General features: G+C 40.9%; 2 protein-coding genes and 1 pseudogene across 6 annotated transcripts; 1 reads left to right on the top strand and 2 right to left on the bottom strand.

The window, feature by feature from the left end:
- Nucleotides 1-11,653: 11,653 nt before the first annotated feature.
- On the top strand, nt 11,654-82,044 carry ABCB4 (ATP binding cassette subfamily B member 4). 3 transcript variants are annotated; one of them, XM_070424169.1, is made up of 28 exons: nt 11,654-11,760; nt 11,944-12,032; nt 15,630-15,684; nt 18,332-18,482; nt 24,510-24,567; nt 25,839-26,030; nt 27,116-27,287; nt 28,555-28,679; nt 31,668-31,839; nt 36,965-37,078; nt 38,120-38,230; nt 39,925-40,050; nt 44,273-44,476; nt 45,134-45,304; nt 49,468-49,629; nt 54,259-54,435; nt 57,322-57,468; nt 59,583-59,687; nt 61,231-61,308; nt 63,221-63,304; nt 64,450-64,653; nt 68,853-68,953; nt 72,743-72,883; nt 75,339-75,495; nt 76,482-76,679; nt 78,333-78,485; nt 80,277-80,423; nt 80,978-82,044. In XM_070424169.1, exons 2-28 carry the CDS (start codon nt 11,950-11,952, stop codon nt 81,182-81,184), a joined length of 3,795 nt encoding a protein of 1,264 aa, XP_070280270.1. In that variant the 5' UTR covers nt 11,654-11,760; nt 11,944-11,949; the 3' UTR covers nt 81,185-82,044. The 3 variants fall into 3 exon arrangements, with proteins under 3 accessions (XP_070280270.1, XP_070280269.1, XP_070280271.1); XM_070424168.1 differs by having other exon boundaries at nt 78,333-78,539; nt 80,978-82,043; XM_070424170.1 differs by lacking the exons at nt 11,654-11,760; nt 11,944-12,032; nt 15,630-15,684; ... (6 more) ...; nt 36,965-37,078; nt 38,120-38,230 and having other exon boundaries at nt 39,955-40,045; nt 78,333-78,539; nt 80,978-82,038.
- A 1,553-nt stretch (nt 82,045-83,597) lies between these two features.
- On the bottom strand, nt 83,598-123,295 carry CROT (carnitine O-octanoyltransferase). Of its 3 annotated transcripts, XM_070424171.1 has the most exons (19): nt 123,233-123,295; nt 122,566-122,654; nt 120,542-120,639; nt 118,374-118,509; nt 112,236-112,360; nt 110,314-110,495; nt 110,028-110,152; nt 102,819-102,927; nt 99,393-99,486; nt 98,968-99,093; nt 96,076-96,177; nt 90,435-90,518; nt 90,246-90,353; nt 89,695-89,825; nt 87,804-87,927; nt 86,668-86,746; nt 86,487-86,580; nt 86,072-86,191; nt 83,598-84,991 (listed from the first exon to the last, which is right to left on the bottom strand). In XM_070424171.1, the coding sequence occupies exons 4-19, from the start codon at nt 118,486-118,488 to the stop codon at nt 84,871-84,873; spliced, it is 1,839 nt and encodes a 612-aa protein (XP_070280272.1). In that variant the 5' UTR covers nt 118,489-118,509; nt 120,542-120,639; nt 122,566-122,654; nt 123,233-123,295; the 3' UTR covers nt 83,598-84,870. The 3 variants fall into 3 exon arrangements, with proteins under 3 accessions (XP_070280272.1, XP_070280273.1, XP_070280274.1); XM_070424172.1 differs by lacking the exon at nt 120,542-120,639; XM_070424173.1 differs by lacking the exons at nt 83,598-84,991; nt 86,072-86,191; nt 86,487-86,580; ... (3 more) ...; nt 90,246-90,353; nt 90,435-90,518 and adding an exon at nt 92,822-93,342.
- On the bottom strand, nt 90,726-90,839 carry LOC139017103 (small nucleolar RNA SNORA42/SNORA80 family; annotated as a pseudogene).
- Nucleotides 123,296-132,629: the final 9,334 nt, after the last annotated feature.

The raw sequence follows: 132,629 nt of genomic DNA, 5'->3' as shown, positions 1-132,629 counted from the left end.
GCCTTATGGGAATTGCATCCATAACTTTGTAAAAGAAAAAAATTTTTTTATGAAATTGGAGTAGTCTTGTAAGGGTATCATACCAATGCTAGTGTCCTAGGTTTGGTTTTATACTGTAGTTACTACATGACATTATTCAGGGAAGCTGAATAAAGGGCACATAGGACTACAATTTTTGCAACTTCCTGTGAGTGTATATTATCTCATAACAAAAAGTTAAGAAAAAAAGAAATAAGAGAATCAGATGGTTCAGCTTTACTGAAATATTTGCTTCTCTTGAAATGATCATTTGGGCTGAAATCTGACAAATGAGAGGGAGTTACCCTGGAAGTGGGCACCTGGTTCACCATTGTGCTCCAACACCTCTATCAATTCCTGGCACATTGAAAATCTTCAATAAAAATGTTTGTTAAATGAAAAAAATTGAGATTTGTTGCTCTTTAAAAAAAAAAAAAGATTTCAGGGAACACCTTCTGCAACAGTCTTCCTTTGTTTCTCTTGGAACCTCTAACTCCAAGGTGAAAGGCCTCTGCCCTTGGATTCTGGAGCAATCAGAATATCAAATAGAAAAGCAAAATGCTTACAGAGGCAAAGATATATGATGAAATATTTTCACCTGGATTTTTTCAAAAGAGTCTGTTTGAGTCATAGGAAAAGTGACCTTTGAGTTGTAAAGTACACGTTTTCACTTTCTCCACTGGGCAGTTACACTTAAATGTAACCTAATGGCCATCCTTTGGTGTATGGAGAAGCACCTGGGTTCTCCAGTCATGAAAGCCTGGGTGTCTCTTTTGGCTTCGGATTTGTTAACATGTATGATTCTGTGGGCAAGTTACTTCTTTTCTTTTAGTCTTTATTTCCTCATTGGCAGTTCAGGGATTTCAACATCTACCTCTTTGGATGACTTGAGTACTAACTATTATAATAAAGTTTTTAAGATGCTTCTCAATACACAGAATATAAGCCAAAAAACAAACAAACAAAGCATGTTGATTGCCTTCTCTTCATATTTTTCTTGCTCTTCTAGGCTAGTAATTCTCTTGCATAAAATGAAGTTTTATTTTATATTTATTCATTTAACAATTCTCTTAGGTGCCTCCTGAACTAGATAGTGGGAGCATGAGGATATGACAAGAAGCTCACAGCTTAGGAGACAGGAAATATGTGTAGTAACATGTATTGGTGCCACAATGAGAGACTTCTTGGGGAATCCAGAAGACGGCCATCACTTCTGAGAGTAGTTCAAGGGTGAAAAAATCTTCCTGGAGAACTGAGTATCTACTGGTCAGATGGGCAGTAGAGAAAGGGTGTGGATGTGGAGAGCAGTAAAGAAAAGCCTGGAAGGCCAGAATTGGAAGTGACTCAGGGTGGTCAGGGTTTCAGGTGTTGGGTGTGGCCACCCCAGGAATGAGTCTGGGAGGTCAAGTAGGACCTGAGCCTGAAAGACCTGGTGGACCAGAATAGGTTTATTTTCATTCTTGCCATGGTTTATTTGAAATAGTGAGAGTGTTGAGATACATCTGTTCCTATTCCTCCTGCTAAGTACAACCAGAGACACTGAACATTATACAGGAGTGGGCAAAAGTAGGTTTACAGTTATTCATATGGAAAAATAATACAAAATTAATAAGAATAGAAGAATAAAGTCTGTGTTTCACTTACAACTGTAGACCTACTTTTGCCCACCTCTGTATATAAAACAAATGTAAGACTGAAAAGTGGAGAAAGACAAACCAGCGAAGGACCTTGGAATCCAGAGAAGGACATGGTGGTGAGTTCTCCATTTTTGTTTTTGTTTTGTTTTGCTTTATTCTTGCCTCATATATCTCAGACTGGGAGTTGTAGATGGCAAGAACCCAGAAATGTCAATGTAACAGACAAAAAGGAGCCCCAACAAACAAACAAAACAGGCCTGTTCTCTCTAGCAAAAAAAAACCAAAAAACAGGAAGAGACAGCCTAGCAAGATAGAATATGTTTAGAAAATAGCTGCTCTACTCTAGCCAAACATCATAGAAAAAAACTGTGGCACCACCCATGGCCATGCACAAAAGGCTGCATGTCAAGCCTCGACTTAAACCTTTGCTAGGCTGTAACAAGACACCCCAGCCTCACTGCCTGTCTCCCGCCCCTATGGCATCAAAGGAGGCTAAGGAGGGGCTGTCTTTCCATCCCCGCCCCCACCCCCCATAGGAATGAGCAGCTCTCTCCCTTCCCTCTAGGGGGCTTATGGAGAATCAGGATTTCCACCACTGCACAGGCCACCTCCCCACCCTGTGGTGTCCATGGAGACCATGTGGAGAGCTGTAAGGATACACTCCTACTCCTCCCAGCCAGGAAGGTGTCAGTGGAAGTTTGGGGGGGAGGGGGGCAGCAAGAAGGACCCCTCCTACCTCAGGTGCCAGTAGAGACCAAGTGGGGAACCTGGACTTCTATCCCCACTCTTAGTAATGAGTCAATAATGACACCCCACTTCCCTGCTAAAGCAATGTCCAAAAATCAAGAAAACCAAGGTTTAAATTAAGATCCAGAATCTCATAACATAATGCCTCAAATGTCCAATTTTCAGCCAAATATCACTCAATACACCAAGAACTGGGAAGATATCAAATTGAATGGGGAAAAAAGGCAATTAACAGATGCTAGCACCAAGATGATAGAGATGTCGGAATTACCTGACAAAAATTTAAAAACTACCATCGTGAAATGCTTCAAAGAGCAATTACAAATATGCTAGAAACAACTGAAAATCATAGGAAATATTAGCAAATAAATAGAATTTATAAAGATGGATCAAACGCAAATTTTTGAACTAAAAAATACAGTTACTGAAATGGACTCAACGAATGGGCTCACCAGCAGAATGGGAGATAGAGCAATTGAAAATGCCCAATCTGTGCAACAGTGAGGATAACAAACTGGAAAAAAAAAATCACAGCGCCTCAGGCATCTGTGGAACTATGACAAAGATTTCATACTGGCGTCACCACAGTCCCATAATGAGAGGAGAAAGAGAGGAGGTCTGAAAAAGTGTTCAAAGAAATACTGGCTGAAAATGTCCTAAGTTTGTCAAAACCCACAAAGTCATGCATTCAAGAAGATAAGCAAACCCCAAACAGAATCAACCTAAAGAAATCCATGCCAAGACACATTATAACCAGACTTCTGAACACTCAATACAAAGACATTGAATCAATAATAACCGAAAACAGCACCAGGCCCAGTTGGGTTTACTAGTGAATTCTACCAAACATTTCAGAAAAAAAATTCTATCAACTCTCTACAATCTCTTTCAGAGAATAGAAGCAGAAGGAATTCTTCCTAACTCATCCTATGAGGGTAGTATTACTCTGATACCAAAACTGGACAGAGACATTGCCGGAAAAGAAAACTACAGGCCAATTACTCTCATGAAATAAATGCAAAAGTCCTCAGCAAAATATTAGCAAATCAAATCCAACAATGGGATAAAGAATTATACACTGTGTCCAAGTGGAAAATTTCCCAAGTATGTGAGGCTGTTTCAACATTTAAAAATCAATGTGATCCATTACATATGATAAAAACAAAAAATAATATATGATCAGATCAATGGATGCAGAAAAAGCATTTGACAAAATCCAACACCCATTCATGATAAAAACTCTCAATAACCCAGGAATAGAAGGGAATACCCTCAATTTGATAAGGAATATCTACAAAGAAAGAAACCCTACAGCTAACATCATACTTAATGGTGAGAAGCTCGAAGCTTTTAAGTTTCAGGAACAAAGCAAAAATGTACCCCTTTCACCACTCCTTTTTAACATTCTGCAGGATGTCCTAGCTAATTAAATAAGATTTAAAAAGGAAGACATATTTGGAAAGAAGAAATACACTGCTTTTGTTCACAGATGTTAAGATGGTCTGTGTAGAAAATTCTAAAGAAACCACACATACACATACACACACACACCAAACTCCTAGAGCTAATAAGCGATTTTAACAAGGTTGCAGGATACAAGGTTAATATAGCAGAATGAACAAATGAAATTTGAATTTAAAAATAGTAACATATACATTAGCACTCTGCAAAATGAAATATTTAGATTTAAATCTAACAAAAGATATACAACGTCTATATGAGGAAAATGATAACATTTTGGTGAATGAAATCAAAGAACTAAATAAATGGAGAGATAGTCCATGTTCATGATAGGAAGATTCAATATTGTCAAGATGTCAGCTTTTCCCAGCTTGATCAATAGATTCAATGCAATGCCAATTAAAATCCTGGCAGTAACTACATGGCAGTAACAGGCAGTAAACAAGTTATTCCATGGATGTAGATAACTGATTCTAAAGTTTATGTGGGAAGGCAAAAGAACTAGAATTGGACACAAATACAATTTATTACCATTGGGGAAACTAAATAAAGGACACAGGCATTCTCTCTGTATTAATTACTGTTGCTACTGTTAAGTAAATTATGTGTCTCAAAATAAAATGTTTAATTTTTTTAAAAGATAGCAAAGAAGGGGGAAAAGAGAATCATAGATCTTACTTGTATTAGTAAGGTTCCCAAACTGATGCACAGATGATTACAAACCCAGGTTTTTTTTGCTTCAGTAGATTCCTGAACATCATTTCACAACACCCTTTAAAGTGGTTGAAGAACTCTTAGGATGCCACAATTTTAGGGCTAAGAAAAAGTGCTATGAGTAATTGAAAACTAACATCAAATGCAAATCTGAAGTTACTGTTCTTTTTTGTTATATTATTTATAGATATTTTAAAATATATTTTTATTGATTTCAGAGAGGAAAGGAGAGGGGGAGAGAGATAGAAACATCAATGATGAGAGACAATCATTGATTAGCTGCCTCCTGCACGCCCCCCACTGAAGATTGAACCCCCAACCCAGGCATGTGCCCTTTATCGAAATCGAACCTGGGACCCTTCAGTCCACAGGCCAATGCTATAGCCACTGAGCCAAACCAGCTAGGGCTATTTATAGATATTTGATATGGTGTTAGCAAATATTTAAATTTATAGCAAAGTAAAGTACAATACTTTAAAAGTTATGATTTTAGAATAGCCTTAAGGTGAAGGGACTAAGAAGCGTGAATTGGTAGGTACAAAATAGTCACAGGGATGTAAGTAACGCTTAGGGAATATTGTCAATAATATTGTAATAACTATGTATGGTGCCAGGTGGGGTACTGGATGTATCGAGGGAACACTATGTAAAGTCTATGATTGTCAAACCACTATGCTGTACACCTGAAACCAACACAAAGTGAAATGGGAAAAAAGAGGGGTTTTTGCAATCAACCAAAGTTAAAAATTGAATAAAACTAACATTCTAATTTGAAAAAAAAGACATTAGAATAACCTTAAGAGTAAGCCAACATAAATGACCTAAAGCATAGTGACCCTAGCTCATACTTATTCATTTAATCTCTGACCTTAGCACCCTGCAGCCCTCCCTGTCCACCCAACAGTTCCCTTAACCCTCACAGAACACAAAAATTCCATTAGGCAATGTGACCTTTGAACTCTCAGTGTGTCATCACTCTATGCTGGTGGAAATGATATGACATTGATTGATAGCAAGCTCTTCCCAACTGGTTCTTTAATTTTGATCATGGCACTTTTGCAAGTCCACCCTGGTTTAAGAGAATGTAAGAATGAGATCATTGGAAAAGAGAGTGTTGAATTAGCACCTCCCTCATATCAATGTTTTATGAATGCCTTCTACATGCCGGGGCTAAATTAGTTACATGAATTTTATAATGAACAAAAGAGGAGGGAGACTATAAGGAAATGATTTTCAGAAGGAAAGAGGTCCAAGGTGGAGAGGGATTTTTGTTTTGTTTTTCAAGCAGTAAGAAGCACTTTTTAAAAAAAAAAATTGTGAGAAAAGTTTAAAAGATAACATGACTTGAAGGAAATAAAGACAGGAGAAATCAAGATTTATACTCTGAGTAAATGGAAGATTTAAGCAGAGGTTGAAAAGTATTGGTAGCAGAAAATTTGGAAACAGAATGTAGGTATGGCCATGCACAAATATAACTGTGGAAGATAGCCTCTAACTGCCAATCTTCAGAGATAAAAAGTTGGAGAATTGTTAGACAGCCACAAATACAATATAATGACCACAAAGCATATTATCATCAAGCTAAATGTCAGCTGGAGGGAGAGCTGAGTCCATTAAACTCTCTTTAGAGAAAACTGCTGCAAATTAATTTATATTGAAATATAATTATATCTATTAAATGTGATATTAACATAATATAAGTACTACAATATAAATAAAATATAATATATTAAATGTAATATTATATTTAAACTAGAGGCCCGGTACACAAAAATTTGTGCACTCGGGGGGTTCCCTCAGCCCAGCCTGTGCCCTCTCGCAGTCTGGGACCCCTCGGGGGATGACCACCTGCTGGCTTAGGCCCGCTCCCTGGGGGATTGGGCCTAAACTGGCAGTTAGACATCCCTCTGGCAGCCAGGGAGCCCTCGGGGGATGTCCACTTGCCAGTGGGGAGCAGGCCTAAGCTGCAGTCGGACATTCTTAGTGCTGCTGAGGAGGCAGGAGAGACTCCCACCGCTGTACTGGCAGCTGGCAGCCTGGCTTGTGGCTGAGCAGAGCTCCCCTATGGGAGCGCACTGACCACCAGGGGGCAGCTCCTGCATTGAGCGTCTCCCCCCTGGTCAGTGTGTGTCATAGTGACCAGTCATACCCAGTCGTTCTGCTGTTAGGGTCAATTTGCATATTACCCTTTTACTATATAGGATAGAGGCCTGGTGCACGGGTGGGGGCCGGCTGGTTTGCCCTGAAGGGTGTCCTGGATCAGGGTGGGGGTCCCACTGGGGTGCCTGGCCAGCCTGGGTGAGGGGCTGAGGGTCGTTTTCAGGCTGGCCACACCCCCTTCAGGGAGGGGGTCCTGCTGGGGTGACTGGCCAGCCTGGGTGAGTGGCTGATGGCTGTTTACAGGCTGGCCACAGCACCTTCAGGTTGGAGGTCCCCACTGGGGTGCCTGGCCAGCCTGGGTGAGGGGCTGATGGCTGTTTGCAGGCTGGCCACAGTCCCTTCAGGGTAGAGTTCCCCCCTGGGGTGTCTGGCCAGCCTGGGTGAGGGGCTGATAGCTGTTTGCAGGCTGGCCACAGCCCCTTCAGGATGGAGGGTCCTGCTGGGGTCCCTGGCCAGTCTGGGTGAGGGGCTGATGGCTGTTTGCAAGCTGGCCACAGCCCCCAGCCACCCAAGCTCCCAGTGGAGGCTGGCTGGAAGCAGGTATCTGGGATTTATTTAGCTTCTATCATTGAAACTTTGTTGCCTTTTGCGGAGCCCACAGCCAGCCAGAGCAGGTGGGAAGTTTGGCTTCCCCCATCGCCGGGGCAACCTAGTCTCCTGCTTGCTCCAGATCCATGGCTGCCGGCCGCCATTTTGGTTGTGTTAATTTGCATATAGTTGCTCTGATTGGCTGGTGGGCATTGCTTGGGCGTAGCAAAGTTACAGTCAATTAGCATCTTTGTCTTTTATTAGTGTAGATATACTACTATACTATATTTTTAAATACTTTGGTAGCTGGAGTTTGTTCTTCCTTTGGCCCTTCCTTATAGGAAACTTTTTACAATATAAATTTTTTATACTATAGATTACAAATATTGATTTATTCAATATACATTTAATGAGCCTTCTAGTGCTGTGGGGACTAGAAATATAGGTAGGCAAGGCCTCTGCCTGGCTGTAGTCTTCCCCAGGGATACTGAAGGAGCAGCCAGGAGTCACACAGCCAGGGTGGGAGCCCTGATTCCATTGTGTCTCAGGTTTGTGGAAATTCACTGACTCTTCAGGAATCCCAGTTTCCACACCTTTCAACTGAGAATAACTCATTGCTTGTTTGCCTTAAATATGCTTTATGAGTCTTGTATCCCACATAGTAGACAATAAATAATAAGCATACTTATTACATTAAGTACATAAGTCAAGGGCCATTAATTTCATGGTGAGACCAGTCAGATGGTTTCGTGTTTTTCTTTAGCCATGTTCTGTAACAAGGTGGAAGCTTGCAGTAGTTGGGTAATTTAGATTAGCCAGGGCTGTGGTTTTACCAAGTGAGCCTGATAAAGAGAGAGGGGAAGGGGGCTGCAGATGCTTGCAAGATGGGTGATGAAGGAAGAGAGCACATCAAGAACAGTTAAAAGGTGGTAAGATCAATTAACTGGGGATGAATGTATTTAACCATTTGATACATTTGACCCCTCTTTTCCATCCCTACTTCCTGCCCTGTTTAAGGTTGTGGCAAAGAACATTGCTTGCATTAGAATTCCAGTGGTGTCCATTAGAAGATCTCTATTCTGTTCCACTTCAATTTTGTTTATCCCTGTCCAAAACACATTCCCTTAATTACTATAGTTTCATAATAAAATTCTTGATATCCAATAAGGCAAATCCCCAAGTAATTTTTCAAAATTAAGATGAAATAAATTTTCAGGGGGAAAAGGTGAAATGATTCATCACCAACTAAGGGAAATGAAAAAGAGTGGTCCTCCTGTACAGGGAAAATGATCCGAGTTGGTGGCTCTGATATGTAGGAAAACATAAAGGACAAGAAAAGGATAAATATAGAGATAAATCTAAACAAATATCAACTTTATAAAGTAATAATATTATCATAGGGTCATAAATAGAGAAAATTAAAACACTGTGCATGACAACAATAGTATGTAAGCCAGGTGGATAAATGAGGTTTGAGGGTTCTAAAATCCTTGCATTGTCCTGGAAGAGGAAAAAGTACCAGTGATTAGTCAAAGATACATGTCATAATCTCTGGGAAGGAGTTAACTATTAAATAGGTAGTAAAAGAATGTATACTTAATAAGTTAAGAGGAAGAAACCTAAAAATATTCAACTGAGCCAAAAAATGCAGAGTTAAGATTAAAATGGAAAGATAGAAGAAATGGGAGAAATAGAAAAATCGAGATAACACAATGGTGGAAGGGCATTAACTCTATGTCAGTGAGAACAGAGAAGTATCTTAGGATCCTGCCACGAAGAGTAAGTTAAGATTTCTTACAGCCTGAATGTCATCAAGAAATCCAGTGTGGCTTAAATATAATTCATGAATGAAGGAATAACCGGTCAGATGCACCACATAGAGTTGTTGCATTGTTGTCAAACAGATATAAAATGTCCCCATGATTTGTCTCCCCCACGGGGAGACACACAGTCACGTAGGCGTGGGCTCCTTGCTCTCCACACGCACCTGCTTGTCCCACAATCTTACTTCTGCCCTCAGATGCAGAAAACACGAGCATTTGTCAGAGGGACATCTCTGCGAATTGACTTAGACAGACAGATAGGTAAACGTGCTCTATTTCTAGGATACTTTTTGTTCACTTTTGTTTTTAGTTTAGAACTTGCTACTTTCTCAAGCATCTGTTTTTTTACTCCCCTAAGTTTTCTTTGATAGAAACTGTAGAGGCTGTCATTTCCTTATAGGCTAATGGCCTCCAGTCACCACCACGTCTTCTTTCAAACTAAACAATTCCAATTGCTTTAGTCCCCAGGGTATCTTTAGTCACTCGTGACCTGACCACCTGTTAAGACTCATGAAGAGGAGGAATTCTGGTTGATCAAAGGAGAGAATCCTCATGGTTATGGAAGACAGGATGAGGAGAAAAACATTTTGAGGAAAAATACTTAAGTAATTCCAGATCATACCATAATTTCAATCAACTCCCAGCATATTCTTCAAGTCATGTTCTAGCTCAAGGTAAGGGGCAGGTGGAGATAAGTGGCACATTTAAGAGTGGGTGGCAGAGCTGCTGGCTCCTATTCCAGTCTTTCCTCATCAGCCTCTTCTGATCTTTTAACTATAATTCTAGGTATCATTTATGAGGTGCCTCCTATGCCAGGCACTTTACACACATTATATCTAATCCTAATATCCCCGTTTTCAGGAGACTCAGCCAAGAATTAAATAAACTGCCCAAATGGCAGAGGTGAGAGTCATACCTGGGTCTGCCCAACACCTGCTCTTGTACCATGCTCCACCTAAGGTTCTCTGGAAACCCAAGAAAACCATGGGATGATGTTTGCATTAGTAAGACATAGCAGGAGCAAGAACCAGCCAGCAGTCCTGCTGCCTGATGAGGAAGGAAAGCCATATTTATTGAGCACCTACTATGTTTTAGGCATGATACTAGGTCCTTTTACCTTCTTAATTCATTTATTCCTCACAGTAACCTAATAAGGGAAATGTTTCTATCGTCTGTTTACATATGAGGAAACTGAGGCTTTCAGAGGTCAGCTAAGTGTCCAAGGTCACATAGCTAATAAGATGTAAAAGTCTGCCCTAACTGGTTTGGCTCAGTGGATAGAGCGTGGGCCTGCGGACTGAAAGGTCCCACGTTCGATTCCGGTCAAGGGCATGTACCTTGGTTGCGGGCACATCCCCAATAGGGGGTGTGCAGGAGACAGCTGATCGATGTTTCTCTCTCATCAATGTTTCTAACTTTCTATCCCTCTCCCTTCCACTGTGTAAAAAATCAATAATATATATATATATATTTTAAAAAGATGTGAAAGTCTGCCCTAGCCAGTTTTGCTCAGTGGATAGAGCCTCTGCCTGAGAACTGAAGGGTCCCAGGTTTGATTACAGTCAAGGGCACATGCCCGGATTGTGGGATCGAACCCCAGTGGGGGGCTTGCTGGAGGCAGCCAATCAATGATCCTCTCTCATCATTGATGTTTCTCTCTCTCTCTCCCTCTTCCTTCCTCTCTGAAATCAATAAAAACATATTTTTTTTAAAATGTGAAGGTCTGAGTTTGAATCCCACTGGCTTCAGAACCACCATAACTTATCACTTGATGTTTAAGTAGACCCTTCCTTTTTGGATGAGTACAGAGAAATTAATCAGAAGGAATAAGAAAACCATACAGGGGACTCTGGTGGGTGCCAGGTGTAAGACAATTTAGTATAGGAAGTCCAAGATACGAGAGCAGGGAGCCGGGGGAGGCACTGGAGACCGGACCCTGGTCCCGCTGGTGCACTCTCTGGGCATCAGTTTCTTCTTGCAGAGAATGCGGGTTTTGAATCACGTGATCGCTAAAGTCCTTCCAACCCTAAAGTTCTGTCTGTAAGTATCAAGAGGGCGCCGACAACGCGCCTCTTCTCCAAGGAGCATAACGTGGTGCTTGGGGGCCCTGGAGGTGGTTGGGTTCGGTGCCAGCAGGACCAGACCTAGGGATGCAGAAGTGGGGGCGAGTCTATGCTCTCTCTCGGTCCTCGTTCTCCCCACCCCACCCCCTACCCCACCCTCCACCCCCCATGATTGTTGAGCCTCCTGGACGTGTCCCCGCAGGGCTTTAACGAGAACACTGAGCGCCTAGAGAGGTGGCCCGCGGGGCTCCGGTGGCCCGCAGGCGCGGCTCTGAGCACCCGGCGGCACCAGGCTGAGCGCGGGCTTATCGCCCACAGCTGCGCGGCCGGGCAGGGCTGGCGGCTCGCCCGGGTGGGCGGCGGCCGCGCCGGGCGCCCCGGCGGCTAGGGCGGCGCGCTGGGCCCCTCACCCGCGCCTGGCCGGCGGGGCGAGCGCGGCGGGCGGCGGGGGCTGCTCCGCGGGCCGGGGCCAGAGCCCCGGCGGCAGCGGGAGGCGTCGCTGGGCCCCGACGCGCGGGGGGCGGGGGCCAAGTCGCGCGAGCAAAGTCCAGGCCCCTGGTCGCAGCGCCCGGCGCCCGGCGGCTCGGCCAGAGGCGCGGGAGGTCCGAGGTGAGGGAGTCCGTGCGCGCGGGGGAACCCGGGGCGGCGGGCGGGGGGGCGAGGACGGCGGGACCCTCCCCCGGCGCCCCCGCCCCGCACTCCGGCGCCCGGCGGCACCCCTCCGGCGGGGGCCCTGGGGAGGCCGGCTGCCGGGGCGGGGGCCCTGGGACTGCAGCTGTGCTCTCTCCCCAGGCAGCGATGGATCTGGAGGCGGGCAGGAACGGCACGGCCCGGCGCCCCAGGACAGCGGGAGGCGACTTGGAGCTGAGGAGCAACAGCAGGTACAGCCCCGCGGGCACCCGGTCCCGTTACGCGCGAGTCGGCCGCGCCGAATCCGGCAGCGGACGGGAGTTCACAAAACCAGCTCGGTGCCTGGGCCTGGGTCTCGGGGCCCCTGTGGGCGTCTCGCCTGCGATCGGACCTTTCCCGAGGAATGTCCCTGCGGCTCCTGGCGCCGCGGGCGGGCTCGGGAAGAGGCTGTCTTTCCAGGCGCCCGCTTCCCTTTGTCAGGGTGGTTCGGGAATATCTCTTGTATAACAATCCTGGTGTTATATAACTCAAAACTTTTACAAACAACTTTCGTAAACATCATCTGCTTTTTCATGCTTATAGAGCAGCAAACATTCGCGGCGGATGGGTGCGCTTTTAGATGCAGGGCCGGGAAGCCGGTCCCCCTCCTCCCCCTCCTTAGTCCTCTTCCTCCTCGTCTTACCCCTTCCCCCTCCTCCCAGAGCCGGGCGGGTTCGGCGTTTCTCAGCCCCGGGCCTTGAGGTGGGGAGGGGGGCCCTTGGGCAGCCTCATTCTTCCGTACCCCGCACTTCCAAATCAGTTTTTGTTCCAATACAAGGGGGTGGGGGGGGTGGGGAGCTCAGGGCTTCCTTTGCTTGCGCGTCTTTCTCCCCGTGCTGGCTCTTTGGTTCCCGGGGGCCCCTGTTAAGTGCACTTCACAGGCCTTTGTAGGAGCAGAAGCAACCGTTCAGTGGAGTGCTGTCTTTGTTTCCTCTTTCACTGTGGGAATAGTGAATCATTTTCGCCTTCGGCCTCGAATAGTTGATGAGGCAGTTATGTATGGCCTCTGAGTTCACACCAGGCCATCCAGAACTGAATGACCCGTGTCACGGAGTAATCACCCGGGGAGACACATTTATCAAGTTCCCTAGTGTGTCCTCAAGCTGCAAGGGGCCTGATTAGCCAACTGAAATATGCCTATCTGATGTTGGAACCGAAGCATCATTTATGTCTGTTGGCTTCTTCTTCCAGTGATATTGCTCTGCTCCTTCTGAGTACCGTGACACTCATTCATGGAAAGTTTAGTTTGCCCCGTAGAACTGGAAAACGGATGTATGGTGGAATTTCTACCGGAAAGATCCGGTATTCATCAGTTGGCACTTTAACCTGGGATTGACTGTGACTCTATAAATAGGTGGCATTTTCACCAGGAAGGCTATTTATGTATTGCCTTGGCTGAACATTTGATAAGTGTACAAAGGAGCTCTCCCTGAAGGAAAAAAAAAAAAAATGCAGTAACACTCCAGAACCTAAGGAAGTTCTCAGAAATGGAGCTCACAGCCTTGTGCTGGAGAGAAGAAAACAGTTCAAAAGGGAATGCAGGACGTTAAGAAGACATAAGCCTGTAAAGTTATGAAATTAAATGTAATGAGGCTAATTTTTCTAAAAAGCTTCTGCATTCAAAGGAAGTTAAGCTCACCTCAGTCATCTAGGGAAAATGGGAACTTCGTTATATGCTTATTCCAGTCATGCCGCTACTGCCTGTGGCACGTTCATATAAACATAGTTTGTGGCAGAGGTCTGCCCTTTGATTTTAGCAAATGTTCTAAATAATTTGGGATCAAGTTTTATGAGTTAACTTTATCACCTACCAGGAAATTTAAGCCAAGTAAATGAATTTTATAAACACACACACACACACACACACAATTCAGCCCCCATGGAATGAATTGACATTATTGTGTGGCGGGCAAACATAAATAATACACAGGCTAAATAAGTAAACTACAGTAAATGTCAGAAGATAACGAATGCTATGGAAAAACATTAGTCAAGAGTAAGGACCTCAAGAGGGTGACGAGACAGTAGTGTGTAGTTGTAAATAGGGCGGTTAAGGTAGGTCTCATTGAGGAGGCAGTGTTTGAGCACAGATTTGAAAGAAATGAGAGGAGAGCGAGTGTGGGTGTCTGAAGAGAGCTTTCCTGGCAGAGGCGTCTGAGAGTGTGAAGACCCTGCGAGGGGAGGATGCTGGCTGTGTTCACAGGACAGCAGAGGGGCCAGGGTGGCCGGAGCAGAGGAAGCAGAGGTGGCGGTGAGAAGTGTGGTTGGAGAGGTAACAAGGAAACAGATTGTGTGGGGCCCTACCGGCCAATGTAGAGGTTTTGGATTTTACATCTGAGAAAAAATGGGAGCCATTGTAGGCTTTAGAGCAGAGGCACAGCATAGACTGACTTGAGTTTTTTCATCAAATGAATTGGGCTGGCTGCTGTGTTGAGGTACATCAAAGTGGGATTACTAGTAAGTGGAAGTAGAGAGACGAGGCAGGCATTCTCCTGGGCTAATGGAATAGTAATGGAAGTGGTGAGCAGTGGTTGAATTCTGGATGTGTTTTGAATGTAGAGTAAACAAGATTTCCTGACACCACTCCCCACACCCTTTAGAAGAGTGGCCTTTACTATTTTTAGAATAATATGTTTCTTTAGCCAAAGAAGAATTTACAGTAGTCCCCCTTATCCATGGGGAATATCTTCCAAGACCCTCCAGTCAGTGCTTGAAACTTCAGATAGTACTAAACCCTATATTAGTATATTATGTTTTTTCTATACATACCTATGACAAAGTTTAATTTATAAATTAAGCACAGTAAGAGATGAACAATAATAACTAAATGAAATAGAGCAATTATAACAATATACTGTAATAAAAGTTATACAGGGTGGGGCAAAAGTAGGTTTACAGTTATTCATATGGAAAATAACAATAATTAATAAATAATAAATAAGAATAAACTCTGAGTTTCGAGTACTCACAACAGTAAACCTACTTTTGCCCCACAGTACGAATGATCTCTCTCTCTGTCAAAATATCTTATCATACTGTACTCACACTTCCTCTTCTTGTGAAGATGTGATATGATAAACTGCCTAATTAAGTCAAGAACTTTCACCTTTTCACTTAAAGAAAGCACTTTATGGCTTCTCTTTGGCATATCCAAATTCCCAGCATCACTACTCTTGCACTTGGGCCATTATTAAGTAAAATAAGCTGACTTGAACACAACACTGTGATAGCACAACAGTCAATCTGATAACTGACAAATTGACTGCTAAGTGACTGACAGGTGGGTAGCATCTACAGCATAGATACACTGGACAAAGTGATGATTCACGTCCTGGGCAGGATGCAGCAGAACAGCATGAGATTTCATCACGCTACTCAGAACGGCATACAATTTAAAACTTATGAATTGTTTATTTCTGGAATTTTCCATTTAATATTCTCAGCCCACAGTTGGCTGTAACTGAAACTGCAGAAGGCAAAACCGTGGGTCGGGAAGGGTGACTGCCGTAATCCGTTTGGCAGGCACTGTTAACATGCTCTCTTCCCTCTGTGTTTGAGCTCTGTAAGGCAGGTGACCCTTTCTGTTTACCCAGACAGTCCTGTAGTACCTTGGACAGTTACCTTAGTTAAAAGGGGATTGCCTTTAAAGTATTTGTTAAACTGGATAATTTTGACAATTTGCGGCCATCACTGTTTTACATTAGAAATATTCTAAAAGTTGAATATGGTAACTACTGAAATTTATATTCAGTTGACTGTGAAATATTTGTAACAGTTTTAAATTAAAGCAATTATATATTTTTTTTCAGCAACCAAGACAGGAAAGAAACGAAGAAAGTGAATTTAATTGGACCATTAACATTGGTAAGCTATGGAATAGTAAATGTGATCATTCTTTCCTTCGTTCAGATTTGGTGTCTTGAATCGATAGTTACTGAGCCAGGACTTTAAGACTGTCTGCAGGCAGCGATAGAGTTTCCCTGCTGCACCCGCGCTGTCTTAGGTCGGCTCATTGCAGTCACGGCTCATATTCTCAAGGTGGATGATAAAAGAGGCAGGGGTAGGCTGGCTGTGAAACAGAGCAGAGCTGACTGGTTCACAGGGAAATTTAAAATAGGACTTGTGTTTGTAGCACCAAACAAACTAACCCATTTCAGAAAAAAATATATCTCTGCATTTGTTTCACAAAACCCCACAAATTCAGCTTAAAATAAGATTGCATATAGCGTGATTATTAATCATAGAAAATTTAAAATAAGAAATCTGTGTTCACATTTGGCATCCAAGAAAACATTAAATATAGAGTAACTACTAGGGATTTAGATTATGTGCAACACAATTCTCAGAGGTTTCTGTTGGTACAAGGCAAGAAAACATGTTTTTGGAAGAAGTCTAATCTTTTTTTCATTTGTAACATGTCTCAGAGAAGCAGCCCAAGAAAATGTTTGCCCACTTTTTAAAAAATATATATTTTATTGATTTTTTACAGAGAGGAAGGGAGAAGGATAGAGAGTTAGAAACATCAATGAGAGAGAAACATCGATCAGCTGCCTCCTGCACACCCCCTACTGGGGATGTGCCTGCAACCAAGGTACATGCCCTTGACTGGAATCGAACCTGGGACCCTTCAGTCCTCAGGCCGATGCTCTATCCACTGAGCCAAACCGGTTAGGGCTGTTTGCCCACTTTTGATGGATATGTGTTTCATATGATGACAGCCATTACTTTAAAGAAGTTGGTATTAAGTGGCATCAATTGAATTCCCCACCATAATAAGTAAATGGGTGAAAAGAGAGCAAAACATCCTAGATTTCGAGCCTCATTGAAGATTTCCCATGCCACAAAGCCCCTATTCATTCTCTTTCCCTTATTCTCATGATGTTTTTGTCTCGGTAAGAGGTGTTGTTGTTTTTTTTAATTGAATGCTTTAGAGAATAAATAGTAAAACTAGTTCTGGTTTTAATGCACTGGTTTTAAATCTGCCTCTTACATAAAATAAAATACCCCAAACCTTAAAGTAGAAACATGGAAAATTTCATCTGAATTTAAAAGTTAAAATTTAAATTAAGTTTAAATGTAATCTTTTTCAAACTCTGAATAGATATTTTTTTGTGTCCTGAAAGAAGTTCAGGACAGAATGCTACTCTTTTTCTCCCCTATTTTTTCTCTCTTTTTTATTTTTTAATGACAGTTGACATACAATATTATATCAGTTTCAGGTATACAACATAGTGATTAGACATTTACAAAACTGTACTGTAAAGGAGTTTGCAATGCATTGTTTTGTTGAAGATCACTGAAAAATATCTAGGTTTACTTAGGATATTGCTATGAAATTTGTGTCATTTTAAACTTAAATACAAAAATTTTTATTTAGCAATTTGGGAAGCACTTAAAACATTCTTCAATGTCATGTAAATGTTCAGTAAAGGGAACAGTACACCACTACCGATCCTGTGTTTGTAACTAGCCCACAGACCCAAGTGCTCTGTCTCCCTCCCCAGGAGCCACTAAATTGAATCTCGGGGACACAGTTCCCTTTTGTAGCAATTACAGGGACCCTTCTCCATTTGCTCTTGACTTTACCTCCTCCCCTTGTTTCGACCCAAGCTCCACCTGGCTCTGACCCTTTGCCTCTGTTGGCACTCTGGCGTGTCCTGTGTGTTTGATGATGGAATTTGGCCTTCCCATACGGAACTTTGGGAACTTTCTGAGAACAGTTTGCACACATTCCCCCTCCCCACCATGTGTGTCTGACCTCAGCCTGCCCGTCATATTGGCCCTGTCTGACCCAACTTTCGCTCTCAAGGACCCCATGCTGCCAAGTCTGACTCATCACGCATTCTCCCAATGACCGTTCCTTGTCCCCAAAAGGGGGATAGGTGGGGTGAGGAAAATGGGTAGAAGGAAAATATTAAAAAGGGGGGAGAGATGCAAGGGAGAGAGGGAAGATATAGAAGTGGAAAATTAAGAGAATGAAGATGCAGTCTGGAAGGCAGCAGAGGAAAGAAGAATAAAGAAGGAGCCATAGAACCATTGATCTAAAATGCGGAAAGTGAGAAACTGGAGAGGACTAAAAAGACAGTGAGGGAAAAGTCTTTGGAGCTTTGTGACACTGATCAGCTGCTTGGTTCTTGGGTGTTGTGTGCTCCACTGTGTCCCCCTCTAAGTGATAGCACTAAGTGCATTGTACATGGGTAGTACTACGACCAAGGTCCTTGGTGTGGCCCACGGCCTTTCTCCCTCTCTCTAATGTCATCTCCCACACTTTGCACTGAGCACTTCATGCAGTTTCTAGTCACCTCGGTGTTCTAAGTCTCTTGCATCACTACTCTTGCACTTGGGGCCATTATTAAGTCAAATAAGCTGACTTGAACACAACACTGAGAATTTTACATAACTATTACAAATGTGCCGACCTTAAATAAAAATCCAAAGAACATGTAATTGTGGAAAAGGGAAAGTCTGTCCCACAAGGTAAAATAAGTATTATTTTATTTCCTTTTTTTAGTTTCGATACTCCGATTGGCAGGATAAATTATTTATGTCCCTGGGCACAATCATGGCCATAGCTCACGGATCAGGTCTCCCCCTCATGATGATAGTATTTGGAGAAATGACCGACAGATTTGTTATTACTGCAGGAAACTTCTCCTTTCCAGGTAAGCATTTCTCTACTTTTTTTTTTTTTTAATGCACAGTACTCCTTTAAGTACATGAAGGATTAGAAATAGATTTTGTTCTTCACTGTGTACTTGTGTAATGATTTAGCCATCTGGGTGACTTTAGATATTATGGAAGTTGTAAAATTCTCAGAAAATTCCTCAAATAGTCATTTAAATTTTAAGAAATAGGTGTTTGCTGTTTGAAAGGATGAGGAAATATACAGAATGCTTTGCCTCTAAATAAAGTTGGGCTGTCGCTCTATTTTAGGACGGGGGAACTGTAACAGTATCCATCCCATTAGTGATCCCTGGTGAATTTCAGAATACACCAGTTAGCCGGCAGTGCTTCCTAGCTGTGCTCAGCTTGTAGATATATTTCTGCTTTTCTTTTTTCTCTTCCCCACCCTTTTTGTTAAAATTATAGCCATTTTTTGTGATTAAATTTAGATCAACCAGGTTGGTTAGAACTTGATGTAGCACTTCACTAAAGGGTGAATGGATTCAATAGGAGAATGATGCAGACACACCAAAAGGACTATCATTACTGAAGGGCCGGAGGAGTCCCACAAGTTAATATCATCTAAAGAGGGGCTGTGGCAACAGCATGGGCGTGAGGTTCCAATGGACAGAGCTATTTTTTCATATTAGTCAAATTCCACATAGAAAGGAAGAGTTCCATGCTTTGTACCAACCCTAAGACTTCATTCCTCTGTGTGAGCATTAGACTGGAGAAGACTGAATGGAACTTTATTGGTACACAGATGGTAGAATATAAGGACAAAATACCGATAAAGGAAAGGTAGCTTTCATAGCAAAGAACCTAAGAAAAAGTGGACCCCCATCATTTAGAGAATATTCGGTAAGAGTTTTCAGGGTTCACTGACTGAGCACTATAATATTTCGTTAGCACTGTAGAATGCAAGTGTGAATACCTAAGAGAGGGCCTATTTACATAAATAGTGGTAAACATTAATGCCTTTTAGAAAGTAAAAGCATCCTTTGAATTTTAAGGAAAGCTCCTACAAAACCAGTGTGTGTGTGTTTTTTTATTCTCAAGTACGTTGCCTCTGAGAAGACCCTCTTTATAATAAAAATAACCACAGTAATAGCAATCTTTTATTGTATTTTTTATCTGCTAGGTCCTGTTTCACTTAACCCTCACAAGAACAGTCCTACACAGTGGGTAATATTATCCTCTGTGACAGATGAGGCTAGGAGAGGATAAATAACTTGTCCAAAATTACTTAGTTGGTGAGCATGAGGACAGAATTCAAATCCAGGTCTCTGCCATCCAAACCATGCTCATCATGACCAACCATATAAATACAGTACACTGCCAGATGTGAATAATTTTGCTTTCTCTTTTAAAAAGAAACGTGTTTGAGAAAGTTAAATGGATTACCTATATTTAACCAGTGATCAGGATTTTAACATAAATACCAAAAGGCAAAATTGGAGTTAATTTAGGATAGTTTAAAAAATCTTTAAGTGAATGAGGGGTAGGAGTTTTCTATTGACTTTTTAGAAATTCTATAGACCTATTATGCTTGATTATGTAGATGTATAAAGCAGGATGATGTCCACATTCAGGCAAATTAATCCAAAATTGGTTTCAATTCAGGGTTTAAAAAATTCACAAAAACGGATGAATGGCTAGACAACATGTGGTATCCCAGACAATGGAATAACAGCCTTTAAAAGGAAGGGAATCCCAAAACATGCTACAACATGAATAAACCTGGAGGCCATTGTGCTAAGTGAAATAAGCCAGTAACAAAAGTACAAAGACTGTATGATTTCACTTATATGAGGTATACAGGGTAGTCAAGTTCATTGAAACAAAAAGTAGAATAGTGGTTACCAGGCACTGGAGGGTGGTGGGAATGAGGAATTGTTGTTTAATGCATTGAGTTACATTTTGGAACATAAAAAGTTCTGGAGATTGGTTATACAACTGTGTGAATATGCTAAACACTATTGACCTGTACACTTAAAGCTGGTTAAGATGGTTAATTTTATGTTATGTATATTTTATCAAAAATAAACTTTTTAAAAAGTCAAATTAAAACAATGCAACACATTCATCACAGATAAGTTAGCATTTGTGCTGATTTTATTAGTCTTGTTTTTAGAATACCAGAATACTCCTACAACTGTCTTATTTGGAGCAGTTTGCTTGTGTTTTTTTACTTGTTTCTAATTATGCAACTGAATTGCTTTGAAGCTGAACATGGCAGACGGGTGGCCCGTGCTGTGCCCAGGACCAAATTCAAGGTCTCTCTGGGGAATGGCACAAGCAAGTCGCTTACAGACCTGTGACTGCTGGAGTGCTAAACTCAGCAGAGTTGCCAACTTATTTTCAGTAGCCTCCAAATGCTATGACCCTTGATCTTCCACAGCCACATTTGTCACTAGGCCTATTGGCTGTCTTAGGGGACTTGGGAGGGGAAGTTCCTCCAATGTTTCTAATTTCAATGTCCACTCTTTTGTAGTTTGTAAAAATAATATTCTCATATCTCTTTGGAGAGAACAAAATCTTTACATTTCATACTCACTCTAGATCCAGAGAGATCATTGATATGTTTAGAGTTGTCGAGTTTAGCACCCATCATGGAAGTTGGGAGAAGATAGAGTACTTAGCTGAGCTCCCTAGCTTATCTCATAGAGATCATGTTTATTTAGAGTCCATTCTTTAGAATTGTTGGATTCTTGGACACCTAAATGGGAAGGGAATGTTAGAAGAAAAAAACAGTTTAAATTACAAGAGGGTCTGACAATGATTTATTGTAAGCAGAACCTGTCCCTGTCAACAAAATAAAGTCACTCTGTGACAAAGTCGTTCCCTCACAATGACTCAGTTGTGCAGAAACTATGCATAAAACATTCTGCATCCAAAACCTTAAGGACAGATTCATAAGAAACAGTTTTTCTGCAGAATATCAAGAACTTGATATATTTTATGCCAAGTCTATGTGACTGTAATAATCTAGGATAGTCTGTGGGGAAATTGATATGTTCTGCATGTCCTTGCATTGCCCTCGGATTAAGAGGAAAATGCAGCCCTGGCTGGTTTTGCTCAGTGGATAGAGCATCAGCCTGTGGACTGAAGTGTCCTGGGTTCGATTCCGGTCAGGGGCACATGCCCAGGTTGTGGGCTCGATCCCCAGTAGGGGGGCCATGCAGGAGGTGGCCAATAGATGATTCTCTCTCATCATTGATGATTCTATCTCTACTTCCCCCTTCCTCTCTAAAATCAATTAAAAAATATATTTTTTAAAAAGAGGCAAATTCATTTTGAGCCCCTTGTTACCTTAACTAACTGTGTATGCTGCTAAGCTACCTGGACAAACACCATCTCTTTGTTTTGTGCTGAATATTTCTATATGATAAAAGAAATTTTAGGCAGAATTGAAAGAAGACAGACATTGATTTACTTTAAGACTCAAAAGTGACAGTCAGGACTCCCTATGCAGTGTCTCCTTAAGTAATCCTTAAAGTATATAGTTATTATTTAGGCCCTTCACTCACCAGCTGCATGACTTGGGAAAGTTACTTAACCTCTATAGTTCTCATCTTTGAAGGTAATCATAGAATTAAATGTGATGTTTTATCTAAAGAGTTAAATGAGATGGTTTATGTAAAGTGCCTGGAACATAGTAAATGATCAATTAATATTGGGGAAAACTAGCTGTGGGAACTTGGAAATGAAATAACTACTCTAAAATTCTGTTTATTCATCTATAAAATGGATGAATGCTCTAGGAGCTCTCAAAAATGAATAGGCAGCTTCAATGAATTCCCCATTCCCTTGTCATGGGAGGCATTCAGGAAGATGAGAGTGAGAGTTCTCCATGTGGACGCATTAGAATCCAGTGGAGATAGTTTTAGGAATATGATCTCTAGACTTAGTCACAGGTTCTGATTTATGGTGTTTGGTGGTGCCTGTACATCTGTCATTTTTCAAGCTCCCCATGTCATTCTAACAGGCAGATAGTGTTAAGAACTCCCAAACCAGATAACTACTTGGAGATTGTTTATGAGAGAGAAGCATAACAGGTAGCATCTGAGAGAACAGTTCTATGCCCTGTCCAGATCTAGAATCCCAGGAGATTTCTAGATCTAGAACACCAGATCTGGAACAGGTAATTCCAGTTCTGGCCTGGGACTCGAGAAAGAAGCAAGTCAAATTTGGAATGCCCATAAATTCCTATTTCCTAGGAGGGAGGATCAATTTCAATTATAATATCCTCACTGAGAGAATTTAAAAGTTTGAGATAGTTGTTGGAGGTGAGTAAAACTCATTTAAGATTTCTAAGTTCAAGGAAAAAATTAGCCCTGTATACAGCCCTAGCTGGTTTGGTTCAGTGGATAGTCCTTTGGCCTGTAGACTGAAGGGGCCCAGGTTCAATTCTGGTCAAGGGCACATGCTTGGGTTGCAGGCTCAATCCCCAGTAGGGGGTGTGCAGGAGGCAGCCAACCAATGATTCTCTTTCATTGATGTTTCTATCTCTCCCTCTCCCTTCCTCTCTGAAATCAATAAAAATATATTTTAAAAATTTAACCCTGTATACATATACCTGGAGGTTTCCCAAGGTTTTGCACAATGATTTTACAAGTACCACAGCACAGCTTTAGGATAGCTTGTCTATCTCTAATTCCAAACACAGCTCCAATTTGGCATATCAAAGGTACATATTTAAGAACTCAGAAGGAAATGAACACATAGAACTGAACTGATAAGAACAGGAGTAAAATAGGGCATGTTTCCTCCAGGATCTGATACCTGAGGGAGAGCTAGAGTAATAAGCACTTTACTGTGAACATTAGTAGAATTTATAATCTTGAGGGGAAAAATTATGCCTGGTAATTGATCCTTAGAGTAGTTTAAGTTTTAAATAAATTTCAACCTTATCTCCCTTTGGAAGAAGATAAGAAGGATACACAGAACCCAGAAAACATGACCTCTGGGTTGTTTACACATGATAAAGGAACAAAGATTAACTAGTTTTTCTCCTAGCATCATGGGAGATGGGAAATACCTACCCTGGTATGTTTTTTCACCAATACCATAGTGATGATACTTTATCCTATTATTCTGTGGATGCAATAGATATGGTCTGTTTCCTCCCCCAAGCCCCCACCCCACTTTGTGTTTTTTTAAAAGTGAAAGTAAGTGATTACCACATGAATCAATCAGCATAGTATAGTGTTAGGAGCTGTACAGTACACTGTTCGAACTCTCAGCCTTTTGCTGGCTGTGTGACTTTGGGTAAGTTGCTTTATCTCTCTGTGCCTCAATTTCCTCACCTGTACAATGGGGATTTCTAAAACAGTCCTACCTCAGAGGGTTGTTGTGAAAATTAAGTGAATTAATATATGTAAACTGTTTTCAATAAATGCTAGCTATAATGAAAACCAGGACAGCACACTGACATTTTTATCAAATTAGCTCAAATTAATGGATAATATATTTCCTTCTAATTAATACTGCTTTAAAAATACCAGAATACAGTTTTGCTAGTAAGCAAGACATGGAACGCAGGATGATGACTCATTGCCAACGATCATTAAGATCTTGTCTTGAGGTTTTCTTCCTTTACAATGCAAGCAATTCAGCCTTTCTATTACTTAGATCATGAGGAAGCATGTAAGGGAAAACACACATATATTAAAATAAAATTTACAGGAGCAAGTATCTATCAAGTCCTTTGAGCCACTTAGAAAAGAGGGCCCCTTAAATCCTGTATTTTCTGTTTGGACAGTTTTTTTTTCCTCCCCTGCCTCCTGAGGCTCCTCTACTGCCTTAAGAAGCTGCTTTGCTGAAGGCCGCAGACCCGTAGGATGGGGGAAGAACCTGGGAGGGCTTATCTTCCCTATCTGGAGCCTCCATGTCCTGCACCTAAACCCTTGGGTTGTTTCCTTGAGTAAAGTGAAGAGAAAAGAGTTTTAAAACCCAGCAAATATCTATTAATAGTTAAACCTTTAAAAAATGTCTCATTTTTGTTTCATTTTGTTTTTATTTAGTGAATTTTACATTGTCAATGTTAAATCCAGGCAGAATTCTGGAAGAAGAAATGACTAGGTAATTGGCTAATATATATATACTCTTTACCTTTTGTTATACTCTTTAACCTATTATTATAATTTATACCACCCCCAACCCCACCATTTGAAGTAAGTTGCATACATCATGCCCTTCACTAATAAATACTTCAGTGTGGATCTTAAGAATAGGATATTTTCTTCATAACCATAGTACGGTTATCAACTTCAGTAAATTTAATATTGATACTCTACTTTGATCTAATCTACCACCTGCATTCCAATTTTGTTAGCTGATCCAATAATGTCATTTATGGCATTTCCCCCCCTATTTTAGCCTTCTTAGTGGAAATCTCAAAAGCCTGTAACATAATGTTTGTGTGTTTAACATATCAATTAAAGTTGCTGATATAAATGAGTACTATCTGTATGTGATAGCAGGCCTGAAAGGCTCTATCTGGAAGATTTTTTTTAAATTATATAAAAAGTATACTTGAAATTATTCAAACTGAATTTATTATTTTTAAAGATACTAACTTTTGCCCTAGATGGTTTGGCTCAGTGGATAGAGTGTCAGCCTGTGGACTGAAGGGTCCTGTGTTCAATTCTGGTCAAGAGCACATGCCCGGGTTGCGGGCTCAATCCCCAGTAGGGGAGGTGCAGGAGGCAGCCTATCAATGATTCTCTCTCATCATTGATGTTTCCATCTCTCTCTCCCTTTCCCTTCCTCTCTGAAATCAATAAGACTATATTATAAAATAAAAGATACTAACTTTCCTCTAATTTAGTTAAGCCCTCACTCCAAATTAATATAAAATTTTAGCACACTATTAAATACCCCCCCCCCCAAATTCTGCCAAATAGAAAGAGGGTTTTCTTGTTTCTTTGTGTGAACAATATGAGAAAACTTAACTAAGAAATATTTAATATGGCCAATCTGTTTATTCCTTCATTTGCAATATGTTGAACAGTAGTGAACTTTTTCAGTATGAGATATGCAAATCTAGAATATTAATTGTAAAAAAAGAATCAAATTGTATCTATAAATTATCAATATCAGTTTTAAAATGATTCATTAACACCACTATTTTTTGCAGTTAGCCAAAAAAATTTATCTGGTTTCTTTGGCTGATAATTCAAGTAAACCAATTTGCCTTCGTCTTCTTATAATCTAAGAAAAGAAAAAGAAACTCTAATGTGTATTTGTTATAATGGCCTACATAATTTTATTTATTCCCAATTCTGAAGATTACTCCTGAAAGAGATGAATAAAGAACAGTATATAAAAGAAACTTTCTAATTATTTTCCAGATATGCATATTATTACTCAGGACTAGGTGCTGCAGTTCTCATTGCTGCCTATATACAAGTTTCATTTTGGACTTTGGCAGCCGGCCGACAGATTAGGAAAATTAGGAAAGAGTTTTTTCATGCTGTTCTCCGACAAGAAATAGGCTGGTTCGACATCAACGACACCACTGAACTCAATACACGGCTAACAGAGTAAGTGTATAGTTAATGTTATACTTGTGTGAAGAAATTAACCACTAACTGTGAACATTTGTCATGGGAGGATTTTTAAATGGAAAAAGTACTAGGTTAAGTATCTGATATAACACCAAGAACAGATAGATGATCTGACAGTGATTTCCAGCACTGACAGCCTATGATGCCACAGCATATTTTCTTTATCTGTTAGTTTTTCTCCTTAGTTGTAGAGTAAGTTTATTTGAGGACTGAGCTCACATCCTGTATACTTGTTTATCTCTCATGGAGCTTACCACACGGCCTGGCAGACGTTACATACTCAATTAAGATGGTTGAATGAATGAATTCATGATTGAATGAATTCACAAAGACGCTCTTCTTAGTAATTGCTGACTCTTGACTTACTCATCAATTTGAGGTCCTACTATGTGCCAAACACGAGGTATTTGTGATATACCCGTGACCCAAAGACCTCTGCCATCTTATTGCTTACATTCCAGTAGGGGGAGATAGATGACAAACTTTTCTTACTGGAGGTCCTGGGGAGAGTGGAGTGAGAAAATGAGGTCAAAAAGGAGTGAAGGTCAAGGCATTTGGGACCTGGTTGGCCTCAGTAAGGACTTCATCGTTCACTCTGAGTGAAATGGGCAGCGATGGCACATGTTTTGATCCGAGGAGTAGCCTGTTCAGACTTCCATTTTCAAAGGATCACACTGGCTGCTGTGTTGAAGATCGAGTGGTTGGAAAACAGGGCCAATGGTAGAAGGAAGGAGCACTTCCCTATTATCGTAATGCTCTTCCTAACTTCTGCTTTTAGTCAGATTGGCTCATCTTCAGAATGTTAATGCTTCTTGTATAGGATTTATGAGTTTAATAGCATCCACTTTAATGATATTAATGTCTGAGAAGCATGAACTAATCCTGAATTTCTTCCTTTGTACAGTATTTAGGTGGGGAAAAGTTCATTCGAGAGGCTAAGACTCTGAAAGAGGCTTGCAGTGTCTGAACAAGTCTGACCTGTCTGTGTTTGTTAGATGTCTGCTTCACCTCTCTAACTGAAGACCTCCTGCCTGTAACCACTTAGGTGTGATCTTTTTTAGTGACATCTCCAAAATCAGTGAAGGAATTGGTGACAAGGTTGGAATGTTCTTTCAAGCAATAGCCACGTTTTTTGCAGGATTCATAGTGGGGTTCATGAGAGGATGGAAGCTCACCCTTGTGATAATGGCCATCAGCCCTATCCTGGGACTCTCTGCAGCTGTTTGGGCAAAGGTATGTGAAACGGGGGCATTTTCACGTGTGTGAACCCACACCTGCAGTTATTTGAAAGATGCGGGATTCCAGTGCTTGTAATTGTGCAAATCGGTGTTAAATATCGGTCGAAACCACATTTAGAAGCAGGTTGTTAATCTGGTGCTTTACTAAGAAAATTTATTTTGAATGTGATTCAAAATGTCACCGTTTTTACTTCAGTTACAGATATTTTACACTGCTGTTATTTCTTTGGTAAATTTTCTGGCACAATATCTTAAATTACATATAAGGTTTGTGTCCTTATTTGAGGAAACACAATTTTAAAATATAACATACCTCTGAACTATTCCGTGAATATAAAGAATTTAAATAAAGTTTGGATTGATTGATTTTTAGTTGTCACATTGACAATTGAGTGGCACTCTGCCACATTTGCCTTACAGTAAAATACACATAACCCGTTCTACTTCAGCCACAGGTGAGAGATTTTACTGGCATTTTTTGCTCACTCTGGAATTGATCATTTACTTAACACATTGTGGACCAGTAGTTTTATTGCTAGCTTTACCCAGTGGCCAGATAAGTTTCTATTGAACGAGTACAAAAAACGCTTTACATAAATGTTAAAGGCACGCTTTAAAATTAAATACCCATTGCATTTTGAAGTTATTTATTACATGTTCTTACAAACATCTTTTTAAAGTATGATACTTTGTAAAACACTGTGTAATATGAAGTGGAACTGAACAAAGCTGGCAAATTCTCATGATCTGTCCGCAATGTGTTAATAAACTACTGGTATCTATTTTGTTTTTATTCTTCCTTTATCTTTCTCCCACAATATCTTGTTAGCCATCTTATTATTCAGTAGAATGCCCAGGAGTACATCTGGAAATATTCTTTCATAGTCATTAAAAATCATGACAAAATTAAGGAAAGGATGGGCAATCCTTTCAAAGCCGTAAAGTTTTATTTTCATTTATTTTGCAATCAACAGAGAAAAAAACCGTAATAGATGTGGAACTTGAACTGTTCCCAAAAACGAGTTCTAGAGAGTATCGTGTGGACTTCCTTTTCCTGACTGCTCTTGGGGAGCATGTCACGAGGGTGGGTCTGAGTGGCCTGTGTAGAGTGGAGGAAGCCCCTGCTGACGCACTGAGTGTCATTTGCTTCATGACTTCCGTGTTTAGTAGAGGATAGGGTTGGGGGAGAAAGAGTAACTTTAAGGGTTGGCCTTTTAACGTCCCTCCCATACAAAAGTCATGAATGTTTCTCTCCTGTCCAGATACTCTCGGCATTTAGTGACAAAGAACTAGCCGCATATGCGAAAGCAGGCGCTGTGGCAGAAGAGGCTCTGGGTGCCATCCGGACCGTGATAGCCTTTGGGGGCCAGAACAAAGAGCTGGAAAGGTCAGGAAGGTTCTTTGCACACTTGCACATTTTGTTGTTCATTCTTTTGTGGTATGTGTTCACCACTTTCCTTTTCCTCATATTAAAACTCCCCCACAGTAGACAGGCACCTTCACTAATGGCTAGAGTTTAACGTCAGATTCTAAACCAGGATTCTGACCCTCTATGTCCCATGGACTCCTTGGGCAGTCTGATGAAGCCCATGGACTCCCTCCTTAAAATAATGGTTTCAAATGCATAAAACAAAATAGGATTACAAGGGAAACCAATTATATTGAAGTTCAATTATCAAAATATTTTTAAATTGTAATCTAATAAATATGTCTCTTTAGTTAACATATATATATACACACAAATATATATATATAAAAGGCTAAGTGACTGACCATACGTCTCTCTGACCCTCTGACCCACCAGCCAGTACATATGACACGCACTGGCAATTTAAAAATAAACATTGACTCGTGCATGGGCAATACATATAAAGCTCTCGCTGGTGCCAATTGCATGCGTGTGTTTCAGTCTGTCATTGTTGATCATGAATTTGGTTGTTTTTGTTGCCATTCAACGTGAACCGCATTGTGATTTATTCATTGACTGACCTACTGACTGGCCAGTACATATGACGTGCACTGGCAATTTAAAAATAAATGTTGACTCGCAGTATATGTACTCTCAATACATATAAAGCTCTCGCTGGCACCAATCACACACGTGTTTTGATTTTATAATACTATATTATATATACTATTTTGACATGTAATTTTTTGCGGTAACATAATTACTGCACAAATCTTTCTTCTAATTAATTTCTTTAAATGTGCACAGATTCGTGCACCGGGCCACTAGTTAAATAATAAGAGCTAACCATTGGTCTGACAGGTACTCTAGTTCTGAAGTCGGGGTGTGAGTAAAATATATTTAAAGATATTTGTAGCAATTGTAACATGATAGGAAAATGATCTGGGATTTCTATTGGCAACAGAGTCACAGTTACTGCTCATACTACCATGGTTTGTTGCCAGCATTGATCATGAAAGGAAATGCTAAATTTCAGTTAGAGGTTAATGAAAATAAATATGTAATTTTTTTTCCCCATTCAAGTTCCTTGACCTTGGATCTCAGGTCAACTATCTCTGCTCTAAAGGAACTTGATATATAAAAAATCTAAATGTCAGAACAAAGCCCACTGATGAAGGGTACTCCCTCCACCAGTTTTCTCTAAATAATAACACCCCCTAATATAGCCAAAGCACAATTTTGTGTAAAGTATTTTCTTTTGCTGTTTTGTGGAACTCCTGATACCCACAACTCTGAAATAGAAACTCCTGGAAATTCTCCAGCATTAAAAACCAAGTTTCCCTAATTTCCTCCATTTCCTTTTCTATTTTTCTATTCCTTAAGCCCTCTTCAAAACCACCACGTTCCTGGTTCTCTAACCTCTCCCTTTTTCTCTCTTACTGCTGCTTCCTGTACACAATAGCTCACACAGACCACACTAACCCTCAGTTGGACATCAGGATGTGAATGTAATCAGTGCCGCTCCATTAGCTGCAGTAAGCAAGCCGCCTAAGCGAAGGTAACTACAGCATGTCCACCACTGTCACCGGAGCTTTGTGTCACATTGGGGCCGATATAAATCTCCCTGCACACGGCTGGCTCAGGGCCCAGCCCAGGACTGGACCTGGCCTTCTGGCTGTCTCCCCAGGGACACAGCTCAGCTAAGTGAGTGCAGCGCCCAACACAGAAAAATACACTGAAGAGTTGAGTGCTTCAAGTAATTAAAAGGACAAACACTTTTTGGTGGCAGTATGCATTCTTTGCAAACTAATAAGTTCTCAACATCTCATTGGGTTAAACTAAAAAAATATATGATGTTTGTTTTTTGTTAGAAACAGAAACACCCTGCTTTATATTTTTCCCCCTAAAGTCTCATTATATATTCATTGAATTTTTTTCTGAAGTTAGGGAGCCAAAATAAACATTTTTATACTCTCTGTGTCTAGCATGGAAAGGTAGATTTAATTTAAGTTGATGTAAAAAACAACAACATTGCAATTTAATAGAACCATTCTAGATACTTGTGCCTTTGTATCAAATCATAGAAGCCAGTAGTATGTTAATTACTATTCAGAAATATGATAATAGTAGAATGGGCAATATTCAGAAAGAGATTACATTTGAGAACAGCAGTAATAGTAATGGTGAGAATAGGAAGTGTCAGGTTTTGCCAACTTTGCACCAGTCCTGTACTAACTACTCTCTGTAACTTGTGTCAGCCTCAGAATTACCTGGAAGGTAGGCATTATTTGCTTCATTTTACAGATGATGAGACAAAAATCTAAAAAAATTGAGTAAGAACCCAAATCCCACAAGTAGTGACCACTTTATAACTGTGTACCCTGGCTTGACAGTTGAAGGTCAATTGATCAAAAAACAAAACAATAACAAGAAAGCAAAGTCCTAGGTATAAGAACATGTAAAATTCCTGCCCCTCACCCAGTGGGGCAACAAGGGAAGGATTTTCTTTTCTCTAGAGAAGAGAAATTAAACTGTGTTAAGAATCTAACTATTTTAAGAGTCCTGAATAGTATTTACATTTTGGCGTCATTCTTGGTTGGCTTGGTTTCTCTCCTTCCTCAACCTTGACTTGTGATGCTGGCCATGGAGTGGGTGATGAAGCTCTTCCGTATCCCAGGGATGAGAGCTCAGTTCTGGAATGGCTACAGGAACATTGGTTGGACTGGTGAGGTCCAAGGGAGAGGGGTCCGGGCCAGTGAAGAGAAGGCTCAGATAGGTTCTAGTCTTCTCAAGCCCTATCTGGCTGATCCTGAGTTGGTTCAGTTTCCAGGAAGCTGGGTCCTCCAAGGGATTTCTTACTTTGATGGCTTTGTTTCTTAAACCTCCAACTACACAGGAGGTGAATATGGTTCAGATTATGGATTGTTTACTTACTTATTACAACGTTTTCCCCTAATTTTCTGGTAGGTATCAGAAACATCTAGAAGTTGCCAAAAAGATTGGAATTAAAAAAGCTATTTCAGCAAACATTTCCATGGGCATTGCCTTCCTGTTAATATATGCATCATATGCGCTGGCCTTCTGGTATGGATCCACTCTGGTCATATCAAAAGAATATACTCTGGGAAATGCAATGACAGTAAGTATTTTTCCTAATATTTATGAAGAATCTAAAAATATTATTTATCCATCTTCCTTGTCTTTACTTTCATATTCCTCCTTTTTGAAGGATAAGCCATGATTATAGGCTTTTTTCTTTTGGTGAATCTTTGCTCTGTCCTGTGGGCAGAGTTGGCCTAGACTACACAAGGCGTAATTATGAGTAGGGACAAGAAAATAGCATGTAGTAAGAAACATATACAATATGTAAAGGAAATAAAAATTGAATGACTTTGTGAATAGACAAATATGGGTTGGAGCCATCCTCATTCTGCCCTTGATTTCCATTATATAAGAAAGTAAACATTACATAGTGATGGAATGTTAAACTTATATATCATAAAACATCAGCTATCTGAAATAGGAGATGAAAAGTTATTTTAGTTTCCTTTTCTTTTTCAGAATGAAGATAGCTTTATTTTAAGATTATAAAAATAATATATTCTAGTTATTAAAAGGATTAGAATTTTTAAAAACAGGAATTACTTATAATTAGAATTACTCATAATCCTATCTAATAATAGACAAACATGGTAAATTTTTTTTAATCTTTATTCAGATTATTACAGTTGTTTCTTTTTTTTTCCCCCATAGCTCCCCTCCACCCAGTTCCCACCCCACCCTCTGCCCATATCCCCTCTCCCCACTGTCCTCATCCATAGGTGTACGATTTTTATCCAGTCTCTTCCTGCACCCCCGACAACCCTCTCCCCCCAAGAATTGTCAGACCACTCCCTTTCTATGCCCCTGATTCTGTTATATTCACCAGTTTATTCTGTTCTGTTCATCAGATTTTTTATTCACTTGATTTTTAGATTCACTTGTTGATAGATATGTACTTGTTGTTCATAATTTTTATCTTTACCTTTTCCTTCTTCTTCCTCTTCTTAAAGAATACCTTTCAGCATTTCATGTAATACTGGTTTGGTGATGATGAACTCCTTTAGCTTTTTCTTATCTGTGAAGCTCTTTATCTGACCTTCAATTCTGAATGATAGCTTTTCTGGGTAAAGTAATCTTGGTTGTAGGTTCTTGGTATTCATCACTTTGAATATTTTCTGCCACTCCCTTCCGGCCTGCATAGTTTCTGTTGAGAAATCAGCTGACAGTCGTATGGGTACTCCCTTGTAGGTAACTTAACTGTTTTTCTCTTGCTGCTTTTAAGATTTTCTCTTTGTCTTTTGCTCTTGGCATTTTAATTATGATGTGTCTTGGTGTGGTCCTCTTAGGATTAATTTTTTTGGGGGTTCTCTGTGCTTCTTGGACTTGTAAGTCTATTTCTTTCACCAGGTAGGGGAAGTTTTCTGTCATGATTTCTTCAAATAAGTTTTCAATATCTTGCTCTCTCTCTTCTTCTGGCACCCTTATAATTCGGATGTTGGTTCACTTGAAGTTGTCCCAGAGGCTCCTTACACTATCTTGATATTTTTGGATTCTTTTTTCTTTTTGCTTTTCCGGTTGGGTGTTTTTTACTTCTTCGTATTTCAAATCTTTGACTTGATTCTTGGGATCCTCTAGTCTGCTATTGGATCTCTGTATAATATTCTTTATTTCAGTCAGTGTATGCTTAATTTCTATTTGGTCCTTTTTCATATCCTCGAGGGTCTCACTAGATTTTTTGAGGGTCTCACTAGATTTTTTGAGGGTCTCACTAGATTTATTGAAGGTCTCACTAAATTTATCGACGGTTTCTAGAAAATTCTTGAAAAACCTTATAACCGTGGTTTTGAACTCTATATCCAGTTGTTTGCTTTCCTCCATTTCTGTCATTTGTGACCTGTTTCTTTTTCTCTGCATTTTGGCTGCTTCCTTGTGTTGATAGGGTGGCTTTCTGTGCTAGGTGTCCTATAGGGCTTAGTAGCTCAGCCTCCCCAGTTACCTGGAGTGGACACTCTTGGTGCACCCCTTTGTGGGCTGTGTGCACCGGCTTGTTGTAGTTAAGCCTTGATTGTAGTTGGTATCACTGGGAGGAATTGACCTCCAGGCCAATTGGCTGTGAGAATCAGCTGTGTCTATGGTGGGAGAACTTCTGTGCGGGAGACACCGTTATGGGGCAAGACTTGCTTCAGTGGGGCTTTGGTGCTCACTGAGTCTGCCCCCTGAGTGTGTCCCTTATGGATCTGAGGAGTTGTAATCTGGATGGTCCCACTCTGACCAATGGGTAAACTGGTACTTGGATCTCTAAGGAGGTGCTAATTTAGCCTCTGCCTGAGGCTACCCAGCAGGAGCTATGGAGAGAACTGCAGATTTCTCTTCTTTGTTTGGGATTTGGAGGTGCCCAGATGAGGCCCAGCTGTGAAGCAATGCAAGCTGCTGTGGGGCCTTAGGCCTTCTTTTGGATGTTCTGGGTCTCTCTGACCCAGCTGCAGTTTGTTAGGTAATTTTAGATTGCAAAGGGCCAGGGCATTCATATGCAAAAGCCTCTGCACAGCTTGGGTGGGGCGGGGTAAACAGCTATGGCTGATCCTCAGTCCTACCCTAAGAGGTCCTGGGTCTCAGTGTCCCAAGGTAATCACTGCAAGCACCTCTGAGAGAAAGCCGCCCTAAAGTTCCACCCGCTGCCAGACAGTTCAGTTTCTCCCTGTATGAGTCTGGGTCCCCAGAGACTCGCCCGGAACTGGAGTTCAGAGCGGGAGCGTGTGTGTCTCCCTCCCAATTGAAAATGACAACCGCGTCCTCAGTTGCCAGCCCTTTCCGCGTGCGCCTCCGTACCTCTGCACTTTACTTCCACACCTCCTCTGAGTCTCAGTGCGCTTTTCTCTTTCCTTCTAGTTGTAGAATTTCCACTCAGCCAGCCTTCCTGTGGTTCTGGATGATGTCCGTTTTGTCTTTTAGTTGTATTTTTGAAGTGGTTGTGCGAGGCAGCAATTTCCAGTGTTTACCTATGCCGCCATCTTGGTTTCTCTCTCCTTGATGACTATTTTACAAACATGGTAATTGACCATACTTTTGCTATGCCTCCCATTGGCTAATCAGCATGATATGTAAATTAACCGCCAACAAAGATGGCGGCTAATTTGCATACTGCAGGCAGGGCGAAACAGCGCCATCCCGCCTGCCCTGCCGCCATCCGGGCCTGCTATCTGCAACCCGGGGCGGCAGGCGTCCGTGTGTGACCCGACTCAGGGCGGCGCCCCAACCCCCGGATCGGCCCTGCCTTGTGCGCGACCCAGGGAGGTGGGCAGGCACCGAGGGATCGGACCTGCCATCTGCCACCCGGGGAGCGGGCCTAAGCCAGCAGGTGGTTATCTCCCGAGGGGTCCCAGACTGTGAGAGGACACAAGTGGGGCTGAGGGACACCCCCCCCACCAGTGCACAAATTTTTGTGTACCGGGCCTCTAATCTAGTAATATACATTTAATGAGAACTTTTGGCATATATCTTCCAAGTGTATATATTTTCTGTATATACACATATTTTTTCTTTTAAAACTGGGATTGTATTATATCATTCTATAATCTTTTTTTACAAACTAGAAATAATTTTATGACCATCTTTCCATGTCAGTGACAGAACAACATGTAACCATTCAAACAGTGATCTTTTAAAACCCGAACTTCCCTATATTTTCAAACAAAGGATACTGAACACAGTTTGTCCCTTTGCTGATGACTTCGGGCCATTATGAAAATTGATCACTTCAAGTTGTTTTCTAGAGTGGTATCTTCAGGCTCCACTGAGGTGTGGAGGGCTAATTGACTGGATGAGCGTTCATAATTGCTGTGCCTTCTCTTTTTTCTCTCATTTTGGTCTTCTCTCTGATTGTTAGCTTAGAAGCTCTCCACCTTTCTTCAGTTCCTTGCTTGCTAAATTTTATGAAGAAAGGAGACTGAATCCTGACTTTGCTATTCACCTTTTGGGCAGAGTGTGTCCTCTCTGGCCTTGTCTCCTCCTTGGTAGTACGTGGACAGCAACAGCTCCCTCTTGGGGCTGGAGGGTGATATCCGCCCACAGTGCAGGGAGCCAGCAACACCCTCTGGGTAAAGGGCTCTAGTGCATTAACTTTATAACATCTATTTTGGTAAAGACTTTTTGCTTTCCTACTGGCCCTTACCTTATTACAGATAGTGGAGAGATCATGAGGGATATTTGAGTTCTGGCTATGTGAAGTGTCATTGTTCCTGTCTTCTGGGAAAAGCCAAACTATGTGTATAAGTTTCACCATGCCCAGAGAGAAAGAAGTAATTTCTCTTCATTTATGTTTTCCTCAGTTGAGTTATGCTAATAATTTGGATTCCTGAAGCTACATTTTTGGCTTTTCTATATCAATTTATTTTCCTAGTTAAAAAAATATAAAGGAAAATGTGTTGTAAGTTTTGTGTGGTATAGTACAGAATGATTATACAAAGGAATTATTAATCAGTGCACACAGATGTGATTGTGTTTTATAATGTGTGAACTAATTCTTATATTAAAATCTTATTAAAATATGTATGTAAAATGGTACTTTTTAAGGAAAATTCCATGGGGCCAAAATCTACCATGTGTCATCCTTTTTAAAAATATATTTTTTTATTGATTTCAGGGAGGGAGGAGAGCCAGAGAGAGAAAGAAACATCCATGATGAGAGAGAATCATCGATTGGTTGCCTCCTGCACACCCCGCCCTGGGGATTGAGCCTGCAACCGGGCATGTGCCCTGACTGAGAATCAAACCATGACCTCCTGGTTCATAGGCCAACGCTCAACCACTGAGCCACACCATTCAGGCCCATGTTTCCTCTTGAACATTCTGTATATCATATAAATATATAGTTAGAGAAAATGAGAATAATAATAGCGATGGAAAATGCTTCCCTCTGGTGGTATTCGCTTCAGAATCAAGGCAGTAGGTTTGAAAAATCTTTCTGACTCTGTATGAGTTCAGGAGAAGAGCAATAGATAGTTTCCCAAGCTAGACAAATATTTTTGAGGTTGAAGAAACCCATTTGTGCAATGAAATGTTATAGTACCTGGTAACCTTGTAAGTTTTGCTCTTTTGCTAAAACAATTTTAAAGGATAAACCTAAACTCAACCCTTTGTATTGTGTATTTCACACAAATCATGTTTGAGATCCTGGACCCCAGAATAGGGCTAATAACTCTTTCTCACGTTCTTTTGTTCAGGTCTTTTTTTCAATTCTGATCGGAGCTTTCAGCGTTGGACAGGCTGCTCCTTGTATTGATGCTTTTGCCAATGCAAGAGGAGCAGCATATGTGATCTTTGATATTATAGATAAGGTGAGTCAATTATTGTGATGCTGAAAAGTTCCTTGAGGCTTGGGTAATTAAGTCTGGCTTTAGGTTAAATGTCATGTGAACATTAATTATGTGAAATTAACAACCTATTTTTAGTAATGAATGAAGCAAATGCCTCTTATTAATATTTCTAAAAGTTTATCTTTAATATAATAACCCTGATCTCGTTTTGGAAAGGTACGTCTGCACTTGTGTAATTATTAGAGTTCAGAGCAAAGATGTTTGTCTTCCTAGTTTTTTTCCCTTTTCTCTTTCACTTTGTGGCCAGACTAAGAATAATATGATTTCTATACAGGGTGGAAAAATTATTGGTGGAGCCAAAATTGACAGTATGTTTTACTGGGTTGCACCCTTCAAAAAAAAATGATCACTGCATGTTTGATATCATTTTGAATTAACTATGTTGATTGAATAAGTTGTATTGATTGCAATGGAATAAAGAAAATAGTTTTGAATATTAAAATGTCACTGTTTATACACAGATAAACCGCAAAGAGGATAACTGAAATTTGATCATTTAATCTAAGCAATTCCTCCTGTTTCATTGATCGAAGTCATGAGAAAATTGTTCAGCTTCCAAATTTATTGAATGTTTACATTGGCCCTAAATAACTTGCTTTAACCAGTTGTTTAGTCAGTCTTCTTAACCCAATCCATTACATTTATTATTTAGGAATAAACTAATTTTCACTAAATGATGCTATATACCTATAATAGTATGTTTTGTTGTATAAACATGAAAATCTGATCACTTAGAAATTTTATAAGGGTATGCCAAAATCTTAAAGTGAAATATTGTACAAAATAAAATGAGTATGTCACTATGATCTTTTAAGGAAATGCTTGTTTTCTGAGAATGAACATTTTCTTAAACACACACACAATCTCTACCTAGGGTTCTATCGTATGGGAGGGAGAGTGTGCCATTCCAGGTATTATTTTTGGAATTTGCTGAATCATATTCCTTAAAAATGCAATTGTTTATTGTATGATAGAATAGTCATTGAATTTTGTTTTATTTAGAATCCTAAAATTGACAGTTTTTCAGAGAGAGGACACAAACCAGACAACATCAAAGGGAATTTGGAGTTCAATGATGTTCATTTTTCTTATCCAGCTCGAGCTAATGTCAAGGTACTGTAAATAGTATCTATAGGAATTCCTAACATAGGTTGAATGTTTAATCATCTTAAAGAATCTAAAGCCTCTAATCTTTTGATATTTATGTGTTTTTTCTTTTGGGGGTTATATTCCTTTATTTGATAGTTTTTTAATGAAGAAATTGAAAGTTTTATTATTAAACTGTTTCTTGTTTTCCTGCAAGGCTATTGCTTCACTGTCTAAGAATAGCACCAGCAAATACAGTATACTGCAAAATTAAGATAGTGTTGTTCATCATCTGACACTGTAACAACTTACAAAAGCTTTTCTCCACTGCCAGTTATTTCCAGTGGAAAGATCATTCAGTATTTTGACCCTATCCTGAGACAGATGTAAGCAAGTTATAATACAAGGTGGGGCAAAAGTATGATTACAGTTGTGAGCATGCAAAACACAGAGTGTATTCTTGTATTATTATTATTTATTAATTATTGTATTATTTTCCATATGAACAACTATAAGCCTATTTTTGCCCCACCCTGAATTATATAAGGCTTAAGATAACAATGTTATCTTTGAATTATATAATTTTATGGCTAGATTTTACCACAAATCATTTCAGGAATTCTGAATATTATACCTTGTAGCCTAGCCTAAAAATCATAGGGTAGTGATGGCGAACCTTTTGAGCTCGGCATGTCAGCATTTTGAAAAACCCTAACTTAACTCTGGTGCCGTGTCACATATAGAAATGTTTTGATATTTGCAACCATAGTAAAACAGAGACTTATGTTTTTGATATTTATTTATATATTTAAATGCCATTTAACAAAGAAAAATCATCCCAAAGAATGAGTTTGCGTGTCACCTCTGACACGGGTGTCATAGGTTCGCCATCACTGTCATAGGGTGTTGGGAGGAGGTACATATTGTGTTTATCTGTAATTGTTAGAAAGTTAAGGGGTATTTTCTTCCAGTAGCATTGTTGTAGTTACTTTTTCCATTGGTACTGCTAAAAGTTGCTAAATCTTGTATCCACAACTAATTTTAGCCAACTATGCTGGACAACTTTATTTAGTGGAGGGGGTTTCCATTTTCACTCCTCGATAGATTTTATGTATTTCTCACATGCTTCTTCACTCATTGGTTCATCTGGTTCTGCAGGGTTACTCAGTGTCATCTTGGTCAGCCAACCATCTTCATGACAAGATGAGCTGACAAGTCCTGGCTTCCCTGCAAGAGCTGCATTAATTGCAGTTACTTCTGATAGAGGAGAATAGAGTTTGCTAGCAGCTTTCACACATTCCTAAGCACCAAATTCATCTTGTTTGATCAATTTTGTCCCAATTTAAGACAGACTACAGTGAACAATGCCTCCCAAAGCTTCCTGCGCAAAATTGCAGATTCTCATTGTTCCAATACCATTTTCTGTTGTTATCCATTCCCGCTACTCAATGAGAGCAGACTGAGGCGGGTGCACTGCCTCCTGATGCCACACCCGTAGGCCCCAGGGCCGTGGTCTGTGGGCTCTGTGCTGCTCAGAGCACCCACAGGAGCACCACCTACAGGAGTGTGTGGCCTGGGGGTGGAAACCCAACTCCTCAGTCACGCTGGGCCCATGGGGGCAGGGCCTATTGCATAGTTTTTCAAATTTAACATTGAATCAAATTACTCCCCTTTTAGGACTTTGTTGTGAAGTGTGTTCTTTTTTGCTCTTTTCCTCCCAGATCTTGAAGGGCCTCAACCTGCAGGTTCAGAGTGGGCAGACGGTGGCCCTGGTTGGGAACAGCGGCTGTGGGAAAAGCACGACAGTCCAGCTGATCCAGAGGCTCTATGACCCTGATGAGGGTATGGTAAGTGGGAAGAACTAAGTTCTCCAAATTGGGAAGCTGGGTACCAATTAGCCCTTTGACATTTTTTATTTTTTTTAGTAACAAATTTGCATGTTATTGTAATTTTGGTAAAAGGGGTATGGAATTGCAAGGTATCTGGAAAATACATTCAAACCCTTGGGCTAGTTTAACAAAGGTATGCAAAATGATAAAAGCCAAAGAAGCTAGACAACACTCTTTTCAGTTCCAACTTCGTGCCTCATAACGTACTATATCACCAGAAACAGTCATCCAAACCGCTGAGAGAATTATATTTGATGAGTGATTGGGTTTGGTCAAAATTATTTCATATCTCAGTTGCTGACAATTTGGTAATCAGGGCCACAACAAATCTTTGGACAGTAATTAAATTCATCAGAGATAGTTCAGTTTTCTTAAGTGTTGGAATATCAGAAGGGAAAAATGGGATAGTCTCATAAGAAATTTCTGGGGATATGAGGGACAGTAATAGCCTAGGGTATATATTTTTTGACCTCTTAAAAATTATGTTAAATTCTGGGTGTCTGGGTGTCTCAGTGGATTGGAGCATCATCCCATGCACCAAAAGGTGATGGGTTCGATTCTGGTCAGGGCACATACCTAAGTTCAATTCCTGGTCAGGGTGCTTACAGCAGGCAACCAATCAACATTTCTCTCTCACACTGATGTTTCTCTCTCTCCCTCTCTCCTGGGTGAGGATTAAAAAAATGTTAAATTCAAACTTACATAAAAGTTGGAAGCAGGGAACTCACTTTACTCTTTACCCTTCAGATTTACTAATTGTTTATATTTTGACCCACTTGCTTCATTGTCCTCTCTGCTCTTGTCTTTTTCATAACAGCCATCCTAACAAATGTCAAGTGTTATCTCAGTGTGGTTTTGATTTGCATTCCCTGATGATTAGTGTGATATTGAGCACCTTTTCATGTACCTGTTGATCTTTTGGATGCCTTCTTTGGAAAAAAAAGAAAAGGCTATTTAGTTCCTCTGTTTATTTTTAAATCAGATTATTTTTTATTTTGCTATTGAATTGTATGAGTTCCATATATATTTTGGATTTCAACTCCTTATCAGTATGTGATTTGCAAATATTTACTTCTATCCCATGGGTTGTCTTTTTTTAAATGTTTTTCTTTGCTGTGCAGAAGTTTCATGGGTTAATATAGTCCTACCTGTTTATTTTTCCTTTTGTTGCCTGTGCTACTGGTGTCATATCCCAAAAAATTATTGCCAAGATCATTGTTAAGGAGCTTTCTACCTATGTTTTATTCTAAGAGTTTTATAGTTTCAGGACCTACATGTAAATCTTCAATTCATTTCAAGTTACTTTTTGTGTATGGTGTAAGTTGAGGGTCCAACTTAATTCTTTTACATATGAGTACGCAGATGTATTTTCCCTAAAACCATTTATTGAAGAGATTTTCCTTTCCCCATTGTGTGTTCTTGGCACTCTTATCAAATACTAGTTGATCATATATGTGTGTGTTTATTTCTGGGATCTCTATGCTGTTTCATTGGTCTATGTTTTTGGGGTTGTTGTTTTCCAGTACCTATGTGTGTTTTTATACCAGTACCATACTGTTTTTATTACTACAGCTTTGTAATATACCTTTGTGTATTGAGGATGTTGAGGTATCTCTGTCCCCACTGAGTGCTGGGACTGGAGTCCTTACAATATCTCAAGAACAAGAACTTTCTGAGACTAGCATGGGAGGATGAATGATTTTTATTTGTGTGGCATTACATCCCTGGGTTTCCCAAGTCCCATTCCCCTTAGCCTAGTCCTGGAAGAAGTGAGCTGGAGATTCAGTAAAGCTAAAAGCAAAGCCAGTGTCCAGAGTTTCCATTCCATTTTGCAGCCGGGAGTCAACCAACATTCCATGTTCAGCATCAAGCTAGTTGCAGTCCATTAGTCCACTATGTGGACGAATTCAGGGAAGCAGGAGCAAGTCCCGCAAGCCAGGAATCAACCAAGAGGCACCAAGAGGGTGAATTCCTTTGTTCAGGGAATTAAATATCCCCAATCTTCCCACGCTTGCAGTGGCCATGCCCTTTTTGACCAGTGACCTCTGTTCTCAGGTGTGACTGAGAGCAAGCACCTTTACTAGCCCCCCTAACTGTACTGGGCATGCATCTACCTCCCTGCTTCCCCTAGCAGTCTGCAGGGAATAGACAGGTGGCTCCCTGGGGAGTGTAAAGCTTTAGCTTCCTGGTGAAGCTGCCCAAATGGCATGCCTATAATATTTGGCCTTCCCTTTGCTCCTTTCCTGTTATTAATAACTAGGTTCATTACAATGGTATCCCTTTGAAGTCAGGAAATGTAATGCCTTCAGTTTTGCTTTTATTTCTCACGATTGCTTTGACTATTCAGGCTCTTTTATGATTCCATATGAATTTTGTATTTTTTTCTATTTTTGTGAAAAATGCCATTGGAATTTTAACAGGGATTTCATTGAATTTGTAGATCATTTTCAATAGTATGGATATGTTAACAATATTAATTCCTCCATGCCATGAACAGGAATATCTTTCCATTTATCTGTCTTCTTTGATTTCCTTTATTAATGTGCTATACTGGGAAAGATATTTGTATTCACTTATCCTTTTTATACGAACTAATTAACAATTTGAAAAATTGCAAGTTTTAGCAAATATTTATTCCAGCATTTGAAAATATATTTAACTGTAGCAACATTATCTAGCGAGTAATATCTAGATAACAATAGAGACAGTTCAATCAATATTCGCTTTAGAATTCATTAGGCACTATAATCTTTATCCTCCATTTACTAAACTTTCCTCTTTTGAAATTAGAAAGTTAGAGATTCATCAAGTTTAAATCAGGTTCATTGTTCCTGTCTTTAAAAGCTATTCACCTCTACCACATACTCATTTTATACTCAACTTCATTAGACTGTTTAGTACATGGATGGTCTTGTTTGCAAGCCTAGAGAATGAATGTTTTGATCAGATTAGAAAGTTTCTCATTGCTCTCAGCATGAACTGTTACTCTGCTTGTTCATGTGGAGGCTGTGGGGCTGAATCTGTTATCAAGTTACACGTGTGGTTTCAAATGAGGTCCCAGGGAACTGCAGAAGCACTGGAGAAAGATTGACCTTCAGCTGTTAATACCCTTGGCTCCAGTGGAGGGAGGGCAGAGCGGCCTGGAGTCCTGTGAGGAGAGACTGGGGCCTGTGGCTCTGGGGAGGGAGCCCAGGGGACAGCCGCCCAGACCCCTGGGCTGAGTCATACTCCTGTACCGCAATAGCCATCCTTCTAAAATTTTCTGAGAGGGTTGTTTATTCAAACCTTTATTCAGCAAATAATAAATGACCAACATATATCACTAACTGTACAAGGTGTTATTAGAGAAGAAAAAGTAAGTCATACTCCTCAGCCTGGTAATTCTCTACTTCTACAATGACTGTTCTACAGTGTTTCTTGAAGGAAGTAAAATGTCCAGCAGGTGGGAAATGCTAAAGGAAAGTATGGTGTATTACATATAGTAAAACATCATAATGCCGTCAAAATGATATGCAGACTGGGTAGGAAAGTGGACTTTTATTCACATTTACTAATGGTAAGCAAAAATAATACTATGCCAAAACTATGTAACCCAAAATGTTTGTGGAGAATTACCCATCCATGAAAAAACTGTATATGTAAGGGGGAAATATCAGGAGAACATATACTTTTTATTGTTATTCTTGCACATTACTCTTTATTTCCATTCTTATTCTAACCACTGAAATAAGTTCAATATTAGCTAAGACTTTTTTCATAACCAATGAAAGAGTATTATGCTAATTGAAATAAGCCAGTCAGAGAAAGACAAGTATCACATATCTCACTCATATGTGGAAGCTAATGAACAAAATAAACTGATGAACAAAATACATTTCAAGACATAGAAGCATGGAACAGACTGTGGAATCTCGGAGGGAAGGCAGGGGTGGGTGGGTGGGCGGGAAGAGATCAACCAAAGAACTTGTATGCACATATATATGCATAACCCATGGACACAAACAATAGAGTGATGAAGGCCTGGGGTGGGGGGGCAGAGGTGGTCTAGAAAGGACCAATGAGTGGGGAAAGAGGACATATGTAATACTTGCAATAATAAAGATTTTTTAAAAACAGTCTTGATGCTTTAGATATCAAATGGCTCAAATATTTAATGAAAATATTCTCTTTTTTTTTTCAGATTAGCATAGATGGCCAGGATATTAGGACCTTTAACGTCAGGTATTTGAGGGAAATCATTGGAGTGGTGAGTCAGGAGCCAGTGCTATTTTCTACCACAATTGCTGAAAATATTCGCTATGGCCGTGGAAATGTCACCATGGATGACATAAAGAAAGCTGTCAAAGACGCCAATGCCTATGAGTTTATCATGAAATTACCACAGGTAACAGCTTTGTTAATGCAGTTGCCCTCAAAGTTAGCATGTCACCTCATGCAACCGAGTTTTCTTCTAAGGTTAAGCTAATATGCCGAAACCGGTTTGGCTCAGTGGATAGAGCGTCGGCCTGCGGACTGAAGGGTCCCGGGTTCGATTCCAGTCAAGGGCATGTATCTGGGTTGCGGGCACATCCCCAGTAGATGTGCAGGAGGCAGCTAATCGATGTTTCTCTCTCATCGATATTTCTAACTCTCTGTCTCTCTCCCTTCCTCTCTGTAAAAAATCAATAAAATATATTAAAAAAAAAAAAGCTAATAATGTTTGAGATACAAGGTTGTCCAACTTTGCTAGGTATTATTCAATAGTTGAATTATTCAGTTGGAGGTTTAAGGAGTAGAGCCTGGTACAAAAATCACATAAAATTTTATACAGAGTATATATTAGTAGTTTTTATTATGACTCACTGTGATGGTCAAAATGATGCTCTATGTTGTCTTCATGAATTTCTAAACTCCGTAGCCTTTTCTATTTTAAATATTTTAGGGAACATTTGAGATCTTGCTCCCCAGCACATGTCAGTTTGGCTCAAATAAACTCTTATAAAAATTCTCTAAAAAAAAGAGAAAAAATTTTAACAGCTCCTTCATGTTTTCTATGTTGTAGAAATTTGACACCCTGGTTGGAGAGAGAGGGGCGCAGCTGAGTGGCGGACAGAAACAGAGAATCGCCATCGCTCGGGCCCTGGTTCGCAACCCCAAGATCCTGCTGCTGGATGAGGCCACGTCAGCCTTGGACACTGAAAGTGAAGCTGAGGTACAGGCGGCTCTGGATAAGGTGGGTAGACACTAAACGCTGAGGACCAGCCAATTGAAAGTTTTTGAAAATTCTTCCTAATGCTTTGCAAGTTCAGATTGAAACACATGAGAGCCAACGAAGCTCTCTCGTGGAGCTTTATTGATTTCCCCTCTGTCAGGTCACATTGCAGAGAGGTGGATGGCCCATTATCTGGCTTGCTGACCAAGGTACAGTTAGCCGAAATCCAGGCCTAGGCATTGAGCCACTCATCTTTGTTTGTCCCTTGCAGGTAGGTCATTGCTTTGGTCCAAAGTAGTTGTGTAAAAATCTACCCAAAAAATATGGTTACCTAGACACTGGTCCAGCTGAAAAACAGTCAAAATAATTGCCTTATTTTGTAGGCAGTAACATCATTTTTATCTATTCACGAAGTCGAGTGGATGATTTTCTGGAAATAAAGTTCAATTTGTATTTGTCTAAACAAATAAATAAGCAGCACATTTTTAAAAATATATTTCTTTATTGGTTTCAGAGAGGAAGGGAGAAGGAGAGAGAGATAGAAACATCAATGATGAGAGAGAATCATTGATCGGCTGCCTCCTGCACATCCCCACTGGGGATTGAGCCCGCAACTCAGGCATGTGCCCTTGGCCGGAATCGAACCTGGGACCCTTCAAAAGTCCACAGGCCGACGCTCTATCCACTGAGCCAAGCCGGCTAGGGCAATAAGCAGCACATTTTAAGGATACTGAGCTCATGTTCCTGGGTCAGATATTCTAAATCTTTCTATCACATTTAAGCTGAAGCTTCACAAGAAGAACCTTATCTTAGGACCCTTTGGGCATCAGTGCTGATGTCAACTGTAATAACAACAGAGTGTAAAAACCAGATTCGTGTGGCACCAACTTACTGTGGTTAGCTATTTATTTATTTGCCTTCTCTCTCCCAGGAAGAATAAACCCCTTAAGAGGCAACATTAATAAATGTTTCATATCTATGTCTATATAACACGTAATCCAGTGCCTTGCACATAGGAGAGCCTAAATAAATATTATCATGATCCAATTCATTGAGACAATACATGTTTACAGTAAAAAAAAAAGTAATGACCATATTAGCTTTTGACTCAATAGATAACAGCTATTTGTCAAAATAAATAATAGGTTTTTCAATATAAGATCTTAAAGAATATAAAAGTGGATTTGATATTTTGAAATTTTAAGGTAAGTCAATAACCACAAAGTTTCATACCCACATGCATTCTTCTACGCACAGCCCCTTTTCCAGATTCCTGAACCCTTCTTGATGCTGGGACAAGAACCCCGGCATCTCTTTTTATGGTTTAACTCTTTTACATTTAGTTAATTCATCTAGTTTAAAATTTTAGAGTAAAGACTGATGTAGAAAGATCACAATTTTTTTCCAGGTGGCTATACAATTGGCTCAATACCATCCTAGATAATAAAAGGCTAATATGCAAATCAACCGAACAGCAGAACAACTGGTCGCTATGATGCACACTAACCTCCAAGGGGCAGACACTCAACGCAGGAGCTGCTTCCTGGTGGTCATTGCACTCCCACAGGGGGAGCACCGCTCAGCCAGAAGCCAGGCTCACGGCTGGTGAGCACAGCGGCAGTGGCAGGAGCCTCTCCTGCCTCTGTGGCAGCGCAAAGGATGTCCGACTGCTGGCTTAGGCCCGCTCCCCATAGGGAGCGGGTCTAAGCGTCAGTTGGACATCCCCTGAGGGCTCCCAGACTGCGAGAGGGCACAGGCCAGGACCCCCCCCCCCCCCGAGTGCACGAATTTCGTGCACCAGGCCTCTAGTTTATTATATAATCCACCTTCTCTCTATTGATAGAGAATGCCATATTTATCCTATACTAATTCTTAAATGTTTTATATCTATTTCTGGACTCTATTTTGTTCTATTGATCAAATTGCCTATTCATGTGATAACTTCCCCTGCATTTTACTGTTTTAATTGCTGTAGCTTTTATCTGCTAAAGATATTCCCTTCTCATGAAAAACATTCATGATTTTCATGACTGCCCTTTTTAAAAAATATTTTCATTAATTTTTAGAGAGAGAGGAAGGGAGAGGGAGATAGAGAGCGGAACATCCATTGGCTGGCTCCTGTACAAACCTTACTGGGGATCTAGCCTGCAACCCAGGCATGTGGCCTGATGGGGACTCAAACCAGCAACCTTTCAGTGCACAGGACGACACCCAACCAACTAAGCCATACCAACTAGGGCTCATGGCTGCTCTTTTCAAAAAAAATTGAGATATTATTTATATACCATAAAGTTTACCCTCTTAATATGAACAATTTATTGGTTTTTAGTATTTTCATAAGATTTTGCAACCATCACCACTATATAATTTTAGAATATTTTCATCATCCCAAAAGGAAACCTTGAACCCACCAGCTGTCACTCACCATTCTACACTCACCCTAGCTGTAGCAACCTCTAATCTACTTTTTGTCTGTATGGATTTGCCTATTCTGGACATTCCATGTAAATGGAATCATACAATGTGTGGTCTTTTTGACTCGCTCTTTTCACTTAGCATCATGTTTTCAAGGCCATCCCTGTTGAAACATGCATCAGAGTATCATTCCTTCTTACGGTGCAATGATATTCTCTTGTATGGACATACACATTTCATTTACTCTTTGATCAACTGATGAATATGTGGATTAGTCCCACTTTTTTGACTATTATAAATCTAGCCTCTTGTTTTTGATTTATGTTTTAACCTACTTAGCTGAATTAGGTTATACTCTAATAACTATCCTAACGAGGTTTTATTGCCTCAGAGTAGAAGTAGTCACACCTGTCAGGATGGCTACCATCAATAAATCAACAAACAAGTGCTGGTGAGGATGCGGAGAAAAGGGAACCCTAGTACACTGCTAGTGGGGATGCAAACTGGTGCAGTCACTGAGGAAAACAGTATGGAGTTTCCTCAAAAAATTAAATATGGAACTGCCATTTGACCCAGCAATTCCACTTCTGGGAATATATCTGAAATAGCCTGAAACACTAATCAGAAAGAATATATGCACCCCTATGTTCATTGCAGTGTTATTTACAATAGCCAAGATTAGAAGCAACCCAAGTACCTATCAGTCGATGAGTGGATAAAAAAGCTGTGGTACATTTACACCATGGAATACTACTCAGCCATAAAAACGAAGGAAATCTTACCCTTCGCAACAGCATGGATAGACCTGGCGAGTATTAAACTAACAAACAAAATAGAAACAGACTCAGATACAGAGAACAGACTGACAGCTGTCAGAGGAGAGGGAGTTTGGGGTGCTAGGTGAAAAAGGTGAAGGGACTAAGCAAAATAAACCTTATTAAAAATAAAATAAATCACATAGGGGGAAAAAGACACCATTAACCTAATTCTTGACACTCACTAGAGTATCAAGAAGAGTAACGATTACAAATGACATAGCATGAATAATTTGATGAGCATTTTTCAGGTTTTAAATTCCCATGAATAAACCCACCAAGCCAGCATGCCCATTCACTGTACTACTTAGAGGGATGATTTGCAGATTTTAACATGCATTTAAAAATCATCTGGGCCCTTGTTAAAAATCAAAGTTACTAGCCATACTCCAGAGGTTGTGATTCAGACGGACTTTGAACCATGTTTTGAACCATCCAGACCCCAAGGTACATTTTTGCCTAAAACGCCTACATGCAGTCCATGAGAATTACAGGTAAAATCAGGCAACTTCAGAAGAAACCCTGCAGAAGCCTCTGGAGAAGGCATATGTGGCAACCACTCCCCTAACAGAAGTCTCCAGCATGCCATATAGCCCAGAACTAGGGCTCCTCAGGCAGGTATGACCACACTTGAGAAGGGTCAAACCTTTTCTCCTATTTCTTGAGGAAAGACTGACACTCCTTAGGCTTCCAGTTACCCATCCCTATACTGAAAGGATTGGATTTTTGTCTGGTCCAGACCTCGAGTCTCACTTTAACCTTTTATGTATATACTAGATGAGTGATGCCTTTGTGCCCTAATCACACGGCACGGGGGATGCGTGGGGGATGGGGTGAGGTCCTGTCTCACCAACCGCAAGTGCGTCCATCCCAGTGCTTACCTGTGCCTGCTGATTGACAGTGTGTCGGCTTTGTAAACCTGCTGCCCCATGTGTTTGTCCCCTTCCCCTTTAGGCCAGAGAAGGCCGGACCACCATTGTGATCGCTCACCGATTGTCTACAATCCGAAATGCAGATGTCATCGCCGGCTTCGAAGATGGAGTCATCGTGGAGCAAGGAAGCCACAGCGAACTGATGAAGAAGGAAGGGCTGTACTTCAAGCTGGTTAACATGCAGGTATCTGCCTCCCGGGAAGTGTGCTGCTGTTGGCTCCTCAATATAGTATTTGTACATATCGGTTAAAATATCAGACAGCTAATGCCATAGTGAAGAGTAGGAGGTATTCAGGGGAAGTCCTATAAGTATGCATTTGAGACTTTAATTCAGAATCGGTGAAACAGTCCTGAAAGAGAGAAGCAGAGAGGATGAAAATGCCCAAAACATTTTGAACGTATTCCTTAGGACAGGGATTCTTAATTGCCTGGGGAGCATGTTCAAACTAACAGGTCCTTTCCACCATAAGATTAGGGATGCTCAGAGTGGTGGTAGGAGTAGGAGGGCAAGGCCAGGATCTCTAGCGAGGTGGGGGGAGGTTTTATGTAATTTTAAAATGCTTCCCAGCCCTAACCGGTTTGGCTCAGTGGATAGAGAGTCGGCCTGCGGACTGAAAAGCCCCAGGTTCGATTCCGGTCAAGGGCATATACCTTGGTTGCGGGCACATCCCCAGTGGGAGGTGTGCAGGAGGCAGCTGATCGATGTTTCTCTCTCATCAATGTTTCTAACTCTCTATCCCCCTCCGTTCCTCTCTGTAAAAAATCAATAAAATATATTTTTTTAAAAATGCTTCCCAGATGATTCTAATAAAACCAATAGCAAGACTCATAAATCTAGGAAGTGAGTACAGGCATACCTCATAGATTTGAGGGTTTAGTTCCAGACCCCCGAGATAGAGTATCACAAGGAAGCAATTGTAATCATTTTGCTGGTAGAGGGTCTTTCAATTTGTAAAAAATGCACCATCTGTGCAGCACAATAAAGTGAAGTGTGATAAAGTGAGGTATGCCTGTAGTTTGTTTTTGTTAAAAATGATTCACTCTAATTCCTAAAACAGGTGATATTGGGAATTATTGGTTTGTCTTATTGAACAAAACATTTTATTGTGCTTACTCACTTTTTAACTTTGCAAAATAAATACCCTACAAATATTTTATCCTATAAACAGGATTCTTATATTTTTAAAAGTATATGCATTTGCTTTGCTATAATTGTGACTAGTATGTACATATATATTTTTGTTCTTTTTCAGATATACATCATTCAAATACTATGAGTTTAATGCATACTTAGCAGTCCATTACATTAATGTGTAATTAATTGCTCTGTCATTTCTCTAAAGCTGGATACATGCTTTCTTTCCAGTGTTTCTCTATTCTAAATATTGCCCTTGAAGCATGTGGGTCAAAAAGGTTAAGTAAAAAATTTCCTTTATTTTCTGACAAGTAAATCAACTCCTCTGACCCTTAGTTTCCACATTTGGAACACTAAACCTACCATGCAACATTGTTATAAGGTTAAGAAATTAGCACTGAATATACTAAAAAACAAACACACACACATACACACACACACAGACACAAAATAAAAAAACGTTAAAGGGGTAAATTTTATAGAATGTGAATTATGTCTCAATAGGCTGTTATTTAATTTTTTAGCACCCGACACAAAATAGATGCATGGGACATGATAGTTATTGAAATTTACAAAGTTCCCGAAGTGAAAATATCCAATGAAATGATAGAAAGTGTTATAACTCATGCTTGATTTTGCCCAAGAATGTTCTCCAGCAGGAGGGGATGAATCATGGTGTCTCCTATTTGCTGCTGGGTCCTCGAGTGAGGTAGTCACTTTCTCCCATGGCTGGCCTATTTCTGTGTCCCTGAGGGAATGACCTTGCACTCCCATCAGGACTTAGGCTGGGAGACTGCCGAGGGGATAGGACCGCTCCGACCTTTCTATAGCCTCTCCCCTTGGCTCTCTTTCCTAGGAAACGCTGTATGATTAAAGCCTGGTGTGCCTGAACAGGCTGCTGCCACCTAAGCAGTGGCTTGGGCAAGTCCTTGGGTCTTGGTGCTCACACCTTTCCCACTTCTGACTTGAGTTTGCCTTACCTTTGACTTGCTGGTGCTGTCGGAGAGATGGAGGAAAGAGCCACAATGAGCCTGAGGGTTTACGAAAGGCTCCCACTAACCCTGCTTTCTTTTCCTCAAACTCCAAAGACCAACATATTGTCAATAGAGCCTTGTCTTGGTTTTGTTTCTAAGCAGAATGATCTCTAGGTAGAGTGTTGGTTCTCAGTTGTTTCTTTTAACTGTAACTTAATTTTTTTCAGATTATAAATGGAATGCATTCTTATTTTACTTTTCTTAGAATTTTGTTATATTTTCTTTTTTAAAGATATTTTTATTGATTTCAGAGAGGAATGGAGAGGGAGAGAGAGATAGAACATCAATGATGAGAGAGAATCATTGATTGGCTCCCCCCTGCACATCTCCTACTGGGGATCGAGCCCCCAATCTGGGCATGTGCCCTTGACTGGAATCGAACACAGGACCTTTCTATCCACTGAGCCAACCCAGCTGGGCCATTCTTATTTTTTTAAATCCAAGCATTTGTTTAAAAATTTAAACTTTAGTATCTTAGAAATGTGAAATTCCCCCATAACTAAACCTTCTGCTGACAGCTATTTGATATTTATTTTTCATCTTCATAGCCTAAAAGAACTAAATGGTAACTCCATATTTCCTCAATTATTCATGAGATTGAGCATGTTTTCACATATTCATTGTCCATCTATATTTTTTCCTCTGTGAAAGAACCTTCTCCTGTATTAGGCTATTTTTTGGTTGGGTTGTTTATAATATTCTTATGCATTTATAAGAATACCTTGCATTAAAAGGAAATATGCTTTTCTCTTGCACATATTAAATATATTTTTTCCTACTTTGTGCTTTCAATTTCACTTTATTGTTTGTTTGGCTGCCATAAGAAGTGTTTAAATTGTACGTAATTAGATTTTTTTCTTCCATGTCTTCAGGATTTGGGGGTTGTTCTTTGAAAAGATATTCACTCATATTTCCTATCAACATTTATTGTTTTACTGGTGTTTTTTTAATCCTCACCACAGGATATGTTTTTACTGATTAGAGAGAAAGGAAGAGGGGGGAGAAAGAGAGAGAGAGACAGACAGACAGACAGACATTGATTGGTTGCCTCCCATACACACTTCGACCTGGGATTGAACCTGTAACCTAGGTATGTGCCCTGACCGGGAATCAAACCTGCAGCCTTTTGGTGTATGGGATAATGCTCCAACCAACTGAACCACCCAGCCAGGGCTATTGTTTTACTTTTTACAATTAAATATTTGAGACAGCTAAAGTACATTCAAGCTGTAAGAAATGAGGGCTATTGGTTTGAAATATACTTTTGTAGCCCAATGTAGATCTCAACACCCAATAAATGAGGTCTTTGGGCAATGCCCAGAAAAAGTAGTATGGGTGGGTAGTGTTCATTTGATTTTAAGAGGCTAAAATCAGAATGGGCTTAATGGAAGAACTATCCTTGATAGCATGGGTGAGAATACAAAAGGAGGAAAAGATAAGGGGAGGCATTCCTGAGATGTGGTCCAGTGTGAATTGCCATGAACTGAATTTGGGGGGAGCCAGGCTTGAGTATGTGGCGGAGAGCCGTGGAAGACTTTTGAGCTGGGGTACAATTTAAGCAGAGCAACCTTTTATGAAAATGAGTCTGGTAGTAGTGTGTGAGTAGGGAGAAGTGAGGATACAGGGGTCAGTTACAAGACTACATCTTGAGTGTAGGTTGGATTTTTGGGGGGAGACAGTATAAAACCATCTTCTAGTTATAAGCAAGTAAGGAAGTCCACCTAGCAGAACATACCTTTGTAGTGTGGTTCAAGGCACAGGGGCAATATTCTGTTAGGTGTTGAAAACACAACTGAAAAGCTAGGATCAGACAATGTGCAGAGCTCAAGATAGACAGGGTACCATAGGTGCAGTAAGGCATTAGCCATAGGATCGGGTTGGGCCAGAACCTGAAGGGCAGGAGCAAAAACAAGTCATTACTACAGGGACCAGGGTCCTGGACAAACCACGAAGATGTGTACTTGGACATGGAGGAAACAAACAGGGAACCAGACCAAAGTCTGACTATAGCAAGGTTGGCTTGATGTTCTCTCACTGGCATTAAGCTAGATAGAAGTCCTTAAATTTCCCATCTCTGCCCCTTTAAGGAGAGAATTAATCCCAAAGCCTGCAATGAGGGTGAGCCTGCAGGTTGGGTCACCTGGGGTGAGGTGTGATGCTGAGCAGAACTGCGAGGAAGAAAGCTGATTGCACTCAGACAGTCAAGGAAAGCAGCTTAATTGCCTCATGTGAGGGAGTGACCAGCTTTTCCTTGTCCGTAGCTTTAAAAGTGAGCCCTTGGTAATGTTTCTTTGCTTTCTTCCCTTTCGTGGTGGCCATTCCTTGTTTTCTGGATTCTTAACATATTGAGGAAATTTCTACATACCTGCTAGATAATGAAAATTTGCCTTTTAGCTCTTGGAAAATACTTTTATACTCCAATTTTCATATTGGTCAAATCGAATTTAAGCTTCCTTTTTAACCTTTTTAACTTCCATGTGTTGATACACTTCTTTACAGTTTTCCAGCTGATGGCAGTGCTGTTACGGAATCTGTCTTCACACATGTAATATTGAAAATGTCTTTATAGTTCTAAATTTGTAGGTTACGTAGGTCTGGACACACACATACACACATGCAATTTAACATTTTGTTCTTCTTTCAGACATCAGGAAGCCAGATCCAGTCAGAAGAATTTGAAGTTGAACTAAATGATGAAAAGGCTGCCCCGGGTATGGCCCCAAATGGCTGGAAATCTCGCATATTTAGGAATTCTACTCATAAAAGCCTTAGAAGTTCACGAAGGTATCAGAATGGCCTTGATGTGGAAACCAGTGAACTTGTAAGTTGTTTTCACTTAAGTTAAATCTTTTATTGTGTGTTTTTGCTGTTGAAATTCTTAGCCTTGCTAGTATCCTGCAGGCATAGGTGACTCCTATTATGAGCCATGCTCTTCTTGAGAAAAGGAAATTTCAGATGTTAAATGTTCTTGACAATGACTTGAAATCAATTATAATTAAAAATGAATTTCCAGTGGAAACAACTTACTCTTTGTGCTTAAATGCTTACATTAAAATTAGATATCCCATTCATCTTTGAGATACAGAGATAAATACAGGCATACCTCGGAGAAATGGCAGGTTTGGTTCCAGATCACCGCAATAAAGCGAGTAGTAATCTTTTGGGGGGGTGAGGGTCTTGCCTTCAATTTGTTTTTTTAAAAAAAATGCAACATCTGTGAAGTGCAGTAAAGCAAAGTGTAATAAAATGAAACATGCCTGCAAGGCTCGTCTAACATCAGAGGCCCTGGTAGTTGCATACTCTATTACAGGGGTCCTCAAACTTTTTAAACAGGGGGCCAGTTCACTGTCCCTCAGACCTTTGGAGGGCCAAACTATAGTTTAAAAAAAAACTATGAACAGATTCCTATGCACACAGCGGCGGCAAAAACACCCGGCGGGCCGGATAAATGTTTTCGGCGGGCCGCATGTGGCCTGCGGGCCGTAGTTTGAGGACCCCTGCTCTATTAGATAGGATCACATTGGATTACCTATACTAGGAAACCCAGGGTGAGAATGGTGGCTCACAGTTACCATGGCTGCAGGCTCCTTTCATCTTTATCATCACTATCCTGGCATGTGGCTTCCATCTTCAATGATGTGGCTCCTGGAGCTCCAGCCGTCACATCTGTGCCCCAAGCAGCAGGAAGAAACAAAGATTTTCTAGACTATAACAATCCTTTACTTACATGCCATTGGCAGTCACTGAATTACACGGCCAAACCTAGCTACAAGGAGGGTTGAAGATGGAGTCTTTTTGCTGTATGTATTGCCACTTTGAATTAGATTGGATTTCTCTTCCTAAGAAAAAGGGGAGCATGGCCAGGAATAGCAAAATTGTGCGTTTTTTTTAACATTTCTCACCTGAAGACTTGGGATATTATTTTTTAACATATTTTTATTGATTTCAGAGAGGAAGGGAGAGGGAGAGAGACAGAAACATCAATGATGACAGAGACTCATTGACCAGCTGCCTCCTGCACACATCGCCCCCCTTTCCCCTTCCCCCCGCCCGCCTCGCACTGGGGATTGAGCCTGCATCCCGGACATGTGCCCTGACCAGGAATCAAACTGTGACCTCCTAGTTCATAGGTCAATGTTCAACCACTGAGCCACACTGGCCTGGCAAGACTTGGGAAATTATTTATTCAAGTTAACAGAAACTTTTATAACAGCGAGGGAATCCATTCCTAAGAAAGATATTTTCTTATTTCAAGAAATGGTTTGAGAATACATTTTGGTGTTATTTATTGATAAAGGATGCGTTTATTTTTACTCTTGTGTTGGCCTGAAGAAATTAAGCCTACTGAGAGTTCTTGGCGTCTGGCTTTCTCTGCCCACAATGTTATTTACTGCAGAAGTTTCAGGGGCTCTCTGGAGGTCTTAATCTTGGTGTATTTATAGAAAGAAGGATAATACTTGAGCTATCATAGACCTGAGCTATCACAGTGAGATAAACAATTTCCCCCTTGTTGGCTGTGGAAGTATTCACTTTCTAGTTCTCATTTGTCCTGAGAGTTATGCTGCCAAGTCTTTGGAGTCTGGTATTTCAGACGAGAACTTCTCTTGGGAAAAATGCTCCGAGGGAAGATAAAATGCCAGTCGACAAGATTTTCACAAGTACCATCATCGTGGGATAAACAGTGGATCCAAGGGAAGGCTCTTGGAAGACCTGTTTGTGTTGATTGGCAGCCTGAGAAAATGGCCCATTTATCGGGCTGGAGACCAGGACTTGAAGATAATGTTAAACAGGGAGAAAAACTAAACACGAAAATGAGAACATGGGTGGTTTGAATAAAAGGGGGCTGAGTAGAACCTACTCCTATGCTCTGTTTCATAGAGACAAACATGACCCATTTAAACGGCCATCAGGCTAGAGCATTCCATAGGCAGTTTTAGTATCTAGTTTAATGTTAACCTACCTCTGTAGTCAGAATAGTCTCTTTTTTGTGACCTAAGTCCTTCATGCTTGACCAGACAGTGAATCTGATATGTGCCAGGCATGGGACTAGTTTCTGGGGATATGAAGATGTAGCCTTCGCCTTTAAAAAGCCCACGTAGGAAAGGAGACATGAAAACAAACAAAAGAAAAACAACAACAGAAAATAAAACAAGCTAAGCCATGAGAAGAGAAATCTGCACAGGAAACAGTGGGAAGAGAAAGGGGCAGCATGAAGTCGGTTTTGTGAGCTGGGAACCTGTCACAGAGAAGGCAGTGCCGGGCTGGGTCTGGGGTGAGGAGACCAGGCCCATGTTCTCGGGTTCATCATGGTACCCTACACTTGTGTGGGCGTTTAGCCTTCTGTTTACGGGTATTGTTTCATTTGGCCCCAACAGCATCCCTGAGTTGAGTGGGGACTTGAATTCTAGGGCATTTTGCGCACAGACCCTGCTTCTGCTCACTGTGCTGAGGCTGGAACAGAAATGAACTGATCGCGCCGTGAAGATTGCTTCTTGGGTGAACAGCTCAGACTCAGCTGATGCTGTGTAATCATGAACACCGTGGACATGTACAATACACTGTCCTGCTCTCTAGTGCACCGTTAGCTGGACGGTGGTTCTCTGCACTCAGTGTGCAAGTGCCTTGAGAGCGATGCAGTGTCTGTTTTCTATGTCTGCAAACTCTGGTGGCTGCTGTGTGATCGCCAGTCTATCCTGATGTCTTCTAGGATGAAAATGTGCCACCGGTATCTTTTCTGAAGGTCCTGAGACTGAATAAAACAGAATGGCCCTACTTCGTGGTGGGAACGGTGTGTGCCATTGCCAACGGGGCGCTTCAGCCGGCATTTTCAGTCATATTCTCGGAGATGATAACGGTAAGTTTGAAACATTGCTTAATAACTTGAATTAAATTGCTTCATCATTAAATCAATGCTCACACCAGCCTTACCACTGGTTCCATTTTGGAGTAAAGCAGCCTCAAAATAAACTAAGCCAAAGGCTTTAATACCCTTTTGAGGAAAACTATGAGGCCAAAGAAAAGTATGAACCATTCCCAGGTTATGATATTAATGAAATTATACAGTAAACTGTAAAATCCATGCAGGAGGCATTCTAATGAGCTCTCTTCATTTGGGTCCAACTGGTGTCAGGCAGTGATGTCCATCCCATCTGTGGAGAGAGATGCTGGTCTCACAGGAAGGCTTGGGCGGGTGGGCGGGGCGGGGGGGAGCGCGGAGAGGGTAGTGTGCGCAGGAGGGAAGAGTTCAAGTCATAGCGTTTAAGAGGCCAGCCTCTGGGCACAGACTGGCCTCACCACATAATAGCTGTGCAAACTTGGGCAAGATGCTTTTCCTCTCGGTACCTCAGTTTCTTCATCCATAAAATAAATGCACCATAGGATAGCCAAGGATGAAAAGAGATTATATGGGTCACTATATGGAAAGCATTTAAGACTGCCTGCTTCATAGTAAGTATTCAAGAAGTGATATCCACCAGACTTGGCCAGGAGCTCAGTTGGTCACAGCATCATCCTGATATGCCAACATTGTGGGTTTGATCATCTGGTCAGGGTACATGCAGGATCAACCAATGAACACATAAATAAGTGGAACAACAAACCTATATTCCGTTCTCTCCCCCCCTCTTTCCCTTTTCCTCTCCCTCCCTCCCTTTCTCTCTCTCCCTAAAATCAATTTTAACTAAGCAATAGCCACCACGCCATTATTTCAGCAATCCTTCCACGGCTTGGGGAGTCTGAGACTAAGAAAGAAAACTCATGTGACCCGGTTGTTACATTCATTGAGGGGATATTTATAGGAAGTTGTCAGAAACACCTAAGGCTCCATAGAACCCAGTATTTATGTTGTGATAACCTTAGCCAACCACTTACATTTTTGGAGAGGCTTTTTTGTTAAAGATGACTTATTCTCCATCATGTTGAATTCATTATGCTTGTGACATTGGACACTGGTCTACAATGAAGACCTCAAGCCAAAAAATAAATGAATTAGAATGTTTTTATATTAAAAATAAAGCAATTCCTAACTCTCTTGCAATTTAAGAGCTATGTGGACTATATCTATATTTTGGGGCATCTCCTATGTGCCAAACACTGCTCTAGGCACTGGAGATATATCAGGAAACAGAATAAACGGAATCCTGCTCTCAAACAGGTTACTATACATGCAAAACAAAACAAAACAAACTACATAATGTGTCAAGGGATAATGAGCATTTTAAAAGTAGGATCTGGCAGTGGGGGGCTAGAGGTGGGGTTGCTATTCCTGTAGGTTGGTCAGGGGAGGCCTCTCTGGGCAGAGGCCCTGTGAATTGAGGGGTGGAGCGAACAGGCTGGGGCAGAGGGAACAGCAAGTGAAGGGGAAGAGGAACAAACACCAAAGTGTGCATCCACTCACAACCCATGTTAATAACCACATATTCCTCAATTCATAGACAGGAACTAGAATAGTGGTTCCCAGAGGGCTAGGGAGGGTGGAAAGGGGTCTTACTATTTAGCGGGTACAGAGTTTCCAACTCTGTGCGTGTACTTAATGCCACTGAATTGTACACTTAAAAATGAGTAAGATGGTAACTTGTATGTGATGCATATTTACCACAATAAAAACCCACATGTCTCAAAGCCCCGTCTTTAAAATGAGATGCTCCTTGCCGTAACCGGTTTGGCTCAGTGGATAGAGCGTCGGCCTGCAGACTGAAAGGTCCCGGGTTCAATTCTGGTCAAGGGCATGTACGTTGGTTGTGGGCACATCTCCAGTAGGAAGTGTGCAGGAGGCAGCTGAATCGATGTTTCTCTCTCATCGATGTTTCTAACTCTCTATCTCTCTCCCTTCCTCTCTGTAAAAAATCAATAAAAAATATAAATAAATAAAAATAAAATAAAATGAAATGAGATGCTCCAGCCACTGTTTGTGGGAGGAATACACAAGGGACCTGTAGTGAGGTGGGCCCTCTGCATGTTCTTTCGTAGATCTTTGGGCCGGGGGACGATGCCGTGAAGCAGCAGAAGTGCAACATGATCTCGTTGCTGTTCTTGGGTCTGGGGATTACTTCTTTCTTCACTTTCTTCCTTCAGGTAGGTACCTACGATTTGGTCTTCTCACGGACATAGATTATCCTTCAATTAGGATATAGATTAATTATTAGATTTTAACTACCTATTTATGTAGATTGATTAATTATCAATTAATCAAGACCTAATGGAGTTTCTGAGTCTGAGGCTGAAATAAATGGCAAACACATTTTTAGAGGACAGGCCTTAGCAGGAGTAATTGTGACTTCCCTGTTCGCTGAATTATGGCATGTCATAGGTTTTCCCTTAGCAAGGGAAGAAGAGACCCAAGTCCCCAGGAGAACATGAGAACCAGTTAAACTCAACTAGTTAAAAACTAGGGGGGTGGGGAGGGGGGGGGGTTGAGAGGGAACAGTACAATAGCATCCTCTTTTGTTGTTGTTACTCTTTACATAATATCGATAACTTCTCTGAGTGTTTCCTCCTTAATCGATGAACTCTTTGAAAGAACATATATATTGTATTGCATTTAGATAGTGTAGACCTGGCCAGAGTGAACTAGCAGACCTACTCCGATTGTACTTTTCTACCTGGATTTTTACCAAATACTTTTTTTCTCGTTAACTCAGTGAGCACCATGCAGGCCCTTCTAATTCAATCCATTAATTCAGCAAAATGTTTCCTAGTCAGGCCCAGCATGATTCTCTCTCATCATTGTTGAACCAATGGTAAAAGTAAGCCAAGATTTTTATTTAGAAATCATTTCTTTAGCGCTCAGTGATCCCACCCACTTGCTAGCCCTGGTGTGCTAGGGAGTGGAGCTAGGTACATAAATGTGTTTTGGAGGCTGCACCAACAGTGGGCAGCCCACACTGGGTTTGAGCAATCTGCCAGCAAAGCAAGGAGGAGACCAGGGTGGTCTAGTCCTGGGCACCATCCCCCTGGGCACTGTCCCCCTGGCTTAGTGTCCTCCCAGGAGTGGCCTGCACACACCTGCACCGATGCTCCGTGAGCCTGGAGGCTTCCACCCGCCCTGGAAACCGGCCCAACTGTGGACATGTGAACAGGACATGATTAGAAAGAGGGAAACTGCCTGGCAAGCATGCTTGGGGAGGGAGAGGGGCCTGGTCCCCAATCTGAGAGCAGGGGGAGCTGTGGCCGGGAACCAGCCAACTCGCCTGGAGCTTCTTACTCCAGGCTGCCTCCCTCCCTCCCCACGTGACCCAAATGCATTCCTGCATAGAATTTTGTTACTTCTCTTTTCACTGTTTTGTTTAAAGTAATAGGAACACATGAAAGTTGTGACTAAACACAGTATTGTCCTCACTGAGATGTTCTTGAAAGTGTTGAGAAGGGAACCTATTTAGAATGGTTCAGAAGCCAGACTGGACACTTTTAAGGCTTTTCATCTCGATTACATACCCATGACTCAGCAGTACATGAACTTTAAGTTGGGACTTTGAATAAATGTTTGGTCACAGACATGTGTGACTCATTGGCTAATATATAAGTCATGTAAAAAAATCAATGGGCAGGTACCCACTTACGTCAGAACAGCAGGAATGATCAAAGGGAACAGGAGCTTTTGTTTTCTTTTCTCAACTAGGGCTTCACGTTTGGGAAAGCTGGCGAGATCCTCACCACCAGGCTTCGGTCAATGGCTTTTAAAGCGATGCTGAGACAGGTAGGCATGTTATGGGTTGGCTCAACGAGATAGACCACTGACTCAGAATTTAAATTTAAAAGCCTTTTATTAAGCTGGCCAGCTGACCACAGCCCGTACCTTCCCCCTCTGGGAAGCCTCACGGCATGTGGCAGAGACCAAGGGTGCAGTATGATCCTTTATAGCAAAACAGTGTTTAAAAAAATACAAAGCATTTCATTAAAAGTTCATAAAAAGTTCATGAGAACGGAGGGGAGGTAAACAGAGTCACACCTGGCTGGATTTAATCATAACACATTGTTTTCTAAGACAATCTAGCAATTTTTCTCTGCCACAGTTCCTGACCCTGACACAATCAGTAACCTTTTCCAGACCGCAGTCCCTCCCGCTCCCACATTCCGTAACCCTTCCATGCCGCAGTCCCTCACCCTAGCACAGGCGTGTGCACTGGATGCCTTCTGCCCAGGTTTCCTACTTTCAGCCTCTTCTGTTCCTATTTCATGTTGTCCCCCCTCCCCACCCCGCTGGGTGTTCATACAAGCACTGGTCGGGGCCCTGCAAATTGTCCTGGTCCATCAATTACCCAAAACCTCGCAGGGTTTTTGTTGGCCTAGGCTTAATTTAGGGGGTCTGGGGGCTTATTTCACAACTACCTCTGTCTGTGTGGACACTATCATTTCAGGGACCCGTATCTCGCCTCTGGATTCTACACAAGCCCTGGCGAGTCATTTGAGACTCCGGCCGCCTCTAAACAAAGGGAAAAGAGGTTGATAGAATTCATGCACCACAATCGACCATACTAGCTATAGGTTTTCCCAAATATGGGTGATTTATTTTGTTTCTGTCTTATTTGAGCTCTTTTCACATTAGTTTGCTAATTCATTCACTGAACTGTTCCCTGCTGTGTCCTGGGCAGTGTGCTGGTAGCTGGGATGACAAGCATTGCTTGCTTTCCTAGGAAGTTCATAGAACCCTCTAGTTCTATAAAAAAGTCTTAGGAAAGGGCCAGAATATTCACCCAATTGACAGGAATTGATTACCTTCTAGAAGAGTGGTTCTCAACCTTCCTAATGCCGCTACCCTTTAATACAGTTCCTCATGTTGTGGTGACCCCCAATTTCATTGTTACAAATTGAACATAATTAAAGCATAGTGATTAATCACAAAACAATATGTAATTATATATGTGTTTTCTCATGGTCTTAGGCGACCCCTGTGAAAGGGTCGTTCGACCCCCAAAAGGGGTCGCGACCCACAGATTGAAAACCGCTGTTCTAGAAGGTGTTCATAAAAGGGCACACAGCATGAATCGTATTTTAGCAAATCTGAGTTTACAAACCTTTTCTCAGTATCTTTTAAACCGTGGTATGTAGGGACATTATTTTATACGAAACTAAAAGATGCTGCGGATGAGTAACTTATACTTAAAATCATCCCTAAGCGACACTCTTTTGTGTTTAAGAAAACAAACATGGTGAGAAACCAGGGCTGATGTTCTCGTGCCCAGAATTTACAGGAAGCCATGTCCAGCCCAGAGCTTCCCTGCCTTTATGAGGGACCCCACCAGGCCAGGTCAGGAGGAAGTGTCCATAGGGCTAGTTGTCCGCATTGGGTGATGGACCGCCCACAGCACCTGCACCTCAGGGGACACTGGCAGGAAGCTGCCATCTGATGAGTCCACACACACACCGGCCCCATCGGCGGTGCCGTCCCTGGCCCAGCAGAGCCGCCTCGGGCTCGGACCCTGGTGGACTCTGAGGGCGTGCGCCCCGGGCAGGGACTGGGGCTCTATGCTGCATATGAGGGTCCCCGGAACTCCAGTTCCCAAGTCAGTGTGGCTCCTGCCTCAGCATTGAAGGTTTGCAAGGTTTCATCTGATTTCCTTCTCTTGTTTTCATCTTGAACTGATTGAAAGGTGTATTTTGTGCCGTAGGACATGAGCTGGTTTGATGATCATAAAAACAGCACTGGCGCACTTTCTACAAGACTCGCAACGGACGCCTCCCAAGTCCAAGGGGTATGTAGGCTGCACTCTAATCCTATTTTTCTTTAACCTGGCTTTGAATAGACATAGGACAGTGGTTCTCAACCTTGGCTGCACATTAGAATCACCTGGGAATCTTGTTAAAATCCTGATTTCTGGGCCTCCTCATTAGTAACAAAGAAACAGAATTTCCGGAGGATGAGGCCCAGAAATCAGGATTTTAACAAGACTCCCAGGTGATTCTAATGTGCAGCCAAGGTTGAGAAACACTGACATAGGGCATAGCTGCACCTGTTAAGTTGCTTTCAGCTGGAAATGACAACACTCAAACAGGCCTAAACAATAAAGACGAAGGTGAGACTTCAGGGTCGATGGGTCCACTGGCTCAAAAATGTCAGGAAGGACCCAGGTGCCCTTTGTGTGGCTCTGAGTGGCTTTCAGTCTTGAGCATTGGCTTCCTGCTATGCCTCCATCCCTCCAGGCCCGAGGATGGCTGCCAGGAGTCACCAGATCTACAGCGTCCTTGTTTCCCACCCAGCGAAAGCGCACACCTGTGCCTCAACCACCAAACGAGCACCCTTCCCTTAAATCTGATTTGAGCTCGTTTGGGTCATATGCCAGGCCCTGAACCAATAACTGTGTCTCTGGGAAATGCCACGCTCTCCCTGGCCTGGGTCCCCACCCCTGGAGCTGAGGTCTGCCGCTGTGAAGCCCGCTGTGTCCGCAACGGCTCAGGGGAGTGGGAAGAGTCCACTGCAGCCTCTGCTGCATCAGCCCTGCTTTCTGAAAGGTGCCTACAGGAATTCATGTCTACGTGTGCCCTACAGTGGCTGGTCTTAGGGCGTGCACACTTGGTAACAGGTGGTCTCTTGAAGTATTAAATTTCCCTCCTGCACGTTTAAAGCAAATCATCTTTAACATGACCAGAGAACACCGGGGTGAGTTTCCTCTGTGGACGTTGCCCCACAGCCTGTCCCCAAAGCAGAGGCGCTGATTCCTCCGTGCTGCAACGCTGAGCTCACGTGGGCAGGAGAGGAGTAAGAGGTGAAAAAACCTGCAGAGCCTCGTGAGTGAAGCACAGGGGTCTTGGATTTACTGTCGTGAAAGGGAGCAAAAGTTAGCACGGATGCAAAACCCTGCCATCCAGGAAGCTAAACGCCTCTCTCTCGCTCTTCCAGGCCACTGGGACCAGGTTGGCTTTAGTGGCACAGAACACAGCCAACCTTGGGACTGGCATTATCATATCGTTTATCTACGGTTGGCAGTTAACTCTTTTGCTGTTATCGGTTGTTCCAATCATCGCTGTGTCAGGAATTGTTGAAATGAAAATGTTGGCTGGAAATGCCAAAAGAGATAAAAAGGAACTGGAAGCTGCTGGAAAGGTGGGTCACACAAGGCTTCCGTTAGCGTGAGCATTGTGTTTGGACATGTGTTTTATGTGTTAATATGAGCATTGTTTGTTGGCATGTTTTATTTGAATTATGTATTGCAACATGAATGTTTTAATAATTAATGTTTTAATGATTAAATGTTTGTGCTCACTACAGCTAATAATTGCCAGCACTGTGCATGAAATAGTTGACTGTATTAAGAATGCCTAGAACTTGAACATGGAATAATGGAAAGCGTTTAGCCTGTAGAAAACACTTTACGTGGGGTCATTATAAAGAATTTCTGAATTTCCAAAGCTGATTTTACCTTTTACTTCATATCCTGATGCCATTGTTAAGACAAATATCACCCCTATTTTACAGATAGGGAGTCCTTAAAACAGAGAATGTAAGTGAATTGTTCAAGCTAGGGTACTTGCTGATACTCAAAAGTTCTTTTCTTCTTGGCTGTGATTTCTGTAATTGAGGTGGACCGCCACCAGAGGGCAGTAATGCTTCAACTTGTGGTTCTAATTATAATGGCAATTGGGCAAACACTTGGTCTTTACTATGTGCCAATTATTGTTCCAAGTATGTATTTATGTGCACCAACTCATTATATCCTCACAATAATCCTACAAGGCAGGCACTCGTGTTACCCCAATTTTACAGATTGGAACCTGAGAATCAAACAAGTGAAAGGCATGGCTGGGATTCAAATCCGGGCCTAATTTTGAAGCTCTTTATTACACAGCCCCTTTATATGTGTTTAAATGTGTCTAAGTCTACCCATAAATATTTTATTCACATGTACATGCATTTAAAAATTTAAATGTAGGTTACAGCCAGGGTATATTTTACTCTTACTTATGTAAATATTATCCTTTATTGAAACATTAGGAGGTGAAGCAGTCATGAATACATAGTGTGATAGTTTCTACAGCATGAGACTTTACAAAGCCCTTTCACAAACATTACTGAAACTGGCCTTTGCACAGTTAAGTGAGGTGGGACTGACAGTGTTTCCACCTCATAGGGCAGTGGTTCTCAACCTTGGCTGCACATTAAAATCACCTGGGAATCTTGTTAAAATCCTGATTTCTGGGCCTCATCCTCCAGAAATTCTGTTTCTTTGTTACTAATGTTGTGGCCCCACCCCATAACAAAGAAACAATTTCCGGAGGATGAGGCCCAGAAGTCAGGATTTTAAAAAGATTCCCAGGTGATTCTAATGTGCAGCCAAGGTTGAGAACCACTCTCATAGGGCATGTAGGGGTGAGCGTAGAATCCCAACAAGCCTGTGTCCACTAAACCAGTGATAGCCAATGTGATCCTTGCCCCTTCGACCTTAACGGCATCAGCTGAGTTCAAAGCAGCGTGGTCTCACCGCCACGTTCCCATCAGAACGCTTCCTTCTCGTGTTCGTCCTGCAGCCTTCCAGAGCGCTAGCACGGTGCATGGTGCCCAAACTCGGGAAGCCCTGGGTGCCCAACGTGCTTGAAGAGCCTCTTGGCTCATGGCTGTGGGGACTTCAGGGCATCATGTCCTTGACTTCTGTTTGTCACAGCTAACTGCTGAGAAGACATCCTGTGCGTGGTTTTGTTTCCTTTCTCCTTTGCACTCCGTGTCCTTTCCCATTTCAGAAGGGAGAATTGTCAGTAGATAGAATGAAGATACATTTTCCTTAGACTGGTGACATGAAAGAAAACATCTTGAACCTAGTTAAGACAATAGAGTCTGAACTCTATTATCAATGGCTAAATAACACTGAAAGTGGCCAGAATTCGGGCAGGAGGAAGGCAGTTAGAATTGAGCAGTATGGCAAACCAACACAGCACCTTGGGTTAGTCGTCTTGGCTTTGCTACTCAGTGTGTGAGACTAGAGGAGGTCTGGTCCTCACTTCTCACTTGTATGAAATGGGGAGTTGTACCAGATATTGTCCCATGTCCCTTTCAGCTAACACATACTCTGCCATTCTAGGGACCAGAGAATGAGCAACTCAGACTGACCACTCTGAAACTATGTTAGCAGCTACTTTAACCTAACGAGGTGTTTTTTAAGAAAATATGAAATTGAAAATTTTAAATGTTCATGACCAGCAATTTAATCACAGTTCAAGTTTGTTTACTTAGTCAACTCTTGATTAACACAGAATGAGGGTTAGAAAGAAGTCTCTGAAAACTACCCACATCACTGTATTTTTCTTTCTTTCTTTTTTTTCAAAATGAAATGTTCTCATCTGGTGGAGATTATTCATGGGTAAAGTACATTGGGATTTGGGATATCTTCCCATTTTCATTTTTGAAAAAGGGCTTGGTAGTGAGGGTGTTGATTGCTGGGCTGGGAAATGGGGTGGAGAAGGATGAATAGTAACCCTCCCTTTTGACTTGGGCCCTGCCTAATTACTGAGCTTAAGGTCCTGCTGAATCAGAATTAACCCTCCAAGCAGTTAATCCACGACCAGAAAATTAAGAGTTGCGTGTACCTAGTCATTAACAACCAGTTCCTCCTTGTGTAAATGACAAAGCAGGGAGAGCAGGATGGCATAATGAGTTAAGAACCTGACTTGGCCTTAGGTAGACCAGTGATTCCCAAAGTGGGCGCTACCGCCCCCTGGTGGGCGCTGCAGCGATCCAGGGGGGCGGTGATGGCCACAGGTGCATTTGTTTTAACTTTTTTTGTATTACCTTTCTATTCTGAGTTCAATAACTAGTTTCATAATTTCAAACTTCAATGTTTCTAATTTACACCTTGCTTTACTATATTTTACGAAAAAGGTAGAAACATTAATACATATATCTTTCTGTTTAATTGCTATTAAAATTTTTAAAAAATTAATTTCCAGGGGGCGCTGAGTAGTATTTTTTCTGGAAAGGGGGCGGTAGGCCAAATAAGTTTGGAAACCACTGAGGTAGACTATCTTTGCTTGCCTACTCCTTAACTCCAGAGCTTTAAGCAAGCCACTTAAATTTTCTGTGCATCAATTCCTCGCCTGTGAAACAGGAATAATATTTACCTCACAGGGTTATTGTGAGACTAAATAAGATCATGTCAGTTAAATGAGGTAATACTGGCACATAGTAAAAGCTCAATAAGTGTTCTCTACTCCAGCTATTATTACTGTTAGGTGTTTTTTGTTTTTTTTTTCATTTATAATAGAGATACAAGGCTATTCAGCCTGAACTATCAAATATCTTGCTTTTTTCTGGCTACAGAAGCTGAGAACTAAAGTAGAAGTCATAAAGCTGATAAAACAACCAAAAGTTAAGACCTGAAGTCCCTTGTGCTAATGGTTTAGATGACAGCTGTAGTCTAGTCTATGATTTAGACTGATAAGCTGTCACAGACAGTGAACATTAGTCCAGGGGAGATTTGGCTGTCATCTGAAAACTGTTCTGGCTGGTTTGGGTAAAAGGGGTGTAATGTAAGGACACACAGAAGTGCAGGGAACACCCATGGCTTATGTTACTGGAAAGTCATGGCTCCTCCTTTAGAGTTGTAAGCTCTATTGTCTTTGAGGCCCTCTATACATTTGTTCCGTTCCTCCATTGCTGCATATTCAGAGCAGCTTCCCACACATACCCTGGTGACCTAAACCTCCCAATCCAAGGACTTAGTTCAAGCAGTTGCCTCCAAGCCCAGGAAATTATCTGATTGGCCTGCGTCAGTCAGGGGTCTGCCCCGGGTTTAATCAGGGATTTGTGGCAGGGTCATGTTATTTACAACTTGGATCTTCTTTCCAATTATGGGTGGACAGTTCCTCTACGTAGGGATGTGCTCATGGAGGAAATGATTGACACTTCCCGTGGGCCCTTAGAAATCGCTTAGCCTTACTCTCTAGGACTCCACCCTCTGACAAAAGCAAAGCCATGAAGGGCTGTCACTAAAGCCAGTCAAGTACCTGCCTGGTGGCGGGGCTGGGAATAGAATCAGGCTCTGGTGCTCAGACTGCCATTCTTGCCCTAAGCTTGTCAGTCTCCCCCTGAATACAAAAGCTTGCCCAGTATACTTGGCACAACCAGAAGTGCTTTTCAGATTGCCAGTTGTGTCATGCAGCTCATCTTAAAGAACACATTGTTATGTCTTTGCGTTCAATATGAAGGAGTTTCAAACCCTTCAGGATTCTTTTCAGAACACCCTAAGGTTTACATTTTTCATTGTTTCAGAAAGAAAAGCCCCATGTCTAATCAAGATCTGTTCTACATTACAGATTGCAACAGAGGCCATAGAAAATATTAGGACAGTTGTGTCCTTGACCCAGGAAAAAAAATTTGAATCAATGTATGTGGAAAAATTGTACGGACCTTACAGGTAATGAACATGTGGTTGTTACTAAGAACCTAGTGCTGGCCTAAGGCTGAGTTATTGTCCCCAAAAGATAATAAACCTCTGCTGTTCCAAACACTAATGCAACTGTAAGGATGACATCTTTTTTTGCTAATTACTGAAAATAAGTAGCTTTTTTAAAATTTCTTTATTAAGTTATTACATATGTGTCCTTATCCCCACATTACCCCCCATCCCCCCACTCATGCCCTCACCCCCCTGTTGTCTGTGTCCATTGGTTAGGCCTATATGCTTGCATATAAGTCCTTTGGTTGATCTCTCCCCCTTACCCCCACCCTCCCCTACCTTCCCTCTGAGGTTTGACGGTCTGATCGATGCTTCTCTGTCTCTGGATCTGTTTTTGTTTATCAGTTTATGTTGTTCATTATATTCCATGAATGAGTGAGATCATGTGATATTTATATTTCTCTGACTGGCTTATTTCATGCCACTGAGCCATAGGATCAAATTTTCCTATCTCTTTTAAAAACAATAGATTGGGTCTCTAAGAATTGAACGGTCCAGAAGACTATGCAAGTTTTTGTTCATCAGTGCAGGCAACAGAAACAACCCATCTGGCTGATTCAGGATAAACGTTGTTTTAGGGAATTGCTCAAACCTTTATTTTCTTTGGATTGTGTAGACTGAACCAAAGAAGAGGCTTGTTATTTAGTTAAACCTTATCCATGGTTTGCCTGCCATAGTTTCAACCTAGTCAACCCCGGTTGAAATATTACATGAAAAATTCCAGAAATAAACAATTCATAAGTTTTATTTTATTTTTTATTGAAGTATAATTGACTTACAATGTTATATTAATTTCAGTTGTAAAACATAGTGGTTGAATACTTGCATATATTATGAAATGATCGTCATAAGTCTGGTTACCTTCTGTCACCATACAAAGTTATTACAGTATTATTGACTCTGTTTTACATGCTGCTGGTTATATCCTCATGAGTTATTTCTTTTATAACTGCTGATTTGTTCCCCTTATCTTCCTTCACCTATTTCACCCAGCTACATGCCTCTATCCATGTCCTTCTGGCAACTACCACTTCGTTCTCTGTATCTAAGTCTGTTCCTGTTTTGTTTGTTTTGTTTTTTATAGTCCACATGGAAGTGAAATAATATGGTATTTGTCTTTCCTTGACTTATTTCACTTAGCATAATACCCTCCAGTGTTATCCATGTTGTTGCAAATGGCAAGATTTCACTTTTTATTGCTAAATAATATTCCACAGTGTGTGTATATATCACCTCTTCTTTATCCGTTCATCTATTGATGGACACTCAAGTTGCTTCTATATCTTGGCTATTGTAAATAATGCTTTAAGTGAACATAGGGGCACATATGCCTTCTCAAATTAGTGTTTTCATTTTCTTCAGATAAATACCCAGAAATGGAATTGCTGGGTCACATGGTAGCTCTATTTTTAATTTTTGAGGAACTTCCATACTGTTTTCCATCATGGCTGCTACAGTTTACATTCCCACCAACAGTGTACGAGGGTTCCTTTTTTCTACATCGTCACCAACACTTGCTCTTTTCTGTCTTTTTTATAATAGCCATCATGACTGGTGTGAGGTAGTATTTCATTGTGATTTTGATTTGCATTTCTCTGACGTTGAGCATCTTCTCATGTGCTTCTTGCCCACCTGTATGTCCTCCCTGGAAAAAATGTCTAATCAAGCCCTCTGCTGTTAATAGGTTTGTTTGCTTTTCTGACATTTGGTTGTATACATTCTTCACATATTTGGATATTAACCACTTATTGGATGAATCATTTGCAAATGTCTTCTACCATTTGGTAGGTCGCCTTCTCATTTTGTTGATGGTTTTCTTTGCTGTGCAAGAGCTTTTCAGTTTGATATAGTCCCAATTGTTTATTTTTGCTTTAGTTGCCCTTGCCCGGGGAGACATATCCAAAAAGATATTGCTAAGAGTGATGTCAGAAGCTTATTCCCAATGTTTTCTTCTTGAATTTTTGTGGATTCGGGTCTTATATTCAAGTATTTAATCCATTTTGAGTTTATTTTTGTATATGGCGTAAGATAGTGATTCAATTTCATTCTTTTGCATATCCAGTTTTGCCAACATTCTTTGTGAAGAGACTGTATTTTCCCCTTTGCTTACTCTTGCCTCCTTGGTTGTAGATTGGCTGTATGTGCCTGGGTTTATTTCTGGACTCTCTATTCCATTCCATTGATTTATTTGTCTGTTTTTTGTGCCCACAGCATACTATTTTGATTATTATGGTTTTGTAGTATAGTTTGAAATTGGGGAGCATAATACCTCCAGTTTTGTTCTTTCCCAATATTGCTTTCACTATGCCAGGGTTTTTAGTGGGTCTATACAGATTTTAGGATTATTTGTGCTAGATTATTTGTAAAATATGCCATTGGTGGTTTGATAAGGATTGCACTGAATTCGTATATAGCTTTGGGTAGCATAGTCAGTCTGACAATATTAATTCTTCCAATCCATGAGCTGCAGCTGCTTACCAGCCCTCGCAGGGGGCAGGGTGGTTTTGCAATGGCTGGCACTTGCAGACTTTAGCGGAGCAGCAGGAGAAGGCTGAAGGTTCCAGGTCACCCTCCCCTCCAGGGAGTGGGGACATGTTCCAAAATGACTCACTCCCTTGTCTGGTGTTAGCAAGGCAGTGGGATAGTGCCCTGACCACTTGCCCACTGAGTTAGCAGGTCAGGTAGAGAGTGCAATAACGGCATCCACCAGCCCCTCCCCTCCGCCTCTCGGGAGCTTTTCAACCCCTGGAGAGTCAGTGGTTTTAGGTTAGCGAATCAATCTTTTTCCCGTGTAGTCTGGGTGCTTTTTTAGCTGCTGTTTTATTGTTATTTTGTTTTGTTGTTGTTTTTTTGCTGGGTCTCAGGTCGAGTCCCTTAGGTGGGGAGTCTTAGTTTCCCATAGCACTTTGGGTTCCTCAGATATCAACATCAGCACCATTGGTTTTCTAAGTCAGGTGTTGTGAATATATTTAACACTAACAAAATTGAATGCAACTTAGATTACAACTCTGTAGACTAGAATAGTTTGAACACTTACAGATTTAAAAACGGATATCTGAAATTCTCAATTTATTCTATCTCCTTTTTATGTATACTTCATGCAGCTACATTTTTTGGTATTTGACATAAACATGTGGCATTATTTATGACCTTGTGGTTTATTTGAAACTGCAAGAGCATTAAGGAATAATAGAACGCTGGAGCTAATTTCTAATTTGATTGTGATTTTAAAGATTCAATATCATGGTAAATTTTTCAGTAATATTAGTATTATAAGGCCATGATCACAGCACATAGCTTAAAAATCATCCAAGTCAGTAATACTTTGACTTTTCTGTCTTGGCAAATGCCTTCCTCCTAATCGTTCTAATCTAAAAGCAAATTGTTGTTCTCAACCTTGGCTGCACATTAGAATCACCTGGGAATCTTTTTAAAATCCTGATTTCTGGGCCTCATCCTCCGGAAATTCTGTTTCTTTGTAACTGATGTTGTGGCCCCACCCCATAACAAAGAAACAGAATTCCCAGGTGATTCTAATGTGCAGCCAAGGTTGAGAACCACTGCTCTAGAAGCTGAAAAAGGGAAGGAAACTGCTACATAGAAAGGTTAAGTCACTTACTTAAACTAATGTAACTGGGGGCAGAAGTTAAACCCAGGTCAACTAGACTTAGAAGCTATGCTCTTTCCACTGCACAGTGCTAAGAGTGGTTGAAGAGATGGTCATGAATGCTCTAATTTGCCTTTCAGAAATTCTGTACGGAAGGCACACATCTATGGAATTACTTTTAGTATTTCACAAGCATTTATGTATTTTTCCTATGCTGGTTGTTTTCGATTTGGTGCCTATCTCATCGTGAATGGACATATGCTCTTCAGAGATGTTATTCTGTAAGTAATTCTTAAAATATTAAGAATATTCTATAGTAATATTTTAATAGGTCTATGCAAAAGTTTAGAGAAGGAAAAAACCCCTCTCTTGTTGTAAGATAAGTTTAGAGAGTTGAATCAACTACAGAAATCTGATCTAATCAATACTACAAGGACAGTTTAATCACTGGAGTGGGCAAAAACTAACCAACCTCATCATAGACCAGAATTTTAGGAATAGATAGAACTCCAGACAGGAGGATAGCAAATTTTCTTATTGTATAACTAGAGGCCCGGTGCACGAAATTCGTTCACGGGGGGGGGGGGGGGGGGGGGTCCCTCAGCCCGGCCTGCACCCTCTCCAATCCCGGACCCCTTGGGGGATGTCCAACTGCCAGTTTAGGGTGGGATCAGGCCTAAACCAGCAGTCGGACACCCCTCTCGCAATCTGGAACCTATGGCTCTTAACCGCCTGCCTACCTGCCTGATTGCCCTAACTGCTCTCCCCTGCCGGCCTGATCACCTCTAACTGCCTCTGCCTCAACTCCACCACAGTGGCTTTGTCCGGAAGGTCGTCCGGAAGATGTCCGGTCTAATTAGCATATTACCCTTTTATTAGTATAGATGTAGGCAGATAGAAATCATAATTAGAAAGTTGCTGATGACCATAGACTGAAAACAGAAGGTTAAATAGCTTGCTCTTTATGGGCAACCAAAGATGGCCTTGTCAAGGAGATGGGAATGCTTGCCTGAAGTCTGGCAAAGGCTCTGTCCCCTAACCAGACTTGGGATGACCTTGCCAACATTTGCCTTAGTCTCTCTCCTATTTTCTTGGTTTCCAAGACTAACCAGTGGTCTTTCTAATTGATACATTCCTCTTTTCAAAATATGCTAGATACATTCAATTAAGTTGCAGCCTAGTCTTGCCAAAGGGAAGCCATTTTTTTTTTAAGATCACTTGGCATATTTCTGCTCTGATGGGATGATTTTAAAGCACTAGTGAGGAACCATTAAAAAAAAGTCAAAACAAAGAAGGTGAAGTGTTTAAAAGCTGTTCTTTTCATCCAAAATTGAAATAACTGTGAAAAAAAGTGCCTTCCGTCCTCTTTGGTGGAGGGATACCAACAACAGAACAATCCAACAAGAAAGAAACCATGTACCCTGGCTTCCCTCTCCTCCAGCCCTCCCACCCCCAGCTAGTCCCCTTCATTGCCAAACCCCATCAGACGCCAGAGGACAAGAAAAGCTGTTGGTGCAGTCCACGAAGGGTCAGCCTCTGAGAAACTGGGAAGGTACAACATAGACATGGGTAGAGAGTAGAAAGTGCTTTTGGAAGATCAAATGGAAATATGCATCTCAGATCTGGGACTGACAACTTGGAGTATTTCTACTGTCTAGAAAAATATCACTGAGAAAATTGGTCTTGCTTTTTTTGTTTCATTTTTTACCATCAAAATGTTAAATTCTGGATAATCAGAAGCCAGTTTTTTAATCTTCTGTGCTAAAGCTAGATTATAGGTGTACAGGAAAGCTAGGCAGCTACACGTGGGCTCATCACTATTTGACAATTTAGTTTTTGGTAACCAAACTTACCAAGTATTTGAGAGCCTTGCTATACCCACCATTCCTGTCCCTGTGTAATTAAAACACATTTTAATATCCTAGCTGTAGAAGCTTGGTAGAAGAAAGAAGGTTTTAAGTTTCCATTATTACTAGATAGAGATTTTCTCCCTCTCCCCTTTCTCTGGGGGAACTCTGGTGTCAGAAGTAAATGGCTTTGTGGAGATGAAGGTCCTGGGAATCTTTGGCCCTTCATAAATGCAGTTATAATCCTTATCTGTCCTCTAAAGACTATTTACTTAGAAACGAGACCTTTAGCTTAGGACGTTGTTTCAGGGTGGTATCAACAATTATTTTACTTCTAAGAGAAAAGCTATTTCTGGTAAAGGCTTGTTTTTCCTAATAAAAACTCTTTAACTCCAGTGGTCAGTATTGTTTGTGCGGGAGTCTAGCAGGAACCACACACTGGCAGTCAGGGCTGTAGATTCAAGAGGAAACATGACTGCTTGTCTGGCGCTGACCAAGCCCCTTAATGCGCTACTTCAGTTCCCTCAGCTCTAAAACGGGTATCCGTACTTATTAATATTCCTTGAGATTACAAATCAGATTAAGTTATAAGCCATTTCCAAAATGAGAAGAACTGTGGAAAGTTACAGGAACTCTAAGAAAGTAGAGGCTCCTAAGGAATAAAGAAACCCTCCATGGTAATCTGCCTCCCTGTGGATTTCGCTCCTTCATTACTGGAATTTCACGGGAATGTGTGCTCGTAGGACGAGGTGGGATGAGGTGGGGTGGGGCCATGACTCAGGGAGTAAAAAAATATCTGTACTGGTGGGCAGTATGTCTGTGGACTTTTAAACACCATGGAGCTAATTATACAGGCTAATGTTTTAATCCCTCTTCTTCCGGTCTCTAGGGTGTTTTCAGCAATCGTGTTTGGCGCAGTGGCGCTAGGACATGCCAGCTCCTTTGCTCCAGACTATGCCAAAGCCAAGCTGTCGGCAGCCCACTTGTTCATGCTGTTTGAAAGACAACCTGTGATTGACAGCTACAGCGAGGAAGGCCTGAGGCCTGTGAGTTCTCTGCTGCCTTATGCGTGCTTGGTTAATTGTTTCCCCAAGGTCTGCTGTTTGCTCGGTTGTGGCCACAAGATAAAAATCTATAGTGATTACACTGACATTTATTTATCTTGGTGATATTTCAGATCTAGAATTTGGCCAACTTTCCTGGCATTTTAAAATTCCATAGGGAGTTTCAAGGATTCTGAAGTTTAGCACATCAAAAGTAAAAAAAAACAGAAAAAAGTCCAGATGTACTGGAACTGGCTAATTGTTATGAAAACTGTTAGTCACTTCTGCATGAAGCTATATGCATATAATTCTGTATGTGAATGCAATGAGCAATTTGGCTTTAATCACATCTTGTAATGACTGAATTACAATTGGTAAGAAGGCCACTGTATTCACCGTGAGTCATCGTACACTTCACTACTTCCAAAGTGAACTCAAACTTGGATAGGAGGGTTCTTGGCACAACACGAGCTGCTGTACATTTTACTGCACAAGAAGCAGTGTGGGTAGAGAGATAGGGACTTGATCTTTCTGGGACTTTACCAGGTATTCATGTTCTGAGAAAATTGCTGTGTTGGTGAGATAAAGAGAGTGAGAGAAAGAGGCTGCCAGGGCGTGGGACAGGCTGCCCACGGAGCCTGCAGGTGAAAACTGCCCTAAGTTCCCACCCCTTTGAATCTTTAGCCACTGGCTTGACTCCAGGCTCCCGACTGTCCTTTGAGAACGCTAAATAATTGTCTTAAACCAGAAATCAAGGTTAGATAAGCACTATCTATGAAACGACTATTGAATGTAACCTGTAGCCCATCTCCCATCTTCATTTTTCGTAACAGTTTTCTGTCCATATTAACGAGTGTTAGCCCTTGTACTGAATATGAGTCTTATGTCTTTTTACTACAGCCTTTGGTCAAGTTTTCTTGAAATAATACTGTTTATTACCATAATGATCAGACCGATTACAATAGCAACAATAAAACAATTTTTTTCAGGATAAGTTTGAAGGAAATGTGACATTTAATGAAGTCGTGTTCAACTACCCGACCCGGCCCAACGTGCCCGTGCTGCAGGGGCTGAGCCTGGAGGTGAAGAAGGGCCAGACGCTGGCCCTGGTGGGCAGCAGCGGCTGCGGGAAGAGCACGGTGGTCCAGCTGCTGGAGCGCTTCTACGACCCGACGGCCGGAACCGTGGTACGTGCACTTTCTGACATTGGTAACCTGATTGAAGGCAGTATCTCAAGTGGCTAAACCAATATTCCCACAATGGAAAAACCTGAATAAGACCCACAGTCCTATTGGATAGAATGACCACATTCTGTAAACCCTAAACTGGCACCCAGAGTCAAACGGATATTGGAAGTCAGGTAGAACATCTGGAATTTAGTGTAGTTCTGAAAATAGTGAATATGAAGTTGACCTCTACCTGCCAGCCTTATCCTCCTAAGTAAACCCTCAGTTCCTGGTTTGTAAAGGAAAGCCCACCTCCTGCCAGAGTGTTACGTAGGCTGCCAGGACAGGCCCGTGCCTGCTTCTTCCCTCCCCACCCTTCTGCTTTGCCTTCTCCAACCCTGCACTCCAGGCTCTAGGACTTTGGCCCTCACCTTCAGCCCATTCGCGTTTGGCTTTCTTCATTGATTTCCTGGTATCTAGCTCTGGCTCTCTTCCCTAAGTGAAGCCTCAGCTCTGAGAGTGCCACCTGCCTCCTCCATCACCTTGGGTCACACCCACTGACCTAGCCCTGGGAGCCCACCCCCATGTAGACAGTCACCGAAGGGTTAAACCTTATTGTTTCTTTTTGGAAAACCTTATGCTTCCACCATTACAGTCACTCGGCAGTTATGAACACAGGCAGACCAGCTCAGCACTGTGGCTATGCTGAGCTAATATTGTGGCGGGAATCTCTTCATTGAAGGGGTCAAGACTAATGGAATCTGTGTCTGTTTCTTCTCTGGTGACCCTAACCTTGCGGGAAGCTGCGTTGCAGTCACTACATCACAAGGCTGCTCTGGAAGCATCATGCCTCCTGCTTACAGCAAACAAAAAATAATCAAAACTGCCACCAACAAAACCATTCTCCCAAGGACACTGCCCCCTGACCTTGCACACTTCCCCTTGAACTTTTGTCCTTGGTGCTGTCAAAGAGAGAACAGTTAGGGCTGGTAGATCTCAGGGGGAAGAGAAGTAGAAGTAGGTCAGGAGGTAACCAGCTTCCAGAATCTGCATTTTGTTCTGGCATGCCTGCTGGAGGGGGATAAAGTCAAGTTGAAAGGTTGGAGTGATTCCGGGGATGAGTAGAGCAGGTATGAGTAGAACACCTAATTTCGGGCTTCCTAAAGGCAGGAGATGGTACCCTTGCCTGAAGAAGGGCAGATAAGGACAAAGAGAGGAATATGAAAACAGGACCAAACGTGCTGTCATTTTGCCAGTTAGACCAAGAAAGGGACAGCATGATCATCATAAAAATCATTTTGTTGGCTATGTTGGCCTCCAACAGTGTAAGGTGACATGCGAACTCATTTTTTTGGTTGATTTTTCTTTGTTAAATGGCATTTAAATATATAAGATAAATATCAAAAATATAAATCTTTGTTTTACTACGGTTGCAAATATCAAAAAATTTCTATGTGACACGGCACCAGAGTTAAGTTAGGGTTTTTCAAAATGCTGACACACCGAGCTCAAAAGGTTCGCTGTCACTGGTGTAGGGGCTGTGAGGCTTGGTATTTCATAAACTGCTGATGCCCATATGCACCCAGATCCTCCAAATGATTCGTCTAGTAACTTACCGCCTAGTTCTTTGTTCTTTTCAAGCCTTTCTTATAATTTGTGGACTTTGGCTTTCAGCTGCTAGATGGTCAAGAGGCAAAGAAACTCAACGTCCAGTGGCTCAGAGCCCAGCTCGGGATTGTGTCCCAGGAGCCCATCCTGTTCGACTACAGCATTGCCGAGAACATCGCTTATGGAGACAACAGCAGGGTGGTATCCCAGGATGAGATTGTGAGTGCAGCCAAAGCAGCCAACATACATCCTTTCATAGAGACCTTACCCCATGTAAGTTAACTGGTAACTTCTCAGGATGAAATCAGAATCAACTGCGCACTGTTTCCCTCCCCAACACAGTTCCAAAGTCAAACGCCACAGAATGTGTCTATGTACTAGCTCTCTGACCTTGGACAAGACATGGAACTTCACGATACCAAGTGTCCTTATGTCACTTCTACCTCATACAAATGTAGTGAGAAGCAAATCAGGTGATATTAAGTTAACGCACCATATCACAGGTTGCGAACTGGTGGGCTGCATTCAGACTGAGGCCAAGTATCCCTGGTGATACTTTTTGTTTTAATTAAGCACTTTATTTTGAGATAAGTATAGATTCACATGCAGTTGTAAGGAATCAGGGGATCTTATATACCTTTTACCTAGTTTCCTCCAAAGGCAAAATGGCAAAACACCATGATATTGACATTGATACAATCCCTGGATCTCATTCACACTTCCAGTCTTATGTGTACACATTTGTATATGTGTATATTTAGTTCTGGCAATTTTACTGCATTGCAGTTTCATGTATCCACTATCAGTCAAGACACAGAACATTCTATCACAATAGAAATCCCTCATTTTGTCCTTTTATAGCACACTAGAGGCCTGATGAATGAAATTCATGCATGGGTAGGGTCCCTAAGCCTGGCCAGCAATCAGGGCCAATCTTTGGGGCAACCGGCAGGCCCCTGCTGGCACCTGCCTTGGCTGGCCTGGGGCCTGCAGGCTGAGTGCAGCTCCTGCATTGAGTATCTGCCCCCTGGTGGTCAGTATGTGTCATAGTGACTGGTCATTCCACAGGTCATTCAGTGGTTCAGTCCATTTGCATATTAGGCTTTTATTATATAGAATACCCCTCCTTCCCATTCTCACTCCCCCAACCTCTGCAACCAGTAACTGTTCCTCATTTCTGTAACTTTCCACCTTTTAGAACATTATATAAACTTACAGTATATAACCATTTGAGATTAGCTTTTCTTGGTCTAATTCCCTGAAGTTGTGTTCATCCCTTTTTATTGCTGAGTAGTATTCAGTTCACTGTAAACTGAACCAACTCAATTTGTACTTTTATCCATTCTGTGTTTTTGGCTTAGAATGTTCTCTCAATATCAAGCTTACCAACTTTTCTACAAAAGTATAATTTATCTCCCCTTTCTCCTTCTCCCACCTTATCTCCACAATTTCTATTTTCCTCTGTGATCTTTCATAGCATGTTGCCTATACTACTCATTTGGTACTTAACTTGTATTGAATGCTGAATATGTATTTCTCTTTAGACTTTAAAGTCTGATTCATTTTTACACACATCCCACAGTTCTGGACATAACAGACACTCAAGAAATATTTGAGTGAATGAGTTTAAAAGAGAATAAACTGGGTTCCTTGTTGGTCATCTGATTATATCAATTTTTAAAGAATTTTAAACCTTAGGCATTAACATTTAACCTTTTTAGGACATCAGATGACATGATGATAATGGTAGGAATTCGAGAATTTGTTGCAGAATACCATTGAGAATTAAGGTCACTCGTTTTCTATTTGGATTTTGAAAACAAACTTTCTGTTAAATGTAAAAAAACATTAAATGGACAACTATGTAGCTGTTACAGAAACTTTTTATTGATTCCAAATTATTTTTCCTTATAAGTAGTACTGTCATATGTTAAGTAAAAGTTTATTCATTATAACATTAGTAATTTTGCTGGGTTAGGACCTTAATTAATTTTGTTGACTGACTTGCAGAAATATGACACAAAAGTGGGAGATAAGGGGACTCAACTCTCAGGAGGTCAAAAACAGAGGATTGCGATTGCCCGGGCCCTCATCAGACAACCTCGAATCCTGCTGTTGGATGAAGCTACATCCGCTCTGGATACTGAAAGTGAAAAAGTATGGCCTTCCACCTCACATCCTATTTACTTTGTAAAACAGAAGGTTTTTGTGCTATTAGCCATGAAAAAAAATAATATGCAAGCACAGAAAAAAGTAAATAGAAATTTAGACAGTGGTTATTTTAAGGTAGGATATTTTCTTATTCCTTTCAGTATTTCCCAATTTTTCTAAAATGATCATGTATTACTTTTAGAAACACACTAAAAGTAAAGCATTCAAAAGAAAAGGCTGCATAAATCATTTTAGCATATTAATTCTAATGGAAAACAATACTCAATAAAAGGGAACTAGTTAAGTAAAATATTTTGTGACTAGTTAGGAATTTTAACTACTTGTGAAGATTATAGTGACAATCCATTTTTATTATAATTGAAAAGAACATAACTATGTAATGTCAAGTTATATTAATACACAGGTATAAAGGCAAATATTCAAAGAGATAAGAAATGAAAGAAATTTTCTTGCTTGGATAGTAACATTTTTTAATTTCCTTTAATGCTATCACCTATTTATATAATTAAGATAAGACTTCTGATCTGATTTATTAATAGATTGTCCAAGAAGCCCTGGACAAAGCCAGAGAAGGCCGCACCTGCATTGTGATCGCCCACCGCCTGTCCACCATCCAGAACGCAGACCTGATAGTGGTGTTTCAGAACGGCAAGATCAGGGAGCACGGCACCCATCAGCAGCTGCTTGCACAGAAGGGCATCTACTTCTCCATGGTCAGCGTCCAGGCTGGGACGCAGAACTCATGAACTCTTGTTACCGTGTATCTTAAAAAATAAACTCAAATCATTCTACAACTTTTGCTGACTTGCAAAAGAAGTTTCTAAGTCATCGTAAAATACAGGTACATCCAATCGGGGGTTTGCTATTACAGCATTTGAAATTTTGGAGTTATAAATCATCAAGACACATTTCTTGATGAAATATGTTAACAGCTTAGCTCTTCCTGAGTTTTCAGAAACATACAGGGGGAAAAAAGAGCTAAGTTCAGGTATATAAAGCTGTAGAGTTAGTAGAAGCCACAGACATAGGGACAATTATTATGGTCCTGAACAGTTGGGTAGATGGATGTTTTGAGAACATTTTCCCCAAGTACAAAGAAAATATAAATTGTTCAGAAGCCTACTCTCTCCCTTGGTAAGTTTCCAAATTATTCTACTGGGCATTGATTTTTAAAAATGAATGTATCCCCAGCTTTAGGATAGTCCAAGAGAAGATACAATTTCCCTCAGACAAGATAACTTTGCAGGCACACATTCATTCTGTAAAGCAAAAAGAGATATCATTAAGTATTTCTTTTAAAGAAATGTTTAAACTCATGAATAATTATTGTACATATATCAGTACAATTTGTAACACTGGAAATATCAATAATAAAATTCTTTTTCTATAACAACTGTATTACTTTTTCCAAATAATACTAATATTCCCATTTTTCCAAATAATTCTAATATTCCCAGGATGTGAACTCACTTCTCTAACAAGAAGGAAATATATTTAGATGAAGGGCTAAAAGAAATATTTCAGGCAACCCTTGGAAACTAACCACATTACAATGTTTTTTTTCCACAGTTTACCTCAGCAAAATCAATTATTTAGGTCGGTATTCAAACCAAATTCTTCTACCTGTAATAAACCATATACTGTATTACCAAAGATGTTTCAAATGTGACCATGTGTAACAGTAGACAATTTCAGATTAAACAAGAGGAGAATGGGGCAAGGGATTAGCACAGTGACTCAATGTGAGCAGAATTCAACTTACTCTTGTGTAATTATTCCCAAAGCTGCCTGATGAGGATCATGGGGCATCCCCCCTGGAAATGGACTCAGTAGGTCTGGATTCAGACCCAAGAATCTCTCTGGAGAGAGTATTCCGGGTGATTTTTAACTTGAGGCAATGTAGGGAAACGTGTTAAAGCAGGAGTAAGGAGAGGCTCCTCTCTAGGAGGTGACCCATTGCTAAAATACTATTTAGATAATATTTAAAAACAATACACCAAATGACTAAAGTGCCTGGAAATTTAGTCTACAAAATTGTACTAGTGAGGGAGAGGTCCAGAGTTCATAGAAGCCAACTCTGAATTTTTTCACAAATACACCAGACTTACCAAATTCAGAACATATGAAAATGTAAGAAAAGGACATCCAACCAATCTATTAAATCTATTGTCATTTTATGTGACAGATTGCTGCCATGGTCATGTCCCCTCTTGTGTCTATTTACATTTTTTATAAGAGGGTCTCATTTATTTTTTATTTTTTAATATTTTTATTGATTTCAGGAAGGAAGGGAGAGAGAAAACATCAATAATGAGAGAGAATCATTGATCAGCTGCCTCCTGCAAGCTCCCTGCTGGGGGATCGAGCCTGCAACCGGGCATGTGCCCTTGACCAGAATCGAAACCAGGACCCTGCAACTTCTACCTTTCACCTTTAGAACACGCACTGCCAAGTATAGAAACCCAGTTAAAATACTGAATGATCAGACAGCATGTGGAGAGAGCCCCAGCCACCAGTCCCAGACAGTGGTAAGGCCATTTCAGACTTACCAGCCACAGCCAGCAGCTGCATACATGACATCGAACCTGGGACCCTTCAGTCCACAGGCCAATGCTCTATCCACTCAGCCAAACCAGCTAGGGCTTTACTTACATTCTTAAAGTCATTTATGAAATTGACTTTGCTGCTCCTCTTAATCCAAAGGTGAGACTTTTCCCCTGACTCCTTAAATCTGGACTGTCCTTGTAACTTGTTTTAACCAACAGAATGCAAAAGATGTGACATCATGCGACTTCAGAGCCTAGACCTCAAGAGGCCCTGCAACTTCTACCTTTCCCCTTTAGAACACCCACTGCCAAGTACAGAAATCCAATTAAAATACCGAATGATCAGACAGCACGTGGAGAGAGCCCCAGCCACCAGTCCCCAGAGAGTGGGTAGAGCCATCTCAGACTTACCAGCCACAGTCCAGCAGCCGCATCCATGACTCAGGCAAGACAGAAGCAGACCTCCAAACGGGCACCGTCAACTGACACAGTCGTGAGGAATAATACGTTGTCGGAAGCAGGAAGTTCGGGGTGGATTATTACACAACAATTTATAACAGGTCAGAAAGTATAAGGTCAAACAGGAATGAACCACTTATTCAAACACAAGAAGCTATATGATTTTGAGTTTTATTTTCTGAGGGTAGAAACTACAAAATTGAACAGAAGAGAAAAAAAAACAAACCTCTAAAATCCTGAGAATCTGATTCAATATTTAATCCTTGTAGTCATTAATTCTGATACCTAATTTTAAATATAAGTGCTTTAATTTTATATTCACAAACTAATGACAACAATATACTAAAATGAATTTTGTTAGGGTTTTTTTAATAAGTGTCAGAGGGTAGAAACCTCCTTACTACAACTTACTTTTTGTCTGTTCAACAGAAACTTTTTTTAAAATCCTCATTGGGAGATACGCTCATTGATTTCAGAGAGAGGGAGAGGGAGGAAGGGAGAGAATTAGGGAGAAATATTGATGTGAGAGAGAACATCGATCGGCTGCCTTGCATACATGTCCCAATCAGGGACCAAACCCACAACCTAGGTATGCGCTCTGCCCAGAAATTGAACCCACAGCTTTTCAGTGAACGGGATGACACTCCAATCAACTGAGCCATCCTGGCCAGGTCAGCAGAAACTGTTTTTGTTAATCACCATTAACCTGTAGTGGTCTTTCCCAAATATAGTAAGCTTGTATCCCTGTGGTGAATGTGAAAGACACTGATCTCAGGGAAATTAGCATCCAACCAGGTATCTCATACCCTTTGGCAATTAGAAAATGTTAAAGTGCCTGAAAGATAGACTCTATAACAGTGATTTCCAACCCATGTGCCGTGGCATTTTTAATAACTGACTAGTCAGGGACACTGACCTCTTTTCCCTTAGATTGTCCAAAAAAAAAACCAAAAAAGTAACAACAGCAAACAGAATAGCTGTCCAGGGTGAATGAATCAAAAGTATACCTATTTTTTGGTCATATTGGCAAAAAATACATTTTTTGATGTGCCATGAGATGAAAAAAGTTGAAAATCACTGCTCTACCATGATGTTCAGAGAAGGAATTTATAACCTTTACAGGTATCAATAAAAATATTTAAAAGTTAAAATTAGAGTTGCATTGTTAAATTTTGTGGAATTGCATTGTTGAGGCTTAAACTTTGCATAGTTCTATAATCACTATATTAAAATTTGCATTGCTGCTGCATCAGAGGAAGCTTAAAAATATTTCTACTTTGTATGCCAGTATAGGTTTAGAGAGCATGATTCTATTAATATCTACATTTCCTTCAAGTTGACCCTCCTCCTTACCTCCCCTCAGCAACCCACTCCCAGCACCCAGTTTACATGGTCTAACTGGTAAGTGCTTAGTGCACAGTGAGTCTCTAGAGATGAGCGGAGTTCATCAGCTGCATCATATCCTGGAAAGCGTGGAAAATCAGCTGAACTAGCTTCTCTGCGTCAGTCTCCGCACAGGACTTCCAGGCTGAGCAGGCCACAACAAACCTGCAAAGAACAAGTAATAAACGATGAAGTACGAGGTGACAATCACAACCCCGAAAAGCTCCACATGGCTAGCTGCTAGCGTGTGAAGCGCGACTTCCGCCTGGCATGAGGTACATGGAAGCTGACGCATGGAAAGTACAGGCTTCGTTACACATAATGCTGGGAACACCAAATGCGCTACGTGACTGAAGACTAAGGACAAAGGGGGACAAAACAGGAGCCAGAACTCCCAGTGCTTGGAGCAAGGCCTTGCTGTGTTATAGAAACACACACCTCTCCCCTAAAACAGACCTTCCTGCACGTGCTCTGAATGGAATGAGGTGGAATACGAATTCATGCCATTGTTTGCAATAAAACCTGAACTTTTAAAAAAATATATATTTTATTGATTTTTTACAGAGAGGAAGGGAGAGGGATAGAGAGTAAGAAACATCGATGAGAGAGAAACATAGACCAGCTGCCTCCTGCACACCTCCTACTGGGGATGTGCCCGCAACCAAGGCACATGCCCTTGACCAGTATCGAACCTGGGACCTTTCAGTCCGCAGGCCAACGCTCTATCCACTGAGCCAAACCGGTTAGGGCAAACCTAAACTATTTTAAAGAAGAATACAGGACTTGGAAAGAATAAAAAATAAATAAAATAAATAAAAGAGAAATATAAGATGGGGGGGAAGCTACTTCTAGGAAAGCCAGAGAAAAACTCTCTTGGGACCATCTTCCACATATCTCCTCGGTCCTCCTGATGAAAAAAATCCCCGGTCTGGCAAGGGGTAGAGTGGCCCTGGAAGCCTTTCTGTCAATTCCATGTGTCCTTCTTTCCCACCTCTCTCTCCCCTACCAGGCTTTAATATTTTCTTTCTTATTCTTTCCACAAACTTAACTCAAACTCCAGAACCCCAAATGAAATACACAATCAATGCCTCAGTGGTAAAAATTTTTAAAAATTTTAAAAAATTACCCATTAACAAGTGGCAGGTGATAAAACAATCGGAATCACAGTGTAGGAAAGACATTCAAACAACGAAAGCGGTAGCTTTCTTACTCTGCAGCACAGGAAGAATCAGCAGAGTGCCTCACCTGTCGTCTCTGATGTGGTAGAACACCCCGTAGCCGCTGTGTACCATGGGCACCACCACTCCCTGGACCCTTAAGTAACCAACCAGACTTGTCGAGAGAACAAAGTTTCCACCTCCTCCACTGCAGCACAAAGGGAAGAGATTACATGAGGCTTACAGAAGCTCACACGGTTTCTGAAGAGCTTTTAACACGGGGGTGGGGAGGCGGTAAAGTGGTCCTGGGAGCTCAAGGACATAGGAAATGTGCTCAAAGCAGAAACCGGGCTACCAACCGACTCTCTTGGAATTGGCCTTCTCCTTTCCAGACACTCAAATTTATTCCAGCAAAACATACATCAAGCTCCAGGTAAAACCAAAATGTTGTGCAATGTAAAGCTGTGGACAACCGCGCAACATAAAGCACTACATCCTATTACCTTCTGGAGAAGAGTGGGTCGGTAAAGAGCTCTGGGACAGGGAGACCTTCCTCTCTTGCTATGAGTGAAAGGCCTAAAAGATGACGGTCAAATCCTGCAACGAAACCCCCAACCTGAAGTTAGAAAATATTTTCAACAGGAGAGAATTTTGTTGAAGTTAGAGTAATTACAATGTGAGTACCTTGTCCAGTTGAACAATCTTTCATCATTTTATTATGTTTTTCAAAAGCTTGTAACATCATTTGCTTCCTCTCAAGAGCCTGTGTTAAAAAAAAAAAAAAAACCAAGAGATACCTCAATAACAAAAGGTAGAGAAACCAAACAAATAAAAAACCTGAGCTCAAAGGAATGAGGCTGCGGGTAACGGGGGAGGGACAGGGTTTTCCAGGAAGACCTTGAGACACGTGCTGCCGTGTCTTTTCCTCGCTGTCCGCTGCTTTTCCTTTCCTACATGCCCTGCATCTCGGTTCTTTCTTTCCAGAGACAGGAAAGCAGGAACTTACGGGCAGCACTGAAGTGACATTGTCAAGTGTAAAGAAGCAACTCTGACTTGAAACTAAAGAAGAGTCCTACAAAATGATAATGATGCAGTGCTATGAAAGTAAAACAAGGTAACATATACTAAGTCTATCAAAAGTAAAAAAACAAATACAATGGAGTAGTGGGAAGGAACTATCCTGTTGTCTAAATGCTTCCAAAGGTACAAAACAAAACATATAAAACTGTTCTGGTTCTCACATATGAGAACAAGAATCTGTGATTTCAGAAACGTTCCACCACATTCAGAAAAACGTCCTCTCCTGAAGGGTCCCAGGTTCGATTCCGGTCAAGGGCATGTGCCTGGGTTGCGGGCACATCCCCAGTAGGGAGTGAGCAGGAGGCAGCTGATCAATGTTTCTCTCTCACTGATGTTTCTAACTCTCTATCCCTCTCTCTTCCTCTCTGTAAAAAAAATCAATAAAATATATTTTTAAAAAAAGAAAAGAAAAACGTCCTCTCGAAAGCACCTTGGGGGTGTCTGCATCTCCCTGGTGTTACTCTAAAGGGGAGCAATCGTAGTGAAACACTCGAGGCACTGACGATGCGGTGCCTAGAAAAGGCACCCATGGGCTTCCTCCCAGGGGCTCCCCTTTCCTGTTCTTTCCACCTACGTCCTTCCCTGGCAAATGAACAAACAGGTGTTTTGAAAACTTCAGGCGAAAAGTCTGACAGCATTTTACTGAGCCAGGGGAGCTGAGGGAAAGAAGCTAGTTCTTTAAGGGCCAAGGCTCCCTGAGAACAAAGAAATTCTGTTAATGCTCCTTTTCAAACGCTCACACTGGCCGCAGGATCCTGCATGCCCTGGCACCACCTGACGGCTTCCACTGTACATGATCGCACCGTCTCCGTTCGGCCATGATAAAAAAATCTTGTCATGGCTGTTTCATAGCAGCAACCAGGGCTACAAGGAAAAAAATGGAATAAGAGAATGTATTATTCTAAAGAAAATGCTCTGTTTGTACCTTACGCTGGCTTTGGTCAGAGACTAAGTTCTATTAACACAAGACTACAGTTGAGACTTCCAACAATGAAGATGCTAATTCCAATATCAAAGAATAAAAACTACCCTGGTACACAGGGCCTGGGGTGAAATGGAGTGTTTCAAAGGCTTGGCTGCGGTCCGGGTGTGCACACTGGAGTCTGGGGCAGGTGGCCTGTGTGACTGCCCCACAGTGATCCCTGTCTCTCACTGTTCGTGCCCTTCACTTTGAATGTGGGATGGACTTAGTGACTTAGTTCACTCAGAGCTCACTCACTCTTACTCTCACCTCCTTGCTCTGAGGAAAGCCAGCTGCCATGCTGGGAGCTGACCTGCAGAGAGGCCCAGGTGGCGAGAAACTGAGGGAGGCCTCTGCGCAACAGCCTGGGAGGAACTAAACCCCACAAATAGCCACATGTGTGAGCTTGAAGCAGACCCGCTCTGAAAGTGCCTGCAGATGAGAACACAGCCCTAGCTGACACCCTGACTATAACCTCACAACAGAGCTGAAGGCAGAGGCACCGAGCTAAGCTGCAACTGGACTGTTGACAGAAAATGTGAGGTGACATGCCCTGGCGGGTGTGGCTCAGTTGGTTAAGCATCGTCCCTTGTCCCGAAAGGTTGCCAGTTCAGTTTTTGGTCAGGGCACATGCCCAGGTTGCGAGCTTAATCCCAGTCAGAGTGCATGCAGGAGGCAGTCAATCAATGTCTGTCTGTCTGTCTGTCTGTCTCTCTCTCTCTCTCTTTTTCTCTCTCTCGGAAAAAAAAAGGTAGGAAAAAAACACTGGGAGTTAGAATGAAGTAGCTATGGTAAAGATATAACCTTGGAATTCAAGAGCCTGAAAATGGAAAATGAATGTCTCCATGCTCAAAGTCACTAATCATCCGAGAGATGCAAATCAAAACGACAATGCGGTATCATCTCACACCTGTCAGAATGGCTACCATCAACAAATCAACAAATGACAAGTGCTGGAGAGGATGTGGAGAAAAAGGAACCCTTCTGCACTGCTGGTGGGAATGCAGACTGGTACAGCCACTGTGGAGAACAGTATGGAGTTTCCTCAAAAAACTAAAAATGGAACTCCCATTTGACCCAGTGATCCCACTTCCAGGAATATATCCCAAGAAGCCAGAAACACCAATCAGAAAGGATATAGGCACCACTATGTTCATAGCAGCACAATTCACCATAGCTACGATTTGGAAACAGCCTAAGTGCCATCAGCAGATGAATGGATTAGAAAACTGTGGTACATCTACACAATGGAATACTACGCTGCGGTAAAAAAGAAGGAACTCTTGCCTTTTGCAACAGCATGGATGGAACTGGAGAGCATTATGCTAAGTAAAATAAGCCAGTCAGAGAAAGATAAATACCACATGATCTCACTCATTTGTGGATTATAGAGAATAACATAGACTGATGAATAGGGACAGATCCAAAGACAGAGAAACAGCAATCAGACTATCAATCCCCAGAAGGAAAGTAGGGGAGGGAGGGGGTACGGGGAAGAGATCAACCAAAGGACTTGTAAGCCAAACCAATGGACACGGACAACAGGGGGATGAGAGCATGGGGGGAAGGGGGGGGCGATAAGGGTTAATGGGGGGGATGAGGACACATTTGTAATACCTTAACTAATAAAGAATTTAAAAAAAAAGAAAAAGAAAATGAATGTCCCTCACCGTCCATGAAGTCTATAATAGGCCAGCTGAAGTGCAAGCTGAATAAATGTATCAGGGTGAAGCATCTTCTTCTTGGTTAGCTTTTTGCCAAAATGTGTAAAGGGATACGCCACAACCTGCAGATCAGATGCCTAACAAAAAGAATTAAACGGGAACAGTGAATAATCAGCTAAGGAGAACATCCCAAAGATAGCCAGGTTATCATTTGCATTAAAGTAATTCAGACACAGTTAAAGGTCTTAGAGCTATAATTTAAGTGTTTCATACTGTCATACTTAGATGCTAGCCAAGTACACACTTATTTTTATATACAATAGTTAAAAGAGATAGCATGCCCTGGCCAGGTGGCTCTGTGGGTTGGAGTGTTGTCCAGTACACCAAAAGGTTGCGGGTTCTATCCTGGTCGGGTGCGTATGGGAGGCAACCAATTGATGTTTCTCTCTCTCTCTCTCTCTCTCTCAAAAAAAAAAAAAAGTAACAAAAAAAACATAGGATAAAAAAAGAGAGAGAAGGCATTACTATCTAACAGAAAAGTTTAAAAAAAAATCTACCTGCTTGAGATACTGGGCTTTAGCTTGATTGATGTCACTTAATACTTTCTCATCCACAGTGAAAACAAGCTCCTCTGGAAGTGGCATATCCCGTGCTTTTTCTGAACCCTGAGAGTAGGGAAGAATTAAGAATATTATATTTATAAAAACATGAGGAGAAAGAAAGCTAAAATATTTGTTCTAACATACCTTCCATCTTCCTTCATTCTCCAAAATCTTCTCATCAACATAATAGCTGATGCTTACCATAACCATTGCATCATAAGGAGCATGCTGAAATGAAAATACACATTATTTTGAATACATTATACCAAGTTGAAACTTGACCCAATATTTTATTTTCACTCTTCCTCTTCTTTCACACATGTGCCCTGACCAGGAATTGAACCAGCAACCTCTCGGTACATGGGACTATGCTCAACCAACCGAACCACACCAGCCAGGGCAGTGGCCACTATTTTTTTTTTTCTTTTTCTTTTCCACTGTGCAACCTGCGAGCAGAGGCCGGGCGATGGCTCAAGGCTGCAGCGTGCTCTGGCCTGGGGCATATGAGAGACCCAGGGGGACAGGCCTGCCATCAATCCAAACCCATGCACTCATTTTTAAACAGCACGTTACGCGTATTGCCTTCATATAAATGAAATAAAAATGGTCAAACTTAGGTGGACAAATAAAGCATCAGGAAAGCATTAGAATTTTTCATATTTTCTAATTTTTTGAAAGTGAGTATTAGCTTTCCACCAGGGGGTGGACTGGTAGAATTATAAGTTGAACAGATGTATATCCATTAGTCTTACTCTTTGTAACTGGTTCCAGTAAGAGTTAGAGATAAATACCATTATCCTAAATGAAACAATGTATGTAATGTCTGTGAAAATTCTTTGTAAATCTATAAAGCACTACACAGTTGCGAGATGCAGTTACAAAAGGGGTTTGTCAGTTTGTTAGGTGAGCTGTTACTGACAGGTGGCCTCAGCTGCTTGAGCATCTTGTACTGACCTCCCTCATGAGCCCTTCCTGATATTGTGGCTGCTACCTACTTGGCAGCATTACACTGTGCTCCGAGGCTCCACTGGGCCCTGGTCCAGGGCAGCAGAGCTATGTCATGTTGGGCTGATATGTTAGACACCTTGTTTCTCCTTGTGCACCTGGGCCGCCCATGTGGGCTGTGTTTATAAGTTAAGCCCCCTTCTTCCTCCCCGAGGCTGTCACATTCAGTTCATGAATGGTGATTGGATTTAACATAAAGTGGTAGCAGCAGCACCGAGAAAAAGGCTGTCTGATGGAACATCAAAGGAACATGGGGGAAATATGGCAAAAAGTTTGTCCTTCAAAATAAACGATGGAAAAATTCATTAGCTGCAATTCCTTTCTCTAGATATAGCTTTCAAACCTGTAACACCGTGTTACCCAGCCCATCTTTCCCACAGTCCTCAAACATTGAGCATTATTTCTGCCACTTCTGAACACTCTTGTAGATCTGTGAATAAAATTATTATGCTTTTTAACTCATCTAGTGGGCCTATGTCTTTACCTAAAGTTCATGCCCATCCTCTATTTAGCCTTCATATAGTCTGCCATCCCCACATGCTTTTGCAGGGCTCTTACAATTCCAGATCACCTTCGATTGCAGCCATATGCCTGCTCTGACTTCCAGTACAAGAAGCAAGTATTTTCTTTAGATGGTTCATGTTTACTGCACACCCTCCCCATTACCTGATTAGGTGCTTCCAACTTTAAATATTTGTTCTTTCTCAGAAAATAAAATATGACAATTACTATACTTTACAATATTCATATTTTGATCACTAGATAATAAGGGCATTTGAGAATTCTGCACTTCTTTTCATGTTTCGGGCTGGATTCCCAGCAGGGAGCCTGCAGGAGGCAGCTGGTGATGTTTTTCTCTCCCTCTCCCTTCCTCTTTCTAAAATCAATAAAAACATACTTTAAGTAATAAATAACAAATAATAAAGTTGTGGACGTTGGTTCTGAGTCCACACCCCACTATCTGCTAGCTGTGCAATTGTGAGAAAGTTACTTAATTCTTTAAGTAAATTGCCTCTTCTCTTAGTAGGGATAGTGAGACAGCTGCTGTGAAAATGATTTTCATCATGCTTATACAGAACCTGGCTCACAGCAATAATCAGTAATTACTGTGACTATTAACAACTAATGTTTACTACATGCTTCTATGTGCCCTTCACAAAGCCTATATAGACAAAACAAACTCACTGACCCCAGGATTTTAAATCCCAAGAGGGAAATGTGATTAATTAGCATAATCACAAAAGCACATATTCAAGTATCAATGGATGAGAACAGCAACAGGGGTTTGAATTAAGAACAGTTTTACTTTACAGTATGTATATATTTACTAATGATGTTTTATAGGTTAAATTGCATTTTCTGTAACATCTTAGGTTACAAGGGAAACCTACCTGGAATTTTAAAAGCAGATTACACATGTGGAGATAATCAGACTGATTTTATGAATATATGGGTGTTAATGAATACACAAAAGACATGTCCATATACTATTACTGCAAGAAAGCATCTCAGTTGTGTTGAGATGTACACTCATAATGAGACCAATATTCTTTATTCAGAGATAGAAAAGATCATGGAATTTCTTTTCATTCTGAATTTGAGCAAACAGCAGGATGTTTGTTGCTACTAGTAAAATAGTGCAAGGTGTTGTTTTTTTTGGGGGGGGTGGGGGTTGGGAATGAAGGAGGAAAGCAAGATGATGAGTTCTTCTTGATGATGAGAGCAACTCAGCCCCATGTAACAATATAACATACAGTGAAGCAAAACTCTCAAAATGAGAATAGGTAAAACTGGAAAAGTAGAATTGCAAGCCACCTATATAAAAATGGCCTTGAAAGTATTAAACCAGGGAAGACAGCAGGCACGGGGAGGAGGTATGACTACTAAGGTCAGTTTTAGAACAAACAAACAGGGAAGGACTGGCAAGAGGGCGGAGGCAGTGCCAGAACCGTATGAGGGGTGTCAGCTGCAGCAGACAGGTCCAAGAGAAATGGAGGGCAAAAGGCAGGCGGCAGTCAGCTCCTTCACCACGGACAGTTTCCAGGGACTAGAGAGGATATAAACCAGACAGAGGAGATGAAGAAGAATCAAAGAGAAGCTGAAGAGTAGAAAACTGAGGCAATTAACAAGAAACATTTTGTCAACACTGGACTCCAAGGAAGAGCAAAGACAACAAAACCTCAAAATGACTCATGGCAACCTTTCACTCTGATGAGCTACTGTAATAGACACCTAATTTCATTACCTACTCATTAGTCACTCCACCTTTGTGTGTGATAATTACAACTTCATTTTCCTTTAGGCAACCACCACATATCTTTGTGGTGGTTTGAAAAGAGTGATTCTACCCCTAGGTCCCAAGGTTTGGCATGTGACCCAGACCAGGTGAATCAGAGTACCCCACTGCCTGGAATGGGCACAGGTTCACACTCGACAATCACATGAGCGCTATCCCCAGGACTTCTGCTGGTACCACTGGGGGGAAATAACTGGCTATTTCCATAGAGAATAGATCTAATCTGTGAAAAGAGCGGAGAAGACAGGAGATTGTGGATACACAATCAAATGGGATAGTCTACCTAAATATAAAGCCAAACATAGGAAAGCCGTACCAAAAACTGGAAAGAGTAATTTCTAATGAAAGTGTTGGGACACTGGAAGGCAGCTTGACCCAAATGTAGCTGCATACCTAGGCCAAAAAATATCTTCTTAAGCTAATGCCCATTTGATTTGTATCACCTAAAACTGAATAAATACTGATTAATACAATCACTGAACGTAATAGGTCTTTTTAGTATTTTGCAGTCACTAAATGCTTTTAGGGCAGTGGTTCTCAACCTTGCTAATGCCGTGACCCTTTAATACAGTTCCTCTTGTTGTGGTGACCTCCAATTTCATTGTTACAAATTGAACATAATTAAAGCATAGTGATTAATCACAAAAACAATATGTAATTATATATGTGTTTTCCGATGGTCTTAGGTGACCCCTGTGAAAGGGTCGTTCGACCCCCAAAGGGGTCTCGACCCACAGGTTGAGAACCGCTGTTTTAGAGGAAGGCCATCAAAAACTAACAGAAGTCCCATTTGCTTTTTTTCTCCTTAGTTTCCATTGTCCTAGGAGCTGTATTGGTAAAGATATTGTTACGACGTATGTCTGATATTTTGCTGCCTATGGCTTCTTCTAAGATTTTTATGGTTTCCCGTCTGACATTTAAGTCCTTTATCCATTTTGAGTTTATTTTTGTGTGTGGTATAAGTTGATGGTCTAGTTTCATTTTTTTGCATGTATCTGACCAATTTTCCCAGCACCATTTATTGAAGAGACTGTCTTGACTCCATTGTATACTCTTGCCTCCTTTGTCAAATATTAATTGAGCATAATAGCTTGGGTCGATTTCTGGGTTCTCTGTCCTGTTCCATTGGTCTATATGTCTGTTCTTGTGCCAGTACCAGGCAATTTTGAGAACAGTGGCTTTGCAATACAACTTGATATCTGGTATTGTGATCCCTCCAACTTTGTTCTTCTTGCTCAGGAATGCTGCAGCTATTTGGGGTCTTTTTTTTATTCCATAGCAGCACAATTTACAATAGCTAAGATTTGGAAACAGCCTAAGGGCCCATCAGCAGATGAGTGGATTAAAAAATTGTGGTACATCTACACAATGGAATACTATGCTGCTGTATAAAGGAAGGAACTCCTGCCATTTGCAACAGCATGGATGGACCTGGAGAGCATTATGCTAAGCGAAATAAGCCAGTCAGAGAAAGATAAATATCACATGATCTCACTCATTTGTAGAATATAAAGAACAACATAAACTGATGAACAAAAATAGATCCAGAGGCAGAGAACCATCAATCAGACTGTCTAACCTCAGAGGGAAGGCAGAGGAGGAGGGGTAGTAAGGACCAACCAAAGGACTTGGATGCATGCATACAAGCATAACCCATGAACACAGACAGTAGGGGGGTGAGGGCATGTGCTGGGGGGTGGGAACAGCCGGGGAGAGGTCAATGGGGGGAAAAGGAGACATATGTAATACTTTAAACAATAAAGAATTTAAAATTTTAAAAAACTAACAAAAAATCTACATCATACTATACTCTATGCCAAATTACATACTTTATGAAAAGTGTTACAATGAGATTACAAGTGTGTCCTACAAATCTGACTAAGGTTGATTTTTAAATTTTCTTGATTCATAGACCTCCTATCTACCAGAAGATGGCAAAGTAGAGCTAATGAACAGCATGGGAGAACAGAAGAGAAATAAGCAAAGATTTTTTTGTTGTTGTTGTTTTATAAAGAAGGTAAAAATGGTACTAAATACCAGACATTTAATATCCATAGTGAAATAAATAATGTTCCATAGAGCATGTGTCATTTTGGGAAAATAGTTACAAAATTACTAGGTAAATCTAGAAATATCCACATATATTTGTCTGTGCATAGAACATATGCATAACACTATATATCTGTTAAAATAGGTTATAATTCTCAACAGTGAATTTTAAAGTGCTTATTCTACATGAAAATATATGCAAATTCAACTTTGCACATATACAGCAAACTATCAGCTTTACTACAGATAAAAAGAACTTGTCCTACACTCTACTTTCACTGAGTAGAGTTCATAACCAAACCTTTTATGATAATGACATAAAAATGAAGAAGTGTTTACTCATACTACCACACCATAGCATAAACATTGTAGCTTATTGCCATTAAATCAACCTAAAAGACAAAAAAGAAAAAATAACTATAGTAAGTTACTTACATCACAATTACAGCCTAATACTCCATTAGAAAAGGAAATCAAGTTATAGGATTTGTCACCCCAGCGTACTGTTGGATCTCCAGTGAGGACCATTGCAATTACCTAAAATAAGTTAATATTTCCAAATTAAAAGGATTTTAATATTGATTTGTAAGTATTTTATCTTAAACATAAACACACACACACACATATACATATATGTAAATATAGTCTCACTTTTCCCCTTTAGCTAAACCAGTGGTTCTCAACCTTCCTAATGCCGTGACCCTCTAATACAGTTCCTCATGTTGTGGCGACCCCCAACCATAAAATTATTTTCGTTGCTACTTCATAATTGTAACTTTGCTACTGTTATGAATTATAATGTAAATATCTGATACGCAGGATGTATTTTCATTGTTACAAATTGAACATAATTAAAGCATAGTGATTAATCACAAAAACAATATGTAATTATATATGTGTTTTCCGAGGGTCTTAGGCAACCCCTGTGAAAGGGTCGTTCGACCTCCAAAGGGGTTGTGACCCACAGGTTGAGAACCGCTGAGCTAAAACAAATTTAAATAATGATAACAGTTATACTCAAGAGATAATAATTCTGGTCCTCTAGATATTTCTTAAAAATTTCAAGAAATCCTCTATAAAAGAGAATGCTAGTACAATGTTCATAAATGTTTCAAGAACATACAATTGAAAGGACAATGCTTTTGTAACTTGAATAGTGTTAAGAGGCCTTGATAAATTCAGTCATTAAAATTTAGTTACGAGAAAAATATTTCAAAATTCAGATCTCACCACACCTGTTTCTCAAACAGTAGGTTCTGGCCCACTAGTTGAGTCATGAAATGAATTTAGTGCATCACAGTATGTATTCTTTACAAAAAGAAAGAATCAAATAAAACATAAATATCAGAGTACATCACAGGTAGTAAAAGTAATTACTGTTTTGTGAAACTTCTATTATATACGTGTGTGTATAAGCATGTGCGTGTGTGCATGTGTGTGTAGTGAGCTGCAGTCTAAATGTATGTCTAACTGTAGATTGCAGTAAAAAATACTGCATTAAAACATATTCTTCCTTAAGAAGTTTAGTGATTCTTTTGCCAAATAAATAAGAGGAAAAGTTGGTTTCTAGCTACAAGGTTTTTCAATTCTGTATTATTTTATTGCTATAATTTCATATTAATGAATGCATTATGAAATAATTTAAGTGAGACTTCTAAAAATATGACTTTCACCTTTTATTATTTCCCAGGAAATGATAATATTTTCCCAGGGGGGAAAAGGTAAAGCCACATTTACCCTTAAACTCACTACAGTCAGTTTGTTCACTAACACCTAATGATAAAATAAATTACTTACAGTTTGATATAATTCTTAGGACAGAACTCAACAACTAAGGTTTCAAGGCACACTGGTATGGGTCATAGGTAGGTTCTCATGTCACCATTGGCATGAGAAGCTCATTTAGCCCAGTGACCTGTGCAAATTTTCTGTATATGCATTCAATAAAAGGGTAGAGAAACACTGATATGGGATTTGCAAACAATAGTCATACTTCTTTAAACAACATACAAGATTTATCTAACTGGACCTAAACAATGTGGAAAGAATTCACAAAACATTATTTATCTACTAGAGGCCCAGTGCACAAATTCATGTACAGGTGGGCTCCCTCGGCCTGGCTGGCGAGTGGGGCCAATTGGGGCCAACCAGCCAGGGGGAGGGACCATGGGAGGTTGGCCGGCCACGGGAGGTTGGCTGTGGGAGCGCACTGACCAGTAGGGGGCAGCTCCTGCCTTGAATGTTTGCCCCCTGGCGGTCAGTGTGCATCATAGCTACTGACCGGTTGTCCAGTCGTCCAGTCATAATCATTGCCTAAGCCAGTGGTCGGCAAACTGCGGCTCACGAGCCACATGCGGCTCTTTGGACCCTTGAGTGTGGCTCTTCCACAAAATACCACGTGCAGGCGCGCAAGTACAGTGCGACTGAAACTTCGTGGCCCATGCGCAGAAGTCGGTTTTCGGCCTGGGCAAGTCTATTTTGAAGAAGTGGTGTTAGAAGAAGTGGGGGGTGTTGGTCATTTGGGCGATGGGAGACGCAGCACAGGCAGGCTGTGGGATATGCAGCGCGGGGGAGATACATTGTTTTGAGGTACATTCACTGAAGTCAACCCCTTCCAACTCTCCCATCCATACTCGTCTATCTGAAACAAGTATACAAAACGAGTGTGGATGGGAGAGTTGAAAGGGGTCGAACTCAGCGAATGTACCTCAATCAGATTAAGGACGTTTTTAACAAAGGCCAGGTTAGGAGTACCCTAATTAAGTTAATAACAATGTACTTAACTATATAGTTTAAGTTTAAAATATTTGGCTCTCAAAAGAAATTTCAATCGTTGTACTGTTGATGTTTGGTTCTGTTGACTAATGAGTTTGCCAACCACTGGCCTAAGCGACCGGATGACAGGATGACCAGTTGCTATGACGGGCACTGACCACCAGGGGACAGATGTTCAACACACAGGATCGGGTTCCCTCCTGTCTGGATCAGGCCTACAGGGATCAGGCTCCCTCCTATCTGGATCGGGCCTGCAGGGATCGGACCGAAACTGGCTATCCAACCTCCCCCGAGGGGTCCAGGATTGCAAGAGGGCGCAGGCCAGGCCAAGGGACCCCACCATGCACCGGGCCTCTAGTATAGATTATAAACTTCAATTTGGTACATGTATATATACCATGTAAGAAAATGTAAGAAAACATCTTATATAAAATGTAAGAAAACATTTTAAGAGCCTGCATATAACAAAATAATCTTCTCATGTTCAATACATACAAGAGTCCTTCAGAAAAAATTTGTGGGAAGAAATAACAGAACAAGATAGTTAAGTACCTGTGAATAATCTTCTGGTGTTACATGTGGACTGTCATCCTCTAAGGAATACACCAGCAAACTGCTCTGAATTTTTTCCAACCTAGTCAAGTTCTCTGGATCAAGATTAATCAAATAGTCTCGTGCCTAAAGGAGATAATGATTAAATGTTACAAATTAGTACTATATCCAGGAGAGAAAAGGTTCATTAAGACAAGCATATAATTAATAATGTATTAGATATTTGAAACTTGCTGGGAGTAGATCTTAAAATTTCTCATCACAAGAAAATAAATTTGTAACTGTGTGACACGTTAACTAGACACTGTGGTGATTATTTCACTATATGTACAAATATCAAATCATTATGTTATACACCTGATTAGAGTGTAATGGTCTATGTCAGTCATAACTCAATTTAAAAAAAGGAAAGTGTAAATTATAACCTTTGCCCATCGAGTTCGCTCCTCGCTAGTTAATGCTGCCACCCCAGGTCCATCTGGTTCGCTATGGCACTTCTTGTGGATGTATGTCAGTTGCCTTATGGAAGATTAAAGAAAGAGGATTCAAAAAGAGCATAGGCAGGATCACTAGCTACTTTGGCCTTTAATAGGTCATAATGTTTACCCGTGTTTAAATGCTTTGATATATTATCCAAAGAAAGGGGTTATAATCTCAACGGTAATAGATTTATTTCCAATACCACATCATTTTTTAAAAAGAGAACTCCATGATTAATTAACACCAAAAGTGTATTTGACAATAAATTTGGTGTTTGGCCGATATAATTTATGCTTTTAAAATGTACATGTACTTTCAGGGTCTAAGTAAATACCCCTTACACAACAGAGAACTTGAATTATATTCTGGTAAATAATCTCACAAATATCATACACATCTAATCTAGCTGAAAACTATGTACATAAATAGAGGGTGTCCCCCAAAAATGTATACACACTTCAACAGCTGATTCTTTCTTTTCATATTTAACCCATTAGAATTAATAATTATTCAAAGTGCATATACAATTTTTAGGACACCTTATATTTAACAGAGGACTTACCTATACCAAATTAATATTTGTGTTAAACCCAACAAACATTAAGTACCATTTAGCCCATGTTGTTATTAGTTACAACCATTATATTTTAAAGACTCTATTAGCTAAGAATAAATTCTTTCACCCCATAACATTCTATATTCCCAGTCTGGTGAGTTTAATGTAATTTTTATTTTTATTTTTATTTTTTTTAAATACATTTTATTGATTTTTTACAGAGAGGAAGGGAGAGGGATGGAGAGTTAGAAACACTGATGAGAGAGAAACATCGATCAGCTGCCTCTTGCACACCCCTTACTGGGGATGTGCCCGCAGCCAAGGTATATGCCCTTGACCGGAATCGAACCTGGGACCCTTGAGTCCGCAGGCTGACGCTCTATCCACTGAGCCAAACCGGTTAGGGCAGTTTAATGTAATTTTTAAACAAATGGCCAGTAAATAACAGGGTTCTTCCATAAAGAAATACATTTTTGTCAGTCAAAAATCTACAGAGGTTAGTTTCAGCTTTACTTCCTCATGGCACATGCTAAGAAATTACCTCAATTAAAAGCTTCCAAGCATTTCTCAGAAAGTGAGCTAATGTAGCTTAAAATATGATCAAAAGGCACCACTAGTAGCCATCCCTTATTTGTGACTTTTTCATTCCAAACTGGAAAAAAATACAACTTTCAATTATATTTTTGTTCCTTAACTATTTCTGTAATACTGACAAGGAAATAAACTCCTCCCCCTTTATTTGAACACGAGTAGAGTCCTGGGCAGCACAGCTTCTTCACCAACCAATCTGCACCTATGGGGCGGGGGTAAATGACATGCCTTGTCTGTCCCTGTTTACCTGTCTTTGCTAAATCTGATTTTCCTTTAAAAATAAAGTTTCACCCTAGCCAGTGTGGCTCAGTGGATAGAGTGTTGGCCTGCGGACTGAAGGGTCCCAGGTTCGATTCCGGTCAAGGGCATGTACCTTGGTTGCGGGCACATCCCCAGTAGGGGGTGTGCAGGAGGCAGCTGATCGATGTATCTCTCTCATCCATGTTTCTAACTCTCTATCCCTCTCCCTTCCTCTCTGTAAAAAACCACTAAAAATATATTTAAAAAATAAAGTTTCTACAGTTGGTGGGTATGTGGTGAGCACAGTGCCTAGGCATGAATTCTGAATGCTAAAGTAATAAAATCTACCTCAGCCTTTTTCTCCACATGGTATTGTTTGCTGCTCTTTCCTTACCACCTCAAATTACCAGTTTTGACTATGAAACTTTCTCCTGCTCCCTGATATGGCCATTTTTATATTCAGTGGGAAATGATCGCCTCATAAAACATGGTCATTATTACAAAGAAATTACTAGAGAAAATGTGTTAAACCTGAAATGACATTTTTTAAGTTTGATAATAAAAGGTCGGATAATAACTGCCTAAATCTTCACCATTAAGAAGTCCATACTCCCTAAATCAATCTACTGATTCAATGCAATCCCTATCAAAATCCCAATTGGATTTTTCAAAGAAATAGAAAAAAAAAATCCTAGAACTCACAAGAAGCCACAAAAAAAAAACAAAAAAAACTGAAGAGCCAAAGCAATTTTGAACAAGAAGAAAAAAGCTGGAGGTATCACACTTCCTGATTTCAAAATAAATATAATACTACAAAGCGACAGTAATCAAAACAGTATGGTGTTGGCATAAAAATGGACATATACGCCCTAGCCGGTTTGGCTCAGTGGATAGAGCCTGCAGACTGAAGGGTCCCAGGTTTGATTCCGGCCAAGGGCACATGCCTGGGTTGCAGGCTCGATCCCCAGTAGGGGGCGTGCAGGAGGCAGCCGATGGATGATTCTCTCTCATCATTGATGTTTCTATCTCTCTCTCCTTCTCCCTTCCTCTCTGAAATCAGTAAAGAAATATATTTTTTTAATGGACATATACACAGTGGGACAGAATAAAGAACCCCCAAATAAATCTACTTGTATATATATATATATATATATATATATATATATATAGTCCATTGAGGTTGCCAAAAGTGCCAAGAATACACAATGGGAAAAAGATAGTCTCTTAAATAAATGGTGCTGGGGAAACTGGATTGCACATACAGAAAAATGGAACTGGACCCCTATTTTATAGCATACACAAAAAATCAATTCAAAATGGATTAAAGGTATAAATGTTAGACCTTAACAATAAAACTCCTAGAAGAACACATGGGGGAAAAGCTTCTAACAACCTTGGTAAGTATTTCTGATCGTGGGGAAGGGCACCTATTAAGAATAGAGCCACAGTTGTTTAATAATTATTCACCCTGCCTTGCCGGAGTGGCTCAGTGGTTAAGCATCAAGCTATGAACCAGGAGATCACAGTTCGATTCCCAGTCAGGACATATGCCTGGGTTGTGGGCTTGATCCCCAGTGGAGGGCATGCAGGAGGCAGCTGATCAATGATTCTCTCTCATCATTGATGTTTCTCTCTCTCTCCCTCTCTGAAATCAATAAAAATATATATATTTTAAATCTATATGTACATATAAGTAGATACGTAAGGCTAGAATACAACAAACTAGTAACAGTGATTAATTCTGGGGCAGCAGATGAAATTGGTAGTATTTGTAATGTTTTCCTTTTCTCCAACTAGAATATATTCATATATGCCTAGTAAAATTAAAGATTAATTTAAATTAGAAAAGATAAAAATATTTTTTAATTCAGCATATATAAAATTCTTAATTTTCTGTCACCTTATAAATAGGCAATTCTGAATTTATTTTTAACTCATGCAAAAGCTTAAGGTCTAATGAGATTCAAGAAAGTAGTTTGAAAACCTGAGAATCTCTGGCGGGGTGATCAAACATCCTTCATGAATTGCATCAAAGACAAAAACGCGGCCTCGGCACAGCACTACAATGTGAGTTGGGGAATACCCTTCGCTCTCTGGAAAAAACAACAGAAAACACAAAACCAAATCTTTCAAAGTTAAACAAGAGTAAAGTTGCATATACATTCCTCCAATATTTTATTTATCATGTATTCAGTAAGTCACATGAATAAAACACTCATGAGGTGATGGAATTCCAGTTACTATGATATAAATGCATGCTCCCAAAACCTGTCCATGTGAAACATCTAGAAATCCATGGAAGTTTTAAGTATTTGTACACCTTGAAAATCATATAAATTCCAACTACTGCAGGGCTTTCTAGTTTTATTTACAGATAAGAGGAGGAAGGGGAAAGGATAGCAGAGGGACCCTGGAAGAGAGCTATTTGAATTAGCAAGTTTCTCTTTCATATTACGTTAATGTTGATTGCAATAATATCTAGCTATTATTTCTCAATAAAATAGTTTTCAGGAGAATAAGGACACTGTATGTCTGAGTGGCAAAGAGAAAGAATTCTGCCCAATCTGTAGTTGTATTTAAGGCTCTGATAACGCCCAGTAAGCCACTGGTATCTGATTCTGTGTTTCCTTTGGCACACCTTAGCTCCCCAAGAACTCGTTTGCTATAAACCTCAGACTATTCTGATTTAGCCTCATTTTTTCAAGTACTAGTCCCTTTAACAAGGGTCTTCTTGTATGACTCCTGCTCCTTCCCTCTAAGAAGGAGGGTGAAAGAACAGTTAGAAAAGACATATATTGCCTCTGGGAGGAAGTTTACTGGTTGATATTATGTACAAGGAACTGTGCCAAATGCTTTACATATATTATCTCATGAAATCTATTCATCAACTATTCAGTTCCTGATAGGATTACTAATTCTTCCCTTATATCCTATTTCAAGTCCTAAGAGGTGAGGCATGCATTTTCCTTGTCCCTCATGGGGGACAACCCGTTTCTTCTCTCTTCTCCTTCAACCCTCCCCCTTTCTCTTTTACATTTACCACCATGTAAATGTAAAAGATTCATACAAAAATAATAAATGTTTGGGAGGAGGGTGACAGAAGGGTGCTACCTCAGGATGAGCCTAAGATGGAATATTTGAGCAAAGGAAAAGAAGGAGTGAACCATGAAAATATTTGCAGAAAGAGAGTTCCAGGCAAAGGAAACAGCAAGTACAAAGGCATTAGAACAAAAATGAACTGGTTTGCTTAAAGGAAAACAAGATCAGTGCAGCTGTAGCAGGCAGATATGGTTGGGACCAGATCACACTGGCTTCAGAAAGGGCTTTCAATGTTAAGTATGATGGGTTTTAAGCAAGAGAATAATAATGTGATCTAATTAATACTTTAAAAAGGTCACTCCAGCAGTTATACGGAGAAGAGATTATAAGAGGAAAGAGAATACACAGCAAGATCAATTAGGAAGTAGCTGTAGGGGTCCAGATAATGATAGAAGTGGAAGGTGATGGTGGCTTTGACTGGAGTGTGACACGTGAAAGAGACAAGAGGTGAATTTTTTTTTCCCCTTTGAGAAGACATTATAGATTGGAACTACCCACTAAGAAGGGGAAACTGATAACACAGCAGAGAGAGAAAAGATCATCCAAAGCAAGGTCCTTGATTAGGCAAGAGGAGGAGGGGCCCAGTGCACCACACAGAAGGGTTGTCCTAAGGAGTCAGACAGTGTGTCCCTTTTTAAAAAGGGGAGGCAAAATATATGACTGTGCAATAATGTATTGCAAGGGGGTTGTAGGATGGGCAAATCCTTAAATGAGTATATTTCTATAACTGCTGTAACAAAGTCCCACTAACTTAGTGGAAAGTACCACTAACAACACAAATGTATTACCTTACAAGTCTGGGTACCAGCAGTCTGAAATGTATCTTACTGGGCTAAAATGAAGGTGTCAGCAGATCTGTGTTCCTCCTGGAGACTAAGCAAGAATGTCTCCTTCAGGTTTCTAGCCTCTGGAGGCTGCCCACATTCCTGGGCTCTGCCCCCTTCCTCCATATTTGAAGTCATCGAGGGGAAATCATGACTTCCTCATGCTGCTGTCTCTGGTTTTTCTCTTCTGCCTCTTTCTTACACTTGTAAGAACTCCTGTGATTACTTTGGGCCTGCCTGAATAATCCAGGACAATCTCCCCATCTCAAGGTCAATTTATTAAATTCATTAGCAACCTTAATTTCATCTACAATCTTAAATCCTCTTTATCATGTAACCTAACACATTCAACCGGTTCCATACTAGCCAGGGAGGGAAGGGCGGGGTGTAAGTTCTACCTACCTGATAGGCTGGTAAATTTGGGAATGGGAAGATTGCTTTACATTTGTTGAGAATAAGAAAAGAGTTCATTAGCTGAGAATAAGGAAGGAGAAAGGCATGAAACAGCCTTTTCTGGGAGAATAACCTGACAAGAGAATATGGCAAGATAGTAATGTGGGTCCACTTAAGGTTTAACTGAGAAAAGTAAGTGGGGGGGAAAGGGAGAAAGAAAGAAAAAGAGAAGTAAATGAGGTTTTGTGGTATTCTCTGGCCAAGTAAATTGCTAGGATAGGTATCTTAGTATGTAGAGGTAAAACTAAAAATTGAAATTTAAACAGTGTTATGAATTTCAGGGGTGGAGTGGGGAGGAAGCGGGTGGGGAAAGATTTCAATGCATATGCTACAGAGTGATTACAGTGAAGAACCATAGAAAGAAGTGAAGATTGGGGTGGGGGAGGGAGGGATGGAACTGTGAAGAACTGTAGGGTAACTGAATTGTAAGGCACAATGTGGTCAAAAAATAGTTGAGGTGGACTACGAAAGGAAGTGAGTGGTGAAGAGAAGGTGGATATCAGACTGAGATGCTTTTAATTATAATGTTAGAGATGATGGAGTTTTTGATAATAGTAACAAGGTTAGGGCATTGCCATGGGAGTGGGTTGCTGCTTGAGAAGGAGGAAGAAAATGAAGAAAAGGAGAGGGCCTACATCATCTACAACTGGAAACTCAAGTCATCAAGAATGTGACTGAGGTAATAATGGAAAGACAGTGAGACCAGTGCTAAAACAACCCATGAATGAAGGGGAAGGATCAAAAGGAAAGTCACTAACACAGAGACAAGCAGTGGTGATACATTTTTTCCAAGAGCTCAAATTGTAAGAAAGAAGAAAAAATGGACAAGGCAATAGGAAATAGAGAGGACATGAAGATCTCCTACATGCCTGTAGCACCAAAGTATAAGAGGGAAAAAATCCCTACTAGAGATGGTCATATGGAAAGCAGCACGCTTAAAGCATAACCAGGTTTCAGTACCAGTACCTTTCAGAAGGAAACAGAAACTTTCCAAAAATAGGTTAAGAATATAATGAATTTTGCTGACCACGAGCTCCATATAGTATAGCAAAGGGTTTGGGGTGGGTCAAATTAGTAGTGGGGAACTTGGCTCAAATTAGGCTATGCACAAATGCATGAATCCCAATGACAGGACACGACATAGGAAGTCTGAACTTCTTGGGCAAAATAAGGTGAACAGGACAAAAGGTAAGATTGAATTAGTCTTAATGGTCTCTTAGGTCAGTGGTCGGCAATCTGCGGCTCGCGAGCCACATGCAGCTCTTTCGCCCCTTGAGTGTGGCTCTTCCACAAGATACCACGTGCAGGCACGCGTACAGTGCAATTGAAACTTCGTGGCCCATGCGCAGAAGTCGGTTTTCGGCCTGTGCGAATCAATTTTGAAGAAGTACTGTTGAGATTTGGCTCTGTTGACTAATGAGTTTGCCGACCACTGTCTTAGGTGATAAGCAAAAAAACAAACAAACAAAAATAAACTAGTTCTAACTATTGCCTCCTTATTGAGACTAGCTTTGTAGTCACAGCAGCTTGCATGCTGCCCCCTACCCGCCCCTGACACACACACACACACACACACACACACACACACACACACACACTTTCTTCAACCTTTACCTTATCCAGGAAAGATCCTAGCATCCAGCATTATAATTTCCCCCTTGCAAAAACCTTAAATCCTTCACACCCTCTCCTCTGCACTTGCCTCTAATTGTTGAAGAAAAAACCACAACACACCATCTAGTTTAAGTTTAAATTCATAAACACACATTTCAAATGGGCACTCCACCCTGCTCAGCTATACTACATTTCTACAGTATGTGCGCTTTCCCCACTTTCCAAAGGGACCATCTCAGACCTTCTCCTTTCTCCTTAAATCTTCCATGTCAGTTCTTATTTCATCAGGGAAAACACAAAGAATACAGAGGACCTCATTTCCCTACAACAAAATTGGTTCATCTGTCTGCATCCAGATGCATACTTTCCACATTCCCTCTCATCCTTGCTGTTGAAGATCAAAGGCCAATCCCTCCACCATTTCTGTACTTGATCCTCTCAGCTCTTATCTTCTCAGTGACTTTGGCACCTTATCCCCTCCCCTGCAAAATGATTTTTCCTTCTCTCTGTCATTCTTATGATATAATATTACTCATCTTTTAAAACAAACTGAACAAACAAAAAATTCCACTACACATCAAAACTTTTTTCACGTTTGTGAAAAACATAAAACAAAACACTTTTTTCACAAGCATTATTTCCAGATGTTGTCACCACTTGTTTGCTTTCATTTCCTTCACCTGAGCTCCCTTCTCCAACTTCCACCAATGCTGCTCTTGTCGAGGCAGACTTTGTCCTCATCATGTTGACAGATCCAATGGTCACTGTTAATTTTTATATCTTAGTTGACCTTTCAAAAGTGTTATATAAAATACTTCATTGTCTTGGCTTCTGGGAGACCACTGTCCTTGTTTCCTTCCTACCTTGGTCTTTTTTGCTGCACACACACACACACACACACACACACACACACTCTGAGCACCAAATATTGTATTTGATTGTAATAAGAATCAGTCATCTTCATCTATGTATTCCAAAAGTAATCTCAGCTACTCTTATGGCTTTAAAACGATTTCTATGCTTGCTAATGATGACCCCTAAGTCTTTATCTGCAGTCCTGAATTCTCCCCCACAACTCCAAACTTTGCATCTAACTGCCTACTTAACATTTCCACTTAGAAATCTAAAAGGCATCTTAAACTTAACATAGTCTACAAGACTTTTGATTTTCCTCCCCCTCCAAATATCTCTTCTCCACTTTTCCCACCTCATGAACCAACACACCTATCGACCCCATTAGTTATGCAAGCCAAGTATCTTGGAGCTATCTCTAATTCCTGTTTTTTTCTCATATCTTATAACCAATCTATGAATAATTCTGCTAAGCCCAAATTCAAAATATATCCAGAATCGAATAACTTTTCACCACTCTATGCAACCACCCTAGTACAAATCATCATTATGGCCCACCTGGACTATCAACTTTCTAACTGACCCTGCTTCTACACTTGTCTGTCTCCTAAAAAAATCTTTTCTTCACACGGCAGGTAGAATTATCTTTAAAATATCAACCTGATCACATCACGCTTTCTCAAAACCCACTAATAGTATCCATTCACATTTAAAATAAAAGCCAAAATCCTTAGTTGGCTTACAAAGTAGCATACGACCTAGTCTCTAGTCACCTTTCCAATCTGCTCCTCCTTCCTGCCTATTCTGCTCCATCCACAATGCCCTTCACACACGCCAAGTTTAATATGCCCAGGGGATTCCTCCGCAACACAAACAAATGAAAACAACAATAAATGAACTAAACAAGCAAAGAAAAAATGTCAAAAAACTGTGCTTGATTATCTTATCATTCAGATCCTCAGAGAGGTCTTCCCTAACTACCTGGTCTAAAACAGCCACCAATTACCCACATTATTTGAATTTTCTATATTGTATTTGTCACCAATTCTCTGATATTTTTCGTATTCACTTATTACCTCAGATTTATCCCTATCTATACCTCTTCACATAGCCATAAGTTCAAGAATATACTAACCATGACAGCTTAAGCCACTGTATCAAGACGCATATCATTAAATTAATGAATCTCCATTTTACATATTGTAACTTAAAGAAGTTACCTTACTGAAGGATATAACTACTTGGTGATAAAGATTTAATTCAAAACCAGGTCTACTGATATTAGTTTTTATCTCTCTTTGCTATTGCTAGTCTCATGTTCATCTTTTCCACTCATATTTAGGCATTAAACTTCATGTCATAAATAACCAGGTTCCTTAATCCTTTCTTTTAAATCTTTCACTTGCAACCTCAAGGTAAATGTGTGCAGCCTTGAGGACATTATCTCAAGCATCTAAAGAGGTTTACAAAAAGGAGTTGAGTTCTACATGAAAATAAACTCAGACCTCTCACACTACAAGCAAAGTTGGCTACAGAAAATTTACTTTTAAATAAAATTGGATGTACGAAAAATATCCATTCATAATTAAATTCTGCAGTAATTATAAACGGTCATTAAATTTATAAAAAATAAAAATTCCTGGGACTCTTTCCCCCTCCCCACATGGGAGTCTGTACTTGTTCTTCAATAAATTCCCTTTGCTATACATACATACATACATACATACATACATACATACATAAATAAATAAATAAATATTCCTGAAGTAACAAAACTAGTAGTTGCTACAACAGAATTTTCCATTGCAAGATATGCTAGGACACCAAGCAGACACTGCCATTAAACTGACAGTAAAAACAAAGACTTTGATGAGTCAGTCTGAACTCATGTAACCTTAAGAAGACTGATACCAGGCTCTCACCTCATAGACGACGGAGGAAAGCAAATTCACAATGAAGAGGGGCATGATGAGCACACATAAGCAAATACTCAAAAAGAGCCTTCAGATAAGAAGTAATGAGGGTAGAAACAGGACCCAAATTATATTCTCCAGATTTCCTAATACTCTGATTCGTAATTCTACTCTTTTAACTAAAATTTAAATGATGTAATGTAAGCATCAAGTTTATATAAAACCATGTAAGACACAGTTTAGGAAATCCATTCCCATAAATCACTTTCAACTAATCTGAATGACTGAAAGAAAGACAAGGTTCACAGAGAGCCTTTTATTAGTCAAAATCCAATCAGAAATATTCTCCAAAATGTTTCACAGTGTCATAGAAACTACTGCGAAACTACCCAAATCCCAATGCCTTTACCAAAGAAAGTACCCGCATTTTCTACTTACCAGTCCTAAAATAATTCATAATTGAATCTCTAGAAATTCCTGGAATCTTACAGGTAGAAAATAGCATTCGGAATTGATTCATATCTAGAGGAGTATTTCCAACTTTATCAACAGGCAATTTTTCTCTATTAAAACAAAAAGTAAGTACTTTAAGAAGTAATTATAAAACTTATAAACCAAATAGTCACAACTGTAATATTCATCCCCATCTAAGTAAATTAAGCTTCTCAACTTTACCTGACACTTTGGGTAAATTTCATACTAAATTCACCTTAAGTATCCTTACTTTCTTAACAGTTGCCAGTAGTTCAAGTTATGCCAAAGACTTATGCTTCCTCTTTCCAATTGCGTGCCTTCCTTGGGAGGCCAGTAGTGTTCCATATGGGGTGCCGGACCCCCAAAGTTGACATTCAGTTGTGATGGTATACGGACATCCAGGTAGGCAACATTCAGCCACCACTCTTCCAGCTAAAATAAAGAACATCAGATAATACACGAATATGTAAAAAATAAGTTACTGTCTACTTGGTGTGGTTTTTTTCCTCTTCTTTCCTTTGGAACTGTAGGGTCTTAAATACTATTGAGTTTAACTATGTTGTCAAAAACATGAAACAAAAAGCACTTTTAGGCAGATTAAGTTGAAGTCACAAATACCTGACAATGTATTTAGGTGTGTTTTCTCAGAGTACCTGAGAAAAATAGCTACTCAATAAATCCTCAATTAAGGGATTTACAATTTTCCTTTTCCAAGCAAAAACTAAAATACTAAACCAGAAATATAAAAACTTTTTGAGTAGGTTTAAAAAAACTAATTTAGGTTTTTCACAAACAATGTTCTGAATCCCTCTTTCTCTATATGCACTTTAATTTCATGCATCAGTAAGCATATCTTATCAAGTTACCTAGAGTTATTTTTGAAGAAACTGATGTTCTCAATTACAATGAGTCATTCAAAAAAAGATATAAATAAAAAGGATACAGGCAAAACAACTTGTTACCTTTACCCTAATTTAATTAAAATCATTCAAGGCTCGCCCTGGCCAATTTGGCTCAGTGGATAGAGCGTCGGCCTGCAGACTGAAGGGTCCCGGGTTCGATTCCGGTCAAGGCCATGTACCTTGGTTGCGGGCACATCCCCGGTGGGGGTTGTGCAGGAGGCAGCTGATTGTTTCTCTCTCGTCGATGTTCTAGCTCTCTATCCCTCTCCCTTCCTCTCTGCAAAAATAAATAAAAATATATTTTTTAAAAAATCATTCAAGGCTCTCCCTGGCCAGTGTGGCTCGGTTGGTTGGAGCATCGTCCCATATACCAAAAGGTGGTAGTTTGATTTCTGGTCAGGGCACATACCCAGGTTGTGGGTTCGATCCCATTGGGGCATGTGCAGGAGGCCATCTATCGATGTTTCTCTCTCTCCCTCCCTCCCTCTCTTCCTCTTTTCCTCTCTCTGAGATTAATTTTTTTAAAAATCATTCAAGGCTCAAGATTGAGAATAAACCAATCTGGAAGTATAAAATTTTATTATTCCATTATAGGTATCAATGGCTGATGAAAAAGATAAGCTTGCTTTTTCATTTCGAAAACTAAAATAACTGTAATCATTATTTCTAGATTAAAGTAATTTTTAATTCAATCCTTTGGTTTACACTACACAAGTAGTTAAGCTGAAGAAGTCAAAGAAGATTCCTTGTAGAAAATTGATATCCTTAATGACTATTATAGCAATGTGTCATTAATCTAATTAACACACAGAATACTCATAACCATTTCCCCTCCAATTTTGTAATGGCCCTTTTTCTCACATGCATTGTTTCAATACTTGTACACCACTGGTATGACACATGTTTTGATGTTTTTTAGGCAACAATGACCTGGATAATATGTTTATCTCAAGCCTGATCTATAAACCACATGGAGTGGTTGTTAAAATAAGGATTTCTGGGTTTCATTCCAGAGATACTGCATCAGAATGACTGGTCTCAGGAAATCTGCATTTCAACAAGTTTTCCATATAATAAGAGAGTAGCCCACCCACAAAACTCAAAACTCCAGAGTTAAGCAGTTCATTCATTCTTTTGAATGATGATCATGACAACAGTGATTGCAAGAATTTTTATGGTAATAATTTTAAAACGAAAGCTATGTACATTTTTATTTTTCATTTTTTAAGCATCATCAATTTTCTAATCTTAAGTATTATAACATACATACCCAATTTCTTTTTTCTTTTGCCCTTTCAAGTAATTTCTGGTGCAATTTTTCTCCAATACCATTTTGAAATTTTTTGACAATTTCTTCAGTTTTCTTATATTCTTCTTCATTTGCAAATGGCTTTACTATAAAGAAAAAATATGCATTAAAGTAGTTAGACATCAGGTACCACAAATGTACCTCATTATTACTTACACAAATATTGAGACTCAGTTATGTAAAACAATTATGGAATATTAATTACCACAGCAGTTCAATAAATTAGAGTTTATAACATAAAAATAGCTAAAGAGCAACAATAAAAAATACTATAAAAATAAAACAGTGGAAATTATGTAATCTAATAACCATTTTCTAAAAAATTATTTTAAAATCATTATGGATGATGATAGTTAAAATGACAAAGGCAGGACTATCATGTAGCTATCAGTCCAATAGGAAAGTAAATCCTGTTGAGCCACAAATAAGAGAAATTAAAGCATCTTTCCACCAATGTTCAAGCAGAGCCTTGGAAATGCAATGTGCAAGTATAATGCCTGCCCAAGTATAGTGCTTGGTGCCCTATGGCCAGTAATGGTTTCCTTTACAAGAAAAAAAAAAGTGTGTGTGAGAGAGAGAGAGGGAGAGAGAAAGAGAAAAGAAAAAGAAAAAAGAAAGATACAGGGTTCTTAATCCATCATAACCTAGTGCTCTGAAAATTAAACTATATCTACAAGTATTTTACAAATTTTAGAAATCTTGGGACATTAATATTTACCTTTTGTCCTATTTTGCCTTTTCAAAATCTTATCTTAAAATCAATTTAAATATCGGTATGCATAAAGAATACAAGTGAATAATCAAAAACAGAGATTAATCAGTGAATTTAAAAAAAAAAATACTAGAATTTCCAGGTGAAAGTAGATGAGAAAAAAAAAGAGAGAGAAAGAATTTAAAAATCATGTAAAAACCAAATGGCTTCCAGTTAAAGTGAGCTAAATACATAGATTTACCTCCACTACTTCTAGAAACTCACTAAAATGACAGTAATTTAAAAGGTATACTAGTAAATCTGTCAGGACAAAAAAAAAAGAGAGAGGACAGTAGATACATCAAGCTAACATTTTACAAATTACAAAATACATGGGAAAATGGCAACTGACTTTGTAGAATGAAGCAAAGTATCTAAAGCGGGAGGTAGGGTCGAGTTAGGTACAAACTAAGAAGCAAGCCAATTCTTGCAATATCATCCTAGAAAGGCTCAAGAATTCAAGACACATGTAATTCCAAAGGCAGGGGGCAAACTGAGGCTGAAAACAGTCTTTAGAAGCAGCTCACAATTGCCCTATCCACACTGGCATCTGTATAAAAAGCCAGGAAACTTCCTCCAATGCCAGTAGAAATGTGGAGGTTTACTCTCAGGAGAAGTTAAACCAGACAAGCAGAATACCTAGGTTCTAGTTCAAACTGAAAAAAGAGGGCTGGATTATGATGAAAATGCATACCCGGAACAATAAGTCTTCCAACCCCTTCCCTCTTCTAAGCTCCCCAAACACCAGCAGTCTGGCTTACGCCTTCTAAACAAATGATAACAGGATTCTTCTTTGGTAAAACTGATCAGTATAAGAGAAAGGAGTACTGGTATTTGGGTGTGACCTAGGACAGTGGTCAGCAAACTGCGGCTCGAGAGCCACATGCGGCTCTTCGGCCCCTTGAGTGTGGCTCTTCCACAAAACACCACATGCGGGAGCGCACGTACACTGCGATTGAAACTTCGTGGCCCATGCACAGAAGTCAGTATTTTGTGGAAGAGCCACACTCAAGGGGCCAAAGAGCCGCATGTGGCTCATGAGCCGCGGTTTGCCAACCACTGCCCTAGAAGGCTCACTCTAAGGCTCACTAGTCACCAAGCCCTTAGACCCATGCACACAGAGCTCCTACTCAGTTTTTAAGGGTCTGACTCAAATAGGAATGTCTAAGGATTGCCAGATACTTGAGGAAAGTCACATGAGTCAGAGAGAACAAACAAAGGATTGGTAATATCAAAGAGTAAACAGACCAAAAAGGTGACGGCATTAATAATGAATATACATTCCAATTTTCAAGAAAGGAGATGCCAAGGTGTGCAGGAACACAAGTAAAGTGATGTTCCAGGTGATGCAGCAAAGACTTTTACCTTTCAGGAATGCTGGATGTTCAAGCTGGATTCAGAAAAGGAAGAGGCACTCTAATTGCAAGCATTTGGCATTTGCTGGATACTGGAGTGCTCCAAAAAATTTCAAAAGGTTAGTCTAAGTGTTATAGACTTCAATAAAGCCTTTGACTACATCAATCGTAAAAAGCTATTGGTTGCTCTAAAATAAATGGCGTGCGTCAGCATTTGATCATCCTGACAAGTAACTTGTACAGTGGACAGGAAGCCTCTGTCAGCGCAGAATATAGAGAGACTGGAGAGTTTCCTACAGGCAAAGGTGTCAGACAAGGGTACACTTTGTCTCCCTATTTGTTTAATCTGTACACAGAGCATATCATACAAAAAACTGGACTAGATTCAAAGGAAGGAGGAGTGAAAATTGCTGGAAGAACTACCAATAATTTAAAATATGCAGATGACACCATCTTACTGGCAGAAAGTTGCAATGATTTAAAAGGACTTCTGATGAAAGTGAAAGAAGAAAATGCCAAAGCAGGTCTATATTTGACCAGCAAGGCAAAAATCATAACTACAGAAGAAATACACAACTTTAACAAAGACAATGAAGATATTGACATTGTTAAGGTTTTGCTTACCTTGGCTCAGTCAGCAATTCAAATGGAGACTGCAGCCAAGAAATCAAGAGAATGTGGAGACTTGGAAGGGCAGCAATGAAAGAATTAGAAAAGATCGCCAAAAGCAAAGCTGTGTCATTAGAGACCAATACTTAGATCATCCACACCCTTGTATTTCCAATAACCATATATGGGTGCAAAAGTTGGGAGAGTGAAAAAGGCTGACAGGAAAAAAACTGATTCATTTGAAACATGGTGTTGGAGGAGAGCTCTATGGATACTCTGGGCCACCAGAAAGGAAGAACAAGTGGATCCGGTAGTTTGCCTGAAATATCACTGGAGGAAAAAAGGACAAAACTGCAGCTGCCCTACTTTGGGAACATCATGAGAAGGCCGGGTTCTTTGGACAAGACAATAGAACTGGGAAAATAGATGACAACAGGAAAAGAGGAAGACCGGGGACTGACTGCGTGAAATAAGCCACAGGCATGAGTCTACAGGAGCTGAGCCATCGTGGACATCACTCATTCACAGTCGCCAGGAGTCAAAGCTGACTCAACAGCAATTAATACACTAATAATGGAAGGGAAACATTTTAAAATTCAAAGCTTAGCCTAGAAGGACCCAGACTGGAGCAACAATAGTTCCAGAAACAGAAAGCAAGAAGTGAGGGAAAAACTACCAAAGAAATATTTCAAAAATTTCCTAGAACTAAAGAATATTAACTTTTTCAACTAAAAGAACCCACTGGGTATTCAGAGAAATAAAGGAAAGAAACTACACACTAAGCAACATCATTGAGAAATTCAGAATGGTAGGGATAAAAAAAAGAGGTTGCCAGACAGTAAAAAACAATAGGTCACATATTAAAGGACTGAACATCAGAACAGCATTGGACTTCTCAAGAACAGACAGTGCCTTCAAAATGCTTTAAAAGCATCATTTCCAACCAAGAATTCTACAGTCAGCCAAACCATCAAGCATGAAGGCAGAAGAAATGTTTTTCAGGTCCTACATTATTTTCCTCCCAGATACCCTTTCTCAAGTGGCTACTAAAGATGTACTGCACTACAACCTGAGAAGAGAAAGGGGAAAAAAGAGGAAGACAGAATCCAAGAGCCAAGGAATCCAACAGAGGAGGGGGGAAGAGAGCTGCCAGAATGATGACCAAAGGAAAGTCCTAGGACAGTGATGGCGAACCTTTTGAGCTCGGCGTGTCAGCATTTTGAAAAACCCTACCTTAACTCTGGTGCCGTGTTACATAGAGAATTTTTTTGATATTTGCAACCATAGTAAAACAAAGACTTATATTTTTGATATTTATTTTATATATTTAAATGTTGGGGTCCAACCCCAACAGGTCCAGGGGTCCCCAAAGGTGTGGACGGAGTCGGCAAAGAAGGAATGACACGGAGACAGCCTTCAGTTGATCAGCAGCCTAGCCAGGATCTCCAGCCAAGTTCTGGTCAGGATCTCCAGCCAGGTTCTCTCACTAGGTTCTCCAGCCATCTTCTGTCTAGGTTCTCCAGCCAAGTTCTGTAGCCAGGTTCTGTCCAGGATCTTTTGCCATGTTCTCTTGAAAGGTTCTGTCTCTAGGTTCTGTGTTCTGTTGTCTTGTTACATCTGTATTTATACCAGTTGATTTTAATCCTATCAATTTCTATTCCAAAGGTTAGGGTGTTCCTTATCTCCATTCCAGGGAGTAAAGATTATGTGGCTTAAGCGTGATTGTAGTTAAAGTGACTAACTACCCACCTGGCACTTAGTTAAGGGGTTTTATCTCCTCCCTAACTTCAAGGAAAAATCCCTAACTGGGGAAACAACCTTTCTCGGAGAGGTGACCTTGGTTAAAACACATAGCGCTAAGGGGAGCAAACATATTAAGAACAGTATGCTATATACACCAGGTCCCTTGAAACATATGCTGTGCAGACGTTTCTTCTCTGCAGCGACTGTGTCAAGCAGCAAGGATGGACCAGCTCCCAGCATTTAAATGCCATTTAACAAAGAAAAATCAACCAAAAAAATGAGTTCACGCCAAAACCGGTTTGGCTCAGTGGATAGAGCGTCGGCCTGCGGACTGAAAGGTCCCGGGTTCGATTCCGGTCAAGGGCATGTACCTGGGTTGCGGGCACATCCCCCGTGGGAGATGTGCAGGAGGCAGCTGGTCGATGTTTCTCTCCCATCGATGTTTCTAACTATCTATCTCTCTCCCTTCCTCTCTGTAAAAAATCAATAAAAATATATTAAAAAAAAAAAAAAAAAAAGAGTTCACGTGTCACCTCTGACACGCGTGTCACAGGTTCGCCATCACTGCCCTAGGACAACAGTTGCCCCACCAGCTCTAGAAACACTGATTGGAGCAAGAGGGTAGAGGTGTAAGTAGAGTTACCTTCAAGAAAAAAAATGAAGCTGAAAGAATATCTTATGTATTTAAATATATTCAGAGATTCTCGGTGTATTAAAGTGTTTGAGAATGAATTCGTTGTGAATAAAAAGCAAACTAAGCAAACGAAAAATGGGGGGTGGGGGGGGGGGAGAAGCAGGGGCAGGATGCAGCAAAAAGGTAATCAAAGTTCACCAAATGGTTCTCATGCGAATAACTGCAAAACCATAAACCCTAAATCAGTGGTTCTCAACCTTCCTAATGCCACGACCCTTTAATACAGTTCCTCATGTTGTGGTGACCCCCAACCATAAAATTATTTTCGTTGCTACTTCATAACTGTAATTTTGCTACTGTTATGAATCGTAATGTAAATATCTGATATGCAGGATGTATTTTCATTGTTCACGACCCACAGGTTGAGAACCGCTGCCCTAAATGGTCAGCTAAATCGACTCAGGTAAATACTGATCTGTATCAGGTGAAACCCTAAATTAAATCAGGTGAATACTAATTTAATCCCAACTAGTGATTTGTACAACTATATTGAGAAAATGAGAGGGAAAATGTGGATATGTTGAATTGCATATATGTTGGGGAGGGGGAAAGGTTAAAGGGGTAAGAGAGCTAAATCCACATATTTTTAGGAACTAATTCATAATATCAACAACCAAAAAATCCATGCAATAGTAGCATAAGAAGTTTAAGCCTGGAGATAACACAAGAACAGATAAATTATTTGAATATGCTAGCTTGAGAAAGTGGAATTTGCAGAGGGTGGGAGGATGAGGCAAAGAACTACTACTTTTTATTGTAAGCCTAATGGTACTATCTGACTTTTTAAACTATGGAAAAATTAATGTAAGAGAAAAATTTGGACATTTTAAGGATATTTAGTTATCATGAGTCTAAAAGAAAAAGCAATTAGATCTTCATCGACTTCTAACAATTTCATAGTTTTTTAAGTTGCTAATAATAGTTATACTAAAAGATTACAAACATACCTGACTCAAGGTATTTTTTTAATGATTCTTCAAGTGAAGGAACAGGCAGTGATGGAAGAGAATCCTGGTACTGAAATGTTCGTTCCTCAGTTGACTTAGCCAATTGATTTTCCATGATGCAATCACAGTAGGAAAACTTAAAAAAAAAAAAGACAGCACTCACAACTTCAACCTCATAAATATTTTTATATATGGTAGGTCCAATTCACTAAATCAGTATTTAGGTACCACAGTATAGCCAGGGCTGGGTCCTCATCCTTAATAATTTCATAAACTTGTCAGTGAGAGAACCCATTTTTAAAAAGTATAGACTCTGAAGGAAAGCCAAGCTTGCCACCCCAAAATATGCCTTTTTTGGGATATTGATTATTTTAAGCTCGTTATTTTTAAGAAACAAAAGATTCAGGAAAAACTTTGACATTCCTTCAAACAACCTAAAAGAAGTTGATAGAGGACCTGGTTCAGGGAGGACAGTAATAGATAACTATAATTAAACTAGTGGCCCAGTGCATGGATTCTTGCACATTGAAAGGAAATTAATTAGAAGAAATATTTTAATATCGCTATTCACCCTTTCTCTATAATAGAAGTATCAACCAAATTCACAATCGACAATGACAGATCGAAACACATGCGTGCTATTGGCACCAGTCAGAGCTTTATATGTATCGTGCATGCATGAGTCAACGTTTATTTTTAAATTGCCAGTGCATGTCATATGTACCAGCTCGTCAGTCGGACAGACTGTCAGTCATTTAGCCTTTTATATAGATAGATAGATAGATAGATAGATAGATAGATAGATAGATACAGATACAGATATAGATATAAGTTAATTGTGATCATTGCTAAAGATAGCCCAGCAAACATTCATTTACCAAACACTTGCTTTCCTATCTCCATGTTAATTGCCTCCCTGCCCTTGGAAGCCCCACACCACAACCTACCACTTCTTTTTAGGTCAAGATGGCAAATAAGACTTAACTGCCAGACCTGTTCTCAGGGGCCCACATTCTTACAGAATCTCAATATGTATATACGTAATAAATTTGATTACTTTCTCCTGTTACTCTGTTTCATGTCAATTTGATTACTGGACCAAATCAAAGAATTTAGAATGGTAGAAGGAAAAGTATTTTTCCTCTCCTACAACTCAAAGTGCTAGAAGTCAAGGAGTAAGCAGTGGGACCAGGAAAATTATCATTTACTGGGCACCTTCTATTTGTTAAATATTGCAGTAGGTGTTACAGAACATGTGTTATCTCCCTAATCTCCATATTATTTCTGAAAGGTGGCATTCACTGCCATTTTACAAATGAAGAAACTAAAACTCAGACAGATTTGGTAACTTGCCTCAGACCAAACAAACAACTCAAATCCAGATCTGAGACTATAGTCTTCCCCTATACAATGCTACATAATAGTGGGGAGGGGAACTGCACTAGGTCTAAATGGGTAGGTAGAATTCAGATGTATAGAAGAGGATAATGGACTGAGAGAACTTTGGAGAGCAAGTATCTAATATTACAGAATACATAAAATCACATGACAAACTTCCGTAATCTAATTGTGCAGATGGTATGAGACCTACACAGAATGGTTTCAAGTTTCCCAAAGCAATCTTGAACATTTTCCACAACTGTACTAATTTTCATCAGAAAATTCAAACTAACCCAAAGTGTAAATGAGGCATACAAGTGCTAAATGAAAAATGAGATTTCTCAAAAAAGCCTTTATAAAGTAATTACATATTAAAATAGCAATTGAGAAATCAAGGAACCCTAACATTGAGTAAGAATTCCCTCCTCTTTCAAATACTACCTTTTAAAACTAATATCAAAGACATACAAAATATTCCACTCATAGGAGGTTACAGAATAAAAACATCAAAAACAAGGGTATGGTAGAGATTCTTTTCAGCCAATATGATTTCCCCTTCTTTCTTAACAGAATCTCGAGTTTTTGGCTGGACAAGTAGCTACAGAGCTATAGCTCTCCCACCCTCCCTTGGAGCTCAGCATGGCTTTGTGATGGGTGTGTCACCTCCAGGTCATGACCCTAGAAAGGGTTACATGTGCTTTGTCTCCTCACTGCCTAGCAGGTAGTCCCAACTGGAAGAGCACCTTGGGCCCATTTATGGAAGCCATGTACACAATGTACAGGCATACCTCAGAGATATTGCGGGGGTTCGGTTCCAGACCACTGCAATAAAGTGAGTTGTAATCTTTTTGCTGGTAGTGGGTCTTGCCTTCAATTTGTAAAAAATCTGTGAAGCGAAATAAAACAAAGGATGCTTTTAATGACGTTGTCAGAATCTTCCTACTAGCCCTGTACTCCTCCCTCTAGATTTATGGGGGGAAAAAAAAAAAAGCTTTTATTTATACCATTGTATTTTGGGTTTCCTTTGTTAGGGTAGAAGAGCTTAGCGTAGCCTATACCACTAATAAAAAGATACAATCCAAAAATGTGATACAATAGAGCTCTCACAGTTCCTCAGCCTCTTCCTGTCTGATGACTTTCGCTGCACTTCACTTTGACTACCCATAAACATGGCTTTAGGCCTAATGGAAATGTAGATCTGGGTTCAAATACCAGCTCTGCACTTTCTAGACATGTGCCCATGGGCAACTAACTTTAATTCCATTTCCTTAACTGTAGAGAGCATCTATAATAATCAAAGTGTAATATGCAAATCGACCAAACAACAGAACAGCAGAATGACCATCTGGATGACCTTCTGGATGACCACGCTACGACACGCACTGGTGCCAGGCCAGCCAAGGCAGGTGTGATGCACTTGGTGGAGCTGGGGGGGGCGGGGGGGGGGGGGGGAGAGGAGCGCCAAGATCACCCCTCAGAAGGAGGCCCAGGCCACCCTCTGCAGGGCGATCGGTGGGGGGGCTCCATGATTGATCGCCCTGCAGAGGAAGGCCCAGGCAAGCGAAGCAATTGCACCTCACACCTGTCTCCCACAGAGGGAGATGGGGTGGGGGGGACAGCACTGCACATATGGCAAGCAGTGGCAGCGGTAGGGGCGGGGCCAGCTGCCAGCAGCTGGGGGAAGGAAAGTCCCCATAGGCCCTGATCCCTGGCCAGGCCTAGGGACCCTACCAGAGGGGTCTTGGATTGCGAGAGGGCACAGGCTGGGCTGAGGGAGTCCCCCCCTCCCCCCCACCGTACAAATATCATGCACCTGGCCTCTAGTAATCATATAATCAAACAAAGCTGTTGAGGTGTTTTTTTTTTAATAGTGCACAAAATAAAAATAATCCGGTTCAGATGACCATATTATGCTAGCTAGGCAGAATTTCTATGAATGCCCCCTGGTACCCACCCTCCCACTCCAACCCACAGAACCTGTGAATTTGAGATTTTCACTTCCATGCTTGTGATTTTGTTATTTTACACAGCACGATTAACCTTAAAATAGGGAGATTATCAGGTGAGTTTCATCTAATCACTTGAGCCTTTAGGAGCAGAAAGCTTTCTCCAGCTGGTGACAGAAGAGTCCGAGAGATTAAAACCACAAAAGGTGTTGTCTGGCAGGTGGTCTTGTGGAAGGAAGAGAGGCCCAGGCTGTCAGCCAGGAAGGAAATGGGAACCTTTGTCCTACAGCTGCAAGAAGATGAATTCTGCCAACAACCTCAATGAGCCTCCTGGAGGTCGGTTCTCTCCCAGAGCCCCCAGACAAGAACCCGCACCTAAAGAAACATTCACTTCAGCTTTGTGAGATCCTAGGCCGAGTACCCACCAGGGCTGCTGATCTACAGAAGCTGTGAGATAATAAATTCGTGGGTTTTTTTATTAAGTTTGTGATAAATTGTTATGGCAGCAATAGGAACCTAGAACACATATATAGAAAAGCTATTTTCTGTATTCCTCAGCCTTTAGGAAACTGAGACCAAGAATACCAATTCCATACCCACTCAAGTCTTAACTAACCAAGAGGTACACATTAAAATAAGAATTATCAGATTCTTTCATGAAGGATGCTTTTTAAATTCTCAATCATGAAGATTAAATTAAATAACATAATTCCAAAAGAACCTATATGTGCAATAAGAAAATGATGACACTGGATTTCATTATAGTGGGCTTCCTGGGAGCCAAAAGATGTAAAATCAAAGTGGAAAAGAGAACCAGGAACAAGAAGTAAACATAATAATAATAACAATAATAATCTGCCACATACCAGAACACCAAGAGGAGTTGTTTAGGAGTTCCAGGAGCCTGTTGCAACAATTCTGTTTTCAGATCACGGGGGCTGAACTAGGCTGGTGACTATGGGAAGAAAGAAAGTAAATAATTGCGGATGGGAGGGGGCGGGGGGGTGTTTTGGCAAAAACTGGTGAAAGAAGGTGCAAGACGGACAATCTAGAGGTTGGGAGGCCCCACGACTCAAACTTTTGGGGAAAGCACAGCAAACATACTCCAAAAGTCCATCTGCTAGAGAATCGGGTAAAAACTACTACACGGCTCACTAGTTTGCAAACAACCGCACTGCCCTCCATTGGGTCCACAGGGTACAAGGCGACAGAGTTCAAGGCTGAGCTCTAGAGACCGAGGCGCAGAGAGCGACCCGAGCTCGGAGACTCCGCCCTCCAACCAAGGTCAGCTCTGCACGCTCGGGAGGCCACCGACGGAGAGAAAGCTAACCCAGCACCGCGACGGACCCGCCCGGCGGCCGACACCGGGGGTACCTCCCGGACCCCGCAGGCAAGACGCCTGCTGACCCCACCAGGCCGAGTCCTGGCCCCTGCCCCGCCTACACTACGTAACTCGGTTCTACACCATTGAACTGCCCCCCACCCCGGGCAGCTTCGGGGAACCGGGAGCGCAGTCTCGGGGGCCTCACTCACCCCGCGCCCTTCGCCCATTCCGCCGCCGCCGCCGACACCCGCACCAGCCCGCTCCCTTAAGGCCACCGGGGAGCGGGGATTGGGTGGAAAGCTGCGAGGGTCCGCCCCCTCGGACGCCGGGGAGCGGGGATTGGGTGGAATCCCAGAAGGTCCCGCCCCCATTCGAAGGCGGGGCCGGGCCGGGCCTGCGCTCTGCGGGGACCAGCCACACCTCCCGGGGGCGCCGCGGGCTGGGCAGGTTCCAGGCTGCGGGCCTGGGAAAGCCCGGAGGATGCGGGCGAACTGTGCGACCCGGCCTGGCGGCGCTCAGTGACTCGCTGCCGGCGGAGCACAGCGCCCAGGCCCCGGCACGGCGGGTCTCGCCCCCCGCCCCCCGCGCCGCCCACACAGATACCTAACCCTGTGGGACCGGCGCGGGACTCGATGGCCCTGACCCATTCCTACCCAACTTGCTCAAGCCTCGGTGCCCCGTTTCCCTTCCTCTTGCAGCCACATCTCGGGTTTACCAGCCGCTCCTCCCCCTCCCAGAGCGACTTTTTCCGCCACCCCAACAGCAAGAAGTGATGCCAACGCCTTCTAAGCAATCTCATTGTTCACCCTGTGCGGGAACCACCACGCGTCCCTACCTGCCTCTCTCACCTTCACCCACGGAGGCGGGAGTTCGCCCCGCTGGGCGTGCTGCAGCCCATCCCCGCCTCCCGGCCCTTCCACGGGTCTGCACGGTGCCGAAGGTCCCGGGAGCCCCAGGGATGCTCGCACTGCAAGCTTGGAGTCATGTACGATCGCGCCAAAAAATAGAGTTTTTTAACCAGAGTGGAACTAGGCAAGTTCTAGAGGAAGATCATAATGTAGTTAACTTAGTTTCACAGGTTAATCTATTTTACATTTACTTCCTGAAATAAAATAGACTGTTTCATTTTAAATACACTGTGTATTTGTTGTGAGCCCTGACCGGTTTGGCTCAGTGGATAGAGCGTCGACCTGCGGACTGAAGGGTCCCAGGTTCGATTCAGGTCAAGGGCGTGTACCTTGGTTGCAGGCACATCCCCAGTAGGGGGTGTGCAGGAGGCAGCTAATCGATGTTTCTGACTCTCTATCCCTCTCCCTTCCTCTCTGTAAAAAATCAATAAAATATTTTTTTTTAAAAAAAGAAACAACAGTAATGTACAGTGACTCTAAACTAGATATCAAATATTAAGATAGATTTCAAGTTAACATGTCAGATCGAAGGTCCCAATCCTTTATCTTTCCTAACTTCCTTGGTGAAATCTGATCTGAAGGGAACTGAGGCTCTGTATAAATACATATTCACTTGGTGTGAATAGCCATAAGTTTCCTGCAGACCGCAGTGCGGTTCCAGCCCTTGTTGGAGAGGTTGCGTAATATGTGGCAGACATGCCTTTCTAGTAAAAGTTCTGAATTCTGAAATATATCAGGCCAAAAGTTCAGATAAGGGAGTGTAAACTTGTATAAGTAATTTCTGAAGCAATAAAGAACTTTTCTCTCATAGCATATAAGTGCTGTGTTGTGAATAATGTTAAAATTCGCTTATTCTTAAACAATAATAAAAAGCTACTCAGAAACCTTCATGGGGAGGGAGGGGCGGGAGCGGGCTGGAAGGGGTTAATGGGGGGAGGGAGGAAGCCCTATGTAATACTTTCAACAATAAAGATTTTTTTAAGAAAATTAATTAATTAATTAAATGAGAAAGAAAAAGAAACCTTCATTGAATTATTTTTCTCCTTGCTAGCGAATTTTAGCACCTCTTTAAAAGTTTATGCACGTTTAATGCCTGTTGGTGGCATAAAATTTAGGGTCACTAAGTTGCACTGTCATTCTCCTAGTCTTGATATTTATTTAAAGGGAAACAAGATATTTTTGTAGAGATTTCTGGATTCTTGGGGGGTTGCAGGGGGGGGGGGGGGACTGTAGGACTGAATGAAAATGAGTTGTACATAAACTTGATTGTATAGGAGGGGGAAAAAGGTTATTTTTTAAAATAGATTTTAGGACGTGTAGCAGAATGAAAAGCAAGCTGTGAAGAGATAGGACCAAAGAAGAATCTTTCTCTTTCAAGAAGGAATTCATTACTGAAGGAGTGAACGGAGCTTGCTACTCAGGAAGCCCTCCCAGAGCCCTGCTGCATTATGTTATATAGTTCCTGCATCGCTAAAGGCAAGATCAAAATACAGAAGTGCCTATAGATCTTTCTAGGCATATTGTTAATGTTCCACTTACGTTACATCTGTGTCCACTGAGCCGTCGCACCTGACTTGGAAGACAGCTGTTTTCCATTCCTTGATTACTTCAGCTTCAGAAGTCGGGCAAATTTGGTACAAATAATATGGTTGTATACAAATATAAACTAAGGGTTTTCTTAGGGGCAACTTCTCCAGTATGGTTAATAGAGGATTCTCTTAAGTAGCAGTCTCTCCATATCATCACTACTTTTCAGGAAAACGAAAGGCCCTGAAAAAAGGCCTTTTCCCACATTTTGGAGAGTGAGTTTTATGAATGAGTTTGGATAATATGAATTTAATGCTTATGTTTATTACTTGATACAACATATTTTTGAGGAAACATTCCATTTAATCAGGCATCAAAAGAAGAGCATAAGGGCTCTTCCTGAATGATATCTTTTCTCCTGAGGAATAGAAACTTGACAACTTCATGAAGTGTTTATGGCAAAACCTCAAATGACCTACTTTTAGATCAATAAATATAAAATAGCTTTAAAGCACTAAGATTAAGGATACATTATCACATTAGTGTTTACATAGTGATGTATCAACTTTTATTCAACGTTGTATTCTTGCTTTGTTGAGGAAAATAAATTTTGTATCAAGTGCTGAGAATGCCGGCCGTTTCCTGAGTCTCTTCTGGGTTCCGAGACTTATCTTGGTACACAAAGCCATTCATACCTTAGGGCTATCACTTTTCCAGATAGAGTTTTGATGATGAGACTATAATATTCTTGAATAAACAGTGAACTGTTAATAGATTTCAGAATAACCTTCAGGAACCTCACGATTTCATAGCAGGGTCATTGTAATTCAGATAATGTGGGGTAGTATATCCGAGCACTCACAGTAAGTAAGGTCTAGAAACCTCTTTCTGCTGCTCAGATGTGTGGATTTGAGCTAATCACTTGAACCCTAGCTAGCCGCCAGCATTTTCTGGGGAGTGGTTCTTCTCTAAGCGCCATGGGCCCCACCTTCTATATAGTTCTGAGAAAGTCCCAATGAGCTTTATGAGGTGCCCCAAAGCAGGGCTCATTGCGACCATGTCTCCTGCTGGGCACAAATCCCACGGGAAGGTGGAGTAGACATGGTGTGGTCTGATTGGCGATCCACCACAGGGAACTTGTAGGATTCCTTGGAAAACAAAACGGATTCCACCATTTCTTAGGTCTACTATCCATTCTTTCTTACACACGAACTCCTACAGGAAACCTTTATTTGTGGTCTTCTTGTCCTCTTCTCACGTCTTCACCCAGACTGACTGCACAGCCTATTTCTCCACAGATCATTCCCAATGTCCGTAGGTTTGTAATGGTGAGCCATTCCTCGGCTGCAAGCTCACCCTGGGGGCTTGAGCTACTGAAGTTGGTTAACTGGGACAGTTACTGTGACTGGGCAATTTGATACACCCGTTAACACTGGCTGCCTAATACAGCGGCTTTCTTGTTAGCATTTCAGGTATTTTAGGCTCCACTCTGGTGTGCGTAAGATTCATTCTTTTCCTTTCTGTTTCACAGAGGCTGATATGTAATTAGCTAACTAGCTAACGGGGTGAAAGGCTATACAAATAAGTATTTATTGAGCACTGCTCCTTGCCCGGTATTACGTTAAATACAAATGCAAATCAACAAGTCAATCCTGTATTTTCCAGTTTTCTGTGTCCGTAGATATGACAGCTCATAGGTGGAAGGCCCAAGGCATTCTTTGTGGTATTTCATGGTAAAGCACGTATGTTGTGAAAAAAATCATAGGCTGCCAAGTGTGCAATTTCTACAAAAAGTGCATTTGACATTCTGCTGGATAAATGTGTGTTGTGTGTATTTTTTCTTTTCATTACTTATATAATTCTTCTAGACAATGTCATCCTTTGTCTTAATACTTGCTTTTATTTTTATTTTTTAAAAAATATATTTTATTGATTTTTTACAGAGAGGAGGAGAGAGGGATAGAAAGTTAGAAACATCGATGAGAGAGAAACATCGATCAGCTGTCTCTTGCACACCCGCTACTGGGGATGTGCCCGCAACCAAGATACATGCCCTTGACCAGAATCGAACCTGGGACCCTTGAGTCCACAGGCCGACGCTCTATCCGCTGAGCCAAACCGGTTAGTGCAATACTTGCTTTTAAATAGAAATTCAACATAAGGCATTTTATTAGATACACTTTGTATGTCTCTAACACAATGCCAAGCCAAAGTGAGTGCTGTTTGAAATTTTTATGTGTGCGTGTGGGGGGGTGGGGGGGGGGGGGAACTATATAAGAATCTTTATCTCTGAGTTATCAGAATCTGAATTATTTTTTTATTTTTTATTTTTTTAATACTATCTAAATTTTTATTTTTCAACCCAAAGTTGCAAGGAATTAAAAATCGTTTCAAATGTATTCAGTGTGTGGGTCCAAGGAAGTAATAAAACAAATATACTTGGTCTAGCTCAGTTAGAGCATTGTCCCTACACACCAAGTTGTGGGTTAGATCTCCACTCAGGGCACATAAAAGAACCAACAAATGCATAAATAATTGGACTAGGTGTTTCTCTCCCTCCCTCTCTCTCTAAAATAAATTTAAAAATAACCTACATCAGGGATTGCTTCCAAATCCTTATTGTTATTAGAAGTTTTTCTTTCATTCACTAGAATTTACATATATCTTTCATGGTTCACAATTGGGAACTCTATCCTGGTTCAGACCTGACCACCAAAAACTTGGAGGTGGGGGGGAGGGGCAAGGAAGCAGGTAAACTCCACCATTACTAAACTCTGAAAACGAGACCTCATTTCAAAACAAAACCTCATTTTCCTCTTTCTGTTTCTTCACTTGCCTCAAGAGGAATTTCTGAGAAATGAGAAATGTCACCTCTCACATCCTCAGTCTAGTTGTGTTTTTTTTTTTTAAACAATGAAAAGGAGATGATTGGTGGAAAGGAACTGCTCCCAGAATCTGAATTATTTTTATTTCTTTACAGTCTTCTGTATTTTCCAGATGGCCTAACATAACTGATTTTAAACATATGTTATATATGCATGTTTGTATATATCTATATTTGCATACATATTTTTATGGGGCCTCAGGATATCACACAATCAATCCCTCGTCTTGCCTTCAGAAATATTATGTGCTATTATCTTCATAAGAGTTTCATCAACAGAAGCCCAGAAATATAAAGTTAATGTTAAATAATATAATCCCTGGAATTATATGAATACGAGGAAATGATGGAGGAGGGATCAGAACTTAGATTTTTCAAGCTCCTAGTTTTGTATTTTTCCTGTTAAAATGAACATGACAGATGGAAGTGTGGAACCACCCTTGCTTCCAGCAGTGTGTGTGTGTGTGTGTGTGTATGTGTATGTATGCATATAGTGTCCCCCAAAAATGTATACACACACTTTGAATAATTGTAAAGGCAGTGTTTATTAATATACATTTCATTTTCAAAATTGAGCTATCTGCTGTTAAAGTGAGTATGCATTTTGGGGGACACCCTGTGCATTCCACTTGATGTTAAATCTCTGGTACTGTATTCCAGAACTTAAAACAAAGTGTGCAATCCAGGGGATTTTGTGTGTTTGTGTACTGTCCTTAATCAATTTGAAAATGATTTTTTAAAAAGTATCTCAAGATGTCTTTTTTTTAATCCGCACCTGAGGATATTTTTCCATTGATTTTTAGAGAGAGTGGAAGAGAGAGGGAAAGGCAGAGATATACATCTGTGTGAGAGAAGCCTGCAACCCAGGTACATGCCCTTGACCAGAATCGAACCCAGGACCCTTTGGTCCACAGGCTGACTCTCTTATTCACTGGGCCAAACCGGCTAAGGCTTAATATTTAAGGATGTCTTATGTAGTAAATGCATACATTAGATTCTCAATAATAATACCTTAAAAAAATATAACAGAACATTAACAGTGATTTATTCTGGCTTGTGTGTTAATGTTTCCTTCTCATTTTCATTTTCCTATAATGACTTATCCTATCTAATAAAAGAGAAACATGCAAATAGACTGAACAGCAGAACAATCGAACAACCAATCAAAGCATAATATGCTCATGATATACTAAGGCTGCTCAACCGCTCGCTATGACGTGCACTGACCACCAGAGGGCAGATGCTCCAACCAGTAGGTTAGCTTGCTGCTGGGGTCTGGTCAATTGGGACTGAGCAAGATGGGCTGGACACGCCCTGGAGCCCTCCTGCGGTCCCTCCCCAGACCGATCATGCACCAGTGGGGTCCCTCAGCCTGGCCTGTGCTCTCTCGCAATCCAGGACCCCTTGGGGGATGTCGGAAAGCCAGTTTCAGCCTGATCCTGCAGGCTACTCCCCTTGGGAGGGTGCTGAAAGGGCGAGGGCTATGCCCTCCATCTTGCCTGTATCCTCCATGTTGGGGCCATGTGCGGCCTTCTTCCCGGAAGCCCAGGCCTCTGCTGGCCACGCCCGGGATTTTAAACTAACCAATGACAATCAAGGGAAGTGCACGCCATAGATATGCACATCCTGTGTAACAGGACCCGGCTTGCGCCTGGCCAATCGGCAGAGCACAGTCCTTTCTCCTCCCCTTACTCCGACCCCCCCCTATATAACCGGTCTCTGGGCGGGGTTGGCTCTCTTGGCCACTTGGCTAGCCGATGTGTCGGTGAGTCTGGTGGATGGAGAGCTCAAGCTAGCTTGAAATACAGATTCTTATGCTCTTGCATCGGATTGGATGGCTCCCTGGTGTGGTTTCTTGGGAATCTTGAAATCTGGGCATAACAGGTGTCAGACGCAGGTCATGGCTGGTGAGTCTGCTGTGGCAGCACAAGCCTCCCCTGATCGGGACTGATTGGGTGTAAGCCTGCAGCAGGCACAGTGGGGCCGGGATGAGTGGGAGGAGCAGGTAGGAGCTGCAGGCGGTGTTGGACTGCGGGTTTCGGCCCAATCTCTGCAGGCCACCCAGAGGGACCCACCCATGCACGAATTCGTGCACCAGGCCTCTAGTGTTCCATAATGACTACTTTATAGTTTACCATTCATCAAAACTGATTTCTTTATAAAAAGCAGGTTGATATCTGTGTTTTGATAGAGAATTCCTTGATTGCCAGAACTAAAACAACAACAAAAACCATCCCAGTCTTTGCTGATGGGCTCTGTGCTAGGGCACTCCTTCAACACTTAGACTTGTGTTGAACTTTAGGGATCAGCCTGATGCCAAAGCTTAAGGTCTTTTCAGATCTTTTCTGAGCATGCTTGCCTGCATGGTGGGCTTTCTAAATTCCTCAGTACATATGTTTGCTTTGGAATGCCCTCATTTCCCTAAAAAATTCTCTTCTGACTTTTCCTCCCAGTCCTTAGTGATCTGTTGTACATCTCAACCATGATCTTTTGTTCTAGGCAGATGTACATTGTTTGCCTGCTATCCAATGTTAATGAGCAGTGCTTGCTGTTTCTCTAGCCTGGGGAAGTTCCCAAGGACGTGAAACAGACCAGCTTCTTGCCTCAGTCCTTCAGGTACCCCCAGAAAGGTTAGAACAAAACTCTACAATAATTCTTGAATAAGGTCTGCCCTGCTCCCTCAGAACCAGGGACCACGGTCCCACACTGGGGACACAGGCTGCTGTCTTCAAGACTACCTTTGACCTGGGGAGGAAAGAGAAAAGGGCAAGTAAAAATACCACAAAGCTCTCCTAATGTTTTTAAGTTGCCTTTTTTATTGTATTCAGTCTGTAGGTGTAATGTGATTCTCATAAATGGTATACAGTTGAGCTTTTTGATCGAATCTAACAATTTTTGTCTTAACTGAAACATTAAATCCCTTTACATAGAATGTAAAAACTTATGTGTCTGATTTTAAACCTACCATCTTTTATGGGATTTCTAATTGAAACTCATCTTCAATATTTCCTTTTTTTTCTTTTGTTGCTTTTTGGTATATGATACAACATGGTCCAACCTTGAAAACCTTTCGCTAAGGTGAAAGAAGCCAAACACAAAGGTCACATAAGTAATGTTCCATTTACTACATTTCATACATATTACATTTTAAAAACAGGCAAATCCATAGGGACAGAAAATACTCTTGTGGTTACCAGTAGCTTTGTCTACTGTCCCCAACTGTCAGGAAACTGAACAGAGAGGCAGTGGCTGCTGCTTCTTGGCAAGCAGTCCAGCTTCCCCAGAGAGCACAGCAAGTTCGGGGGTTTACACCTCTTCACCTAGGCTTGTGGCTTCTACTTCTAAAGAAGCTACCTGAGCTGAAACAGTCCCCACGCGTCTCTGATAGGGCCCAGGATGAATGAATAGGGTCTTATTCTTCCGATTGTTCTTCAGTGAGCAAACAAGTACAGTCTATGTGGGAGGAAATGCTACAGCTATTGTAACTCTTTGGCAGTTAGGATACAAGAGGAAACTTGTGTCCTCCCATGCCAAGGACTCCAGAAGGAGGCTACCTGCATCCGGGCCAAACCAGGAAATAAATAATCAACATTGTATTAAGAGTACAAAAGAGTGCAATTAGATGCATACTCTTATATAAGAAGTTCGAGACGTTTAATCATACGGGAGCCAAGAAAGGGTAGTGTCCACAGATAATGACTGACAAAAACATAAAACTTCCTCAGATTTATAACAGTGTATTTGAAGAAGGGTTTAGGAATAACTTTTCCAGTTTATGTTTGCTGCTGTTGTTTCTAATTAGAAAGTGTCAGGGAACCCTTATTAGAAAATGCTGGTCTAGATCCTTACTCTTGATGTGTGGTCCAGAAACCAGTAGCACTTCTATCTCCTGGTGAAACGGAATTTTTTGGCTGGAACCCGGATTCTTTGTCTGCCGGAATCGAAGAATGAATCCACAGACAAAAAGTGGTGTAGCAAAGGTGGAAATTTATTGAAGAACAAGTACAGACTCCCACGTGGGGAGAGGGAAAGAGTCCCACAGAATGAACTCCCACGTAGGGCAGGGGAAAGGGTCCCACTGAGTTCCTTTTCCCTATGGCTTATGAAGGCTGCAGATCCTGGTGCCTTGATATCCCCTCTGATTGGTGACTATTCCCTTAGACTGGTTACTATAGTAACTCCTGGGCTCAAAGGTCGAACCTCACATGAGACATGTGAGGTTCTCCCCCACCCCCTTCCTTATTGTTTTCCTATTCCCTTTGGCTTTCTTCTCCTTCTGGATGAAGG

This window comes from Myotis yumanensis, unplaced genomic scaffold (genome assembly GCF_028538775.1).
Source record: "Myotis yumanensis isolate MYYU_CA2020_CCGP unplaced genomic scaffold, mMyoYum1.0.hap1 SCAF_9, whole genome shotgun sequence".
Classification (NCBI taxonomy): Eukaryota; Metazoa; Chordata; class Mammalia; order Chiroptera; family Vespertilionidae; genus Myotis; species Myotis yumanensis.
This window is presented reverse-complemented; position numbering and strand designations above follow the sequence as displayed.

What these genes read in the sequence shown, in the direction of transcription:
- ABCB4 (XM_070424168.1), top strand. Translation starts at nt 11,950, where the DNA reads ATGGATCTGGAGGCGGGCAGGAACGGCACGGCCCGGCGCCCCAGGACA. An exon ending in TAATTGGACCATTAACATTG is followed by an intron (nt 15,685 to 18,331) that starts GTAAGCTATGGA and finishes TCCTTTTTTTAG; the next exon opens with TTTCGATACTCCGATTGGCA. An exon ending in CAGAACAAAGAGCTGGAAAG is followed by an intron (nt 28,680 to 31,667) that starts GTCAGGAAGGTT and finishes ATTTTCTGGTAG; the next exon opens with GTATCAGAAACATCTAGAAG.
- CROT (XM_070424171.1), bottom strand. Translation starts at nt 118,488, where the DNA reads ATGGAAAATCAATTGGCTAAGTCAACTGAGGAACGAACATTTCAGTAC. An exon ending in AAAAAAATACCTTGAGTCAG is followed by an intron (nt 112,361 to 118,373) that starts GTATGTTTGTAA and finishes TTTTCTTTATAG; the next exon opens with TAAAGCCATTTGCAAATGAA. An exon ending in AGCGAACTCGATGGGCAAAG is followed by an intron (nt 99,094 to 99,392) that starts GTTATAATTTAC and finishes TATCTCCTTTAG; the next exon opens with GCACGAGACTATTTGATTAA.